Below are 138,885 nucleotides of genomic sequence, written 5' to 3'. Positions count from 1 at the left end.
AAGACACGGTCAGGCGGCGCTTTGATTAGCGGGCAATTTAAATGCAATTGCGTTTCGACACAGCGCACGAGCGGGGGGATATTCACAAAGGCACAAAGTGTGCGCGGCCGGGGGATGCACAAGGTGAAAGCACCCAAATGTTCTTCCGAGGAATTCCCCCGTAAACTTTGATGGGATACCACGGTGCGGATGCGGATGTGGGCCTGCTGCGGATGTCGATGCGAATTGCACATTGGCCATGTCTGCAGTTTGTCAAGAGGTCTGCAGAAAAAACATGAAAAAAATAATATGCCAAAAGAAAAAAATTATAAAACCAAAAAAACCAAAAAAAAAACCGAAAACCGAAAAGCAAAAGCAAAAAAAAGCCAAGCAAAATGGAAAAATGGAATGGAAGTGCAAAAAAGAAATGGTAATGTGGGCCTATAGACAAAAGGGCAGTGAAGCAGAAAGGGTTGCTCGAGAAGTGTTGAGAGTGGAAACTGATACTAAAAAGTGTGGTGCAATATTCGTTATAGTTGTGGTTATAGTTAAAGGCGATTTCCGTGTTTGCGACAGAAAATCGGGGAAACAATTTTGTAAATTTTGATCCGGCACGAACTGCCCGATCTGTCCTCGCAGAAACACAGTCTCTCCCATAAGTTTGCATCATATTTTAGCAGCCGCCTTTACGTACGTGTGTATGTTTGTGTTTGTGGCTGGTACTGTTGATGCCCGGAAAATCCCAACGCGACGCGACGCGACGCGACGCAACACGAAGCGCCAGTTATTGTTTTGCCACTTCAGTTTCTATTGTCATTGTCATTCGTTGGCGTTGGCTGGAGAAGGTCGGCCTGCAGGGGGCAGCATTAGGCGGAAGAGGAGCAGCATCTGTGGCAGCTACAGCTTTGATGGCAACGACTTTACATCCGTGCATTTTTGCCGCTGTTTTTGATGGTGCTGTTGATGGTGCTCAGCGCTGCTTGAACAATTTAATTTTGATTTTAGTGCGAAATTAAATGTCGGGAATTTTTTCTGCCACTCTGCCTCTTTGCCTCTCTGACACTCTGCCACTCTGCCACTTTGTTCATTGTTGCAATGCTCAACCTCTGCGCGCATGTGTGTGTGTGTACGTCTGTATGTGTGTACATACATATGTATGTATGTCTGCATAGTGCAACTACAACAATGGCAGCAAACTAATTCTATTGACTTTGCTAATGACGTAATTAAGCGCATTTGCCAAACGTTGCGTATACGCAATGTGCCTGCCGCTGCCGATACCGCTGCTGCTTCCTCCATCGGGGATGCTGCATTGTGCTTTTAATTAAGTCCATTTTAATGATGGCCCTGGCCACAAAAGCTTTTCAAGTGACGATTAAAAAGAGGGAGCGGAGATCCGCCGGCCAGAGTTCCTAATTCGGGGGAGGAGCCGAGGAGCCAGCGAGCAAAATATTTTGACAGATTGCGAGCCAAGTGTAAATTTATGTAAATTACATCAATAAAAACATTTCGGTTTTTCCCCACGTTTTTTTGTTGTTTTTATATTTGGGGCAGGCCGTTATGATTTGGCCAAGATGGTGGAGAGTGGCCAGGGCGCCGTGCCTCATTTTCTATTAACAACTGCGTCCATAAAAACGACACTGACAATGCCGAGAGAGGGCAGGGAGCAGCAGCAGCGCCAGAGTACGCGGCGTCGAAGCCAGCGAAGCGTCCAAGCAGAAAACCAACCACGGGACAGCCTCATTTGCATGTTGCGCACTCCCCAGTCATTCTCAAACCCTGCCCCCTCCCAGCCTCCCAACTACCCAACCACCCAGCGTTCGAGCCTTCCAGCCTCCTCCCCTGATGAGACCAGCTGTCAGTGTCCGTGCGTCAGGACGTCACAGTCGTCACCATGTGGTTACGTCTGTGACAGTGGAATTAATGCCACGAATTACAGTGGAATCAATACGATACAAGCCATTATGAAATTCCGAAAATACTGGTCATTTAATGGCCATAATTCTCAAAATTAAAACAAATATTTTGTCTAAATATTTTAGGGGAAAAGAGATGTTCTTTGCCAGATCGACAAGCAAACACGGTAAATGCTTCCCCTCTGGAAGTATTCCACAATCCAATATGCAATATTGAACGCACTGGGTTTATTCATATCTGTACCCCTAAATGGAGGAACATTTTCCACTGTGCCAACTTTGGCTTTGCCTTCAAGTTTCGCTTTTGGCGCACGTTTTTGTCTTTGGCCCTAATTCTGGCTTCAGCACAGAGGCTAATCAACGCCAGCCAAGTTGGACGGGAATCGTTAGACAGACCATAAACAGGGCCAGACCCGGACGGAGGGAGTTCGGGATGGGGATGGTGTTGGTGTTGGGGTTGCCTGCCAAAGATGGATGGGGCTATGGCTAGGTCCAGGGCATGAGGCTGAAGCCATAGACGCAGAGCAGAGTTGCGTGGCTTTTGGGCAAGCCAAGGAAAACCGCTAAATTTTATTTAATTTTTGTTTAGCCGCGAAAAGTGGCGTATAAAATTTACTTTGGCTTCAAGGATGAACGATAAAGATGAGACTGAGACTGAGCGAGAAACAGGCGGGGGACATAAAATAATGGAAATTGCCAAATGTGACAGCCACAAAGTAGCAAGGGGCGGTGGGGCGGTGGTTCGGGCTATTGCCGTACCACAACGAGTGAAGATCGTATAATCCTGGTATAAAATAACAAAAAAAAACCGAAAAGGAAAGGAATACACTCCACGTTAATGCTGCCGCAAAATAGAATTAGCTTTTCTTTTTTCCCGCTGCTGCTGCTGCTGCTGCTGGTAATCGCCGCCCCATTTAAGCGGGCAATTTGAATTGCAAGGACGGGAACGGGGATACTAAAAACTCTCATATGTGAAAAAGGCAAACGCAACCGCAACAGTTGCTTTCTTTGGGGTGGCGGCGGCGGTGGCGGTGGCTCAATGCGGCCATTTGGGCTCTTTCAAAATTGCGTCGCTATGGCCAAAATGGCCAACAATAAAAAAGCCGTTTGCTGCATTCTCATGCACGACCAACCAGCCAAGACCGAACCGAACTGAACCGCACCATGCCTTGGAGTGGGTGTGAGGGGCTACTTACACAAAACTTTGGCTTTGTCCACGTCCACCCCGGTGCAAGACATAAACCAAAGAAGCAGAAGCAGAAGCCGAAGCTGAAGCAGGGTCCTATTTCTGGGGTCCGCGCTCCAGCAAAGCGCCAGGAAACAAACGAGCATTGAAATTGAATTTAACAGCAAACAGTTTTAAGAACCAAACCGCTCTGAGCAAGTGTTGGTGGGGGGGTGAGCAGCTCATATGAGTATGGGGCTGCGAAAGAAGAGGAGCACTGCGAACATACTCAAAGGAGGGGACCACGACCACACATCGAATCTTGCGGCGAACTTTGTATGCGCTAATGGAGATGGATGTGCCCAGCGCCACACTGCGTATGCGTAATGCGTATCTATGCATGCATTTGAGAGCATTTCGAGATCCAATGGAACCGAAAGGCGGTCAATGGCAATTTTTCAGCATTACATGTTATAAATTGGTTGGATAAACTTCGAATTAGTCATAGTATATACAAAGGGAATCAATTGAAAACATTGCATGCTCGTATACTCTAATCGGCGAGGCGAAACGAGTGTGCAGAAGCCTCGCCCCTAGTGATTCATTCTCGTCTTAAACTCCTGGGTTCCCAAATTGTACAAATTGTCAATCTTAAAAAGCTAATCAACATAGTCCGAGAATTCTTTGATGCTTCCTCCTCAGTCCCAAAACTCAAACGCCCCTAGGCCAGGACTCGTCCCAGAGCCAATGGACCTCAACTAGAGAATATCAATTTGTGCAGTGCAATGTTGCTTGGCATTCTATGGGATATCAGGGATAGCATCATTTGCCACGTCTGCGACTTATCGCCTAAAGAAATGTGCAGCAAAATAGATTTCTATAACATTGGGGGAAGTCGGTGCGGGAGGGGCTTCATATTGAACGCAACTTGCAAAGGCAACAAGGAGCGATAGCAACTTATGTTGCGGATAATGCAACGGATTTCATTATTTCGGCACTTACGACCGAATAACCACTAAGCAATTTGAACGACGGGGCAGCAACGAAAACTCTTTCGGGCGGAAGGCCACACAACACAGCAGCAGAAGCAGCCGCAACAGCAACAACAGCAACACAAAAAGCAGCAACAACCGTTGCAACAAACGACAGCAGTTATAGACTTTAAACCTAAACATAACGTTTCTTGCAACTGACTCCTAAGTATGAACAAGGAGCGCTTGAGCCAACTATCCGACTATGGAATACCTCATACTAATATTTATTTTAGAAGGCTGCCAATGCTCCACAGAACACTGAAGATCTAGATGGGAATATAATACATCAATGCCGAGTATATTCCTCATGCTGTCTGTATCTTATAGCTTGCAGGATCCAGGTGTTCATGAAGAAAAGTAGAAAGGGAGAAAGTGGACACACTTTCGAAGACAGCACGAACACAGGGTATTAAAAACGACTTATAGTGGTGAAGAGAGAGCTCAGATCCCAGTTCGAACAACGAGTAAATGAGCTGTCAAAGTTTTTAATGCAGAAGCAGAAGCAGCAGCAGCAGCGGCAGTAAGAGCAGCAGAAGTGGAAGTGGTAGCATCGGCCACAAAAGGAGCCATGAGCACGAGCTAGACAAGTAAATCTTATTGTGCAGAAAATGGCAAATTTCCCCAGACGGCCAAAACCAGCCAGCCAGTCCGTGGGGCAAGTGGATGCGGTGCAAGATGCAAGATGGCTTACTGCACTGCAGCTACTGGGATGAAGGGTCGTGTCGGATAGTACCGGCTCTGGTGGACGGGGGAGTCCGGAATACTTTGAAGTATTTTCGCAGCATTGAGCGAACGTCTGATTGAGAAAAAATTGTGTATATTCCCGAGCGTATTTAGTGCCAAGACGCCAAAAACATACAAGAATACAAAAATGCGCAATATTAACAACAGAGCACAGAGCCCGAACACCCCGCAAAGACTATCAAGAAAAAAAGCAGCGAAAAGCGCAGTGAAACGTACCGGTGCCACTAAAGCCAAAGATCTATGTAAAACTAAATTTTGTATAAATGCGCTTCGCAATGGAAAGCAATCGAAGGCATAATTCTGTTTCTTATCATAAATGGAATGCAAAACAAATATATATATATGTACTAGCGGACACGGCTAACCATTTGGCCCAGTATTGTCAACTATTTGGCAGCATGAATGGAATGTGCGAATGGACTTCCGGAACAGACTTGTCTCTGGATACGTGCCGATGAGCAAGCCGTGTCTCAATTTTTGGCCTCTCCCGATGCGCGACACATAACATCTGATTCAAGCTTGAATTTGAGCGCATTACAATGGGGACAATGAGCACTTTCGGATGAGCGGAATATTCGATAATTGGCTCGTAATTGAATGTAAATGTCCGATGTACTTGTTGGCATTGTCTGCCATTTCCTTTGTCACTGTCACTTCAGTACCGCCGCCCTTGATGCTAAGATCCCGATTAAAAAATGGTGGCTTGTGGTAGGTAGATGAAAATACCACTCATTCGCATACCTACTAACTATACAACAAAAATTGCATACAAATCGGCTGGGCCGTTTGGGAGGACTTTAACCACAAACACCGGGTCACGAGATTCGTATATACATATGTATATAGCTTGTAATAACAATAATAAATACAAAATATATACTAAGAGGCATGTCAGAGGAAACGAAATGAGGTAAGGTAGTTGAACAATGAAGTAAATATTGATTTGGAGAAAAATACAGAAGAAACTCTTAATTTGGGATCTATCAAGGTCAGTTATCAAGATTTTAGTATCAAGATATTAACAATCTATACTGTAAAAGTAGTGATAGCTTCGGTGGCTGGAGCTGGCCATGCCCGATCTTATCTTTAGCCATTTAAATTATATAATATCTAAATTTATAAGATTGCTATCTTAAGTATTTATTTGAGCTATTAAAATTTCATTTATAGGACAAACTATATTACCTACATACATATATGATATGGTTAATGTACAAAAAAGTTGCATCTAGATAGACTAGAAACAGGCAATTATTATTATATTTTAAAAAGAATTTAATATATAATTTCAACGTAGCAAGAAAGCAAGTATTTGAAGCACTTTTACTCGACGGAATACAGGGCAGAATTGCCTACAATTCCTGTAGTGTTTTCCAAATTTCTTCAGCTACCCAAAAACTTCATAATTTCTTGGAATTGGCCACCTCTCCGGATACTTTATCACAAAACCAACCCTTGGCCTCTGGCTTCTGGCTCCTGGCTTCTGTCTGGTGGCCCGTGCGGAGTACTGCTAGCCATCACTTTTCCCCACCACTTAATCAATTTCGCGTTAATCAGATGAATGTCGCCAATGGCATCTATCCTTGAAAGTCAAGCAAAAAGTGGGTCCCGTGCAAACTCGCTTAGTGGCGTAAAATTTCTATCTCTTCGGCGAAACGTTTTTTACAGCTTTTTGAGATTTGGATCCTTATGATTTCGCTCCTGTTCTCCTCATTGCTATAATTTTTATGTCAAAATATAAATTAAATTTTTTTGGCTTAACACGCGATTGTCGTTTTGATGTCACAGCCACACATACGGGGGGACTGGGGAGCGGGAAGGGGAAGTTTGGGTCGGAGGAGGTCACACAGTCACGTCTTGTGAATGCCAGTCGAGCTGACACAGTTTGTTACTTTCAGCAAAAGCGTTTCCCCCAAAAGACGCCAGACGACGGGGACGGTGACGGAGACGGGGACGGCGACGATGGCGACGACGTCGCCTGCAGTCGACACTCAAAAAGGTTGCCCATGGAATTCCACAATTCACCCTTCGGAAAGCTTCCTTCCTCTCAGGAGTCCTTTCTCCCAGTCCTTGTCGACCGTCGCTCACCTTGCGGTCTGCCATTTTGGAGCAAGAAGTTCATTACTCATAAATGCTGCACATGGCACGGTCCCGGAGATGGAGATGGAGATGTCGAGACTGGATCCCGTATCCAGGATCCTGGGGGGATTTCCACACCCATTAAAACAACAAGAGGGAGCTATGTGTCCTCCTTGTGGTGTGAGAACCTCCCCGCCCTCCTTTGCCATCGCTATAAGTTAAGAGAAATCTGCAGTGCGCTTTAAGTGTTATCGGCAACACGCATACACCGAAAAGACAAGCCCTTACCTTACATCACGCCCACCCAACTCCCATCTCCAAGCTCGCAGCTCCAAACTCCAACTACCCCTGCCACTCCGGCAAATGTGACGACGTGGAGGACATTTTCATTTTATGACAGGGCTTCCTCTCTGGCGGAGAGAGAGCGAAAAAATTGTTGCCGTAACCACCGAATACTTCTACGTGTTTGCGGCCGAGTTCAAAGATTTATCAGCTTCGACTTCGACAAGGCGCTGTCGTCAGGTTCAGGACAGATTTCCACCTCTACCGCCTCCACCTCCACCTCCACCTATTCCTCCCACCTCGTCGCCTCTGCTGTGTGTGCGGTTATTTGAACAGATTTAATACCCACGCAAACGTGTGGGAACTTTAAGTGCTGCCCCTAGTCGCAAGGAGACTTCTAATCCAAGGGACAGGAGAGGAAATGTCGGGAAAATGCTCCAAGTTCAAAGAAATTTGACTTTCTTTTCGAATCCATAAATGCGATGGGGTAGCACTTTGGGTTCGCACATCAAAAAAGCATCAGAAGTGGCAGAAAGTGGAATGGAATGGCCAATTTTGTTTGGCCTGGCTGCAATTACAGTCACAGTCACATCGAATACCACTCCTACTATTCAAATGAAGTTATACATACGAGGTACGTAGGTCGACTGATTGAACCTGACACTGCCCTGAGCTTATGAACTTACTGCAAGTTGGGAAAACTAAAAAATGGCGTGGGATCCTCTCAACACTCAGGGAACAATCAATTTTTGAAGTGGGAAAAATAAAATATTCAAGTTTCAAAACCAGTCGAAACTTTGTGAGTTGCGGCAGACTAATTCCAGGTACTCAGTCAGTCTAAATATGCAAACATATGTGATCTTATTATTTAAGAAACTTTTAAACCTATAACTCGTACTCGTATATTTCATTCGTAATTATAGGCAAAAGCAGGAAAGGGAAAGTAGAGATTTTGTACTAGTAGGACACGGAAAAAGCACAAACATCTTTCACTTGGCATGAGAGAAGATACAATGGTGATGGGGGAAACATAGAGTGAGAGAGAGAGGGGTTATAATATTAATTCCTGCACTACGTCAATCCTCATTCCACCTAATGACCAATATTCTAGATGTTTCCATACCGCACCATTCCTTAAATATATTTGCGCCCTCTCTTTCCACCTCTTATAAACTCTGAGATCTAGGCACTCATCAACGAACAAACGGACGGACGGATAGACAGACCTGGCTATGTCGACTCGACTATGGATGCTGATCAAGAATATATACACTTTATATTGTCGGAAACGCTTCCTTCTGGCTATTACACACATCTATGAGCATTGGGCATACAAATTACTGCATTCCCACTGCACTTGGAAAAAATTGGCATAGTAATAAGAAACACACCCGTATAAAAATAAATATAATTATTTTTGATTTAAATATAAAATACTTTGAAATAAATATATATTTTATTTAAATGTAAAAATATTTCATTTAAATAAGAAATATTACATTTTTGTTGATATACGTCAAAACGTATTTCCACTCTCGGGGATAATATAGTGGCATAAATATTAAAATCTTATTGCTATTCGTGGCTCAGCGTATTTTTCTCTGCGTGAAAGAATACTGACTTTATACTCACACCCTCAGTTCTTTCCATTTTACAAAACTATATCTGGATTTTAAAGTGTTTTTTCAATAAAAATAAACAAAAAATTCGTATTGTTTTTTTCGATAGTAACCATTAAAAGGCTAAGTCAAATGTACATATTATCTGTTCTCCCAATCCCAATCTATGTCGCGGTTTTCTTTTTTACTCTTTACGATTTGTGCTAATTTTCCACAAAACCGTCGTTGCTCCAAACTCTTTGTTGAAATCGAAATCATTTCGAAATGCTAGTTTGTTTCCGAAAATAATTTTCAGACGAGTTATACAACAATTCCGGTTGGCACCTTATCTACGAGCAGCCACTTTTAAGCAGCGCCTTGTATAGGCCTCATTTAATCTTTCCCCAAAAAGGAATCAAACCAGAACACATTCATATCGCTCTGCTGCCCTTTCTGCCCCGCTCAGCCAGCCCTTCCCGGCCAATACGGCGGTTTGCTTGTAGGCGGCAATTACTTTTATATCGGATTCCTGTTTGCTCTCGGTTTTCTTAACAGCAATAGCCACAAATCGATAGCCCCCCAATGTTTGCCCAACTGGCGCGAGGTTTCAGCTTCAGTTTCAGCCTCATTCGATTCGATTCGATTCGATTCAATGAGATCTGAATGCTGGTCCCTTACTGCTGTTGCTTCTGCGGCCATTGTGCCAATTGCTTTTGGTCGAGTGCTGGTGCTGTACTCCAGAGGAGTGGAACTGAAGTCGTCATCTAGCTCTCCGGCAGCCGAGGCATCGTGAACGCTTATGTCGATGCCTCAGCCCCCGCATCAGCCCCCAGCCGCATCCGCACAGCCGCAATCGCAAGGGGGTAATGGCAATGGCCACAGCAATCGCAATCATTTCATTTCCCTTTTTAATATACGCTGCACAAGCACATTAGAACGGCCAGCGGGGGTACGGCCAAAGCAAAATTCTAACCAAACCACGTGCCAGACCAGACAACACCCATTCCCATTCCCTCTTCCCTTCTCCATTCAAGGCCCCACAGCAACGTTATCCCCATTGCAGTTTTTGGTTTGTATAAGTAGTCATCGGAGGCGTTTCTCCTTCCACGATTACTTTACTATTTACTCTCTCCCAATCTTTCCACATATATGTACGTATGTCCGTATATATCTTTCCCTTTTCAGTTGCCACGAACGAGAGTACGAGTCTGCGAGTTTTGCTTCCGCTTCCGTTTACAGTGTTTGCAATTTTTCGATGAGTATTAATGGACTTAAATTTTATTGACGCCCATTCGAGGGACCGTCGATCTACTAGGGATGGGAAGGATGCACAGTTTGAGGACTGATCAACAAAGACTAATTCCGATTACCGCTTCTATCGGTACAATCGTCAAAAGTATCATCTCTAGTGGTAATGAAGCCACTGTATAAACCGAATAGCAGCTACGATATGCAATCAAAATGGTGCTAAGATATTGTGACAAACTATCCTTCGGCCGCAAATAAAACTAAAGTCCATCTCTAGGTATTTTTTTGTCCAACTACGTTCAACCCCAATGCCAATACCCCCTGCCCGCCATCCAATCCACCTCAGCCTCAACGTTGGACACTGGGCCGAGGACGAGGCCGAGGACGAGTCCGAGGCCGACCCAACATTTTTGACGCCGCACACGCGCGCCTTTGCTAATTTTGCATGCAACTCAGGACAGCTGAACGTCCGTTCCTCCTGCCACGAAGCCCTCACTCATCGCACCCACCAGCCACCAGCCACCAGCCACCACCTACCACCTACGACCCACCAGCAGCCATGGCATGAGCCCACCATCTGTACGCTTTTTATTGAGAATGAATAACAGGAGCCGGCCCCAACCGGAGTGGTGGCAGGGGACACGGCCCGCGGGTGGTAAACGATTTAGCACTCACATTGATTGCCCGCGTAGTTTTATTTATGCTTTTTTCTGCTGCCTTTTTCTCTATGCTCGTGTATGGATATCCATGTATTTATATTTATTTGTAGACCACAAAGTGCATATTAAAACAGGCACAAAAACTGTAAAGGGTCAGCAATGGGTTAATCATTCGGGTGTGGGCTTGGGTTGGATGCGAGAATGTGAGTAAAACTCACTTAATATTACATTTTCATTGATTGGAAAATTGCGAAAAGTGGCGGATTACATAACCCACCGAAATATCCCAATGAAAGCTTGTATGGAAATTAATCCTTGCTTCAAGTTTGCAACTTCTCCCGGTTCTCGTCCCCTTCTAAGAAGCTCCAAGAAGATGTCCTGTGGCTGGGGATACTTCTTCAAACTACTCCTGTTGCTGCGCTTTACTGATAACCAGCACAAATTGTTAACAGCCCGGGCCCGGACCACCAGTACATGCCGCACTTATAAATAACAACTCGCTGCAGATAAGGGCCCGGAAAAAGAAAGTAAATGAATGAAGTCCAGCATCTTGGGTAGTACATAATTTATTTTGTTGTTGTCCACCCTCGCTGTCTGCGGTTACACTCAACTACATTCCGTTCCACTTGCCCTGCCACATCGTGGAAATGTAATTTTCCTTGACACTTTCCGGTTGGCAATCATATCGCGACAGTGCCAGAAAACTCAGCAGAACCAGCAGCAATCCCCACAGACTCTTGGGGACATTAAGATCGGTTCGGTTTGGTTCGGTTAAGTTCGGAGGAGGAATTGTTGTGGACCTCTGCCTCAGCCTCAAGTGTGAAATGTGAAGGCATGGTGTCGGCTTCGTTCGATTTAAAGCATTACGAAGACTATAACTTCGGACCTCCTCACTCTACTTGTCCAGGGTTGTGTACCCTGTCTGCCCTGTTATGAAATCAGCTTAACGAGATTGGAAATCAGAGCAGAAGCCACCACCAACCAGCCAGTGAAAGATTGAAGGTGTACTCGAACTCGAACTCGTACTCGTCTCGTACTCGTACTCGTTGGGGTGAAATGGCTGCAGATGCCGGACAATGCTTATAAGATGGTCCAGTTCAGATAGCCAGTTCAGAGAGTACACTCCATTAGGGCTGTGCTGTTGCTGTTTTTGGGGGGCTCGGAGTTCGGGGGTTCGGGGGTTCGGTCGCCAAAGTTCAGAGTGTCCATCATCAAGCTAGTCAAACCAATTTGCGGGGATCAAATTAAAGCCACATCAAATGGGGCAGTCTAGATTACGGAAAGTGCAGAGGGTGCGGAGGGTAAGGGGGGGTACGGAGGGTACGGAGGGTGGTTGCGGTGCTAGTATGAGGGGCGGCATGTGTTAGGGATGGTTTGTTCCGGCTTCCAAACTCCCAAACAAAACTTTATGCTATGTTGCATTTTTCAACATAAATCGAAAGCGTCAGCAGCAGAAGTAAAACTTTGCAATCAAAGTTCAGTTTTGAAAATATTATATGGGGAACACGAATCGTGTACACACGATGGAGAAGGGCAGAAGCCAAAGATTCCAAGTAATATATTAACCAATTGAGCGTAAAATTAAATCTGCTTAGCAATAAATACATAGGATCAATAAATCATTCATCATACGGAATGCGGTAAGGCGAAAGTTGCCTTCTGATATTAAGATTGAAGCGCACTTACCAAACGAATACTGAATTCTGGCATACTTTTAATGAATACATACTTCTCTGCGTATACTTCCCAGATTTATAAACACTTTTTCAATAACTTTGCAGAGATCAATCCGACATTTAAGCTCAGATATGGGTAGCAGAAAGAAGGGTACTAATTAGTTTTAAAACAGTTTTAAGAGCACTGGCTCTTAAGAAATTCTGAGAAATTATTTATAAGAGAATCTGATCTTTAACCATTTCTGAACTCCGAACAGGTGAGGCATTCAATCACTTTATTCGCTCATAGCCCCGTGGATCTGGGTATCTGTGAAGCTGTATATCGAAATATTTCGAGTGCAATACATTATGTTTCCATTCCTTTCTTTCACTCAACGCTGCTGATGTGCTGCCGCTGCTTCCAGTTCTCCACCATGCCCATAATTGATGATGAACAAATAAGATGGCTTCTTTGGGTACGGAGTGCGGAAAATCATCTTTCCATGAAAATCACCTTTACACGGAGGAGACGGTGGAGCCAAACCCATGGGCTCGCCGTTCGATAATGCAATTTCATTCAGCCATGCGAGACAGCCAATCCTTCCAATTCAGAACACTCAGAACTCTCACATTCGCACGCACATTCATCAGTATGCAGGGGAGAAAGGCTTTCTCCAGCTATGTTCCTCCATCCCATCTCCTGGTCAAGCGATATCACACAAAAGTTATAACTTTTTGCCATTACGTTGCGCAGGCTTTGGATATTTTTGGCAGAAAATGCATTTTTGCTGGCTACTGCTTTTATGGCTTTTATTGGGCAGGGTTGCTCGATTTTCTGAACCGGCTCGGAACCAGCCTTTGCTTTAATTTGAGAGAAATTTAGTTTTACTCCTATCTGTGTACGATACAATTTTATCTTTTTTCAGCATTGCAATATTTTGAGTAAAGCTATCGCTAAGTAGCCACCAGTCGAATTCTCAAAATGCCTACCTTTTCGACCAGTAATTGTTATTTATTACAAAGTGCAGGCCGTCGTTCCGTCGTTTTCGTTTATTGTCTGTCAGTTAACTGCCGTTTGCAGATTTTTTTGTAAAGTGCCAGGCCCCATCAGTATGTATGTCCATGTCCATCTCCATCGCCATCCTTTCTTCCCGTTCCGAACATCCTGCGGCATTCCTGCATCATCGCATCATTAGCGCCATCGTTTTAAAATATTATTAATACTTAATGGTCTGCCCATAAATGAGTGTGAGAGTGTGTTTGTGTGTGTGTGTGTGTGTGTGTGTGTGTGCATCATGCATTGAACAATTTATGGCGCGGGCCAAATGAATTTCCTGCTCAGACGCTTGCCCGGCAGGACGGGTTCCCCAAGAGCCCAACACGTAAAAGAAGAAAAGCAGCAGCGGAAAACGGAAAATTTGCCCCACACTGCAATGCACTGGGACGGGGAGTGGGGACTGGCAACAGCAACTAACAATACAGAAAATAATGCAACAAAAAAGGGGAACTGGAAGTGGAAGTGGAAGTCGAGCCAAGAGCCATGAGCCAAGTGTAAAGAGTATTGCCAGACGACGTTCGTCAACGTCAAACGCCGATCGATAAAATATGCTTGCATGTGAATTATTTTAATGAGTTCCGTTTCGTTGGAAAAGAAAAATATGAACGATAAACTAAATACATCTGGATAGGGAAAACGAACGAAGGAAAACTCCGCTAACACAATGGCAAAATCCAGAAGAAAATAAAATAAAACAAAGCAAAAGTCGGTGGAGCTTTCCAAGTCAGAACAGACCAGACCAGACCGGACGCGGACGCGGACGCAGAGTCAGGACACTTAAACAGGAGTCGAAGTCGAAGTCGGAGGAGGTCTGGCAGCCAGTTGGCACATGAATTGGTAAAGTCAAGCAGAAATCGGAGGTGCTGGGGATATGAAGAGGACCTAGTATTCGTATTCCGAAATGAAATCAAATCAAAGGTTAAAACTTTCCTGTTCAGCGATCTCTTGGATAATTAAAGGACTTGCATGAATACTGTTTGGGGAAATTAATCACTTACGGACCTGCTCCCTGCTCGACAATCTCTCTCTTTGCCTTTGCTCCCAGCCCTTGGGCTACCCTCTAATAGATCGACCAAGAGTACAACCCAAGTCGAGTGGACTTCCAGAGAGCAGTCTAACAGTTTAATCCGAGGGTATCGCTCAGCTCCACCTCAACTAATGTTATCCTTGCCACTCCCTCGAGTTCGGCTCGGGTTTTTTTTTCGATTTTTTCGACTTTTGTTGTCTCAATCAGATAGCAGAGGGATAGGTGGAGGGGAGGAGGGCTACGGAGGAGACGAGAAAAGTTGTCAATTGACGGAAAAAGTTGATGCCAAAAGAGTCGGCGACAAACTGTGTAATACCGAAACGGGAAGAGCAAAGGGGACAGGGGAGAATACCGGAAGCAAAGCATAGAAGGTGAAAAATGCAATAACTGTTAAGTCATTTCTCTGCCAGGACCAGCCAGCCACCCACAAAGGGAGAAGGAGACGGAGAAGCAGAAGGAGCAGAATGAGCAGAGAAAAACACCAACAAAGAAGGGGCCAACTCCACTAGACCGTTATAAATAACGTTTAATTGCAGCAGAATGCCAATTTGGAAGCAGCTTTCAGTGGTGGCTCCTACCGGCTCCTCCCAAGACAGCACCCTCCTTACAGCTCCTTACAGCTTCTTACAGCTCCTTTCTCCCTCCCTCCACCATTTTTCGGGCATTATGAGTAGTTAATTTACAACAAAGTTGTTAACTGCTACGACGGGATGTCGCTGGCCCCAGCTGGTGCTGCTCCTCATCCCTTCTGCTGCCACTTCACGATGCCTCTTGCCGCTCTCTAGTCATTTTCCATTTTCCAGTGCGCTTAGCCTGAATTGCCCAATTTTAAATTAACAAATTCCATTTCAACATTTTAATTAGGTTTAAAATTTTCATGTGCTGCCTTATTTTGGGCATTTGCGTTGCAGCAGCGGCCCCAGCAGCAGCAGCACCAGCAGCAGCGAAACGTAAGCGATTTCCTCTACCAGGCAGCTTGCGTATTAATATGCGCCATTTCCGTTTCCGATTAGCATAGCGCGGCGCAGCACCACTCCTAGCGGAAGAAGCAGCAACAGCAGCACCAGCAGCTGGTGTATTCTCCCCACAACAGCAGGAAATGGCGGAAAACTGTGTGCAAACTTGGGCTCCAACAACGGCAATGGCAACGGCAGCGGCAGCGGCAGTTCCCCTTGGCATGGCTTTTCTGTAGCAAAAGTGTATTTCATTTTATTTTAATTTTCATCATCATTGCCCCGAAACTAGCACAGAGGCTACAGCTACAGAAACAAGAAAAACGCCAATGACCAGCGAAAATGTCTCGCATTTAACATCTAAGACAATAAAAATAACAAGTAGAAAGTTTCGGATAAGCCCAACAAGCCGACTAGCCAATGCATTACCAGTTATTCGATATTTGTTAAACAGATTGATCTGAACGCTAGAGAGAGGAGACACGTCTTAGTGCCTAAGTGTGCCTATTAATTTCAGTTTTAGACAAAAGGAATACGGATATTGGCCTATGTTTCATAGGAGAGTTGCATATTATATCCGAAATAAGGCCTAAGTATGTTATGTATTGACCTTTAAAAAGAAAAAAGAGAATATTCCATACTAGTTTATTTAGACATTGCCTTTATTAAACAGATATCATTCGCCACATAGCAGGGATACGCGAGTCACTTATGCCTCTGGCCTGTAGGGTATTTTAAGGTCTTCTCGCGCTTTCTGTTTGTTTCGAAAGCTACAGTTAATTTGGTGCTTCACATTTTAATGCCGGGCCGGGCTGGGGCTCGGGCTGGGGTTGGGGCTGGCCCAGTGCAAAGCAGGGCAATGGCAATGGGCAAACAACATTTACAAAAACAGTAGCGGCAGGCAGTACGAGAAGTACGAGAAGTAAGAGCAAAAACAAGGCAGTAACAGTTACAGTAACAGTAGCAGTAACAGTAAGAGGCAAACAAGGAGCATGTTTAAAAATGGTGGCCCCAGCAAGGACTTAGCGTGGGTCTGGGCGCCATTTTATAGTCGGAAAAAGGCACCCAGGCGTCGCCGTAGAGCTCGCTAGCTCTCCCCTTCCTTCCCTTATTGGCCTTCCTCCTTTGCGCCTTAGCGTCTTAGCCCGAGCTCTTTTGCATAAAATTCTCAAAGTACGCATACGCAGCGTTGTATTTACAGTTATACTGAGCATTTTATTTCCGGCAGCGGGGCGGCCCATTTTTGCTTCGAATTTGCATTTGACGTGGCCGTTGCCGCTGCCGTTGCCTCTGGTGTGCTTGTTTTGCTTTTCGGTTTATGGTTATAGATTTTATGGCTCTTGAGCTGTTATTATTTAAGGCAACAAATATTTTCAGCTTAATTAAACTTAAGAATCGTCAAACACCCCGAGAGATTTTGAGGCCCACGCCATCCGGCATCACGAGGCATCTGCTTTGCGCCGCCTTAAACTGCATTCACATAAATTTGCCAGCATAAAATTCACGTTTAATGCCGCAAAGTATGTAACGCTTTTTGTGGGGTCGCATCTCCATCTCCTTCTCCCTCACTCTCTCTCTCTCTCTTTCTCTTCTGTGCCGCTGGCGTCTCTCACCATTTAATACGGGGAATACATCACACAAAAGGCCGTGGCCGTGGCCGTGCCTTCAATTTATGTGCCGTAGGCAACAAAAATTTATTGTCAACTGATAAGCAGGACGAAGAAAAGTTTTCCAAAGGCGAAAAACACTCGAAAAAAGTGGCCGGGTAAAAAGGTTCGGGACTCGATGGGGTCATGGCATGGAGGCCGCACACCCTTGGATAGATTATTGCCGCCAAATATACGCATATTGGTTACGGGGTAAGACCTTTGTGATCGGGAATTCTTTCATACAAAAGGTATCATATTACATATGTACATTGTAAATACCTGAAGGCACTGTGTCGAAATGAGTTTCCCTTCCATATTTCATTTCGATGAATAATTGTGTCTACAGATTCGAATTATATTTTTTATTTACGGGCATAGAGAGTGCAATTTAATGCGTTTTTCTACACCATTCCTGGTATACTACACCATAGTTCTACCTCCATAGTTCCCATTCTGGTTCGCTCGCTCTAAAAACCGAAACCGGTTCATCAGTTTATTGATTTTGCGTTCGGCCCATAAACCCTATCGACGAGAAACGAGAAGTAAAAAAAACTTTCGGGACATGGGACATGGCTGCGGGGAGAAGGTTGGGGTTGGGGCCTGTGCGGGTTGCTTTTTTTAGTTTTGCACATTTTTGTATGCAAATACATAAAAAGTGTCATGATTGCGGTATTTGTTTGTCTGGGCCGGCCTCGGCCCTTAAGCAGACTCTCTCCAATGTGGCCCCAGGGGTCTGTGCGTTTCCCATTTCATTTATTTGGGTTCCGTCGAGAAAAGTACCCAGTGCTTTCTATATTTGAAGATATGGTCCGTATGTCTTTTGGACTGGTCCTTGTGGCCTGTGGAATGCAAATGGAACACAATATGAAGATGGAAAATTCACCTTTTATATATATTTGCTAGAGGCCAAGCCGCCTGCTCGAGTTTTCTATACAGACAGACGGCATGGCCGCCTTCCAGTACTATTCTCTCTATTCTTTTAAATTCTTGAAAGCTTTCAATATTTCCCGGGTATATTATTAATTTTGTCCCCGCATACGAGTACGTATCATTTTTCATCTTTTTCTTTTCATTTTCAATTTTGCCTGCCATAAAATATTCTCACACGCTTCCGAAACTACTCCCAAATGGGGAATGATGAGGGATCGCGAAGGGATGCCCGGCATGGGCATGGGCATGTGGTATGGGTATTGGTATGGGTATCTCCTTGCCTTGTCAACTGGGTTGAAAAATAGATTTTTACGGGCTTAGTTGCGCATCGTCAGCCACGTTGACTACAACGAGCCGAGCAGCATATTCTCCCTGGCATCGCATGGCATGGCCATGGGTATGGGTATGGGTATGGGCATGGGCATGGGCATGGGTATGGTATCCTCATCTCTCTCACGGCCTGGCAAATCCCGCGGGGCGTTCCCTTTGTGTCTCACTCGCGTCATTTAAAAGACATTTGCCTGTCATTTTATGCCGTGTTTGGCACAGTTTTCCCCCAGCCTCCACTCCTCGCTCCTCGCTCCTCTGGGCGCCTCATCTCGTCTCATCCATCGCAAAAGTTTTTCGCTTGCCAAACAGTTGGAAAAGCTGGCTGGTTCCCCCGTCGCCCCCTGGCTGTGGGGTAAACCATTAGTTTGACATTGGCAACACATTGCCAATACATTTGTAGCAGCTGCACCGGCAAGAACAGCAAAAACAGCACACAAAAAAACTATGCTAATGATCAATCTCTGCTGAAAGAACGAGGAGGACGAAACCCATCCCGCATGCATTTATGGCCTCGATGGGGTTTGGGTTTAATTGTAATTTCAATTGCAAAAATGGACAGGACAGAACAGGACAGGAAAGAGAATATGTATGCATATTAGAAAAGCAGACCCTGATGCTGATGCCGATGCCGATTCTACGCTAATTTCCGCAATCGAATTTCATAGAATTAAGGTTTAATTACACTCCAAACGGCCTCCCTGGAAAAATACAGAAGCCTCTTTGTTGTTATGCAAACGAGAAGGCCGAAGAGAGTTAAATTTATTAAAACCCATCTGTGTAATGCCAGGCAAAACTTGGGCTTTGGACCTGCCTGCCTCTAATAGAAGCTGATGCTGCGAGGAGGACGGGCTGGGGGTTGCGTTGCAGTTGCATGAGGCATGCATAAGAGGGAGCTGCATAAGCAGGGGGCTTTTTGAGCTTTGTTGGCTGCAATGAACGCGAAATGCACGCAGCTAAAACTTCAAAAAGCGCAGCTAGCTCCCTTGGGGGCTGTACAGGGAAGGGGGCTGTACCACGGGGCTTAAGGGATGTATGGGTTCTGTGGAATCCATAGCATAACAGTAAAACTTTCTGTGGAATTGGCATTAGCACGAGTGGCCGAGCATTCTGCTGCGTATACGCAATAATTTTTATTATAAAGCACTTATATATTCAAAAGAAAAACGTGGTAAGGTTGGATTTAAGCGTATATTCTCTGCCTTCAAGACTTCGTACAGGAATGCTTCCAGCCAGCTTAAAGCTAGCCTGAAAGCAAGAACCGACTCTGAAACTCTTTCGAAAGGGTTAATAGGTATCTATCACTTTTCTCAAATTTAAGCCAGATAACACATTTTATCTGCTTTTTAATCACCTTTATCTTTAAAGGAAGGAAGCTCATCTTCTATTCTATTTGGTCCCGAAAAATTTTATCATAAAGGCACGATCGCAGCGAGGCGCGTGAGTCGGGGGTTGGCTCTATGGTACTGCATAATATTGCGTTTTGATTGGCATGCTTTCGCTGCTCACCCAGACAACTTTGACCATCTCTGAAGGGTTCTGGCGTACAACAGAACTTGTTTCAAGAAGCTCTGACAAGCGAAACCTAAGAAGGAATCTACTGGAGTATGTACACTGTGCATATATATATATACTATGAATGTTTTCATATCAGATGTGCCCCGCTTTTCATGCGATCTGCGAATGTGTGGCAAGTTTTCACTTACGCAGCTCTGCTGCTGCTGCGTGCATTAAAATGCAGGGGGAGGGGGGAAGTACAATGCAGTTTTCATGCGGTGCTCTCTGGCCCTGGGGTGCTGCTGCTTATTTCTATTTTTTATGCATAAATATTTCTGAATTTTTCCCTTATTTTTTTAAGTGCATAATGGTTGTTTTTTACTGTTATGAGCGTTTAAGCAAAACGTCGCAGAAGCGCAAAAAAGTGCCGAACGAACGAAGGTTCCATGGGTAAGCACACAATTTTTATCAACCCGCGTCCGCGGGAGGGGAGCAAGGACCGTGAGTGTCCCAGGGACACAGAACTCGACCCTCGACAAACGCAAATTGGCACGAAAAAAAAAAATCATAATTTATTTGGCCTTGTTGTTTTTGTGAGCTTGTTGTTGTAGCTGCTATTTGGCAGACATTTTTTATGAGGCACTGTTCGGACACAGTTTTGTCTGGCGACGGCGCTTGCTAAATGAATCGAAACGAGCAACAAAAAAGGAATGATCAAAAAACAAAGAAATAAAGCAAATTTGTAACAGAGAAAGCACAGGCCGATACGCCGACTCGGGGAATGCTTTTATGGATGTAATTCAATTATAAATAAATTTAAAAAAAAAAAACCGAAATATTCCCATTAAATGTAAAAGTGTACGGATAATATTAAATAAATCAATCACGATTAAACAAATATTAAGTATTTAATATCAACGATTCAAATAATTGTGTGACTTGTGCCTTACATATAAATCTTAAAGCCCTAGGATAAAGACCAAATAAATAACTAAACATAGTTTGTTCGTTATTTAAAACTAAAACTGAACTATAATTAAAAGCGAAAAAAAGACCGAATTTTAATAGCTAAAAACAACAAAAGTATGGATGGTATATACGCGATATCTTAATGCAGATGATTAATTCCGAAATGTTCCGAAATATTTCTTTCGTTCGGAGAAACGTCCAGTTGATTATCCAAGGAACGCCCCTTCTTGATAGAGTATTTTTCATTTAAAAGCAAAGTTCTGCAAAAGTTTGTGCATTAAAAAATGTTTCAGCACTTGCCGCACATGGTGTCACAACATGAGGCAGCGGCAGCAGCAACTAGAAAAGCAGTGTCAACACATGACCAAACACTTCAGACCACGAAAATTACAGCCTTTTAGGCGCTTTCTTGTCACGAGTCCTGCCCGCGATTATCCATTCTTCTGGGGCACTACATTTCATACTTTGCTGCTATCTCGTGGCTGTCTTACCGATAGATTTCAATAATATGGTCGTAAAAATCATTAAACTCCAAATTGTGACCAACACCAAAGACCAGAGAACAGTGCGGCGACAGAGAGTGGTTTCAGGAGAATTATCTTATGGGGACACCGAAAAGTTATTCACCAGGAATTTATTTACCATGCAAAGCGGAGCGACGGGTGTCGGGTGACGGGTGACGGTGACAGACCATCCGACAGTCAGTCTGTGATTGAAGTCGCGCGGTTATATCGTGGTATTGTCCTGGGTGGGATATGCGGAGACAATTTGGAAAAGGAGCAGTGGGAAGGGGGGGGCGGCGGCGAGGGGAGCACTTTTCCCCAGGCCACCAAACCGACAATTGCTGAAATGTAGAGCATTTGGGCCCTCAAAACTCTACTCTCCCACCGAAAGTAAAAGCTGCATTGCATACATATTGCATTGCCCCCAACCAGAGGAGTGCTGGTGGTGGTGCTCTTCCTGTGGGGTTTGCTCTACGTACTCCCCGCCAGTAGAATTTTTACTACGAAATTGAAGTCGTTCCGGCAGATGCGGAGGCGGGGGTTGGCTGATGTTTAAATTGAAACCCAGAATGCTACACAGAGACAAAAACAACAAAAAGAGACAGAGAAAGAAAAAGAAAAAGAAAGAAAAAGAGAAGCAAAACAGGAATATTTAATGCGTTATGCAAAAACTGCGTTCCTTGTTTCGTTGCGGCAGGAAAGAGATGGCCAGCGAGGTTTAAGAGAAAGTGCGAAAGTGGGAAGAGAGAGGAAAATAGTAGATCCGCAACAGCGACAGCAATACATTTAAAATAACAGCAGTTCAGTGTAACATTGGAGAGCGGAAAAGAGCAGGCACTAACGTGCGAAGGGAACGAATGAAGCGAGTGACACGGAGATCGAGGGTGGTCGAAAGAGTGCCAGACACTAATGAACACGTATGTGGCCAGCACGTATGTCCAGCTGGCCAAGCTATGACCAAATTGGCCATTGGTCCGCATCTCCTCATTCCATTGGGGATAATCTCGGTATTGCGCGCTCAGGGCTATCGCCAGCCCCACAGGCTATGCTATGCTCTCTGTGGAAACGTTTTGAGCGGCCCTCGCATTTTTGTGGCATAAGCTGCCATGGTTTCAGCAGCGCTATCACTCACTCCCCGCCCCCCGGTGGCTTATCCTCCCCATCAGCGGCACTCTCTGAGGGGCTCTGCACCCACCCACCCATCCACCCATCACCTCTCGACCAGCACTCACCTTATCTCCGTCTCACTCTGTCTCTCTTCGCCGCGGCCCCTATGCCATTCAGCCATTCTGCTGCCAAAAGCTGCCTGGCTGGGGCGCAAAATGGGGGAAAACCAAAGATGTGCCGTTGGAGCTGAAGCTGAAGCTGGAGCTGGAGCTGGAGCTCCGTTGCAATATTATCAGGAACTGCATTCAGCTCTCTTTGGCTGCTCTGGCTGCTGTCCCTTCCCTCTACACCGTCTCTCCTCTCTGAGGGATGCATAAATATTGCTCATGCAAAATTGGAAATAACTGATGGATGCCATCAAAAAATGGTGCTGCCATAGCGCTGACTTCCAACCACCACCACACCCCCCAACCATCTCCCAGCTGCGACATTTTCCGAAAAGGGACAACAAACAAAAACCAAAAACAAAAACAGAAACAGAAGGCCTGGCAAGTGGCGTGTTTTTGCATTCCTAGGACATTTATAAACCGATCTATAAAACATACACCCCGCAATATCCCCAAAATACCGCCACTGCTGTCCCCAACACATGCACCCATGCTCAATCCAGAAGCTGCCATCCAGAAGCCATTTGCCAGTTGCAACAGCATGTGGGGCACTTTGACAAGACCAGGCCACACCGTGCCTCCTACCCCCCCCACACACACACACACATACACACGCGCATTTTTAATTAATTTCATGCAATTTGTAAAAGCATCGCTTTTCCGCTGTGCAGTTGGCGAGGGTTAAGCCGATAAGTGCATTTTTCATACGAGCCGAATGAAATTCTATTACGTTTTAATTTTAAATAACAAAAGCAACACCCACCCACCCAGACAGCGGGAGCGGCAGCGGTATTAGGGTGGGGGTGGGAAAGGGATGGGTGTTGGCGTAGCTGGTGTCCATGTAATTCGATTAAACATTTAGATTAATTATATTTATCGATAGCCATTTTAATAGCAGGCTAAATCTCCGTCATTTGCGAATCAATCATGACTAGAAAATTATACTCGCTTTTTTGTCCTCTCTCTATCTCTCTCTCCGGCATCCACCAGAGAACTATCAATTAGGTTAATGGGGAGCTTATGTGGGGCAGAGGGACGCGACCGCTAATGAAAGGAGATTAAGGCAGGAATAAATTGCAATTTGATAATACATATGTACGATTATACATGTATGTACAAGGCAACGAAGGCTTATGGATTTATTCCGTGCTGGCGATAGAAAAGGAAAAGATTGGGAATAATAAAAGATTATTTTCCATTCAAATGTAATATTGATGGATTTTTGTTTACAGCTGAGACACGAAATTGGATATTAGAGCTAGACACGTTTTTCAATTTCCACAAAATCTATTGTAAAAAAATCAATAGTGGAAATCAGGGCAGAGGTGTACTTTTCTGAGAACGAATTATTTATTTATAATTATCTCAAGAAGCAAGTTCGTTTCAGAACTTTGGTAAATAAATAAAGCAAGTTTCAATTGAATTATTTTGTTTCTTCTTGGGGGAAATATTTTCGTCACGAGTATATGTTAAAAATATTTCCATATTCCTGCAAAGCCCCAAACTTTTGATAAAGCATCACTGCCAGAAATGACATTGATGAATCTCCTTGTAAAAAAAGGCTCTCAAAAACCCATAAATAACTTTTGGGCCGTTGTCGAGTTGAACTTTCCCTTCGAGGCGACGCGTCGCTCAAAGATATAGCCGATCCATAAAAATCTCCCTCAGCTGCGAGACAAACAAATGCATCAAAATATATTCGAGACGTATACATTGGAATACTATGGATGCAAACTTCATTAACGGCTCGAAACCATTTTTACCAGTAATTTGTACAGGAGCGCAGGGCAAAGGAACCACAAATAAAAAAATGATGTACATTTTTGGAAGGCTCCAAACTTGTTTACGAGTAAATAGCGCCAATGCTGGCATTAGGGCCCGAAGGGGATGGCGGAGGGCAAGGGCGAACGAAAACAAATTTTAATTCCAGCAAAACACTCGACTCTGCTATACACTCGCGCTTCCTGGACCCGCTCCCTGCCCCTGCCCCTGCACCATCCCACTGCCTTACTCCACTCCACTCCATCCCACACAGATTTATCTCGCTTAATTTACCGTTATTTGGGCATCAGCTTTGCAACAATGCAAAAACGAGAGAGGTTCGAGAGAAGGGAAACACGAAAACGAAATAAAAATAAACCTTCGCATGGCCCATAAAATTTCATTAGCGTCATATTTTCAAATAATTTTCTTATTTTTTTTCCTTTTGCCTTATTTGTGGCCCCAACTAGAGGGGGAGAGACAGAGAGAGACACAGTAAGAAAGAGAACGACGGAGATAGGTATACGGATACGGTGTGTTCCTACAGGTCCGTGGTCCTCTCCCTATCCTGTCCTGCCGTTCGGCTGTTGCGGCTGACTGGTCTCTGGAGAAGTTTGCCACCTAACGAAGGTATAATCATAATTTGAAATTGCTCATTCGAATCTTAGATTGGATTAAGTGCGAATTAGGACATCAATAAGCAGTGTGGAAAGGAGGCGAGGGCGAGGGCGAAGGCGAAGACGGGGCGAGGGCGTAAGATGTAACGCAACATTGACGACAACTCCACTTCCACTCCCACTCCCCACTTCCAACCCTCTACTCTGAACAATAGGATCAAAGCGGGATTTTCTAGGATGGAGTCAGGGAAGAGCAGGGAAGAGCCTGGATAGGTAGGTGCAAATGTGCCAAAAGTGTTTGTCGGGGTGCTCAAGCAGACAACTTAATGTGCATTGACTGTCGCTGACAAAACTATGAAGGCATTAAATCGTTATGGACCCACAAAATCTTGGGGCCTAATGGGCTAATCTCGGTTCATGTAATACCGGCGAATACCACCAGAACATGTGTAAATTCCATTTGGATCTGGGTTTCCACGGTACGAGTATGGGAGATTATAGTAGTAAGTATGTATGTGTGGTACTTAATATATTATATATCCTTACAGTGTGGGAAATTCTTCGATAACCCCTTCATATATTCGCAATGCAATAAAGAGCATTCGACCTTCGTTGATTCCCAAGATACCATATTCCAGATCCCATCTCATCCACTCATCTGAAAGCCCTTCCCAAGCACCAGAAACCGACAGCAGAAACAGCAACAACGGCGTTACCAGCTTAGTGACAACTCTCAGAGCTCGAGAGAGGAGCGAGTGTTGTGTAACTTTTTTAGCTCATCAAGCTGGAAACATTTGGACACAAGCCACTGGCTAGCTGACCATCCTGTTGCAGGAGGGCTCCCTCCTGCTCCAGCCATCAATGCAACGACAAAGTGAACCAACTGTGCGGCGGCAACACGCACTTCGGCAGGAGGCAAAGGACTGCACAGAAAGAAGCCTTTGGGGCAGACAATATGCACAGATGCTTTGCTGGAAACTAACAAATTATCCCCCAGCCGAGCCAGGCCGAGCCCAGCCGAGCCGAGTGTGAGAACTGTGCGTGTGCATCACTCAGAATATGTCGGAGCGGGCTGTCGAGGTACTGTGATGCCATCTCAAGCATGCGGTGAACACCAAACACACAGCCACAATAGGGAAAGCCCTGCCTCTTGCTGTTCTTGGTTGTTGGTGTTGCCGGGGAAATTAGGAACAATCCACAGCAATTTCCGGTACGAGAAACTCAAAATTATTAAAACTTTCAGCCCGTTTGGTTTCAATCTCCCCCCACTCCTCCACTGCCCATTCTATCGAATTGCTCGGGTGGACTGTTAAATAGAGGATAAAAGTGACTTATGTTCGAGTGTAGAATGAGGAGATAAAACTTTGGGCCCACTCCTTCGGGCCAATCCCCTGCAGGTATATGACATGAAACGGAAGTCGTGTCGTCTAAAAGAAAGTTGCAATATGTAAGAGGGCCAGAGATGAAGTGAGCGTTTGACAAGAGCTTTCCAAGTGCCGAGGCCGAGGTTAGGAGGAAGTCGAGCAGCCTTTGAGCCATTTCAGAATTGTTTGTTCCTGGCATACATAAAGTTCTTTAAGTTCCATATCTGGAGGATTGAGGCTCTTAAATGGAATAAATTTATCAAAAGTTTTGGTGTTTGAATACAAAGTATTTCTTCGTCATAAGCAGCTGGATTAAACATTTGTCCTAGCGATCTACCAAAACGGTGTTTATTTGGATTAGGCTTGTTTATAGAACTGTACTTTTCAAAGGTCTCAGGGTCTAAAAATTATTTTGTTTGACTTTAAGTAAATAAAAGATGCAGCATTTCCGATAGTAGTCCGTAACTATTCCCTACATCGGTATGATATTGCAGCGATATATCGATAGGTTACACCAGTGACATAAATTTCGGAGCGTGATAAATGTCATGCGGCAGAACGTGCTCTTGCATTTCGTCAGCCATCTTGTTTTGCCGATGCTGCACAGCAAAATCGACTGAAAGTCAGTCTCTGTTGCTTTTCGTTTAATTCATTTTCATTATCACAGAGGTCTTCGTATTCCCCATTATCCTCCGATCCACTCTCTTGATGTTACTTGTACGTACCCAAAGCTTAGTCCTGATTTATTCTTCATTCAAAAGTTAATTTAATAGAAAATGGCAGGACAACTTATTATCTAACCGAACCGAAGTACCGAAGTATGTGAAAAGCGGAGGCAGACGAGACCGTATCTGCATGCACATTTAAGGCTTTTATAAAGGACGAAAATCATTTTGTGTGTGTTTTCAACCTTAAATGAAGTAGAAATTTTCTCTATCCTTCCTGCCTCCTGCCTCCACCTCTGCCTCTGCCTCTGCCTCTGCCTCTGCTCTTCAACGACGTTCTGTATCTATGCCATAAAATTACGCGCATCGTTAGTTGACGATTTGCACCGGACAGCGGACAGCGGATAACGGACAGTGGACAAAGGACAAAGGAGACCTACGAGGCGTGAGGCCAATGCAAATGAATGGACTTTCCGAAAATGCTGATGGAAAATGGAAAATCCTTAAAATCCTGAGGAGCAAAATTACGTAAATTTCTCTTCTCTCAAGTCATTTAATTTATTAAGTTGAGAAGGCAATGCGGACAAACAATCTTGTCCTTCATGGGAACCGGTGTCAAGGGCGTGTCCACTCCCAGGGAAATAAAACTAGAGCACAGCCTTAAATTGGCAAACCGCACTCCCTTCCCAGCCCCGGCCGTGGCTCTTGTCTGGACGCTGTAATGAATTCAATGATTTTATTGACTTTTGTTTGTAATTTATTAGTGAGAAAGGCAGAAGGAAAAAAACGAAAGAGCGAAAGACCGAAGGGAAGTGTGTGTGAGTATCCTCCTCTTCCTCTCGGAGGCGTTTCTTTCTTGTTGTTTGTTTTATTCCCCCATTTTTACCACATTATTTGAAGTCGTCGATTTTTCAAGCAAGGACCAAAACGAAATTAATTAACCCAAGAGACAGAGACATATCGAAAAGCAGATGGGCCACCCTAAATCTTCATTCGATGCCGCCGTTTGAATTTTCTCCCCGTGACCTTGATGCCCTTTCCCCCACCATGTTTTAATCAAAGGTTTCGCCAAGCCAATGATAACCTAATTAAAACAAATAATGCTGATAGAAATACTGCGGTGCAAATGCACACATAGGCCCCCAAAAAAATAATTGACCACAGGGGCAAGGAATAATATTGTAAAGGGATCACCGTATTATTAAAGCACATAGATAGGGAGAAGGTGGAGGTGTTTCTTGTATTAATATCAAAAGGGTTCTGAGACTGTGGGAATGGGAAAGGAGGCAAGGAGCTATTTCAATTAAAACAGTTCAAAGGAATCAGTTTTCTTTCGTTTTTAGTTAAGCTCAGCTGAAATGTATTTCGCTGCATCCTGTAAATGGATTTGAAGCCAAACAAATATTTGACTAAGAGTGGTGTACAGACAAGGTAGATCTCCCCGTTATCTCAGTCCCCTTCCAACTGTGTAATAATTTGAGAAATTCCACCCCCATAGAACCCCAATGAGGCTAAGCTTAACCAATTATTTCGCTCGCAGCCAGAACAGGAGAACCATCCATCACTCCTTCTTCGAGCTGTAAGTAAAGGGAACAGAGCACTGAGGGCTCTCCATCCCTGCGATTTATTGAGCTACTCGAAATGCACTCAGCTTAACCGCAAACCGCAAAAAGTCGTCTCGCGTTTATCCCAAACTGCATGCAAATGGATATTGATATGGGGCCGCGACTTGGCAAAAGAAATGGCTTTACCAACCGTACATTTGACGCTTTGGCACCTGGACAATTTGTACGGCAAGTCAGCAGCAACAGTATGAACAACCTAAGGTGCAAACAACGGGAAGGAACGGAAAGAAGAGCAGGGAGTCAGGGAATCAGGGAGTCAGGGAATGAGGGAGTCAGGGAATCAGGGAATCAGGGAGTCAGGGAGTGTTAAAGGTAAATCGGTGGCATTCATGCACATTTTTCAAACAGTCACAAGCTCCTGGCATCAATATTGGCGAATTGAGATACAGATACTCGCAATAAACTTGTAATTTGATAGAGACAGCAACTGCAGAGCAGACATCGAGCAGACGGAGACGGAGATGGAGATGGAGACGGAGACGGAGGACACAAATTGCCATTTGGCGTAAACTGAGAAATGCACTTTTAAGCCATCGTGCTGGTTGGTCTTGGTCCCTCTTCGTCCCTGGCTGGCAATCCCAGAATGGAATCTTTCTGGATATTTTTTGTGTGCTTGTAGCAGTTTGTCAAGTGCACCAGATTAAGTGTGAAGCTCCAAAAGAAATACACTTTGGAGGAAACAGAAGTCAACAAAATATGTAAAAATCAGGAAAACTACTTTTATACATACGTATAAATACCACATCATTGTTTATTTAACATTTAATTTCCCTTTTAAATGTAATAGTTATTTAAGAATAAACAAGAATATATTTATCTATGTATCTATGTTCTTAAACATTTTTTTCTGGTAGTATTTCATTCATTCTTTCAAGCGCACAACATCTGAATCTTGGCCACTTTTGACTGAGCTGCACATAGAGGTGTACCTGTGCAAGAGCACGAGAAGGAGGAGTTCGTTACAGACCCTGTACTGGTTCTGTTGAAGGATATGTTGTATTCGTCCAGCTGTATGCAGCAGAAAAGAGTGCTTAAGACTCTATACATCACATATGTTCGGAAATAATTTTCTTCTCGGAAACGCATATTGTTCAGTTCGTTTTTCTATGAAGGCCCGAGAACTCTGAGACTCCATGAGTCCAAATGGACACTTGAACTGTTTGAGAGCATTATTGGGTATCCGATTGTCGCCACAAAGACTAAGCGTACAGGGATTTTTTTGTTTTTGTCCGACAGTGTGCTTCTCTATAAACAACAGTTACTTAGCATTAGCGTGTAGCGCAGCTAAAAGCAAACGCCAGGGCACGTAGTCAAGGTGGAAAATCCCAAAGCACCGGCAACAGAAAACCTAAAATGCCATGGCTCACAGAGGTGGGGCGCAGTACTGGGAGATTCCAGCCTGAGCCTGTGATGTACGGTGTACGGTGTACGGGTATATGCGCCTTGCCTTGCCTCGTCGTCGTCGTCGCCGTCGTCGTCTCTGCATGTCTAAGTACTAAACCAATAGCAGGAGCAACAACTGGCTGGCACCGGCACCTCATAGCACCTCACCTCATCGCATCTCTCACCTGCTCACCTGCTCACCTCCATCGCCTGCAGGATTGAGTTGACCTCAGCATCGACAGCTGGAGCAACAAGCAGCACTTAACAAATGGTAAAAGCATCAACAAGCTTCCGCATCCGCAACGGAACGCGCCACGGCAAAGGTAGATAGAATGTCTTAGCTCTTGACGCTCTCGCTCGGTTCCTCGTCAAGCTCCTACATCTATCACACCCTCTCTTTCTCCCTCTCTCTCTCACTCTCTCTCACTCTCTCGTTCTCTCTCGTTCTCTCTCTCTCTACATATATATACATATTTCTGTCTCTCTGTCTGTTGTTGTCGAGCGATTATGCCAAGGAGCCCGTTGTCGGTGGGTACAGTATGCGTACCCATACATACAGACATACACCCACACACACATACATACATACATACATACACATGGATGCCCGGTTACCTTTACCGGCACTTGAATCGCATGGAGCACGTGTAAAGGGTCGGAAGTGTGTCGGTATGGGATTGAATCAAGAAGAATGGGGATTATGGCCACTGATGTGTGTGCGGGAAGTACATAGTCAGGCGACACAGCTTCGTGAAAGGTGTAAAAAGTAAACATTTTTCAAAAGTGCATAGAGCTAACAGCTGGAAAAAAAAAATGGGAGAATATATGGAAGGTTTCTACAAAAAATTAGTGTTCCTGATATGCATATGTATACTATTCTCCAGCTAGTATGTTAATAAATTACAGAATGGAACTATTTACATACTCAAAGATACTTAGTTTCAGGTTATTCAAACCAATTTATTCCCAGGACTTTAATGTTCCCGAAAGTGATTTATACATATGTACATATATATTTTTTAATTAAATGTTAATTACTAGACAACAATATCCTCTGATAATTGGGTATTTTTTAAGGAGAAATGGATAAATTAATGTAAAAAAGACTTTGTGGAAGATCCATTACCAAGAATCATCTTTCTTATAGGAAATACATAGCTTATATGTATGTCGTTGACGTCAAAATGTTGAGAAAATGCATTTTTGTGTCAGTACTAGTCGTAATTTATTGCCTCCATAATTAAGAAAACTTTTCATCGGAGATCTCCGTTTATGGAACAATTTTAGCTGCGCTCATCTTTATATTATAATAAAATAAAAGAGTTCTTGAGAACACAGTAAAAATATTAATGATTCTAATACAAATTCATATAGAAATCATAATATTATATAAATAGAACAAAAAATAATAAACAAATTTAAACAAAATATGGAAAATATGTATTTTTGTATGTATGTATATATTTTTATAAAACAATTTTAATATCACTATAATGTGGTCTTTTATAAAAACTGAAATACAAATTTTAATGTTTAGGTATGTGTTGCATTAAAGTAAATAAGATTCTAAACGAATTCTGAATTAAATGTGATTGGAGTAATGAAAATAGACTTAAACATGTAGCGCTAGGAAATAGTATAAAATAATTAAGATTAAAACAAAATAATATTAATAATAATAATTAATATGTAATTAAATGAATTGTCTATTGGGTATATTATTACAATCGTTTATCATATTATAGTCGTCTGTCGATCATAGACGGTCAAATTTCATAAAATTCCAAAAAAAAAAACCTGCTACAAATTTTCTGCCCAAAATTCAAAACCTTTTCGAAACGTTTGTTGCCTGGATCAATTGTTCACTCTAGTAGTACAAATTTTACAAAATGCAGCTCTGCTCATTCTCCCTCTGCCGCGTCTCGCGGCTGCGACTCGCGACACTTGTTTCCCACTCAACCGCCACTGAACTTTTCATTTAGCATAACAAAAGGCGAAAGCTCCGCGGTTCCGCGACCACGCAACGGAACTCTTATCTAAGACTTGTGCCAATTCCGCCCTTTACGCCTTTGTTTTGATACGTAATGCATGTTATGGTTTTTCATCATTAATGCGTCGATGAAACTTATGGCAATATTCTCAGGCAATATTTGTACAGGCCTTACATTCAGAGAGGGTGGGCACTGGGTGGGCCTGGCTGGGCGTGGTGGGGCCTGGCGGGGCCTGGTGGGAGCTGTGTGAAAGTGCTGTGCTGTGTGGTGTTTGGTGGAATTTGATGATTTTCTAGGCTGCGTTTTGTGTTATTGTTTGCCAAGTTTTTGCATATTATCAACGGCAGCGACAGCCGAAATGCGTTCATAAAATAATGTAATCTGTTTAAAAACAAACATGTCTTGAGCAATTTCGCGCGACTAGGGACATATTAAAAACGGAAAGGAGGATAACACTGGGGGCCGACGCTTTTGATACCCTTTTAATACCAAATGAACATATACATACAGATTCTGATCAGATTTCTTTGAGGTAAGCATGGATTCGATAGATTTAAAATAATATAAATATACTTGGGGGTAAGACGTTAAATATCGGGACGACCCAAAACTTTTCTATATAGTAGAGAGATATAATATATATGTATACATACATATATGTATGTATATATTTATTTCGACAGATCGCGGCACAATTTTGGTAGCGTGAAGCAAACAAATAAAATGTACATACATATATATGTATGGATGTACATATGTATGTATATGCCATACTGTTTACGGTCAGCGATGGCTCCTTCAGTGAGTAGCAAACTTCTGGTCAAAATCAGTAAACCTTCTTCGAGGGTATGAGAAGAGTCCCGTCCCCACCGTGCCACCACATAAAACAACAAGACCAAAGCAGCAACGACAACAGGAGCAGCGGTAGCAACGAAAGTAGCGGTAGCATCAAAGAGCCGTTAACAAGAATAAGTGGGAAAGAAAACGGGGAATAGGAGCAGTGAAGGAAAAGAAACAGCAAACAAGGCACCGCACTACGCCTTCTCTCCTCCGCTCCTTTGCGCCGGCATGCTTCTTCTTCCTCTTCTTTCCCCCTCTCCCACGCTGTGGAAACAAATTTTGTGCCAAGATAAGAAAGACGGCGACGGCGACGGCGACGGCAACGGCAACGGAGACTGAACTGAGACTGCGACGGCGTCAGTCAGCGATAACAACTTCCACGTTGTCGTTGGCGTTGCCGTAGCTGCAATTTTAGCGAGTAAAGTTTTTTGGAATTCATGATGAAAACTAAAAGAAGACACGAGACGACGAACAGTGGTCATCTGCCCGAAAAAGTTGCAAGAAATAAAGGTAAGACTTTCCAAAGGGCCAATATCGAGTGTGCTTGATAGTTGCATTTTCACAGAAATACATACATACATATACTTAAAGCTTGTACAAATTATCCTTATAATTAATTAGGATACTTTCTTTCGGTGAGATAATCAATGTTGAGCAGGTACTGTAGCGGTCGTCTTTTTTAAATATTTTCAATTTTAGGAATAAGTATTGTAAATTTCATCATAATTGTTTGCACACGAATAATTATAATGGATTATTATACATAGATTAAATAATATAGATTAAACTAAAAATACTGATTGACACAAAATGATAAAACATATAATAAATAATAATAATGAAGAATATCCTTCAAACTGAAATTAAATTTGTATTGTGTGATTTTGCATATACAACTTTTAATATTTTCGGTCTAACCTAGCTTAAAAGTTTACCAAAACACTATTTTAACTACTTTCTTTACTTAACCTTGAGCCTTAGGTCAATTCCAGCATGTTCCAGTTTTCCTGCAAAGCTACCATTGAGAAAATTTATAACATGCAAACTTTTCCAAAATGAACCAATTCATTCTAAGAATCAATACATCTAGCAGCTTGAACAAAGGCTTTATTAAACTTTTGTCTATTACGATATTGGTAATATTATAAGTGGGCATTTTGAGCACAAAAAAGAGTTCAACGGCCCCCTGTGCGACGTTCAGACTTTGGTTTAAACAGATATGTACATCTTATGGTGCTCAAAGTTGTCAAAATTTCGAGAGCCCCAGCGACCAACATTTTATGTACATATGTATGTATGTATTTACATTGCACACACACGTAGGTGTATTAAAAAATTATTAAAGAAATAAATGTGCTGCCTGTAGCGCCCAAGCCAGTAGAAAATATCAAAGAACACTCGACACATTTATTGCAGCTGCGTAATTAGCACGGCATGCCAGAAACACCTGTCCACCTCCCACGATCTACATATTTCAGGCAGTGTAGCCAAGCAGTGGAGAGTACTACATACCCTCTAGTACCAGGCAACTAGTTCCGCACTGGTGCCGCACTAGCTACCATTCTCACCTCCCTGGTTCCAGATCGATTACCCGCAATGTATTTCAGCGGAGAATTTAACACATGCATGCCCTAGGGCGGAACCACCCCTGGTTCCCGCTCGATTACACTTCGATTACCCGTAGCTAGTTGCTCAGGAGGTAGTTCCGAACTAGTTACCAGTAGAAAGCCAGCAACTAGTTCCCCACTCGACTACCCTTCGATTACCTGTAGCTAGCTCTGACCTAGTTACCAGTAACTAGTTCCGAACTGACTACTGGTAGTAGTCAATCTGGCAGTCTGGAATAATAAAAAAATAAAAACACAATGTCTTTCATTATAACGAATAATTTTTAATTATATGATGCTTAGCCTACTCCTGGTTTTTGGCACTGGAGAATTGATTTCATTGCTGTTATCTGTAAGTGAAACATTAAAATATAAAGATAAGACAGAGAAAAAATTCATAAAATTTAGAGTTTAGATATACTTACATAAATGTCCCTATTTAATTTTATTTTTTCTTCCAGTTCTATAAGTTCTTCCTCACGTTTTATAGGGAACTGTCCCCGAATGGGATTCAATTCCCCCTTCTCCTTTACCAGCTGCTTTATTAAAACAGTTTGATCCGCTAAAATTTGGACCACTGCATTCAATTGATCTAAAAACAATGTTGTTAATTAATTTGATTATACAAATATTTTTCTGTTAATCTTTATTAGTCTTACCACGAATAACTGCATTCTCCTGTTTTAGAGTTTCTAAAAGTATTTGCACGTACCTGTTTATATTAATTTGATTTATTTATTAAATCTTTTCCACTTTTTTAATAAATGTTCACACAAAAGACTCTTCCAGCGATTAGATCTTGTACAGATGTGAACAAAATCAACGCATAAAGCAAACGAGGAAAACAAATGCATTTTGTTTGTGTAAATTCTTGTCTCTTTCATTCCACGATCGCAACTACAGTAAAATATCACGATTAACTTACCATTTCGGTGCTCATTGCATGTCGTGGCTCGGTAAAAACTAGCTGAGTGGGCACTGTAACTTCACGGAATTGCGGTTATTTGCCGCCTTCAAAAACAAACCGAAGGCGGCTTCGTTTTTCGGTTCTTTTTCGACTGGTCCGCGTTCGCTTCCCGCGTAACTAGTTGCAGAACTAGTACATTGTAGTCGACGAAGACCTGGTCTGCGTTCGCTTCCCGCGTAACTAGTTGCGTAGCTAGTTGCGCGGTAAACAGCGCAGAACTAGTTCGGAGGGGTCAATTGACCCCTTTGGTTCTACAGGGTAGGTATTGAACACGACGGACGCACACACGCAACAAAAATTTGTTTCAACATCGCTGGTAGCGTTCGCAGAATTTGTAGCTATCAAAAAAAGTGCGATACGCTGTCGAATAAAAGCTGTTAAAAAATAAATAAAATTGGTGTCATTTTGCCGGTACTTACATAACCGCATGGGTGTAATTGGCGATTGGTATAATCAGCTTTCTGACGGCAACCTCACTTTTGAGGCAGTTTTATTGTCGTCATCAATTGGGAAAAATTGTTTATTGCACGATCAACTAAACTCCGCTCTTCCGAATCAACTGAAAATCGATAATTACGCAGATCGATTCATTGCACTATGGCCAAAAATGGCATACCGATTACCTAAGAGAAAACTGGTTACAAAAGAATTGTATGGTCTGTATTGGCTTGATTGAATCAGCTGATTGAATGCAAATACGAGTTACCATGCGAAAATCAAATTGAAAATATGGAAAATACTCGCACCAGTATGCCAAATAAATGTTCTGTGTTAGTATTTTCTGATTCAGTATGTTTTGTTGTTTCTCTCCAATTGTTTTAAGTGTGCTTTCACATCTAAACTTAACATTTTGTGGATCCGCTTGGACTTCCAAATAACACCGGTGTGTTATGGCCTTAAACAAAGAACCCCATTATATTGACATGTAATCCTTAAATAAGCAACACGGATGCGACATCTATCCCATTACTCAGAAGTCACAGAATCATTGAAATGCACATCTAAAGAATCCTGCAAGATATCAAATTTAAATTAAAAATAACATTAAAAAAAAAACAGAAATATACTTGGATTTTAATAATATTTAATTTATTTAATAGTGCCTTGCCACAATTTCTCAAAATTAAATTCAATCTATGCTATTCTACAAAAAAAAATTTAATTGTTGTGTTAAATTGATATGTATATTGAACGAAGCCAAAATTTTATATAATTTAAGTGTTGCAGCCTCTCTTCAAATGCAATTACACTTTAACTTTAGATTTGCAAGATTTGCTCGCTCTTACACACACACACACACACACACACATGCACAGAAATGCCTTTGTTGAATTACATACACAAATGTGCATATTCGAGTGTCTGTGTCTGTGTCTGTCCCCTCCTAACGCTTTTAGCTCTTTTGCAAGAGCTGGATCTTTGTTGAAGCGTAAGAGTAAGCAAGTTTCTCCACTGCTGGTCACTACTTAAAATATGAGCACCCATTTCCACTGGTCAAGCAATTGAGAATGCTTTGAAACAGCAACAACAGCGACAGCGACAGCGACATCGGCAGAGTCAAAACAGACAAAATTTGTCGAAATCCTGTGAACAAGCAAAGGACAAAGTGCTAGGACATTGCCGGCCAGAAAGGATTACGTCAAGCATATGTATTCTATGGTTGGGTGAGCCCCCCTGCCACGCTCTTTATCTCTGTTTTCCGGAAATCTTATACGTTTGACTCTTTTGCGCAGATTTCAATTTTCCGATACGATTCCGTCTCCTTTGGCAATTGTCCTTTGGTTAAAGGGATTGGCCCTAAAGCCTCAACTTAAGGCCCTTCCTTCCACTCTCCGCCGTCCGCCGTCCGCCTTCCGCCTTCCGCTTTCCGGTCTCCGCTCTTAATCCCATCTTCAGACTCTTCTAATATGACATTTGAAGTGATTTTTATATGAATTCCGGCATCGATATTTTTTACGACCAATGCCCGAATGTCCTGTGCCCGAATCCTGTTTGCAAAACTCATGCCATTTCATCCAGTGAGACAAAGGACACCCACACATGGACACACACATACATACACCCACAGACAGACACACACACCAGAAAAACACCCTTGAAATTTCTAATCTCTTAATGGATGACAATCTGCGTTTTAAATGGTTTTGCACAAGCCCCTCCTGGCCCCCCACACTCTGGACACACACACACACAAAGACACAGACACACATACACGAAGTCCAATAAAAAAGGAAAATAAAACTAATTCCATCAAGCGTCGCGTCCTGCCATTGTTTGCCTAATGAAAGAACGCTGTTTGGGCAAGTTTTTAAAGGATTTTTTTTGCGAGCTTCCTTTTTGCTTTCCTCTCTGGCCGATTCTTTTGTTTGATTTTTGGCATTTCTGGGCTTGCGAGTGGGAGAAAATGATTTGGAAAATTGACATAACATGTCAGGGCTAATCACACGCCCGACTGATTGAATGGCTGGCTGGATGAGTTGGCTGCGCTGACTGAGGCACTGAGGGACTGAGGCACTGAGGGACTGACTAACTGACAGACAAGTCGCTAACAAAGGCGGCAATCATAAATCATGTGTCTATAAACAGTTAATAAATCTTATTCGGCTGCCGCCTCAAATATTTATGATGATGCCTCAAAAATTTGGCTGCGACTAATCAAATTATATAACTAAAATCTAAGAAGCAGACACTAAATGTGGAGCAAGCCGAGGCAGGAAAGCTATTCGCGATTGGGAAACGGCCGGGGGCTGGCTGAAATGGCTGGAATTGGGGATAAATATACTCGTAGAAGCATCGTGCCATTCATGTTACGTTAGATATTCGGTGTGGTAAGTGGTAAGCGCGGTGCGGTGCGGGTAGTCTCAGACATGCTGGCGACGCAAACATGTCATCGATGTCGAGGATGGAGGATGACATGAGAGGGGGGATTCTTTGGCAGAGAGCAGGCTAGCAGGCGAGCAGCACAAAAAGCCCCCACGTAAGCACTCATCTCCACAGGCAAACGTGCAGTGGAGAGTCAGCCAGGCGGCAATCGAAAAGACGATAATTTTATCCTTTTATCCTGCAACGATATCCTCCATACTGAACTATTAAACTGTAAACCATTCATATTAGTCGCTAGGCCCTGGTATCTATCGATATCAAGAACAAATACGAGAATACCCGTATGAAGCAATGAGGATTTTTATTATTAACTTGGAATAGTGCAAGCTTCTCGATATGTCCGTCTGCAGTCAGTTTTAATGTGGCTAATGTGACATCACATCACAAGAATTTGAGTGCTGCAAGCTCTAAAATGCACAGACACGGACGGAACAGACAGAAGAACAGATGCATGTGGCACATCCTCGCCCTCATACACCCAGAATCAATGAGCCGTGCCACTTTTACACGATTGTAATGCCATCCTGTGTGTTGAGCGATTGCGAGCGCCATTTGAATATTTTACAAAGCAAAGTCCCGGAACCTGAGACCGAGCACCGGCCCCCACCAGACCCACACCGGACCCACACCAGGCCAAAAGTAAATCAAATCTCCAGCTAGTCTGGCTTTATTTGCCATCGCTATCCGTCTCTGTTTTGGTCGCTTTTTAATTATAGCTTTTAAATACTGAATACCATCTAACGTGTATTTTATTTGTTTCACAGCTACGGGCTCTACCCTCATCAGACAATGTGCCGGATAAACGCGCCATGTTGTGGTGGAGGTTGAAGGTGCCATCCCTCGCCCCAATCCCCTGCCAACTTCCGTTTCTTCCCTTTGTCTATCTTCCAGGGAGATCTCTCCTTCTCCCTCTTCCTTTTCCTCTTCCTCTGGTTATGTCTATGTGGAAAGCGATGAAATTACTCGGGCGCTTTTAATTTGATATGCAAATACAGCAAAAAACGAAAGCAAAGTCGACGCAAAAGGTTCTGATGATGGAAATGTGAAAAGTGAAATGCAGATGCGACATCCCACAACCCACCATTACCCCCATAACCCCCATAACCCCCATTACCCCCATTTGGGGGGATATGCTGTGAAACACGTTTGTCTATTTGCAGTTCAAAGTCTCAAATGAAGTGCGGCGCGAGGATATCAAACGTGTACAGCGGCGGATGCGGAGTGAACAGGACTTACGGCTACCATCTATAGTTCCCCCCTGACGCTTTTGGGGGATTTGTGAAGGCAGCAGCAGCATAGTGGAACTGGCGACTACTGCGTCAAGGATTATGCAGTCGAGCACTTTGTTTTTATACCCGATACTCTAAATGAGTATAGGGGTATATTAGATTTGTGGTGAAAATGGATGTGTGTAACGTCCAGAAGGAAGCGTTTCCGACCCCATAAAGTATATATATTCTTGATCAGCATCAGTAGCCGAGTCGATTGAGCCATGTCTGTCTGTCCGTCCCTATGAGCGCCTAGTGCTCAAAGACTATAACAGCTAGAGCAACGACATTTTATATCCGGACTTCTGTGATATGTCACTGTTACAAGTAAATTCCATCCACAATTTCAATGATACGAGAAAACAGAAAACGCAGAATCGTTAAAGATGACTTTAACTTCTGGAGTGCAAAATCTGAACCAGATCGTACAATTATTACAGCCAGAATCAAGAAAACAATTTCATTCTCTCTAGCTCTGTCTCTCTCTAACACACAGGTTTCATGGTCGACTTGAAATTGAAAAATGTGAGTTCCTAGATCTCAGAGACTATAAAAGCTAGAGCAACCAAATTTTGAATATTGAAGATACGAGAAAACTAATCATAGAGAATGACCATAACTATCCGGTTGCTGAATCTGGATCGATCAGATCATTTTTATAGCCAAAAGAAACAAATCAATCTGCAGTGGCTACGCAGCACCCGGGGACACGCTCAGACTGATTTTCTGTCTCTCTCGCACGCACTCTTTGTCGTGTCGTACAATGTTAGCGCCATCTGGTGGAGGAGATCCATACTGACTAAGTATCGGGTATAAATGTAGAGTTGCGGTCGCTGCAGCAACTCACAACGTTCCCCCTCATTTTTTTTAAGTTCGGCTAAGTTCTACGGATAGTTTCGGATAGAATGAATCAAAGGGTTGCCAAGGGGGAACAGAGGAGGGCTGACATGTGTTCTAGGGACAGGAGGATACCACTCTGTTGAGCGTCGTTTTCTTTCATTTATAATCATTTGTCAGGTAAGAGCTTAAACATACATATGTATTTTATATTAAATATGCATTTTATTCCTCAAATCATCCCACGAATATATGAAATGAAAATCAACACATTTCTCCCCCAAGTGCATTCCATTCCAAACTGCGACTTTTTTTATGTGATTCCTTTGACCCGGAGCAGCCAATCTATGGTGCCAAGTACCCCCCTAAAGTGACCATTCACCCCCAGAACCCACATAGAATATCAAACAAGTATCAAATTTCCGTTTTTTTTTTGGGGTAATGTGGCAGTGAGTGCCTGGCACACATACTCGCTCATACATATCTGAAGCAGGCAGCCAATTAATCGGCACACGCTCTAGGACTAATCGCTTTATGAATAATGCTGCTCTTCCTCTAAACCTGTCACCATCCCCATACCCATCCCCCTCCCCCGCCCCGTCCAATGCCCGCCCCAGCCAAGTGAACACGTTCCACGTCATAACTGCCCCGTCATTGCATCCATCGCTCTCCCTCAATCGCTGTGCACTCAATCACATGCCGGAAATCAAGCGAAGCGGATGTCCGCTGGTCTGCCGATTGCTACATGGGCTTCAAAAGGCACTGATGGTGCGGTTGTGTTTCAGACTTGCTGCAGTTAGCCGCAATCTGAAATCGAAAGCCCACTGGTAAAATTTTACTCCCAGAAATTGTTTAATGGCTGACAAGTATCAGGAAACTTATTCAAATCAATCAGTAAATTGAATCGCTAGCTTACACACCTACATACAAATATTACCTACATACTCGTATATGTATACAATGTGCCATTTTTGTGCGAGGATTTCCTGGCTTTGTCACAAATTCAGCCTAGCATTGAGTTTTTGCTCTATCTTTTAATGACCCGACTTCCCAGACAGAACTGCTACTAAGCTCGGCGCCAGTCCCCTCATAAAACTCGAAGCCGTAACGTAGAATGGAACTAAAAAAAACCAAAGTTCTTCTCATTATTTAACGATATATGTATATATATTTCCGTTTTTCCTGTAATCGATTTTTTCCTTCTTTCTCTAACAGCCCTTGACAGATCCACATCACTATTACGACAACATCTATGTATCTATGAATATATGTATGAGAATTGTAGTTACCCTTGAACCTTGAAGAGGGTATTGGTCTTATAAACGTCAAATGTTTGTTGTGCACAGGAGCGGTGACGTGTACCTGTGATTACAGGAAAACTATCTCGCAATGGATCAGTATACCCGACACTCAAAGAGTATTGGTGTTTATTCGATTTGTAATGTAACAGCCAGCAGGAAATGTTTCCTACCCCAAAAGTATATTAGCATCAATAGCCGGTTGGGCAGACCTCAGTCTGCCCGTCTTTCAATCCGTCCGTCCCGGTTGACGCCTAGCTCTCAGACACCTGTCATATTGCAATGAAACAACTGTATTTGAAAATTTGACTGTGCCCCGCTGTGTCATCCACAATTTTAATTATACAAAAAAAAAACAGAATCATAGGAAATCACCATATTCACCATATTACAGAATTTGGAATAGATCGGATCAGTATTATAGCCTGAATGAATAAGACCATTGAGGGCCAATGACTCCCTGCCACGTGCTCTCTCTTTCTCTCTCATTCTCACACTCTTCCTCGTGCAGTGTGCACTTTCAGAGGAGTGGGTGAGATATATCAACTAATGGCAGCTCGTTGGTGGAAAGAGAGAGAGAGAGGAAAGAGATAATCAACAGACAGTGCGGTATGGAAACTGCAAGAACAAGATATTATATTAAAACATATTTCCACTATTTCCGTTGTGTCTTATCTTTTGACAAGTACAAGATAAATTGATAGAGATTCGCGGTCTACTTTACCCTTGTCCTACCCCCTCTTCAGCCCATGTATGACTGGTCATGAATGACTGGTATTCTTTGAAGATTTTATATGGACTGTCTAACATTGGTATTCAAAAGAAGTTGAACATAAACCATAAACAATGTCAAAGCAAAAGTGTATTTTCATGAAACATTGAAAGCATGTTGTTTAAGATTTTTCAACGAAAATAAAAATAGTTACATTACAGGTTTTTTTCTTTACTCTTTTTATACGATTATTACTTATTACGTAGTATTTCAGGATATTGAATATACCTTTTCAATCATATAATAAAACTGTAATGGTTGACATATTTGAATGAAATATTTGATCTCCTAATTCCCGAGCATGAACTCGATATCTCATCTGCCCCGAATACAATTATACGATTTTTGGAACCACCTTAAGCTTCTTCCCCGCCAGCACCCATAATTCTATCCAGTGCCCCTCCTCCAATCATCCGGCTCACAGCCATTTCTGACCCCTTTCTACAAGTTTGCACTTTAAGGCATTGGAAAAAACTAAAAGCAATAAAAAAGAATGGTCTTATGGGGTCTTACTTTGCGTGTGTGTGCGTGTGTGTGTCTTTTAGGACGGTACCTCTGGGTGGGCTAGGGTCATACTCGTATAAGGGTTGACACTTGGACGTGGTTGGAGTCTCTCTTCTTTCCTCCTTTTATTGTTTATACGTTTTCGATAGCCCAGACGGAAATTGCTAAGCCCCTCGATATCTCATCTGCCCCAATTGTATTCTTGTCCCTTCCGCTCCTGCTTACCACTGTCTGCTCATATTGTGTTTCCTGAAAAGACATACAGCAAAAAACGAATTAAACGAAGTAGAAGGTCTTGCTGCGGAGGGCAAGGAGCTTCTGGCACAAAACTATATCAGTATCAGTGAATATCGATCGTTTCATTGAAAATATTTATCTCAAACTACATATTCTTGAGCATCATCAGCAGCCGAGGCAACTGTTCATCAAATATGTCGGACTTGTACGGACTTTGTCCGTTTTTGCAAGCTTTCGATTCTATTTGAAGTCCTTCCTCTTGCGATTATTCAACCGAATAACACCACAGTGCTCGCTCCTTTCCATTCCAACCCCAAACACGAAAATGTTTGCCATAACGCTAATTACGCATTTTTCAACCATTTCGAAACTTCACACACGGCCATCGAGGGAGAGTCCGATGGACTGGTAGACACGGAGCGCAGACGTATGACTCACCGCAGTCGCCCGCCCCCACTCAGACCTCCACTAACTCGCATTTCGCTGCACCAAAATTTCCCAGTCTGAAAAAATGCAGACCGAGAAGAGAAGTAGAAGCCAAACCGGAGGAAAACTCTTTACCGAAACCATGCGACACTCGACAGGGAACAGGGAACGATGATGACGACGACGACGACGACGATGGGGACGATGGGGACGAGGATGGAGATGGAGATAGCGATGGTGATGGCGACTTTGTAACATGAAAATCGCCACGGCAACGGCGACAAACGGCAACATCACGTGCCCTAGATGGGGCAGAGGGCCACCCAATACACCGTGCACCCGATTCACCCCTGCCCCACGGCTTACCTGACTTTATAGCCTGCGCAACAAATTTCCAGGAAGCTGAGACGTTACAGCGCAGGGTTGGAGAAGCAGCAAAGGCCAAAAAGCAGCACAGAAGAACTAAAATTAATTAAAAAGTGTAACATTCCTTCTGGACGTGATTCACTTTTTTTATATTTAATATAAATTAACCTTAGATTAAAATCTTTTAGGATTTGTATTCAAATTTAAAAAAACGTAGAGACAGAATATATTTAATGGTGCTACCAAGTACTGCCAACCATTAAATATTGTAACTACTTTATTTAATCTGTACGAGTACCAAAACGTATAAAAATCGAATTTAGTGGTAATAAATGTACATGCCCAAGGGAATTAAATTGAATATTGATGATCTTCCTTGGTCTCTGGGCAGAAAATTCAAATTCAAATAAGCCTTGTCATCCCTGGTTAGATGTTTTGTTGGATAGTGTGTCTAGCTCGTGGAGTTCAGGCTCCAGCTCCTGCTCCTGCTCCAGCTGGAGCTGGAGCTCGAGCCACCGTTTGCCATTTCCAAACGAATGCGAAATCAAATTCCAGTCGAGGCGGCGTGGCACAAAAACACGCAACGCATCCCGACACGTTCCCCTGCCACTAGACTCATACAACCGCATTTTTCCCTCTACCAGCAGCAGAACCTCCTTCCTATCCGGTTTGAAGTATTTTAAAGATTTAAAAATGTCTTGCACACAGAAGCTGGGGGCCCAAGATGGGTTGTGGGGACGGCAGGCCACTTTGTGGCACATTGGTGTTACTTTACCAGTTAGTTTTTTTGCTTAGACCCCTCTCCATGCCCCCCAGACACGCTTCGGAGCGGCGTCTGCACAGCTGAATGTAGTGTAATTGAAAAATTCTACCAAAGTCAAGTCCAAAGTGAGAGTGACAGGCCGAACGAGAATCGAGAATCGGGAGGAGCAGCAGGAGCAGCAGCAGGAAGGGAAGTCGAAGTCTCCTCCAAAAGTTACGCTGCAGAAAATTCGCAAATAGGTACATATACTACACAAAAGAAAGTAAGGGGGCTACCAATGTAACCCGAGCTGCAGCGTTGGAAGCAAACAATTTCTATTTCATGGCACATTATTTTGTGGCTTTTGTTTCGACTTTGAGTTCGAGTGGAGGAAGTTGGCAAAAGCGGAAACGAATACGCATAAGAATGGGGCTCGCTCTAACTGACTGTCTGTCTGTGTGTGTGTGTGTGTCACTGTGTGTGTTTGTTAACTCAATACTTTATGAATATGTACCACCCATACCCATACCCATAGAATCCTTCACATCCTACACAGAATCCTATGCAAGTCTCTTCACTGGAAAACCTTGAATGTCTTTGCTCAACTGTTTTATCATTGTCTCCATTGATTGATTGTAGGTCATGTGTACATTGTGTTGCAGGGTTCTATGAAACTTTCAGTAGCTTTAAATTTTCCAAAGCCCAATTCCCAACCAAAATCCAACTTGCCCCAGCCCCTTGAGCAATCATTTCATTAAAGCAACACAATGAACGCCTTTTGTAAAGCGTTGCCATTGCCGCAAACCAAAAACTGAAACTGCAAATGAAAGGGGGGTGGAAAGGAGCATGTAGCAGAGCAGCGGAGTGGCAGAGGAGATACAGCAGAAGATAGAAGAGGCAACTCTCTCACCTGCCCAAAGGATCAGACCCCAGCTTGGCTGCTTTCAGCACACTGAAGCCTCAAGGCCTTGAAGTACGCCAATGCTGACGGCGTGATGTGCGTGCGCTTTCTTTATTATGTTTGAAGGGGCTTCGGCTTCGGCCTCAGCGTCGGCGTCGGCGTCGGCTTTCCCGTCAATGCACCCACCACCCGTCCAGCACCGCCTCCCCCTTTAACCACGCACCCATCATGTGCAGTTCTCCGTGTGGCACTCTTGCCAGGGCTAATATACCTAAGGACTGTGCGACAAGCCAGCGATGACTGCAATGCGGCCCAACTTTGTCTACGTAAATCCCTTTTGTCGCATTAACTGCTAACTTTTTCCTGCTTTTTTCTCCCAGTTCCCCAGCTCTGCCTCCCAGTTCGCGACCAACTTTGTTTGCAACTCAAAAAGGACAAGAGCTCTCAGGTAGGGTTTTCCAACTGTATTCCATCCATGAGAGATATCCCTGACACTCTGCTGCGATGAGATGAGTTAAGATTTCCGCGTGCTTTCAAACATGCATTTTGTCAAATCAAAAATTTTATGGTCTTATCACATTGTTGCCCAGACCCGGGACCCGGACCAAGCCGAACAGGAATATTACTGTCTCGAGTGAAGCTTTTATGCTATTAACGGGAGGAAGGACAGGAGGACAAGGAGGATGTACACGGCATGGAGTGGTTTTTGTTGGAGAACAAAGGAAAGCATGGAAGACCTTCTTAAGATATCACACAATTGGTAAGCGAATGAGGAACATGATAGAACGGATCTTTAAAGAGCCAAAAGTTATATCCCATGGCTGTGATGTAGTCCATTGGATCTATATCTCAATCCGATCCTTTCTACGTATAGTTCCACAATAAAAACCATCGATTATAGGGCCGTAGAACTCTTTGAAATTGAGGAATACCTTGTCCCTATAAGGAAACATAACGATTTCTTGGCGCTTTTGTCCTCCCCGAAGGAAACCAATTAGGAGAAAACCCCCTCCCCAGTTTATGGTCACATCCATGACAACGTTGGCTCCAAGACTCCCTTTCTCCCTTTAATGGCAACTAATTGCCAACGCAATTTGCTTTTTATAACTAAATTCGCAATTCGGCTTCATTTTCCTCTTAGCTCTCTTTTCCTCCTCTCCATCTCCATCACCGACGGGTGGGTCGAAAATGGTAGAGCAATTGAGCGAGAAGCCGTAAAGCTACCAGAATCCTGCTACCAAAAGTTACGACAGAGCTCTGAAATGGCCTGGAGAACGCTCCTCTGTATTATTATCTGTGCTTATCTGTTAGCATTTATCAAAAATCGTCGCTGGCCGTTGTTGTTAATTGCATGCGACAATAGTGCGGAAAATGAATTTGTTTAAGAGATAATTGTGTTCTCGTAGTCGTAGTTGCTTGTTTTCAGTTTGAGAAGTGCTCGCCCTGCTCGCAAGGCGTTTAATTTTGTGCAAATAGACAGAAAAACATGCTTTCCCAGTCCCAGGCAGGATGGGTATGGATCCAGCTCCGGCCGTGCTCCGGCCCTGCTCCGGCTCTGCTCCATGCTGTCTGTCTAAACAAATGTCGTGAACCCGTCGTGTAGCTCATATTGCAGAAAAAGGGGCGCATAAATTTGTGCGAAATCTATTAGCAAAGAGCAACCCTTCTCAGCGCTGTCCAGGACCCGGGCGGGTCTGGGATCCCAGACAGCGGATGATGTTTGTCGGCCTTTTTTGCAGTGAGGGGTAGATGGATTTCATTTCGTTTTGTTTCATTTCCATTTGTAAGTGAAACTTAAATTAACTTTTCATATTTGGCATTCTGTATGAATTTAAATGGGCTATAAGGAAACCCCGCCAAAGGAACTACAAGTATCCTCTGGCATCCATCTGGGGAGCATGGGGTGGGCGGATAGATGCAAGATTACGGAGCTCCTTCTTGTAAGCTTTTAAGTTGTTAATGAAGTTTGATAGAAGAGTGTTTGAAATTTTGCGGACATTGCAGAGCAATTACTCTTGGCCAAAGGAAAAACAAAGGTAGACTTAAGCTCTGGAATATTCATACCAAGGAATTGGTAAATCCCTTTAAATGGATTACATTTTGCTGATTTCATAATAACTAATACAAATTTGTTAACGTTTTTATACGCAATGAATCTTCGTTTTGTAGTAATAAAAAAACAATAGGATTCTATATTCATCAATAATTTCAAATATGTTCATAACAAACCACAAACAAACCATGAAATTTCCTTAAATGCTTTGTCCACATGTACATACATACATTTCTGATTATTAAGTACCAATTAAACAATAAATTTGAATTCCACTTTATTTTACTTAATTTCATTCCCCTGAATAATTGGTTGTTTATGTCAGTCGTGCCACATAAGCTGCCTAAATTCCTTCCAGTGTACACAAATAAAAACAAACTACAATTTCGTTGACCCCATTTGAGGGACTCTCAATTTATGATATGGCTTGGATAGCCAAATAAATATCTGATATATATATGTATCACCTTTCGCTGGGTACTCCATCTTTCCCTAACCCAGTCGCCACACCCCCCGATACACAGGCCATCTAGTTTCGTGCAAAAGGTCATGACAGCATATAGGAGCAATATATTTTGTCTGATAATTGAAAATAATCGGGCTGTGTATTTCATTTTGTTTTGGTGCCAAGGTTTGCCCCTTGAGTCTGTGAAATTGCGAAAAAGTTGGCAGTGATTTTCCAGCGCCTGATTGCCCCGGCCTATCTCGGAAGAGCCCAAGCCCGACTCCACCCCTCCCCTCCGACACACACAACACATCCAGAAAAAGTCTCCATCTCATCTCATCGTCACCGCCGACGCGACGCCAAACAACATTCCAATTGTTGGTATACACTCGTATCGTATAATGATGAACACAACACAGTGCCTCCCGCCAGCCAGTGTACGATAATAAAATTTTTTGTTGCTTTCAATGCTCCGGTCCTGGCCCCTGCTGTATATACCCGTGGAGGTGGAGATGGAGGTGGAGGTGGAGGGGGATGTTGTGGTAGGTTGGGGGTCACACAATGGGACACTCGTAAATAAATCGTGTCAGTGGGCAACAAAAATTCATTCGTTTCATATTTGGCTTTATTTTACAAAGTACTAGAATTCCGGTCGAGTCCATTCTCTGGGCTGCCATAACACCTCCACCTCCCAGGGATCGTTTGCTTTTCCATTTCTTTCCAGCGAAAATGTTAGCAAACCACATTTGCTGTTAGGAGTTAGTGAACAATAGCGACAGGAAGAGAAACTAAGAAAGGACCTCACATCACACAAGAAAGAGTTCACTGGAAAGAAACAGCGATTGGGCAGCCGTTTGTATACCCTACGATTTGATTCTGCTCTACAATAACTCATTGTTCATAATATAACGGTGTACAAATGTACACAAATATGATAGATATTCACTTTAATGTTGAAATTTTATTTAATCGGATACTTGGTACTTATTTCACAAGTATCAGCTGTGAAATTGATACATTCCTTACTATCGCGCCGTCTTAAACATCATCGGGGCTGAACCTATTGATAGTGGCTATGACAAACAGTTACGTCAAATTCGAATAATTCTTCGTAAAAATTCAAACAGTATTTTCATTTATTTTTGTTTTTTTATTACTTTTTTCCCGATTTAGTGCGGGTACCAATCAATACTTCAGCTATCGATATCAAAATAACCAGTTTGCGGTGGAAAGTGCAGAAACTGTATATTTCGAGTATTTCATTTTAGTAAAATTACATGGTTATATGATCCGAGTCTAGGCATCAGTACATTTCACACCATATAAACCAAATCAAGATACTGATATAAGCATCGCCTCCATCTACTCTTCCGATCATTTATTACCAAAATTACGTGTACTCGCATTCATAAGTAATTTCGGTATGTACCTTCCGAGAAAAAGAGTATTCCCAAAAGGGGGTTCCCCCATGTGTGTGGGGAGTGGAAGTCCAAACAGAACGGCGGCGTGCGGCGAGCTCTTGTTCGGAGTTGCCACAGTGGTAGAGCAACAAAAAGTTGTCTAATTAGAGAGGCAGCTCTGGAAAAGGCCGAGCAGGCCCCAGCCCCAAGTAAACTGCAGATGAAGAAGGTACAGTCAACACTTGCTCAAATATGGTGGCAAAAGTCCTATTTGTTGTGATGCTTCTTTGATTCCCGGCTATGCCCACTGTGCGCCATATATTTCGGTTGTGTCGGACTCGGAACGGGCTTTAGCTATATGCACATACATATATATTTTTTTACTCACATACATACATACATACATATGTATGTATATGTATGTGTCGGCTGGTGTGTGTTGCTTTTTTGATAAATGGTGTGCTCTTTTATCATGTGGCTCCTGAGCTTTGGTTCGCTTTTCGCGTTCGCCTCTTTTCATTGGAAAGATAAAATACGTTTTTCATTTCGCTACAGTTTCTCCACTCCACCCTGTTCTGTCTTGCCTGTTTTGTCCATTGCTAGCTGATTTTGGATTCCCTGGCCCAGGCAATGTTTCTCTGTCTCTCTCTCTCGATTTCCACTCATTTTCTGCAGCGAAGCGCAACTACTCGTAAAACAAAGAAGGAGAAAAAAGAAGAGAAAATAATATTTTCGGTATTTTGGTGTTCCTGTTGCTGCCGGTCCTGGTCCTGGTCCTGGTCCTGCACTTTCCCCATCCTAGCAGACAGACACAAATCCTACGTAGACATTGGACATGACAATCTTCTGCCTCAGTTCCGTCCGAGTCTGGGCCTCTGCCTTTGCCTCTGCCTCTGCCTCCGCCTCTGGCTTATGGTTTTGTTTTACTACTTAGTTAATCAGCTAATTTAAAGTTGTACGAGTATCGTGTGCAAGAGCAACTGAACGCTTTGCCCATGTGTGTATGTTTTATTTGTTTCCTTGGCTTGTTACTTATTCCACCCCAAACCGCGACCGTCGAACTCCACCCACCGCCCACCGCCACTTCGTTTTGTGGCTTGTCAAGGCTCACGCGGAATAAAGTTACAAATTGAATAATTTTCTTTTCTTCTTTTTTTTGGTCTGTTGCATTTCCCGGAAAATGTTCTCCAAATGGAATAAACTTATTTTCCTTGTTTTTTCTTCATGTTAAATTTTGATTGGTATTTCATACGTGAGTTCATACACATGCTCATATGTATGTACATATATACTTATAATTATGTCTCCGATTTCTTAAGCAAATATTCTTTGAAGCCACTGGAAAATGGACAAAATGTTTATTGTCTTATGTACGTTGAGAGTTTTGTTTCGGAGAAATGTTTCCTTATTTTACGCTTTTCCTAACTTGAATTTTGAGAAGTTATAAATATTATATATATCCATCAATACCTACATCTATAAAATTCAGTTCCAGCATGGTTATAGGCTATACGGTGATGCGGTGAAGCGGTGAAACAGCCCCAAACCATGATGTTTAACGGTGTTCTTTGTGTATTTTGTATTTAATTGTTTGTTGGGAGGACGTCGTACATATAGTTTACCATCACTTCTAAAGACATTAAACTGGGATTTTTCTATCCAAAAAATCATATTTAAAAAATTGGGACCTTTGCGAATATGCACTGTGGCGAATCGAAGGCGCCTTTTACGTTCATGATGGACAGCAATGGGCTTAGGTCCCCTGGTGAAGATTCATGGCATTATGAACGCCAAAATGTAGAGAGGCATTCTGTGTAACAATTTATCTGGAGAATATACCGATAATTTTACACTTGCCTGGATATTTCAGCAGGACAACGAACCGATACATGGCTGCAGGATAGTCAAGTCGTGGCACAACCAAGAGGGAATCAATGTTTTGCCATGGCCACCGCAGAGTGGGGAATTCTAAACCAAGTCGTTGCCCAAAAAACAACAGCAATTAAAAGGATTTGTGCCGAATTTTACAATGGAACCATTAACCATTTTTTTCCAGGCGGCTTAAGTATATGAGCACGAAATTTTGGAGATGGTTATATTTCATATTGGTAATTGGTTATTTTTGTATTATAACACTAATTTAGAACTAATTTGAGACCAAAAATTGGAGCTGTAAAATAAAAAGTTTTCTTGGGAACGGGAACACATCGACCGCGGAGACTGCGCTCTTACCGAAAAGATATAATCTTGCCCGACAAAGCCGTGATTCAGTTAGACATCGGAACATTGTAAATCAATCCACTGAAGAAGAACGACAAAAACACAAGAGATCAAGAAATCTCCGAGCCCAAAGTACGTATAAAGTATTCGTTCCGACTGATTTCTTTTATAGTGTGAAAAGAAAAATCAGTGATTGGATTATAGTCCTTGGACTTTATAATTAACTTACTCTCAAAGACATATTATTACCCCGTTCGTCCTATACAGTGACAGGTCTTGCTGTCAGACTTCCGGAAATCTCATCCATCTCAACATAATTATGAAAAATGTTTATTATTTTGTATTATTATTCACTGCCATTTGCTGTTTGAGGGAGGAAAGAAAGAAATAAAGGAAAAGGCCAAGAAAAAGAGGTGGCGAAAGAAAGAGCGAAAGAGCATTCCCACAGTCTAGAGTCTAGACAACTTGTTTATGGTTAAGTTGCGTGCAGATACCGGCCCGGAACGGCCCGGCCCCGTAGGACCAACTCTGCAGCTACCACGTCATTCAAGGACAATGCGCTTCGCCTGCCCTCCTGCACCCGTGCAACAAATTTATAACCACACCATTGGACTTTTTTGTATACACATTTTTATTAAAAACGGGAGAACTGCAGCGGGAGAACTATGTGGAAACAGTCAACCAAATGGCTAAAAGCTAAAAGGTAAAGTAAGCCACAAAGTAGAAAAGTAAAATTTCAACTTCTTCATCCCTTTCTAGGAAGTGGCACTGTGGAGTTAAGTGGCAAACTGAACCCGGCCAAGAGCGCGGAGAGCCAAGAACTTTTAGCTGGGCCGGGCCCGAAGACGCTATATTTTTTGCATACGTATTTGCGTTGCGAAATATTTTCATTTTATATCGCTGCTCCTCGACGGCTTGCCGGCTCGCCGGCTTTTGTTGTGCAATTTATTTAGCATGAATTGTTTTGTTTTCCCCACCACGCTCTGGCTTTGGCTTTGGCTCTGGCTCTGGCTCTCGCTCTGGCGTTGGCTTTGGCCAGAGGAGTGGCTTCTACGTTCTGTGACAAATTAAGTTGGCAGCAAATAAGATATTTTTATAGGTGCCCTGGGGATTTGTTTATGGCGAAGAGTTGGAAATGAGCTACGACAAAACTATTTCATTTGGAAGCTGGCGGACGTTGTTTTTGAAGCGGAATCTCCTGATGGCTGGCATCTTCACTTGATCACAATGTTTTCCAGTTATAATGGGATTATATTAACTTTACGGTTCTATACCTCTTCATCTTTTTCTAACCATGCAAGAAAAAAAAAATTCCCTAAATAGGAAGAAAAAACGCTGCAAACATTTTAATCAAATTTGGCAAAGTGTGTGTCTAAATTGGCAGACATACGAGTAGGTCTGCTCCCCCATGGAGCCACACCACCTCTGGGTCTCCACACATGTCGTAATTTGCACCAAGCCAATTTGCGTCTGCCTTTGAACTTGGCTCAACAAATTTTAACCCCTCGGTCGCAGAAGATTCTCCCTCCCCCGACGACAGGACTTCGCTCTGTGAGAAAAATGATAAGATGACAGCCCCATGAAAAAGGCAACTAAGTAACGGGCAAAAATATGGTAGCTCATTTTTTAATATTTTTTTTTTCAGATTTTTGGTGGGGCAGACAGTTGGCAAACAGAAGCCAGCCAGGCAGCCAGCCAGCCAGCAGAGGAGCGTATAGATAGAAATGGAGAGCAGCACCTGTAAAATTTTTGTTTGCTGCCCCAAAAAGACTCAATAAAAATTTAGACGTGGCAAGCAAAAGGTGCAGAAGGGAGGGGGGCTGGTGGGCGCTCGTAGGAGCTTCTGGGAATGGGGATGCAGAGTAATGCCAGTGTGTCTGCCACACGTAGCCTTTGACATTGGCTTCGCTAATGAGCGAGCACTTTGACAAACTGCGACTCGGCACTCGGCACTCAACACTCGGCACTGAACTTGTGGCAATCTGGAGCGGAGCAGGGCTGAATGACTGTATAAGAATAATGCAATTACGAGAAGCATACCTACACACACTCATACCTGCTCGTTGCGTATAAAATAAAAAAATTAAAAAGTTCAAATTGAAACGGCCAAAGAAGTTATTAACAAAGGAGATGTTTTTCATTTTATTGTCGAGTTTTTCTGTGTAAAGTATCTTTTATGTGACTTCATATCTAGGACTAGGCACAACCCAGGATTTGGATCAGGATCAGAATACATTGTACTCCTTTAACACATTTAACTTACATACTAATGTATCTAACTATAATATCTTTATTAGATTTTATCTGCCGATCCCTGAAAAATAAACACTTTCTAAGGCTTATATTTTTGGATTATTTTCAAGTTGGAGTATCCGTAATTATGAACCAGAAAGAACCGTGGAAAGAACCTCAATGCCTTTGAAGAACTGCTGTTCCTTTGTCAGCTATTTGATATAGTGGATCATTCTGATCAAGAAGGTGTGTTTGCAAGTATAAGTATACGATTATGTAAATAAATAAACCTTTTTCAAGGGTATAAAGACAATAACAGCTTATAGTAAGCCAGCTTACACTGCCTAATTTATAAAACACTAAATCAAAGGAAAGGTATGTATCATAGATCAAAAGTCAAACACGATATTTCAGAATGCTCATCCAATCCAAAATAATTGACCTATATGAGAGTGTGGCAAAAACTAGGCCTGGTTGAGTAGGCCCTATTTAGCATTGGTTTTTGGGGACTTTCGCTTTGGTAACTTTACGGAGACATAATTAAAAAATTAATAAAAAAAAGCAACCCAAGCTGTCACTGAAATGAAGGCGACCTCAATCCACTATCAATGGACAATCCATAAATAATTGGGAATTGAGACAGCTCGATCCGAAAAACAATTCAAAACCTCTTTGGGTTAGAGAAATGGAATGATTGAGGGTAGAGAAACCCAGGGTTAACCCATTAGTATGGTTTAGTGGGATTGGTTAACGGTTCTTGGAGTATTTCGAAGCATCAAAAATTAATGCAAAAATAAATATAAATAATAAAGTAATACACCGTTAAATAATCCGAAAACCAACACCATTAATAAACTGAATGAGCGAAGGACATCGAGGACAGCGGAGCACGAAGGACTCGCCAGCCAACACAAAATGAAATATTGGCAAATAAAAAGATTTTGACGCTGAATTTTAAAACAAGTGGCACGTACCAGAGCGACAGAGAGAGAGAAAGAGAGAGAGGGGGAGTCCTGCTGCTGGTCGTGGTCCTCGTTCTCATCCAACCCCTGGACCAGGACCAGGACCAAAACCAAGCCCAGGACCAGGACTCAAATTCAAAATCGCATTTATTATACTTACATTCCAAGTTTTCCGCCCCGCACCGCCCCGCCCCGACTCAACCCAGCCCGCGTCGCCCCGCTCCGTACGTTTGTCAAATATTTATTCTTTGGATTGGATCGCAGGATTTACTTATTAGCATGCGCATGCCACAGCCCGAAAAAGGTCCTGGTCCCGTGTACCGGGTCCCGAGCTGCGAGTCCTTGGTTCTTGGACCGCCGCTAACGAATGACGACAACAACATGAACAGCGAAAAAGGGACTCGGGAAAGGAACGGAAACGGAAATAGGCTAAAGAGCACGTGAAAAGTAGCTGGGCCATTGGATAGGGCATACCTGAAGTGTGAAGTGTCGGTATGGAGTGGTGCGGTGCGGTGCGGTGTGGAGTGGAGTAGAGGTGGAGTGGAGATGGAGTGTCCTCTAGGCAACTTGTCAATCGTCCTGACGCACTAGCCAAAATCAATTGTGGACGGACTAGCAGACAGATTGAGAAGTGGAAGACATGAAACGGAGCTGGAGCTGGAGAAGGACCAGGACCAGGAGCAGGAGCAGCTCCGGCAGAAGGAGGAGTACCAATTATCAATTAGCTAAAATGGCAAAATGAGTGAGTATCAGAGGGAAAGTTGAGAGAAGCAGAGGAGGAAATACCAGGGAGGGGAAGAAGCGAGACGAGGATAATATGCAAAAAGGAGAAGGGCCCCGAAGAAGAAACAGCCCAGCACGAGACGGGCCCCAGCAAGCAGCAGCATCATCATCAACCAGCAGGACTAAGACCAGCACCAGGACCAGAGCCCCAATCAGAATGACTTCCAAAATGGTGTCGCCATTGCTGCCATTTCCTCTATTCTTCTTGCTCTCGAGCTGCCATCTCCTTCAACAAATCTCGCAGCCGTGTCCTCGGCTCCTCAGTCGATGCTTATTTAATTATGGAACCATCTGTGCTCGCTTTGGATGGTGCTTTGATTTTACGCTTTTTGAACATTTTTCTCAGAGCTCCCCTCCCGTTTACCACAATGGCCTCCTTACCATCCTCAGACATACATCTCCTTGGTAGACATACATATTTCTAAAAAGAGAGTTTTGCATCGCGACTTTCGTTTTAGTATTTGGTTCGTTAATTTCATTGTTTTTCGCATAATATTCGCTGGCGAATAAAAGAAAACCCTCATCTGGGTAATAAAATCGGTATTTAGTGCATCAGAAACAAACCTCAATTTTGTTGATAGATCAAACATAATGGATGGCATGGAAACTTATGACAAATACTTTTCCCTTTATTATATTTCCCAAAGCCTTTTCTTTAGACTTTAAAGACTATTTTAAGCATTCAATCAGATGTCTTCCTTTTTTGCCCAGCCCACCAAACTGTGTCTCTTGAACCGACCTCAATTAAAGCCGTGAACCCGTGCTGGCCTCCCTTTCAGGGCTGTTAAATGTTTCTTTGGGAGCCCACGACAGACGCCATCTTCTCTTTTATTTATATGTTTTCGGGTGTACAAATAGAAAAAATGTTGACGCCAGTTTTCAATTTATTTTCCAATTTGACCCCGCTCCCCCTCCCACCTCTAACTGTTGCCCATGTCCCATTCATCAATGTCCTCTGAAGAAAAGGCAACAGCCAAAAAACTTCAACGATTAACGTGTTAAATTAAAAAAAAAAAAACCAAAATAACAGTGAAAGACTGAAATGAAAATTCACCAAACAAGGAGCGGCAGGCAAATTTAATTTAACAAGTGACACCTCAATTGATTTTGGGCTCGTTCTAGGCATATTTTGTGATATGTCCCAAGGCAAATTTGATTTTTTCTGCTTCCAAATACAGATACAGACGCACACACACACACCTTGATTGACACAATGGCTCAGGTAATTCTCAATCAAACGTCAATCAACGGCGGTTAAGTCGTTCGAGATTGTCAAAGAGAAAATTCTGACAGGGCTCTGGCTGTCTGTCTGTCTGCTGGTTCCCCACGAACAAAATTAAACTAACCAAATGCCTGCTGTGGCAATTTGTTAAAGCGGTTTTCCAGCGGATATCACGTGCGTTTTTTTTTTTTTTGCCGGGTTTTCCCCACATCCAGCTAAGCGCATCCACATCGTTTCAAGACGATTTGACACGTTGATTGATCCGCTCATTGACTCAAAAAATGGAAAGCCATAGCAAAGTCCTTCCCATCTCCTCATCTCTCCATCTCCTGTCGTTTCCTCTTTGGTTTTTTGCATGTGAGCACCCAGTGCGAATACCCAGGAATTTCTTAGACATTAAACAAAGTAACAGCTTCATGGAGCGTCGCGACGCTGTCATTAGTGGCAAGGAAGCACCCCACCCCACCCCACCCCACGCCACTCCACTTCTTTCTGCTGTGCAACTTCGCGGCATGTGCAAAATTATGGGGCAATTAACGCGACATAGACGCCACACGAGAACCACATTATCTAGCTGCCATAGGAACAGTCGGTCGTATAATACTCCGATATCCTGTAGATACGGTTTGATTACCGACTATAGAGGTCGACTGGTTTAAAAGCAACCGTATCAACCGATCCCGCTCAAAATAAAGCAATCTTTGATGGATTTGACTTTTTATTTCACCTCGCCTGATTGCCTGAGCAGTGTGCGGTTTTCAGTTTACATACCAATTAAAGCTACAAAGGCCTAGGCTCGTGCTAAAGCAATCTCTATGACAGATTGAGGTACGCACTGGACTGCCGATGGAGCTGCGGATGGAGACTCGTTCTGCCGTTCGGCTCTGCCGTGATTTTGGCTTGGCGCAAAGTCAACCTCATGCATATTTCATCAATCGAATGTGTCGGGGCCTGGGTGAGAGGGTGTGTGTGTGTGTGTGTGTGTTATGCGTGACACGACGCACCTAGCAGTCAGTGACACCCCTTGGACCACCTCCAACCCCATTCCGACGCACTCTTTTCAATATTTCATGAGTATGGCGAGCGCCCAACATAATAAAGCACAACCAGCCTCATCTCATTCGCATTTAAGCTAAAAGAAATTTAAATATATGTGAAAAGCAAGAAATTTATATTCCAACATTATTGTTATTTTTTCTACTTTATATGACTGTTTAGAATTATTTTTTATTGATGGAGAAACTTATTCTTCTCTAAAAAATCTTTGATAAATTTATGTGTGCCTCACTATTCATACACCTATCGTATTAATCATAGACGTTGTTTAGCCGAAATTTGTAGCTGAGTGTAAGTACGCCACGGACCCACACACATGCAAATACACAGCGACAGAGACGGCTGCTACATGCACACACATTGAGTTGGAGCTATTTTTGCATATATGCATACATACATACATATACGTACATGTATATGTATGCATGATTCGGTTTATTAGATTCGTACAAAGGCACACAATATGCCTGTCTGTCTGTCTGTCTGTCTGTGGGGTTGTGTCTGCGGGTGTGTGTGTGTGTGGGATACGGGTTGTGCCCTGCCCTTGGCCAACAGTCAGACAGAGTGCCCCATCCCTCTGTCTCTCTCTGTCTCACTCTGTCTACGGCTCTGTGTGTTTCTGTGGGTAAATTCAATTACAATATTTGCGCTGATATCGCCGTTTGTTTTTTTGCTCGCTGCTTTTGTTCGAGTATTCATATTTATTGTACAGAATTTTAAATTGCTATATTTACATTGCTAATTTCCACACACAGGCTCGTGAGCATGAGCAGACATTGCAATAGTATATGTGGGCCGCATTTGGTGGGGCAAAATTTTGCATTCGCCAGTCGAAAAATTGCAGACCAATTAATTGACAAAGTTCATTGTAGGCTCCCTTTTTTGTGGGTCACCTCGGTCCGCGAGAAGGCCGGAGAGGCACAAACCCGGAGAGGCAGAGAGGATAGATAAATCATTTCTGTCCGTTAAACGCGAACATTCAATATTTAAACATGGTTCCGTGGCTTTTCCGAGGGGGCTTTTGTTTGGGCTTTCCACTGTGGTCCGCTGGAGTTTGTCTCATTGAAATAGTTTGTCCAATGCATTAGTGTGTCTGCATGTGAGTGTATTGTTGACTGTGTGGGTGTGTTATGGCTTGTATGTGGCATGTGACTGTCAATTTTTATGGCTGCCTGCTGTGTTGCTGCTGCTGGACGCGCATTGTGGTGTGGCAAGGCCATCAAAATTTAAATTATCCCTAAACCTTATTTGAAAACGTTTTGGAAATGGTTTTTGCTGCCCGAAGTTTCGTTTTCCATGCCATTTTTCAATTTGTTGCCTTTTTCCCGCAGGCAGCAATTAAATTATTATCTAAAAATTAAAGAAAACATACGAAAATCGTAATGAATATGTGTCCCGAAAATTTCTTTATGGATTGTCAAAATAAAGGAAAAGATAATGTAATATTAATAACAGAAAAACCACAGACACGTAAATGGTTCAATCATTTCGTCGATTACTGAAAATATAAAAATTAAAAAAATGGAAGAATGTATTTCTGGGAGAAAAATCTAGGGCTTGTATCTTTCCATATTACATTACATTCCTTACTGCTTACTCGTTATTCGCTAATCGCTATTCGTTACTCGGTTGCTTGTTATTACTAACGATTTAGAATCTAAGTACGAGTGTGTTTCAATTCGATAAAATAAACAAATATGTTGAAGAATGTGTTAAAAAACGAATCTCTAGTATCTATTCGAACTATAATTTACTACTCACTGAAGTCCACAGGCTCGTTACTTCCACTTAATGAAAAAGCTTGAGGTAATCGAGGATAATAAAGATTTTGAAGCTTTGGACTTTTGAATGCTTCGATGGTTTGAATGCTTGAGAACGTGTAGAATGTGGGATACTAGGAATTATTGGGAACAGGCACGAGAATCCTAGGTTTGAGCTGCCGACCAATAAATTACTATCCCAATAGTCAGCGAATATATCGGTGCTCAGAGAGTATTGGGGAATATCAGATACGTGTAGATGTATGTAACAGCCAGAAGGAAGCGTTTCCTAGCCCAGTAGCATCTTGAAAATTACGCAAAAATGTTCGCCAAATGTTTGACTGCATTTGTTGAATTTGTTCAACTTTATACAAATTTCCCATTGATATTTCATTAGCAAAAGCCAACAGTTTGCGCCCAATTTGGCGCCCAAACATCTAGCAACAAAAAAGTTTAAACAAAAGCTCGTAAACATTGCATTTATTTTAACCCAAAAAAAAAGAAACGAAACGGAACAGAACTTCCCGAAAAATAAATAAAAATGTGTTAAAAAACGTTGCCTACATTTGAGGGCGGAAAACAAATTATATTTATTTAACAAAAAGCCATTCCGAAATTGGTGGAAAATAACAAACAATAACAATAACAAAACAAACCATTAGTAACTTTTCCAGTTAGGCAGATGGTAAGGAAACGCTCTCCACATAACGCATTCGCAACGTTGCCAGCCTGCGAATAGAACAATTTACATGAGGCCAAAGAGTGAAAAGTTTTCATGGACAATGAGATATTGGCCAGCGTTCATTGTTGGCTCTGTTGTTGCTCTTGTCGTCGCCGCTAGATAATAAATGACCGGCCATTAAATTGCAATTAAAAGCTCATATGTGCGCATAAACTTTACGTCAGCCAGCCAGCCAGCCAGCCAGCCAGTATGCTATCCGACCCCGACCCCGGCACCGGCACCGCCTTCTCGATCTGCCAAAAAATTTGCCTATGGCCAAATGACCATTAATGGACCAGACCAGACCGGACCAGAGGCCGAAGTGGTAGCAGCAGGAGTAAGTGCTGGGTCCATCCATGGCCAGGATAATAGCCCGTATAATAGTAAATTTAACAGTTGGTTGGACGTTTTGCGAAGCGTCGAGCTCGAATAGAGGTAGCCTGTTTCTGGTAAACAAATTACGCGACCCCACCGACTCTTCGCACAAAGAGAAACTCGACGAAAAATTGGCGCATGGTGCTGCTCAAAGCGATAACTTTTCTTACATAATTGACATAGTGTATACGCAACTGTGCATTATGCAACTGCCAAAGTAAGCAGCTTCCACAAGCACACCCCCACGCCCATCGGCACCGCCACCCACTCAGTGTGCATCGCTAGCCGCCCCTCTGCTTCTACTCGTACGAGTATGTGTGGGGGGCAGTCAATTAGAAAATATGCATTGTACATAATTAAGATTTATATACACATACACATACACACACACACACAGACGCGCGCGCGCACACACACACACACATAGAGAGAACAACAGTCAATACCGAATGGGTATGGCTTCCGCATAGAAGCTGCAAAGTGAAGGACTCGAAGCGGGCACGGATCATCGCTTTAGGGCTGGGCCGTTTCATGAATACGCTACGGATACATTTCAATATAATATCCATGTTCATATATTGTACAATTATTTAAAATAATTAATCAATTAATGAATACTTTATTTTCGTGAGATATTTAAAACGCTGCGATGTTGTGGTTTGCTCTACGGAAATAGGCTAAAGTATCAAGTATTTTATTGAGAAATAAAAAGAGCAGAAAATTGCGCAATGTAAATATAATATCAGCTTTACAGCCTACATATTTCGGTGCGAATGCAACGTTCCCCCAAGTTCGACGTAGGGCGGTGGGGAGAGGGGGGGTAGTTTGGGAAAAAGGAACGCTTAGCCGCCAACTGTATGCAAATTTCCATTAGCCATGCAAACGCAAAACTAGCCGCCATTTATCTGTCTAACAGCGGGAACGGCCAAGAGAAGCGAGCGGGGGGGACTCAGTCGGCCTGGCAGTAGTTGAAATTTACTGCCCTGCCCCTTACCAAGCGCACCCGGAGTGGTGCAGTGGAAAGCCCAGCAACAAGAGGAGCGGCAGCAGAATGGAATGTTGCAAGTTGGCAATATGCATACGCATTTTATGCGATGCAGCAAATGATATAGATTGGGGCACAGGGGCCCAGCGACAGCGGGGGGGGCATGAGATACCGAGGCACAAGGAGATGTGGCAGATGTGGGGCTGCGGGTCATTTCAGTGGAAATTTTATTGAAAGCCAGCAAAGCGCTCAATGGACCAGCTAATGGCGTTAGTTGGCCCAAATGGTCAAAAGGCAAGGGCAGACCGAGAGAACTCTGTGAAGTAGCTTAAAAAAGTTAAATGAAAAGCAGCTGCCATACAATCTATCTTGTTCTTCCTCCTTCTAATTCTATTTATAGTTCGGACTCTTCCAGCCTACCCAAAGGAAAGGACCAAAATGGTCTTGGTAAGTGCTTTAGTTTCCAACTTTCTTCTTCTTCTTTATGTATGTATGTACTTATATCCGCTACCTAGTGAAACATTCGGTTAATGTAACAGTACCCTCTTCAAAGGTTCATTTACATATTTGTAGATTTGTCAACAAAATTTACTAACGATTTCTTGCAATTAATTGGATGTTAACTAATTTAACTAATTGACATATAATTTCTTTAACTTTGATGTGAAAAACTATTAAGCATAAGTTCACTTTTCGGAATGTTTTTAGTACTTTTAAAGAAATATATTCCTTTACTATTACCTCGTATAAGAAAACCTGATCTCGGAAAATGGTATAATTTATTACCCCTGAAATCGGGTGCGTACGTTAAGCACGTAAAATACCTCCGCGGATTTATAATAATGAAAAAAAATAAAATGAAAAACAGGACAGGCTTATATATATTTACAACAAATGCTTTACAGATAGACCTACCCAACTCCCACCTGAAAAACCACTGGTGTTTTTGGTAACGTAACGTCAGGTCATAATCTGGCTTATATTTTTAAAACCGTACGCTCGATTGTTGTCATTTTTGTTTTGGTGAATATAGCGTTACGCAATTACCATTCAAACGTTATGATTTTTTTTCATTATGTTTTTTAACATTTTGTCTCACGAGCGAAGCGTAAGACCAGAATGGAAACGCCTCTAGGTCGTTGCAGTACTAGCTATGTATGTACTTAATTTGCAACGTGGCGGTATTACCATTTTGGAACTAATAACGATGGCAAACAAGTAATTGGATTGAGAACGAATAAAGCTCGTGAACATCCAACAACCTGCCAGCAGGCTTGTTACAAAGAGCATCAGAACTCCTCTAAATATAGCACTAAAAACGATGCTGCGACGATATAGATTTAGAGTATTACTGAGGAAAAGCCATAGGTTATAGGAAATATCTTGAATACCTAGTGGAAGCTGCTGCGCCGAACAGTATGCTTTGTTTTCCTTCTTATATGTCAGCCATGGCCGGGTCAAATATGTCGCTTCCTAATATTGTTCTCAGTGTATTTTGATCTGTAAGCTGGCAAAGAATTCTCGACAAGATTTTTCTCAGTGCTTTTTTATGATTTACCGTTTGTTTTTGTCCACTACTTGCTGTGTAGGGGAGAGATGACCCGCTCAGAGGATCATCTCCGAACATCTCATTCACCGAGATTGAATAACTTTATCATCCGAGTGATGAGTGAGCTGTAAAAAATCCTTTATTGGCTGGGAAATAAAGATTTATTTTTCACAGATGTCTTAATCATATTGCTGGCTTAAGAACTATCCAGATGCCAGTTTTAATTTTATGTTTTCGGTAGAATTTTGTTGTGTTTTAATCTTCGTTTTAATTTCTCATTATTTTAATGCACATTCTTGGCGCTTTTGCTGCCATTATTTTTCCGGCACGGCGAATACTTAATCAGCTAGCCATCGCTTTCTGACCCTCTCCTCCTCCCACCCACTCCTCCCATCCTCCAGTCTCCATCCCGAATGCCGCTCATTGTTGCTGCCTCTGCCTCTGCCTCTACTGCTAGTGCAGTTTATTAAATATGCTTTTAGTTTTGCAACAGCTACGCCCACTTGGCCTGGATGCTGGGAGCCGACCAGGCGACCGTATGGCAATACATTCCGCCAAAGGCAGTTTAGTTATTAATATTTAATGCGTCTGCATTGCGCATAATTACGCTCCACAGAGGAAAGGAGAGCCAGAGAGCAGAATTATGTTTGGCAAGTTATTTATTTGGCCTTTGGCGGCAAAAATAGAGCTATTTCCTGCACTACGCTGCCCCACAATCCTCCACATCATTTTTACATCGCCGGCGGCATGGCACGGATGGCTAAACGGGCAAAAATCATATTTTGTTGGTCCAAAGTCAAAGGTTTTTTATTAATAAAACCGGGGAAAATGAGCAGATAAAGGGAAGTGGGAGGGAGATCTTGGCTATACACAATTTGAAATATAAATATTTACAATATTTCCTTAAAGTTTGCGTTAAAGAAAAGAAAGTCCCAATAATATGGTTTCTTTTAGTGGAAACTGACAACAGCTGGCTTTTAACTGGATTTAATATATCATTAACGTATTTTGCATTATGTTTTGACTTTTTGAAGTCTAAGTTTGCATAGGTGTCTCACAAAAGTCCCTGGCGAGCCTATCGCCTTTTTATCTTTAAATATTTACGTAGGCTTCCTTTTATATGATTATATACGATTATGATATGATTAAAAATTATTTAATTGTATTTAAAAAAATTATCCAGGAACACAAACAACCTTCATCAGCCTTTTTCGCCTTCGAAATTCGATGACCATGCAACTTTTTTTATAGGTCGGAACAAAAAGAAGTCTTTAGGCCCAAGGTCAGGGCAGTCAGACGGATGACCCAATTGAGGCAATTTATGAGAGCTCGAATTATCGTAGTAAAGTGCAATCAGTATTTGGAACAAAAACTTGAGCCCCACATCATTTGTAAGTATGTGTGTGCCACTCAGACTGGGTCTACCCACTATTCTCAATCAAAAAAGATAAGATAAGGCAGTTATTGTTAGCCTGACTGGCTTTAAAGCCCCCACACTGTGAACCGTTGTTTTATTTGGGGTTCCTTTGCATAGATCCATGATCCATAGCCGGCTTGAATAACCGCGACTGTATTCGACGAGATCCTGGCAACAGCCATTCACCGACAGAATCAACCTTCCTTGGCTGACTTTCAAAAGATCCGTCCTGACCCAGGTGCCACTATTGACCTCCTACACCCGTACAAGAAAACGCTTTTAATTTGGATAATTCGGACATAATCATGCAAAAAATAGCCACGAATAAGGACTTAAACGGACAGCCCTTGTATAACCATCTACGCCTTATATCTTGATACACAATCTTTTGAATACGTTTTGTTTTTGACTTTCCTAATAAATGAATATCCAAACATTCAATGCGTTCCGCACTTTAACGCTCAAAAATAAATTTAAAGCAAAAATATGTCTAAGCCTAAGACCTAAAATATCAACGACCCAAAAAATGGAAAGGCAAAACAAGAGCAAAATCCATTCAGCCAGGCTTTCTTTATTCCTTATAGGAAATGCAAAAAAAAAAAAAGTAAGAAAAAATCGTTGCCTCCCAACAAAATATTGCACAATTTCCATAAATCGAGCGGTCGTTTTTCCCCGCTCCCACACATGGCTGGGCAAAGGCGGAAAATGCAGCAACAGAAGTAGAAGAGCAGAAGAGCAGAAAAGCAGAGTGGCAGAGAGGCGGTGCGGCAGTGCGGCAAAGAGGCGAAAGCCTCACCAATAACAAAAGGCAGGCAAACTGTTGTTAAACTGTTGTTTAAACGCATTGGCAGTGGGGCAGGCCGAGTCGGGGGGTCGCGACGGGATGCGGGGGGTGCGGGGGGTGCGGGGCAGCTCCATTCTCCATTGTGGCAGCCACAAGCTGAGCCACACACACGCAAGCGGGCAGGGCGGCGATCTACTGCCGCATGCATGTATTGGTATTGGCATTGGTGTTGGTATTGGCATTGGTATTGGTACTGGTATTGGTACTGGTATTGGAAAACCCTTTGATTTTTTGCCGCACCGCTGCAAACAGCAATTTGGCAAATCCTTTCACAATCAAAATCAACCGCAGATGAAATTTTGCCGAAAGTTCCACAGCAACGAGCTGCCGCCTGCCTGTACCAATGGTAAAAAAAAAACACACACACAAAAACGAAAAGTTTTTTAACTTTTACCAAAAATTTTGCCGAGTGTGCAAGTGTGTGCGTGGCTGTGTGTCTGTGTGTGTGTGAGTTGCGTGAGTTCAAAAATCATTCGACGGTAAAACGCCAAATTAGCGTTAAGTGTGGTCCTTGTAGATTTGCCTTCTGCTAAAGTCCTTGTGCTGTCCCCTTTCCGATGCCGTTGCTGTTGCCGTTGCTGCCGCTGTCGTTCTTGGTGTTGCTGTAATTGTTGAGGTGGCTGTTTCTGTGCGCAGGTGCTTAAGCATTTTACGAGCAACTGTATTCAATTTGGCTGTCAGCCTCTGCCTCTGCTTCTGCCTCTGCCTCCGCCTCTGCCTCTGCACATTACGTATACGCCGTGCCGTCTGTTAAATGCGCTTAAAAGTCAGGCCAATACTCGTAGGTTTTTGCTGTTGTTGCTGTTGTCTGCGTTGCCTGCCGGTAAATTGTAGTTGCTGCTGCTGCTGTTTGTGTAATGAAAACTTTTACAACGCCATATGCAGGCTATTAAAAAACAGCTCGCTCACACACACACACACACATGCATACGAGCAGCAAACGAGCGAGCGCCTTGGAATATGCAATCAAGCTCATTTATACTCATTAAGCGCTTATATGCAGTGACGAAGGGGGGGTACAGCGACTGACAGAGAGAGAGAGTGAGAGCTGCTGCGAGCTGACAAGGAGAGTTCAGGATTATAAGGGAGCCCGAGATGTGATGTCGGAGCTGTTTCAGTTGGGCCGCAGATTTTGTGCCGATTCCAGTAGGATAGAAAACACCCTCAAAATTCAAAAGTAAGTAAAAACCAAGTAAATATTTCAAAAAATCAAAGATGTTTAAAAAACAGGCTTTTATGACGAAACCGTTTCGCAGAACTACGTCTCGTTTCAACCACTATAACCCCAAAACCGCTCCTGACTCTTAACAACTATGCGTGTGTTGTGTCTGCGCTTATTCCTGTTTTATCCCTGCCCTCGCTTGGCTCTTAACTTTAGTGCCTGCTAATATGTTTCTGATGTCTTCGCCCCGTCTCCAGCCACAGTTCAGATCACCTACGGAATGGGATGGAGGTTGTGTCTGGATGGCAAGCCGCAAGCCAGTAGACAACGCTTCCCCTCTTTTTGCATAATGCATCCATATCGGAGTCGGAGTGAGGGTCAGAGGACACTAGACCTCCCCTCGCCATATGCTGATTACTTTGCCTTGGCTGCAGCCGTATTCGCTGTATGAATTGACTGCCTCGCCTCTCGCCCTCGCACCAGCAACCGACTTAAGTAATTAACAAATTAAAATATGTCTGTGGCAAAAAAACGAGTGCTTCAAGAGTTAAAGAACAAACTCTTTGATTGCTCAATGGAAAAGTTATACAGGTAAAAGAGTCACACAGGGCCAATCAATCGACGCGAAGATATCCTACTTATTTATTCAATGAAATGATTGCCGTTGTTAAATTTAAAAAGATTTGATGCCTGCACCCATTAAATCGGCTGTATTAATGCTGCATTAAATCCAAATATGAATTTCCACATCAATTTCTGACAAGTTTTAAGGGTCTCTCAAACATTCCTTTCCTACCCTTCCCGGCCTCCCGGCCCCCCGCCCCCCTCCACACACCCACGCCAGAGTGTTGGCCAAAATCTGTCCCTTCAAATGAGCACCATAAATAATTTAATTTTCATGACGTTTCTAATCCAAGCGAAACCCCGTTCTACAAACAATTTTTGAACAGAAAACACACACGCCGCCAACCGACCACCGACCACCGCCCACCGCCAACCGCCCACTTCCTTTCCCAGTAATTTACGAGTAGCAACTGTTACATCCAATATACACCAACAAATACATACGTACTTGTAGGTATACAAAAGGAAATCGCACTGAGCAATAATCAAAATTGCTGCAAGGCCCGAGAGAATGCCATAAATCATACGCCCGTTGTACACGAAAGCATTTGATGGGGCGTTAATTGTATATAAATAACATATTAAAATTTCCAGTCAATAGGTTTAAGCTGTAATTAAAAGTAATAATCTGGAGGATGAGTGTCCTTTCCTTGCCTTTCCTTTCCTCACCATTCCTCTCCATTCACTACGCTACCAACTTCGCCTGCTGGCGAACGGCAGACGGTGAAAAACTTTTGGACGAAAAGGTCAATTAAACTGCATTAAGTTTAATAACTTTCTGTGCCCAAAACAGTTACGAAATGTCTGGCAGCAGCAGCCGGCCCCGCAAGGATGTTCGATTCGAGGGGTAGGGTTAGGTGGGTTCCAGGATCAGCCTTGGCGAGCGGATTTCCCACACACACAAACACGAACACACAACATATTGTGCGGCAGACCACATGCAGCGTCAACAACAAACAACACCTGTTTATGGTTTTTCGTTAGCAAAAATTTTACAACTGCCAAGACGGGGCATGTGATAGAGCACACCCACACACCCTCACACCCTCACAATCACGTACGGGAACGTTCGTACATACAAGCCAGGCCAAAAGTTTTCGTTGCCAACTAATTTTTCCTGTCAAATGCACAGACGACAACAAGGAACCCCACGCCCAAAAAAAAAACTCCAAGAAGGAGAGCTTTAGCAGATGGTCCGACTTTGGGACACCCTCTACTCACACTCCGCTTTGTGCACTGCACTCAGGGGAAAGTATTCCACAAGCCACGACGAATGACGATCGATTCTCCCAGATTTTGTTCAGTGCAGAGTCACATCTTTTCGAAGACAATACACCCTTGAATTCCACTCTGCAGGGTATGGGGGAGAGGAACACCCAAAAGGAAGAGGACATTATGCTGCGGAAGAAGCAGAAAAATAAGCTGGCGGGAACTTCCTCGCGACTTGGCGTCTTGGGTGGCGGTGGCGTACATCTCTGGCTCTGGCTGAAGGTGAAATTAAATGTAAGCAGTAGAAAGGATAAAGGTATACGTATGCGTATACGTATGCGTATGCGTATGCGCGCATGGACCGACATCTCCGGGCTGCCACTGTCTGTGTCTGCGCTTCTGCTTCACGCTTGATTATGCGTTTGCATGCACATAAAGGCAAAAGTCAAACACGGGACACACCTCGACCCTTCCTGCTGTAACACAACACGGAGACCCCTCTGATAACCTTTTTAGTATTACTTTTTATGCACGCATATTTACATGATTCCTTTCTGACAGCAGGTGTCGGCCTGGCAGTGGAAACATTTGATGGCATTTCCAGCTGCAGATCAGCGACGAGAAAGGACCACCTGCGCAGCGTGCGTGCCGTAAAGCCTGTGAGGCCTGAGTGGTGGATGAGAGAGGGTGGCCCCCACTATAAACAATTCGATATGTGTGTCATTTTGCAGCATTTATGCGAAGCCCGTTTCCCTTTTCATTTTAATTGTTCAGTTGACCTGGTCTCTGCAGGGGGTTAATAAGTACAAAGTAAGAACTTTTAGGTATCGTGTATGCTATCGTTTTCAATTAATCGTGCTACTAACTGATGGAGATAATGGCTAATTTCATTGAAACGGAAAGGTAACATATCAAGGAAAATATGTACATGCGAGTGATGGCTCTTGGTGATTGCAAAAACGCTCACACTTGAGCAGCATAAACTCACTTAGCATTGTTCGCTGTTGATTTTAAACCACTCAATCAGTGCCTTGCTGCTCGTTTTCGGATCGGAGGTTTCGGCTTACTTCGGCTTAACAATGATCGTATGGATTATGAGCCGAAGGCCACTCCGGCTCTGTTCGGGTCCAGTCAGCAGTCAGCAGCGCATTTAAGTGTGACCGTACAAGCTTTTAGGGTGATTTGAGTTGCATGGGAGTAAGTATTTTAGTGCATGAGTTATTTTTCCAGTTCTATGCATACCATGTTACATATGTATGAATAATAAAGTTTGTGGTTATTGATCATCCTTTTGTTAAAGAGTTCCAATTGTAATAAGCAAGGACCATCTGGCAGAACCTGCATCTTGAGACTCCCTCTGAGATGTCCAAGCAGATAAATAAGGATCACGTTTGACTCTATGTCGCTGACTGTACCAACAAAACACCTTTGGTATGTAAATAGTGCTTTTGTTTCACTATACAGCTCTTACCTGACTTTATCCTTGAAGAAGGTTCCTGATCAGAAATACGATCAAAGTCTGCTTCTTTCCATAGCCCCTCCTATCTCGTTGAAACTTTGTACATCTCCCTTTTTGCTGTACTCAGAACATAGGACTATAGGAAGAAAGTATAATAGTATTTCTGCGATAGGAACTGGAACGATCGATCAAATAAAATGTCACATAAGCTTGTCAAAAAACCTTGCTGTTGCTGTTTCTGATTTCACATTCTATATTTTAGAGGATTACCACAGTGAGTCTAACAACCAATTGACTGAAATTTCATTTTAGGTCTGAAATAACACACCCAATTCACACATTCCCAAGGTAGTTGAAGAGTCGATAAGAGCTACATATATAATTGTTCTTTAAATCTCTTATTTATTTAGAGTCGATTAATCTAATGATTTCAAATGAACAAATCGGAATTTCAAAGTCCTCGATTCCAAGGAAAAATTGGCCCAACTATGAACTAGTCGATTGGCTATTTTACTTCCAGTTCATTCTCGGTTTGCGTTCGCGGAATTGACCCCCGAGGCACTTTAAGGAGAGCACGAGCACACCGACAAGTCCTCCTTGAGTGGACTCTCCTACCAACCGTTGTCAGGCTCTTATTTTGTTATTATTCCTTTGTTTTCGCCTCGTCTTTCTTTAATTATAAAGCTACACGAACCCAATTCAAACACACACACACATATCTATAGATATATATATATATACGAGAATACAGAGGTTTTTATAGCACCACAGCCAAAAAGAAAACCAAAACAGCAAAAAAAAAAGTGGATAGCGTAGAGAAGGGAAGGTCAGAAAAAAACCCATATTCCCATTGGCATCAAATTGTCTGCACGACAAGGTAACAGAGTATTAAAAATTTCAGCACCAGCAGAAAAATGTTCTGACCAGAACTCGTCTGAGATCCTCCACAGTCCAGACCCTCTCTAGCCCTCAACGGCCATGGCAACCCAAGCCGCTTAACGCAGCCAACTGCCAAATGTAAATATACTCCAACCCCAGCTTGGCAGAAAACCGACAAAAAAAATATAAAACTTTCTTAATAATACAACGAGCACAAAAAAAGCCCCAGCTCGGTCCAAGGCGACGCAGACCCGCGAGGAAAATGCGCATTGTTTTCAGCTTTTCAGCGCCCAACCAACAACCGAAAGCGGAAAAGGACCCTGGCTGGGGGGCCCAACATTGGGAACTTCAAAACTTTGGCCATATCCCGCGGCTATGAACAACAGCAATCAATTTTCACATGCCGGCAAACAAATGTGCCGCACCAGGATGTCCCACAGCCCATCCTGAAGGCAGAGAGGGGATTTCTGGAGAGTGCCAGAGGTATCTGGGTAGCATGGCAACATCGCAGCAGACCGCTACAGAGGGGTACAGAGGGGGAAGTAGATGAAATTTATAATGCAGCATAGTGTGAAAGAGCCTAATGGAACTATCATCCAAATGGGCAAAACGTCGGACATCCCCAAAGTGGCGGCCAGAAAGGAAATCCCAACATAAGAATGGTAACAATGGAATCATAGAAAAGCGTTCAGCATCACACAATATTTAAACCAATTACAACTCTAAACCAATCCAATAAAACACTATTCATAGCACTCTTCTAAATATACTCGTCTAAATATAATTTCTAATTATTTCTAGACTTCCAATCGCCATCTATACGAATGACGATCTGTCTCCACTTCACAGAGCCAACGCTCAGCATTGTGTCAAATTTCCTTGTCCTATGCTCCGACCATGTTCCATCATATTTGCCAAGCGCTTCACACCGAATCGAAAACAGGATTCTAGAGTGGACTGGGGGCCAAGGGAAGTGGGGCGCGGGCGCGGGCGTCGGCGTGGCTCCTTACGTTGATTAATTTCTCGTTTTTACGCCATTTTCTATTTGTCTTGTGCGGTAATTACGACAAGTCCATGTCGAGGATGGATACCCAGGCAGTCGCCCGGAAGCCCCATGCCGCGTGTCCAAGATAAACACGAAAATTCCCGAAGAAAGAAGCGCGTCCGGATAGTCCGGTGTCCGGTCCGCTGCTCTACACTCTGCTGGACGGAATACATCCGGTAATTGAATCAAATGAAGCAGAATTAGTATTAGCTTCTTATGGTCGGTATCGCTCACGAGCTGCTTCCTCTGGCATAACTCTGTTTATTTTTGTAAATTAATTTTTAATTTAATGTACGTGTTGTGGGCGACGCGACGCGACGCGCTAGTTTCACGCCACGATGCCCAGAGCTGAAGCTGACGCTGGTGCTGGTGCTGGAGCTGGAGCTGCAGAGACCGGAAGTTGGCTGGAGTGGACGGCTTCCACTCCCACTCCCACCCGGCAAGCCAAACAGCGGCGAAGGACAAGCAAAATGGAACGAAACAAAACTGGAAAGCCAAACGGGGACCACGAAGTTGATGTTGAAGTTGGAATGCTCTACGAGGACATACAACTGATTTGGTGATTGCAAATTAAATATAAACAAAAAATAACGTAACATATACATGTGTACACATATGATAATGGAAGGGATTGCCAACTATTTATTTATTTATTGTATTTATTATGCAATATGAATGCGAGGACTGAACCGTTACGTGGCCCATGCAACACCAAGCCGAAGACTGTTGGGCGGGGGTCCCAGGCAGAAATGCAGCACCGTTTTATAATTCAGAATTAATATGAAATATTTAATGTGTGTGGAGATCCGATTCTCAGTAAGGTAATCTCCAATTCTATAAAATAATAATAAATCATTTAAAAGTCAGATCATTTAAAAACCTGCAATTTCATCAAATACTAAAAAAATATATTAAAAAATTTAAAAAAAAAACAGAAGAGTACGAAAGCTCCGAATTACATCGAGCCTGAACCAGAATACTTTTGAAGTAAATAGACTTCTTCCGCACCCTCTACCACCGGACTGTCTCTCCCCCGCCCTCACCAGAAAATATAAAGTAGGAAACGCAGTTTTCCGCTGGTCAGCAGGCTGTCGAAAAGTAAAGCCAAGTGGGACGGGAAGGTGGTCAACAGCATACTCGTAAAGCGAAAAGACGACGAAATACTTTTTCAAGATAAACGGAAACAAGCCAAGATGGAATTAATTTTCCGCTTTGAACAAACAAGCGGATGTAAATAAAAAAAAAAACAACAGCAACAAAATATATACTCGTACCAGCAGGAGAGCAAAAAAAAGAAAGAAAGGAAAAGCAGTGCCGGGAACCAGGAGCCAGAGACCAGCAGCAACCTAGAGAAACCAGCGAAGACATCGCCGCCAAAGTCAAAGTCAAGGGGAATGGTGCGGCCAGGGGAGAAGTGTGGAAGTAGCTAAAGAGGAGGCGTCGCCACAGCTTAGACCGTGCTTCTTGTTGTTTTTTGTTTTTTTTGCTCTTCCAATGGACTGAAGGTGGTGCTGGAGACGAAGGTGGTGGAAGGTCGCCCAGAAGCTACGATGTCTGCCAAGTTTAGCAAGTTTCGTCTGGACAAGGGCTGGTCCTACGTTATGTGCTGTTAATGACTGTACAAGAAGTTTAATTGTGTGACTCTCTAGGCAGGGCGCGGAGTCTGTGCAGACGGAGGCAGTGGGAGGAGGAACACACTGGGGATAGGGATGGGCGTGGGCATGTGGTAATGTGGTAATGCTACACACAGGGATATTGACAAATTGCAATTTAAATAGACAGCAATAAGTTAAACACACACGCACACACACACACACACAGGCACACGCGCATTAGGAAAGAGGGGTGATGGTAGGCTGGGGGCAGCCGAAAACACGCCATCTCTAATTAGTTTAGCACAGTGCGGAGAGACTAGAGATGAGCAATCATTAGGAAAAAGTTAATGTGTTAAGGGAGTAAACAAATACATACGCAGAAAGGGATGGCAATGACATGAAACATAATCAATGAGGGAATATGCGGATATAATGATGCATGGGGTAAATACATACACACACTCCCGGCTGCATAGAGAACTAATGGCGGAAGCGCTCCGACTAATTCTTAGTTGCCATATATGCTATAGATCTAAAACAAACGTCCGTCTTAAATGTATCTTCAATGAGGTCTACGATTAAATGTATGCGACTATGATTGTATGACTACCTTGCCTCCTTTTTCTCAGCATTGAGGAACTAAAATATATTGTATTGTGGAGATCTCAGAAACCAGCTAGGAACACATTCCTTATGTACATATGTGTGTGTGTGTTTGCGACCTACCCATCATAATTTCAATATCGTACCATCTACCATCTCTAGATTGAACTTATACTACTCCAGGCCCATGCATTATAAGACACGCCTAAATACATTAAGGCATTTTACGGACAACTCGCCCCCAACGCCATTCCCATTTCCATTCATATAAAGCACAATAGTTGCTATCTACGCCACTAGTCTGAGGCGCTGGGTGTTTTTGTTTGTGTGCGGCAAATATTGATGGAAACATTTACGCACACACGCACACAATTAAACTCGGATGGGGCGAGGTAGATGTACAGATGTGTGGAGCATAAGTAGTAATTGATGGCTTTCCTTTATGGGAACATCAATCATACGCTCGATATGCCCAACAATTTGCAGTCAGGTAAAACACATACATAGCTCTATATAACAACTATATATATGTACTCTATGTAGAGCTGATGGCCGATTCCAATTCCAAGTACTTCCAGGTTTGTCTTTATTTGCCAATGCAGCTTCCAACTCTATCAAATAGTAGGACTACATACTACATCAGTATATCATCTGTACAAATCTCACGTTTGGACCTTATTTGTGGTGTCTTCAGCTGGTGTTGCTTTTGTTGTGGTCGGCAAACTCTGTCGCTTGATCCAGCATAGAATATTGACCCAAATCAAGCCACAAACGCCCATATAGATGACACGAAAGCGTGGCGCCACCAGGGAAAAATTCAGAACCTGAGCAGGCAGCCAGAAAATACAGGAACGTACAAAAGTTGGCAGAAACTTCTCCCGCAATTCCAGAAGGATATCGTCACAGCCCTCCATGATGGACATGCCTGAAAGAAAAATTGTTTTAGATTAATAACAGTAGTATCGAAAACTTGTATAATTGCAATGTGCTGGCTACCCTGGAAGTGAAGCTTACCCGCATAGAAAATTGTCAATAGATAAGGCGTTAGTATAAATTGATCCAGTACCAATTTCCTAACAATAATGGTCTTGGTAGTGCCAGGAAAAGTGCGATCTAACCATTTATACCTATAAAGGGGGTCACAATTAAAAATCAAATTACACTTAAAATTGTCGAGTGATTTGATATGTAATATTTGCATAAGAAGCATTGCCAAATGAGTTTTTGTGTGCGTGTGCGTGTGCGTGTGTGGGGTTTACAGAGTGTTAATAACCTTTTTATATGCATCTGTGTGTGTTTATATAAATATATGTAGGTACCATACGCAATCTATTGTGTACTGTTTCAGTGTTCAGTGTTTGGTGTAGATTCACCTGAGTTTCCATCATTCTCCACTTACATTATATGCATGTTACAGGTCGTACTCATATGCCTCAATTTCTTAGTGCTTAGCGTGCTTTTGGTGGAAAGCTCTTTCGTCTCTTTTTATCATAGTCGAAGAAAAAGCTTTTGTGCTCTGGTGCTCTGATGGTGTGCTTCTAAAGAGAGACAGAGAGTACATATATGATGAAGAGACTGAAACACGTGCTGCAAAGCTTTCCAAAATAGTAAACAAATTGATAAAGTCCCGAACAACAGCAACAAATGGGGGAATATACATATAAAGAATGCACATGTAAATATGAGTCAATTAAATGATAATATGCGGTGGGGTAGTTATGTGGCTATGTACACATATATTCAAGTTCAGATGCCGTTGGACACAAACCAAGCATATAACGTTGGGGCATAGACAGCGGTACCCATCACTGCGTATCTTCCTATCGTTGCATAATCGATGTCCTCACGCTCTGCCGCCGGCTACAAGACACATAAATCTCATTAGAAATCTCCAATACCGCCCCCCGCCCCCCACTCACTTACCGCCAGCCAACGCTTGGACAGCACCTGCTGCGAGTACTCGGCGCCCACATACAGGCTGCCGTAAATGGCACTGTTGGTCACAAATGGATAGCGACGGAAGATTCCACGAGCTCCAGCCACAAAACGAGCCATCTTACACGGGTCCCTGTTTTAATTTAAATCTCTTTTATTTGTAACAATTGAGCTGTGGCTGCAGAAATTTCCGCGACCAGCCGCGAGCGCAGTTGAAGCTTTAATGCGGAAAGTTCCCAAAACAACGGCTCAGCTGTCACAAAAGACAGTTGGCATTGGCGAGCGGGAGAGCACAATAGCGTGCTGGAGAGCAAATAGTACATTTGAATGCAGGGAAATTAAATAAAAAAAGTTCTTTGAGGGTCAATATATATGGCGCTCGTTGCTTCGGAAAAGCTTGGCTATGCAGTTAATTATATTAGCTAACTGCGAGAGCGGTTTATCACCTAATAGAGATAAGATTTGCTTTGATTGAATGGGGTGGACGGCGACGACTGTACATGGACTTTACAGTGCACCTTCGAGCGTGTGAACCTATGAGTAAATTCAACCCTTTTTTGTTTAAAGGCATAAAACATTTTCGTTTATCTTAATATATTTATTTGCTATTGATGAAACATTGAGATCGTATTGTATTCTTAGTAGAAAATGGGTCTTTCACGCATCGCTTGCTTACTTTGAAGCACTTTGGAATAATCAAACACCTCCAGTACGGGTCGTGCAGTCGATGTATCATCAGATGAGTCCTCAATGGCAGCGTCACTACCCCCGATTTTCATCTGGCAGTAATGGATTTATAAGCGATTAATTTCACACAAAAATCATGGATTTATAAGCAAAGTCTTTAGCGAAAAAGTAATAGATTCATTTATTGTCTATTTATTTAGATTTACATTTAGTTTTATTCTGTGGTGATCTGTATCAAAAAGTTATAAAGTTGTGTCACTGTAGATCAGCGGTGGGCTGTTCATTTGCTCCAAAAAAAAACAAAATACGAGGCAAAATATGTTTTGGAGGTTTTTTTCTGTATTGGTTGTTGCCCACCGCAGATAAATACAATATAATTCGATTAGATGTATACGTCTATTTTACTTCTTTATTCTTTTCAAGTCCCGACTATGTTAGTCGGAGCATAAAGAAATATGAAAGCAAGCGCATAAAATAATGTATATGCAGTGAACTAGGTTATTCCTAACCACATTTATGTAACGATATTGAAAAAAAGGTCCCGTATGAGATCCACCTCTATCAAGGACATGCAACTTTAAGTCGCTCCCCTCCCTCTCTCGCTCGCTCAGTTGAACAGAGAACAGAGAAGAAAAAGTAAGAAACAACAAAACTTTTTCGCATAAAAATGCAGTAAGTATATCAAGTCTTGGAAAACCCTTTTTGCCTAATGGCAATTTACGCACGACTAACAAACGCACCGCACACTGGATATAGTGAAGAGAGGAGAGAGAGAAAGAGAAAGGGAGCAGGGGTAGGGGTAGGGTCAGGGGTGGGGGTTCCCAAACATACGTATGCGAGGCGTACAGGAAGGAGCCTTTCGAAACGACAACTTTGATTGAGTGTCCGGGAAACTGGAGGCAGAGGTGTTAAAACTGAAACCAATTTAAAAGTTGTGCCGAACCATATGGAAAGTGAGCTGAAGGGGAAACAACTTCACTGTGTGTGTTGCTGTGCTGGGCTGGGCTGGCACAAGTAGGCACTGGCACAATTCCTTGCTGACAAACCAGATACAGTCAACACACACGCACGGACATATACTAAAGTCACACAAAGTCAGGTGACAAAACGAAGGACCCAGGATGAACCTGACTGCCATAGTCAGGAGTCTGCGTAAAAGTTTAGGGCTGGAGGCGAGTGCCTCGAAGCAGTACCCAGACAAGGATGAGCAGAGTTCGACCTATTCAGGTGGAACCTCTACTTCCACGCCCAGTTCCATTGCCAGCTCGCCATTCGCCAGCGACGACGAATACGAAAACACTTTGGAGGAGGATAGCGATCGTCTGCCCATTTCAGTGCCCCAGCTGAATCAGAGCCGTCATCCATACAAAGAGATGATCCAGCAGATCCTCTATCAGGTCAGTGAGCTGGAGCACACGTTCTACGAGGATCAGCAGCAGGAGTTTAAGCTGCGCATGGCCCTGGAACGACAATCGGATAGAATACAGGAGCTGCACTTCTCCCTGGACACGGAAAAGCAGCGCAATAGCCGATTGGTGCAGCTGCTCCGCGGCATAGACTCCTCGGGCGAGAGTGAGCCCGATGAGAGGATGCCAGGTGGATCCCATGTACAGTGCATTGGAGGAATTTTCGAGTCCATTAGTCCATTGCTCATGCAACAGCGGTACGTACGAACTGAATGTATCCCAAATGCCAAGTGATCGTTGTCTCCCACAGCTACGATGAGCTTTCTGTCTCGCATCGTCAGAGTCGCCGGCAGCTGGCCAAAAAGGAAAAGGCCCATAGGCTCCTCAAGTGCGAGACGGAGGAACTCCAGGCCAAATACGACCAACTTTTCGATGAGTACCGCAACGAGCAGCGCCGCGTCGAGACGCTCTGTTCCCGGTTCCTGCAAATACACTCAATGAAAAAGAAGCAGATCGACAATCTGAAGCAATCTTTGGGCTATGCCAGTGACTGCATTTACCATGCCCAGGTGGTTATCGAGGCTTGCTCCCATCGGATAGGTTCGGGTAGCGCTAAAGAGCCCCTTCATAACTTTGAAAGGACTCTGGGGATCTTTATGGATTCGTTGCCTAACTGTGACTTGCACAAACTTAACGAACTCCAAGAACAACAAAAAAAAAAAGAACAAGAGTTGACCTCTCGGACCTTAGCTCTGGCATTGGCCGGTAATACTCGTAAGAGTGAGGCACTATCATCCTCAAAACGATAATATCGCAGGTCTTACGAACATTGAACTTTTGTTAGGTTAATTGGTGTTAGGTTAATTTTGATCGTAAAAAAAAAAATTGTTTCATTATACTTACTAATGAAAAGTAAAAACCAAAAAAAAATGTTTACGTAAAAATAAAAAATCAATTGAATGTAAGTTATTATTTTGATATTAATTTTGGCATTATTTTATATCATTTTGTTTTCAATTCATAAATTTCAGTCACCTCAACGACGTTTTGGAGGTAGGACCGTATTCATTTACGGCCATCCGTATATTCCAGATTCTAAAGATGGTCATGAGATCTACTCAAGCACTTCTCAAACCTAATTTTTGTCTCGAGTAATATATTTAGTACATATGTTTGTATGTATGTATGTAAGGGAGTATTCAGAGAGAGAGACCGATGACCAGCAGCAGAGACAGAGTGAGATCGCAGCCCCCTCCGAATATGAAAAAGAGCGAGAGGGCGAGATCGAGAATCGATCGCCCGAACATAAAAGCCAGGACCCCTGGAAGAGGTACTTCGCGCTGACAATCGACTACTATCGTCGAACAGAAACTTTTTGCTTGAAAATTCACAACACCGATGTTATTCGAAGCGAAAGCATCACAAAGGAAATTGTACAATAAAAACAAAAATGTCACAGAGTAAGCACAAAAACGACAGTGCTCTGGAAAACAAGCGGTAGATACAGACACAGGAGTCTGTGGCAAGTGAGCATATTTTTGAAGAGGCCAAATCCGATGCGACCCCCAAGGAGCTACCACACGATGAGACAATACCAGTCAACGGATGTTACTATTTACAATGCCTACAATATGGGAGCAGCTTTTGGCAACAAGTTCCCTTGTCCATACATTCGCTATATAAAGCAACGTGTGCTTACGGAGAGACTGACTAGCGAGAGTTACGTTACGACGAAATCAATCTGAAGATGAAGGGACAGGGCTGTTTCTCTGGGGCTCGGGCTATATGGGATGAACTCTCAGATGATTATGTTTCCTATACCTTCGACGGTGATAGTTTTTTTTTTTTTTTTGTATTGCCAGTGTGTTTGGTTGTTATACGTATTCACTTAGGCACAGAGGATATAAACTTTTAAGTCCCAACGTTATATTTATAACTTTAAAACTACAGTTTTATTGTTTCTAAACATATTCGTCTGGACGATGAATATCCATTTTTTAACGTTTTAACCTACTTTCGCACCCCTTCTGGCTCTCAAAATGTCAGAATGATCTCCCTACTTTTCTTTACTGAAAAATTTGGGGCATGACCAGTTTTTAACATTTGGTTTAGCATTTGCATCGTTTTAAAACACCCATAGTATCAATTGTTGTGTTTCGGGCTCATATTCTTTTATCCATGATGAATGACTACGACTGCATTTGGATATCACATCTTAGCATCAATTGACGAGAGTTTTTTTGGGGCGATTGTCAATTATGAAGTATCCTACAAGAACAATTATTTTTTCGCAGGTGCTTTGTCACGAAAAGCTGAACTCAGAAAAGTAAATCTAAGCACAGACAGAACCGTAGAGAAATTGCTATAAGCAGTATTTGGCCACTAAGTCAGTACATACAATGGGAGAGCCTTATGATTTATACAACTTACAAAATATAAATATTTCATACCTAATTATACGTAAGCCACAGAGTTGGTATCGGAGCTGATGACTGCAGCATTCTCTATCTCTCTCTAGAGAGACAAATAGAGAGGAACCACGACCACTAGTTATGATTTCATGTTAATTGTTGCTCTCCGTTTATCCTCTATTCACCTATTAAGCATTTTATTAGTTTTAGAATATTTCATTTGCTTGTATTTTTCCTCAACAGTTTTTTAATCTCTCTCTCCCTCTTCTCATACCAACACCAGCTGTGTTTCTGTCTCGCTTCTTTCCGCCGGCAACGCGCACAGCACGAGGAAGAGTGTGTGTGAGAGAGAGAGAATGATTAGGCGCATGGAAAGGTTTGCGTAGCGACTGCAATTTCATTTGTTCCTATTGGTTATAACACTGATCAAATCTAAACCAGATTCGGCAACCTGGTAGATATAGTAATTTTCTATGATACTGCGTTTTTGGTTTTTTCCTATCTGAAATACACTTGTAGCAGTGTCATTATCAAAGGAATCGGGGTAGAAAATTTGGTTGCTCTTGCTATTATAGTCTCCGAGATCTAAGCGCTCATCTGACGGACAGACACAAGGACGGACAGACAGACATGGCTATATCGGCTAGGTTATTGATGCTGATCCAGAATAAACATACTTTATGGGGTAAGAAGCCGCTTCCTTCTGGTGTTGCACACATCCACCACATAACTAATATATCCTTAAATACGTGTTTCTTTTTTCATTTCATCCGGTCCCGCAAGATCTGGGCCACTCGCACCTCGTTCTTGCTGAAAGCGTTGGCCAGCTCAACCTTTAACTCAGCTCCGTAGTTTCCTCGCGGCTGGGTATGCAAGTAGGCGAACTGGCTCTCGATGCCTCTCGAGCTCTTGGACTGTGTGACCGGACTATACTCCGCGAAAACTTGACTGCTGTTTATACCACCTTAAACTGGTATCGCCTTTGGACCTGGGGTCCTTGTAGAAGGCATTGTGGTAGTGGTAACCTGGCACACTCGTCCAGTCTTTTTGCTCCATATTCATCCGCAGCTTGGTCGCGTTGCACCTCAAATGAAATATCCTGCAGATTCTCTATTGTGTTTTTCAAGTCTTTAAAAGGGAGTGCTTGACGGCGTGCTTCCCTGGAGAATACATTTCAGTATGCAGTGATTTCCAATTATTTTTGGCTATGCTTACTGCTTACTGTTTTATTTATTATCTTCGCTGGAGCCATTAGAAGTCGATTCTTTAGCTCGGGCAGAGTTCCCAGCCATCGCAGGGCGGCCGATATGCAAAGCTGTGGGAAGGTGGAATTAGGATATTGTTAGTTTAAGAATTGGGCAGATATGTATTTCCAATCACCTTGTTGAAAATCTCACTGAAAATCTCCTGGCCGCTTGCAGCAGTCGGCCTCATCGTGGACATTGTCACAGCTGTCACAGGTGGTACGATAGCAGATCAGAGCCTTGTCGCTGCCTTCGGCTAACTATCAGCTGAATCCGCCGGGCAGTCCTTTCGTCTCAGCGCTAGAAGACGGATATACAGTCGTTGCTCATGTCACTACGCCCGCCACGTAAAATTATCTGTCCGGATGGCCTGATGACTGCCGACATTTGTCCAGAAGAGCAGCCGCCTCGCCTTCATGGCATGCACGACAATGTTGCGAGGCTTCTGCAAGTTCGCCCAAGAAGCTAAAAGAGGAAACGTTTTAGAACACAGCGCAATAGGGAGAGAGAGCTTCACCTTGGCACGGATATTCTTGCCGGACACCGACATTTGGGCAGTTTGGCGTAGCTGGCGGGGATGCAGGGCACGTCCTTGGCGAGGCTGTGTCTCTGGCCAGTCTTGATCAATGTCCCCGCTGCTCAAGTCGCTCCAGTACACGTAGTCCTAGCTGCCAACCAGTACCGACACTTGTTGCCATCCAGCGTCTCGTCTCCAATCAAATCAAATCTGATGGCCATGATTATAGCTCGAATCCGGCGTATGAACTCCAAGGGGAGGGGAGCGACCTCATACCATTACATACCGATATACCGTAAATATATCGTCGATTCAATTTGTAGCTCCAAAATACCGAAAAGTATTAAAAATACCGTAAACGGTCGCCCTGATTGCAGGTGAACCATTCAATTCATGGTATATATTTTTTTTAGGTATATTTCGACTCAAATCTTATCGATAGTTCCGCGGTCTGCGCGGTCACACTGTTCACTTGCGCACATGTTTGTTTTCCTTTGCATTATTTTTCTTTTACGCCGTAATTAACGTAAATAAATGCTATCATGAAGGTTAAAATGATAAGTCGCAACCCGGACAACTATGTCCGGGAAACCAAGCTGCAGCAACACAAAAGTGAGTCCACAGTAATGCCCTAGCCAGCATCATTTATATGTTGCTCTAAAAATTGTAGTGCCCCGCAACTATGATCCATCGCTGCATCCACTGGAGGGCCCCAGGGAATATGTGCGTGCGCTGAATGCCACCAAACTGGATCGCGTATTTGCCAAACCTTTTGTCTGCAATTTGAGTGGACATCGCGACGGCGTTTCCTGCTTTGGCAAGCATCCCAAGCTGCTCTCCACGCTAGCCACCGGAGCCTACGACGGCGAGGTGCGTATCTGGGACCTGGCGAATCGCGTGAGTGCCCGGAGCTTTGTGGCCCACAATGGATTTGTGCGGGGAATCGCGTATGCGAAGGATGGAGAACGTATCTTCACCGTCGGCGATGACAAAACCATTAAGGTTTGGAACTCACAGGCACCGGAGGTGGGCGAGGAGGAGGAGCCGGTCAACACAATACTGAGTCGATATGGCCTGCATGGCATTTCGCACAACCGCAAAGACAACAGCTTTGCCACGTGTGGCGAGGTGTGCGCCATTTGGGATGAGCAGCACAATGATCCTCTGAAGACGCTTAAATGGGGAGTGGACACCCTGCACACGATTTCGTACAATCCGGTGGAGACCAATGTGCTGGCCTGCTGTGCCAGCGATCGTAGCATCATACTATACGATCAACGTGAGGCTCAACCGCTGCGCAAGGTGGTGTTAACCATGAAGAGCAACAAGCTGGCCTGGAATCCCATGGAGGCGTTCAACTTTACAGTGGCCAACGAAGACTGCAAGTAGGTGAAGGGAGGGACATTTGGGAGTTGTATAGGACGTTAATAACTATTTTCCTTTGCAGTCTCTATACCTTTGACACACGTAAACTTCAAACTCCTCTAAAGGTGCACTTCGATCACGTTTCCGCCGTAACCGATGTGGACTATGCACCCACAGGGAAGGAATTCGTCTCTGCTAGCTATGACAAGACCATACGCATCTATCATGCCCATCAGAGTCATTCCCGAGACATTTACCATACCAAGCGCATGCAACATGTGGTCTGTTGTGCCTGGTCTTTGGATAATCGATATATTTTCTCTGGCTCCGACGAAATGAACGTGCGCATGTGGAAATCGAACGCGTCGGAGAAGCTGGGAATCATTCGCCCAAGAGAACGTACTAATTTCAACTATCAGGAGGCCCTCAAGGAGAAGTACGCTGCACATCCGCAAATCAAACGCATCGCACGTCATCGTCAAGTGCCGCGCCATGTTCTCAATGCCCAGAGAAAGATGCGTGCGGGCAAAGAGAAGGACCAAGTAAAGGAGGCCAATGTGCGAAAGCACTCCAAGCCCGGCAAAGTACCCTACGTCAGCGAGAAGAAAAAGCATGTACTGAAGGAAGAAGTCTAAATACGTTTACAAACCAAGTAGTCAAATAAGTAAAACAGAAACACACGTAGGACCATACCATACCATACCATTGATAATGAAAAGAAAGTAACGAAGAACGAAATGTGTTTTGGAAACGATAAGCCCGAGCGGGCGATAACGATAACAGCTGGGGAAACGTGGCGAAATCTGGAACATTTTTGTTTATAAAAGGTGGACAGCCCCGCCAGTTGGAGCTCATTGTTACGGTGCCAGTCGGTCGTTAGGTTTTTGTTTTCGTTGTTGATTTGTTTATACTCGAAGAGAAGAGACTCTCCCCTTTCGGCTCGCACGCAAAACTCGTTTACGTTTGACACATAAAATCCAATTAAACATGGAGGCACTGGGCGATCTTTTGGCACCCCACAGCGAGCTCATTGCCAAGGTGGCCGGCACAATTACTACCCTGCAATTTCTGTCCGGTATAGCGCTGCTCAACGACATCCGTAAGAAGGGCAGCAGCGATGTTTATCCAGTCGGACCGTTTCTAGGCGGCGTGGTCCTGTAAGTACGTGCCCCTGCACTGCACACACTGTCATCGAAGAGTGCATCTGTGTGGGCATTGATTAAATTTTTGAATTGTCGCCATGACACCGCAGAATCGGTTAGCTCAAGGACGCACCTAAAATCGTTTCACGTTCTATTCAATGATTCAGAAATTGGCGATTACATCACGCCCAAATGAAAGCAGAAAGCTGCTCCGATCATCTCAGTCAGTCAACCATTACAATTTCAAATAATTTCTTTTGACCTTGTCATACAAGAATCTGTCGTTTCTTATCGATGGCAAGCCCCAGCCAACACGTAGCTCTTATCTAAATGTTTATTTGTAAAGTTCTAACTTAGTATTCCGATCTGCCAGTCTGCTCAATGAAGGATAGTCGGACGTCGCTAATCGCTCATAAGACAAGCCCCGATAAGCGGCTCGCCCACTCCACGTGCTCGGAATGAGAAATCAGAGTGGGTCTCTCTCTCTCTCTGTGCTCAGTGGGGGTGGCACCGTATACTGTGTCCAGTGTAAAGACGCCCAAACATGCAACAGTTGGGTGCCCTGCTGCAAGGTGTAGCTAGCAAGGTCAATGTTACCTTGTGGCCCTGTGTCGTTAAATATCACCATAATCGAAATTATTTCACCACCATGGAGGTTTTTACTGATAAAATGGTAGCTGACACTGCAGATATTTTTGTAGTCTACTTTTAATGTTATCAATAGAGCCCGATAAATTAGCATGATTTGTAATTAAACAAAATTCCACAGCTGGTCTACTGCAAAACCCGTTTGACCAGAATATTTACCACAGTAGAATGCATTCTAAGAGATGGAAATCTCCGGCTAGTTGTACGTATACATATACGGAGCAAAATCACATAATTTAGCAACACACAAACAGGTTTTTTTTTTTGCACTGTGAGCATAAATAGGAAAATCTTCAGCAGAGGACTGAAGCCAATTATATTTCTCAGAAGCTCGCATACTACTATTCATTCATTAAACTTTCTGAAACAATCGACAGAAGATATGCCTGAATATAAACTAAACAACAATAAGGCGATCGTCTCTAAACCTTTTTGGGATCTGTTCCCCGCTCTGTCGAATGCAACTAACGTTAAGTTTTATGATTCTGGATATATGTACATATATGTATGTATGTATGTATGTACATATGTAGTAGGTGTACTCGAATTTTTGTTAATTAATTAATCGAGTATACAATTTAAATTGGCTTCATGGGAAGATCGAAACTTGGCTACACTTCTATTCATAAAAACCATTTCTCCCATTCCAGAACGGTTCTCAGCTTGAAGCTGGCCAATATTATGAATGATGCTGCCATGATAAACACTAATTTAATTGGATTGGTGATTAACTTTGTGTTTCTTGGCGGCTTCTACTACTATGCCTCCAGTGGTAGCAGGGGAAACATCTGGAAGCAGATTGGTTACGCATCCATATTCCTGTTGGCGTGCACTGCATATGCAAACTTTGAGGATCCCAAGAAGATTGAGTTCCGTCTGGGAATGCTCATCACGGGAATCCTTGTGTGGCTGGTGGGCTCACCCCTCCTGCACCTTCCTAAAATCATTGCGAAGAAGAGCACCGAGGGCATGCCCTTTCCAATTATATTGTCTGGTAACCTGGTAGCCACTTCCTGGATGCTGTACGCCATCTCCATAAAGAATACTGTGATGGTGGTAAGTTGAGAGGGCAGCAGCTTTTATAAGAATCATCCATTTGATGTACTATTTTTACATTTAGCTCCAAAACCTGTTGCTTCTGATCTTGGGTGGAATTCAGCTGTCGATGTTTGCCATTTACCCGAATAAGCCAGCTGCCAAGAAGCCGGCGGCCAAGAAGGACAGCAAGAAGGAGAAATAATTGTGTGAGCGGACTAATAATGGATTAATTAACCAATTAATATGTAGCTAGGATTGCGAAGTAATCAAATTGCATATTGCTTGAATTTACACTAAATCGCCAAAACAAAATCAAAACCAATTGAAATTTGTCCTATACAAATTATTTTTCTACATACATACATATATGCGATATTTTCCTAAAATAAATCATTCTAAGAGCGAAAGTTGAGGGGAGACAAATAAAAATCCTCAGCTATCTAATGAACAATTGTTACTATTATTGTACATAGCTACTAAGTACTTGCAAATTTTTGACAATAATTCAAATCTTCCAATGCGTATTTATAAATAAAAATAGTTAAACTGTTACAAATTCAATAGATTTCTGGCTCCTTTATGGCTCGGCTTCCACTGGCACTGTGGAGTTATAATGGGCACCCAACTGGTAGATATGACGATGGTAGCACAGTACCAGGGGAGCACCGCCAAATTCCTCCTGCCCTAGCAGTGTAGGAGCTCCCTCGGCTTGGATGACTTCAATGGGAACTTTCAGCAGCGAGGAGATTGCCTTCAGTTCGATGTGACCACCCCATGCGTGGTTATCCTCTATGTCTTTGCAGTATTGCTCGAACTGCTCGTCATTTAACAGATCTCCAGTCTCCGGATGGGTCATATAGCATATGAAAGCGTCCTTTTGGGCACGCACATAATTGGCTGTCTCCTTTCGAAGCTCTTGCACGCTGTGGCCGGGCAGAGCATTGGCAATTAACTGATGGCGCACAGCATGGTACAAGCAGTCTCCATCGGAGGCTATGGAGTGCAGGGCCAGCTGCCGACTGGCCAACTTGTCTGTGATCTGCTGGAGTTCGATCCATTTGAGTGATGGGCCATCGTTGGCTGCATTCTGGAGCTCCTCGCGGATTTCCGCCTCGCGTTCGCGGGCCTCCCGTGACTTCTTGTCGCGCCGCTTTTGGGCTTTAGACACACGCTGCTGCGTTCCAGGTTCCTGCGACTGTTTCTTTCCGTCGTCCTCGCTTTTGGCTGGTTCGCTTCCAGCAGGCGGCGCCTCTGCAACGGGTTGATTCTTGGGCAGCTCAGACACGTCTTTGCTTTCGCCTGCCTGAAGTTCGATCTTTTGACGCTGCTCCAGCTCACTCTCCAGGCGTGACATCTCCTCTAGGAACTCCTTGCGCTTGGTTTTATTGTTCTTGGGCGCATTCTTCTTCATGGCCTGCAACTTGGCCTGAAGTTCTTTGCGCTCGCGGCGATGGCGAGAGGCAACATCCTCCAGATTGATCTCTTTCACCTTTGATTCCAGCTCAAATATAACCCCGCCATCACTTGCCATCTTCAATTTAATTTAATTTTAATAAAAATAACTATGTTGTCGGTATTAATGTGACCGCGGTATTATCGTTAAAATATACCTTCCGTCCCTCAGAAATATACCAAAATATACCGTCTCATTTTAAAAATATACCGTAAATATACTGACGAATTCAAGTTCTATATTCCTCGATTTTTATATTGCGTGGAATATTACAAGTACGATATCTTTCACCTGAACTGCTCTGGCATTATTAAATTTTCATTATTTTTGCGGTGGAAAATTGAAATACCCCCTTGGTTTATAATAATCGTTCTCCGTCAAAGATTGGAAACCATATTGATCAATTTTGATGTCGAAAATGATTAGCTAGATAGAACATTTAGCCATGCCCACACACTATCATTACCTATATCTAGCATTTTTCTAAGAAATTGAAATGGTTTTCGTCATAGCTCTTTTCGGCATGTTTTTTTTTTAAATCTAGTATTGTCTCCGAAACCTGGCAGCACTGGTAACAGTGCTCATCAAAGCTCGGGCTGGTGTAACTGTTTTGTAAGTGTGCCAAAATACTAGAGCATTATTTTTAAATTTCAATATTATCTGTTATAATTCAAACTAGAACATTTTGGTGCAATATTACTACGCTATTCCATTTAAAACAAGTTATACATGTGTAGTTTTTAGCATTCTTTTATTTTGTTTGTGCTAAAAAAATGTAGGGTAGGGGACTGTATGCTCTTGGTTAGTGTTTCTAGTGAACTGGAATTGGATCAACCAATTCTAGATCAACAAATGGCTTAATCTAAACTAGAGTCGAAAAAAAAATATCCAAATTCATTCATATATACAGACTAATCTATAGGGAGGAAGTGACATATGTGAAATAATTCGTAATAACTTTAAAAATTTGAAAACTTGTCTATCTGTCAGTTGTAATAATTTTCATAAATGATGCCTAAAACTGTCAAGCGTTAACTACACATCTTAAAAGTCTATTGCACAAAAAGATGTGCAAAATGTATATGTACATTGGCCAACAGCGACAACTAGTTATTTACTTAACATGCTAAGAAAGGAGAGCACTAAAACTTAGACGACATATTACCTAATAGTTATGAACCGAAACTATTTTACTTAACCACTAATCGCACAACTCGCTCGCTTATATCTAATGTGATTTTCCTAGTAGAAAGTATAAAAGGAAGCACTGGCGAACTATGAATTAGTATCTCAGCAAGCGCTACATAATCTGCTCGGCGCTGCTAATTAGAGGCTCTTGGTAATGTTTTGGAACAAGCGACGACCCCACCATGATTCCAGATCGAAGGGCTTGAAGTCTTGCAACGCTGGGCTAGGAGGCTCCACCCAAACAGCCGCCGATGCGGAGGTGGGAAATGGTTTATTGGCGATGATGCATTCCACAGGATTAGTGGCATTGTTATTGTTAGCATCTGCCACTGGTTTCTCGCAGGGCTTCGCCGATGTACTCGAATCATAGGGATTTGGTGCCACTAACATGTTCCATGCTATAACGAAAAAAATTGCATTAAAATATAGCTTAGTTTCGGGATGTGCTTATACATATATAAATGTGTATTGTTTGTTCGACTTACAGTCATTTATATAGCGTATGATTTCCTCATGCTGCGGTGTTATCACCTCATCCTCGATCAGCTTGGTGGGTGTTATCCGTTTTGAGGCACTCTGTTGAAAAAATGGGCGCGGGATGCTGTTTTCCCAAAGTCATTACATTTCAATTACAATTTTACGAAATATTTAATATTAATGACGTCGCACTTATGCAAACCGTACTGCGCCCCGTGAACATGTGGACTACAAAAATAAATCACTCGAGGAAAGTGGGGGAAAACGACAGCGTGGTACTCTGCTCTAGGCACCTTGACGTACGAATATTGTTTGATACATTAAAGCAATAAATCAAATTGTACAAAATAAATTGGTACAAATTAAGATACTAACATAGGCAGATGTGACTGGCATTTTATGCTGATAACGAATAGTGATATGAAGCGATATCTCAATCGATTTTCCTCTACTCAGCACATTCCATTCGATTGGCAAGGATGCGTATTGTACAATAAGAAATCATGATTTTCGCACAGCCGGCTTGCGCCCTACTAATGTCTGTTGCTGTGGCTCCCATTCATCTCGCTTAGAAACATGTGACGTAACGGGCGGAAAAGTCATTGCCTTTGGGGCCAGCCGATAACCGATGCTTGACCCACGTGTTGCCTCCTACTGTGAACGCTCTGCTCCGCTTCTCAATTAGCATAGGAGTGCTAGCTAGGTCGCTCAGTCTCTTGTCTCTTGCGATAAAATGTCAAGATAAGACGAGGGTCCCTCGCTCCCTTTCCGACACATTTCCAACATGTGCAGGCACACGCATTGTTTGCATAAGCGTTTCGGCATTTCAGCTGTGTTCTGTTCTCTTACTTGTTGTGCTCCTCCGGGGGACTGTTCAGATCGAAGCTGCCGTTCTTCCTGCTGCTCTCCTTGATGCTCTCGAACTTTTCAAAGTTTTGGGCCAGACCTGACAAGTAACGGAGAGAATGATGCAAATGTCAGTTTGCAGTTGAAATGCCGGCAAAACAATTTTCAAAAAAGAGCGACAGAGAGAGAGAGAGATGAGTGCGAGTGTGCGCTGCCGCTCAACGCATTGTTGTGACATAACAGTTCGGCAACAATTCCATTCCGTGCCCGGTCTTTGGGTTTATTGTACTTTTTCACATTTATATACATTTAAATGCACTGTACTTACCACGTCGCGTTTTAGCAACAATTTTGCTGGGTCCCTTGTTGATTGTGTACATGGTTGTGTTTGGTATTTAAATGTTTAATTTAAACCTCGCTGATTTTGTTGTTGTCCGCCTGGTGACTGCCTGCCTGAGAGGTGTTTTTCTGGCAACGAGTTCTCCTTTGCTATTTTCGTTACTGCGGTGTTTTCTCTGTTTCGTTTTGTGCCTTTCGACGTAGATTAGTATTTAAGAAATTATATGATCAGAATTTTCCCGCAGTCGCTTGGTTGCCTCATCTTTTAAGCAGTTACACAATACACATATGACTTTAGGACACTTTATTAGGTTCTCGCGACGTCGGACCAAATCAATTGCTTTCATTTAATGGTTATTGGCTCTTATTGTTCTGGATTCGTCTGTGGAAGGTTTTTAAAAGCACCATTGGCGATTAATTGAAACCAGAATTGGAAACGGCTAACATATGCCATAACAGTGTGAAACATATGTTTGTTTCCATCGACATGTTCTGTTGTTAGCATGTTAAATATGTATCGATATATATTTTTTGCTGATAATATATTTCAAGTTAGAAATAGTATGGATATTTTCACTTTGGCGCGCAGCTCTAGTTCTACATGCACATGCGCCATCTGTCGGTAGTTACATGAATGATTTATTTTTGGAAACATTTTTTTTCGTTTCGAAAAAAGGCCGCTCAGTTTCAGCTTCGTTGCTTTGATTTTAATGAAAACGATTTATAAATTGAGACCCATAATACATTAGTATGATAAAAGGATCGAACAACAATATGAAATTTTACTTAAAAATACTTATTTAGAGTCCAAAGACATTTTGGACTTTTCCTGGGCTTTTATTGTCGAAATGGTCGAAAATTTAGCATTTTAAAGTTTAATATTTCCTAAGCATAAATCTTAAGAGCTGCAAAACTTTAAGAAACTTTACAAGGTAAACAAGGTTCAAAATGTCAAATAAATTACCGACAAGTACAAAAAAAAAGGGTAGCAAAATAGGCAATAAAACGTTCTTTAGAAGTACAAAAAAATTAAAATGTTTCATTTCACAAATATGCAGAGGAATCAAAGTTAAACTTTTAAAGCTTCTAAGCATTGCATCAATATTGACCTAAGCAGACTACATTTTAAAAAGCATTTTAGTTCATGAAGATACATACATATAATAGTTCGTTCAGCAGTTATCAATTTAGCAAGCTGAAATGGTCGATGTCCTACTGTGCGTTGACGCAAAAATATCATCGTTAAAATTATTCGAATTTTAACAGCCTGGCTTTTTCCCCTCGACGTAAAATTTTAAATAAAAACTAATTATTACAGGATGCTTATTTGAGCGTTCTTAGAGATGTATTTTAATGTGACTTGGAAACACTATATATTTAAAACCAATCGACTAGCTTTTACACTGGAGCTGTGTCCATCCGTCTCTACGTCTTGCCGGAGACCCACAAAAAACAGCTCATCCAAATATACAAATTTGACGGGTAATCTATGTCTGAGGAAGAAAAATCAATAGTATCATTAAATAAGAAGCTTTTGTGGACACCTCCGACTATACTGGAGAAGAGAGCGAACATTGACGGTTTTGGTTCACGTATCCACAAGGATATTTCTGAAAGTGCTCTTGAAAACATATCGCTTGTAGATTACTAGACGGCTCATAAAGTGCTTAGCTGACTACCTGGGCGCACAATTTCGAAGGCATTAAAATGGGATTAGCGGCAATTTTCGGCGAAAATTGTACAATTGGGCAGGTAAGGTCATAAAACGACAGATGGAGGAATAAAGAAAGGTTTTACCGCATGGATATTTATGACTGTCTAGAAATTGCATACCAATCAATTGCATATAAACAGTGGCCGGAGGCTAATGGAAATCAGTAGCAAGCCGACAACTTCAAGCAACACAATATATATTCACAATACTAAGCCTGAAATCATGTCGAGCTCCGAGACCGAAACCAGCCAAATTTTGCAACGCCTGAACAGCCTAAGAATTGTAGAAGCTCCGAGAGACGACAGCAAAAGGGAATGCTTCTCATCATTGGTACCAGCTACCCCCAGCTGCGGGGGACAAGGAAAATTTCAAACGGAGCCTAAGAAACGACGCAAGATAAAACTCAATCGAGTCTACACCTATGAGGCGGATGCACACTTTATCAAGGCGCGCAAGTCTTTGAACTTTTAATCAACAAACAACAACACTACAACATAACACAACCTGATGTAATCATTATAATTATAAGCAGCACTGATTTCAAATCGGAAATACGTTCCCAGCACAAATACAATAAAGTATATTTTATTTCATCAATCTATTAAATTAGCATTCATATCCTTGTCCCTCATTCACTTTCAAACAATTACTCTTTGGCGCGCACCACTCGCATCCAGTCGATAGTATCGATTCGGCCATCGATGATGATGCTTTCTTCAAATCGGTTATGACTCGGATTTTTTTTATTTATTGAATATTCGGTATTTTCCGGTATTTTAAAACATGAAAATTTCGTGGAAAAAAGAAAAAGAAGACGAATTCACAGCAAAATCATTTTCTTCAATCTATTAATTTAATTTTCAATTTTATATAGAAATCCAATAAATGCAAGTATTTCGAATAGGCCAATCATGTATAGAATTGATTCATCAATCGTACAAAATTGAGTGGGCATGGCTAAATGTTCTACATAGCTGAGAATATTCCACGGAAGATCAAAAACGAGGAATATGTAAAAGAGAACTTGAATTCGTCAGTATATTTACGGTATATTTTTTAAATGAGATGGTATATTTCGGTATATTTCTGAGAGTGAGACGGTATAAATAAACAACAATAAACAAAGTTTCGATTTGGATGTTCAAAGGGTCCACTAACCCATAAAACTATTAAAAACAAAACGAAAGCACAGAATGACTGACATTACAGTATCCAATGAGGGTCCTACAAATGGAAGTGAGCCGGTGGCGGTCGCAGAAGACCCATTTCAGCAACCATCTCCAGAGTTCCTGCAGCGCAAGATCTACTTTCTCGTGGATCAGCTTAGAACAATGCACGCCGAGCTGCCTGAGTGAGTTGAAGCAGCCTTAAATAAGGGCAAAAACACGTTAGTAATGGTTGCTTTTGTTTACAGAAACCTGCAAACCCGAATTTCCTACGATCTACTAACAGAACTGGCCAATTGTGTGCTCAATGATAGCATTTTCGTCATTGTCAAGGCTCTAATGGAGCTCCAGCATGAGACTGAGCGGCATTTGATCAAAATGCGTATGCAGGTGGAAAACGAATACGAAATTGAGGTGTCCGACTGGCGTGCCAAAATTAAGGATCCCGAGGAACTCCTGCACATTCTGGGCCTAATGAAACTCAAGCATTCCAAAAAGCTAGTGGAGTCCGACAAGAAGATTATTGAAATTCTAGATCAAAAGGCAGGTTTGCGCAATAAACCAGCCAAAATTCCCTATTTTTATTAACTATTTTGACTGCTTTGGCCAACAGGTTAATGACCAGCAATCCACTCTGCAGAAGGCTGGTGTGCCTGGCTTCTATGTCACCGAGAATCCCAAGGAGATCAAAATACAAATGTTCCTGCTCGATTTCATTTTGCGTCTGAGTCGGCTCAATTACGAGCCCAACAAGTAGCAGCTGGAGCAAAATCCGGAGCCCCCAAAAAACAGCGCTTGACTTTAAAGTTCCATACGTTCCTGTCTTAATTAGAATATATAGACCCATTAAATTATTAACCGTGATCAAATGTCCAGCTCATCGTACTAAAAACCTGTCGTGCTGCGCAGTTAATCAGTAAGAAATGGAATTGTGAGAGTCCCAAACAAAGATAGAGAGAGAGAGAGAGAGAGTGGGAGAATTGACCAAAACAAAGATAGAGATAGCGCGCCTCTTTTACTCCCGCCGAGCGTAGTAAGCTGAGAGCCGGCGCTATAAATTGTGGCGACCAGTACACAGATGCATCAGTTCTGTTTGAAATTTCCAAAGAACACATTAAAAACTCTTGTGTGTAAAATGTCTCTGACTATCACGACAACTGTTTCACATCCTGAGCTTAAGGATCTGGTGAGTAAATGTGACACCCCACTTTCCTTAATTTAATTTAAGTTTCTCAGACCCTGGCAAGGTCAGCCGGCCGGTTAGGTCATAAATGGCAGTTGACAAAAGTTGAAAGCATTTACTCTTTGCTGCCAAGCAATTCGTTTTAATTGGTTTTGGCCAACCGAGCTTAGTTGCTTCCCAACAGCCAACCTGCTCGCCACGAAATGTTTGCGCGTTTGTTTCGTAATTTCAAGGCAAGAAAAGTCAAATATAAACCTTTTTTATTATATCAGTGCACCATAATTTAATAAAATAACAATAATTTTATTTTGTTTAATCGAAACTGACTAACGTATGCGAATAATTGTGAAAAACTTGAATTTTCTAGAAAAGTAGTTTCAGCCAACGGCCTTGATTTTGATTTTGTAATGTCTGTGGGGCCAATCAGCTGTTTTGTCGAAAGCACATATGGGATGCACACAAAGAAAAAGAAAACGAAATCGAAAAAGCGAAAGAGTGAATTGCTAATGAGAGAGACACACGAGATATTGTAAAAATTGCCAAGTGTGGATTTTTTATGTTTTTGTTGCAAAATGCGCTGCTTGCCGGGATTCGGTTACGGTCTCACATTTCTGTTCTTGGTGTGACCTACAAAGCAATGAAATTTAATTTGATTAAAATGATTACTCACTCTTCTCTTCTTTTTCATCGACAACCTGCAGAGCACTGTTCGCAATGAACAAAAGGAGCTGAGCATATCGCCCGTACATCATGTTAACATTCCCAAGGCAACAGCCACCTTCGGGATGGGCTGCTTCTGGGGGGCCGAATCCCTGTATGGAGCCACCCGGGGCGTGCTGAGGACCACTGTGGGCTATGCCGGCGGCAAATCCGAATTACCAACGTACCGTAAAATGTAAGCTTAGAGAAACTGAACATTGATCATTCTAACCCGAGCATTTCTTTTCTTCGCACACACCCATCCCGTCTTCTATTTCTATCTACCACTTTCCGACGCCTTACTAACCCACGACTTTCAACAGGGGCGATCACACGGAGGTTCTGGAAATTGACTACGATCCCACAGTGATCAGCTTCAAGGAGCTGTTGGACTTGTTCTGGAACAACCATGAGTATGGCCTGACTACACCCATCAAGCGTCAGTACGCTTCCTTGATTCTCTACCACGATGATGAGCAGAAGCAAATCGCCGAGACCTCCAAGCTGGAGGAGCAGGAGCGTCGGGCTCCCGAGGTGATTACCACTGAGGTGGCACCCAAGGCGAACTTTTATGCGGCCGAAGCGTAAGTTTATTCAATCGGAAACCATCTCCGTCAATACTAATCCTCATTCTGATTTCCCATAGCTATCACCAAAAGTACAGATTGCAGGGCCACAAGGATCTGGCCACCTCTCTCAACCTCAGCCCCACGCTGTTGCAGAGCAGCTATGTGGCCACCAAACTGAATGGCTATCTGGCTGGTGTCGGGGGCATGGAGCAGTTCAAAACGGAGGTGGATACATTCGGACTTACGCCCACTCAGCGTCAATACTGCAACTATCACGTAGAGCAGAACGAGGGCCAGGGTCTCTACTGCTGACATGGACGTCTCTGTATAGATGTTAAGCTAAAATCATACACATAAGGGGGGTATACTTTAAAATCAGCTTTTTTCATTTTTTGCTCGTTCAAAACAAAATGCGTATTACGTAGATCTAGGAGTATTGAAACAAATATTAAATATAAAAATATTTTATAATAAAAAAATTATCTCAAATGGAATTTATTTATTTTTGGCTCTTGCTTCTCATTTATTGCTTGCATTCGACCGATAAAGCAACCTTTTTTTGGCCTACGTGATAATATTATTCAGCTTGATCCTAGGTAAATTGAGAAAAACAACAGCTTACATAGCTTGCTGGCTAATCTGGGATGATAAACATTTGGTAGTCATATAATGATTTCGAAACAGGATGATAACGTTTTTGCTGGGTCATATGGCTAATGTTCCCTCATTGAGTCTATGATCCGATCGAGCAAGAAGTGAATTTCTTGTTAACTCAAGCTATAGAATCTGTAGATTTCAATCATGCAGGGATGCTTAATCATGTAAAAGATTGGCAGGGTATCACGTCCGTAAGTCCTGTCTTTAGGATTGACTTAACTTTTATAATCTACAAACAAAACCTTCAGCTTAGATTCAGGGTTTAACAGTCTTGAACATTTGCAGAAATCGTATGGGGAAAGTTGAAGGACCCTTAACTATAGGCAGTAATGACTAGCAATATATGGCATTGAAAGTAGAACGAAATTCTCCTAGTCATAGTCTAACTATATCTGGGGTCTGATTAGAAAAATATAGTGCTTCAAGTTCTTCATAAAATATAATTAGACGGCTGATGGGAAGTGCAAACCAAACAGAATTTATTATATCCGGGGCCTTCAACCCAAACTCTACAGCTTTGACCGCTCTTTTATTAATTTCTATAATGCTCTGAGAGCAGAGCACATGTTGTCACTCCCATCCAGTCATCCTCTCCCCACATTGAATGAATGGCAAACCAGAAAGCGGCGACAACTATCAGACAACGCTCTCTCCTTCTCCGTCTACGTCTGCGTCTGCTCTCCTCTATCATTCGTTCCTAGCGGCAAGGCGGCAAATCGCCCGCGTGCGATAAAGCCAAAGCGAAAAGAGCATAGTATTTTGTTTACAGCAAATGCAAGATTTAAATTGTATTTCGTTAAATGATTTCTATATAAAAGAATGTTTCGAATCGCATGAGATTCGGTCTAGCCATAACCCATAAGCTAAAGTATCTGATTCTTCAAAAATCATTAAAATCGAAGCACCCACGGGGTGCTGGCAAACTTTTGCGGTTTATGGGGTTCGCAATGAAGCAATCGGTACACTTTTCGGATATAACATAGCTTGGTCCAGGAGCCACCTACTGCCAAAATTTGGATCAAAAATCTATAACCGTTTATCCTCAGCGATTTTTACAAGATTTTCCGTTATACGTTTCAGCCTAGAAGAGGAAGAGCAGCATTCCCCGAAGCACACGAGATTGTCAGACGCGCGACGATAGACATAACAACAAAAGCTATTAATGACGGGGCGCTTTGTTTGTATTAGTCGCACGGTTTGAGTTGATAATAATTTCACTGGTTTCGCTTTACAGGCAAGAAGGGTCAATGAGTCTAGGGAAAATGGCACAAGTCAGTCCGTAAGGGGCTGTCACTGAAAGGTCAGCATTGAGCACTGACGCTCTTTCTACATACATACATATATGTACATACATACGTAATCAATATGATTTGCATTAAATAATTATACTCTGGCATGGGGCAGGGTATTATAGTATTGCCCAGATTTTTGTAATGCAGAGATTAATCTCTTAATGATTTCACTACTATTTATCATCAAATTAAATGTAAATTGTTAGTTTAAAGGATCTTATCGAGACAAAATTTTATGGAGATGTATTTTTAATAACTTTTAGGTGGAAATTAATCATTATGGAATTATTATTCAGCAAGTTTATATACATACATACATTGTCATGGCAGTCATATATCAACCAAATATCATATATTGTATTTAAAAGATGCAGAGTATCAAAAGCTTCGACCACGAAACCAACCGCCTGCCCTTCTTGTTTCAAATTTATATTGAGAAAGTCGATAGCGCACACAGAAGCTGAACATACACAGTTATTTGCAAATCATCCTATTTGCAATTTGATTTTGATTTTTTAAATCAACTAGATTTTGTACATGCACAAATCCAGCCAGTCATGCATGGGCTTTGATAAGGTTTATTGGTAATAAATATTGTTTTTAAGTACTTGATTCTGTTAGAGTTATTCGCAAATTCTTTGACTCAGTCTTCAGGTTTTACCCAAGTTTTTGGGCAACGGGAACCCCCTTTAAATTTACATTATCATTCGCAAACATAGAACGTTTCAAATGTAAATCAGTAAGTTCGGGAAGGGAAGCATTGAAAGCCGATAAGTATGGGACTACTGAAAGCCGTCATTGTCCCCTATCTAGGTTTTGAATTTCGATTGCGCTGTCTTTCAACGCGACGCAAGGATTGGATGATCCCTGCAGCATAGGTTATCTCTGGGATGTTTTACGAGCTTTTAGGAAATCCATTAAGTCATTTACTATAAACAGCCTACCAGTACCTAAGCTTAGCTCTTCCCGATCCCGATTTGGGATAGCCCGTTTCCTGTCAAGAGTTGTGTGAGATACAACCCAGCTTCCAACCCGAAGGCAAAACTTGCCGAGCACGACTTGCAAGTCCGCTTCATAGCAGAGGTCCTTCCAGCAGCTCGACTGAAGAATTCAAGTTCTATTATACATATGCCTCGTTTTTGATATTCCGTCGAATATTACTAGATAATAATATATAATAATAATAATATAAATACTTGCTTTTATCGCATTTTGCCTATTATTAAAATGTTTTAGCGAAAGCGGTCAAACACATAAAACGTAAGAGATATTGCTTAATTTTGATATTCCGTTGAATTATGCTGACTAACTAAATCCCTTAGCTCTTCCCACATCATTTTAGGCCATTCATGAATAAATTTTCTACAATATTAACTACTTTTAAGAACTTCATATTTTGTATTTTATTGTGTCTAAAACAAGGTCTGAACAAAAAAGGTTAACAAAAAAAGTGGCAACGTAAGTGAGTATGGAATGTCATTTCTTGCTTGTAGCTTGTCAACCGGAGTAAGGGCATTTGTATACCCTATTTTGTTAGTTTAATATGTATGTAGATACTGTTTTCCAAGCTGCTTTTAAACGTAGTTAGTAAAGACCTTTTCGCATATTGATATTTTTAGACGTATTCATGAATTTTATTAGTATCTTGTATATATGTATATCCTCATCCCGATACCTATTCTTGGTCTCTGTAAGAAGACAATAAGCTTGTAAATATCGTTGAACCAGCTTTAAAACAGAGGCTGACTAATTTCTGCATATATTGGAGTCTGAAATGACAAACATTCTCTCAGTTCTATGCATAATATCCCTTTATCTCCCAAGAGGCAAACAAATTTTGCTACGAGCTAGTGTAGCAGCGCAGCGCAGAGTATCTACATGATTTCTACACTTTACATCTTCTTTACATCGACATGGCGCCACCTGTCGACGCAGATGTGAATGTGGTCAATTTCATAGATCGACAGTGGTATACTATACCCGTCTCTTTCTAGCGCACTGATGCCACAGCTGGTCCAAAAAATAAATTTCCATGAATATAATAAACAAACAAAAGAGTAATAGAAACAAACAAATTAGTTTTGAACTTAAACTATTTTAGTGGCTCATTGTTCCCTAAATATTTACCTCTTTTAAATACATAGACTAAATCAATGCGAAACATTGTGTGTGTTCAAAACAGGCTCATATCCACAGCCTGCAAGAATCGATGTATTTTTCGTTCCTATGGCACTTCCACTTTGAGTAGCTAGATGTGAGGCATTGGCATAACCATGAATACTCGCAATTGCTCATCTAAATGTTATTTAATTTTAAAGAATCCTGTAACTGAAGCATATATTTATCTGCACGACCTCTTCAAACTCTACACAATTATGCAAATACAATAGTTGGAAAACCTTATGAGTAATATTTAAACTAACACGGAAGCTCTGCGATCAGATGAGAAGATCGTTGGACGACACTTAAATCCGTATGGATAGCCGTCGCTGTGGTTTCAGCTCCTTTTCGGTTCTCTCAATGCGCAAACGAAGGACTTGGTTGGCTTGGAGTTCGCGACGTCTGCTAGACGACAGCTCCGACCCCGTCCCCAGCTCAAAGCATGATTCGATCTTTGGTGAGCGGCGACAAATCACAAAACTGGTCGAGTCCTTGGCAAACAGATTATGCTGACGTCTTGGAACACAACGCCTCGGTGTGTTGACCAACGGCTCATAGTCGGACTCTTCCACATTCTTGGTATCCAACTTTTCCACCTCTATTGTTAGCAGTTCCTTGAACATATCTTCCACGGCTGAGTAGTAAAGCGTAGTGTTTGAGGACATTGCAAACCTGATGCTGACGACCAACTGAAAAATGATTCAAGTCGAAGTGCATGCATCCCACATGCACAGGCCACTAGACTCATTTTTCAACCCTCGCCGAGGACCGACTACCTGACCAAACAAAGGGATCGACTATCGTAAGAGCCAATGGTACTAGCAAGCAATACAGTCTCCATATTGAATTTGTCACAGCGGAAAAATAAACCAAAAACCGAAAAACCCATCATTTCTATGAATCACATTTCCCCTCTTTCATTATCAACCAGGCCAATAGATAAAGAATCCGCTAAAAAAAAGTACAACAAATTCTAAATTGCCATACCTACGGCCATAGAACTCAGTTAGAACAATCGTAGATAAGGAAAAATCCCACTATGAGCATTAGGTTCGATTAGATTAAGTAACACACTTCGCGGATTCTGTTAATTTCGTTCGTTTTCTGGGAATTATTATTAATTTTGTTATCCACGATCAAGCTTAGGAGTCACCCAAAGTCCTGGCAAGGAGACTGTCTAGGAACAGGATCCGGAGCAAACTAACCGGAATGCACCTCTGACCTTGCCAACGGGGGACTTGAGATGCAGCCCTAGATGTCCTTCCAGAGCCGTGCCCGATGTAGTCCAGATTATGTCGAGTAATAACCGTAAATTGTACAAATCAATGTAACAGTGTACAATACTATAGTGTTTGTTATTTGTGATAATTGTTATTTAATAAAATGTGAAAAAAAAAATGTTTTCTATGGTATAAATTCATCGCTCTAGATCAATATTCCTTATTAAAATAGTCGCGTATGCTGCGCTTTACAATGGGCGTCAGTTGGGAGACCTGCTTCTGAACGTCATCGGTGCCCTTATCCTTGTGATAATAAACCGTGAAGTAAACAATTAATCCAACTACGACGACCATGACAATGATTGAGCAGATAATGCTCATCAGCATTTTGCAGGCACAGTTACAGCAGCTAAAATGGATACCACAGATGGATTAGAGAGAGTAAGATATATTTGAATATGAACTACGAGTACACAGGAAAATATCAGAGGTGACATGGAAATGCTGTTCCTGTTCGATCAAACCGCAACAAAAATGAACCACCATGAACTGTCCCGTACTATTCCTTGATATTTTTTGGAAAGTCAAGCAGTCGTGATGCAATGAATGAGTCAGAAATCAGTCACTGTCCGTACTTACCAGCAAACCACTTTGCCGGGGCATTTGAGACATTCGCAGAGAGCGTTGCACATGTTGAATGCAGTCGACGGGTACTATGTGTTAATTATAAGGAAGGTGTCGTAAATAAGGCGAATCTTAACCGCAGCTCTCCCGGTGTTCGATGTGTCGTTGGCCAAAACAAATTAACAACTGAAATGTTTGCTACTCGTATTGCCCACATATCAGGCCGACAGGTATTGGGAAACGCAGCGAAAGCTTTAATCATATCGGTTCAAAGAGGACGGAAAAAACAATATATTGTACTGATAACGAGTCGGTTATTATTAACTCCAACGCAGAGGTGCGAGGTAGATAGGGAAAAGAGCTTATGAACTTAAGCACAGAATATGCTTTCATTAGTTATTTTTGTGGTTGTGTGTTCCAATTGACTCCGACTGGTATCGGATAGCCTTCCATCTGAATGTGGGTACTGTCGTCCTGGTAGACAACATAATATACAATGCCACCAGTAAGAGAGAGAAAACCAAAGTAAAATTTTACTCCCTATCACCTCCACAGACTTCAATCATAAACTTAGGCGCAAACTGAAAAAAACCATAATCATTACTTAAATCAAACCATAGGGCAGACATCTTGAGTATTTTAAGAAGCAAATACATCTATATTTATGATCTATAAAACTTTAGAGTATTTGATTGGGCTGGCACAGATATTTCCAGGTGATTCAGAAAACAGGCAAGGGGACAGTCAAACCATGCAGTGGCAGTGACAAATCGGTCAGAGTCAGAGATAAGAGTATACAGTTGAAGATTGATTATAGACAGGAAATAGACCACACTTTCGGCTAGAAGAGGTTCGGATGAGCAGTTTTCTATTATTAAATTACTAATCAACAGGGAACATTTCGTATCAAGTTCGTTAGGAGCCCTCTTGAAAGGATTATTATTCGTGATGAACATTTTTCGGGGATTTACCTTAGCCAAGTTAATTGTTTAATAGCACTGGAAATCTACAAGTAAATTATAACATAGATTATAGCGCAATAATCAATAAACCTGCGAATCTCTGATAAGGTTTTGGTACGAATCTGAAAATCATATGTATCTACTAAATAATTTCTCTTCAACACACATAATGTTGACCAAACGTCGATAGCCAACATAAAAACCCATTTCAGTCTGTTAGTCCCCATTAATGCAGGTCGCTGAAATCAATTTTTTTATGGCGACACATGAAACCAATTGCTGATCTAAGCGATTTGAACGAGTTCTTTGAAAACCTATGTACATCAGCAAACCACACGCTCCAAGCTCAGTTTTATTCAGTTTGTATCCAAAGATGGTCAAACAGAAGGTTCCCTTCGTTTTGCTGGTTCTTGCTCAGGCGACTGCGAATGCAGCGTGGCTGTTGCCCAAGGCTGGCTTCAACGAATCCAGCTACAGTGTCCGTCATTTGTCGATGCATTACTCGAGAGTATTTCTCAGTGTGACAGTAAAAGGGAACGATTCACCCACACTCATCGAGGCCCAGTGGCCGGTATCGCGCTTTCCAATGCCAACTGTGATATTTCCCCACCGCGACGTACACGCGAATGGGGCTCATTCCGACTGTACGCTGCTGCAGCAAGCGCATTGGTCGCAGGTGGACAGCCTCAGTCGCTTGTGGGTTATGGATGTCGGCTGGCCGGGCAGCAGGTGTTCCCCCAGGCTGTTCGTCTTTGATTTGATACGCAACAATGCGGAGCTCCTGAGAATTGACTGCGGTCAGCACATTGACTCCAACAACACCCAAAGCTTGGTTGTAAAACTGGGACCCAGAATAGAGAGCTGCAAACTTGAACGACACATATATTTCATCCAGGGCCAAAGCCCGCATATTCTGGCCTACGATATACTGGAGCAGACCTGGCGAAGTCGTTCCCTGAAGAGCCACAAGTACGAGAGTATGCAGCAATCATTTCCCATCAAGCCAATCGACTTCACTTTTGGTCTTCAGGGCGAGTTAATTGTTGCCGATCAAGATGGCGGGCTCTATAGCTCCGTAGACGTTCTGCAATGGGAAGAGAATGCTGCATTTTCCTCCAACTCTCTAGCAAAAAAACACATACAACTCACCCGTCAGGGCACCCTTTTGGGCAAGGCTCGCAGCATGATCATGGACAGCTTGGGAACCTTGTACTATGCCATATCCAAGTTTGGAGCGGTTGTGCGGTGTGTCCAGCTGGCTAACATCACGGCCGAGGGCAACGAAATCATCTATCTGACATCGAAAAACATACAACAAATATTTTTTGGCACCAATGGCGCCGTGTGGGTACTAAGTGATCGTGTCTTGAAGACACAAGATATGTGTTTTCCTGGAATGTTGTAAAACGATATGCACATTTAAACTGTTACTTAAAATGACTAAATATATAAACCAAAAACAAACAAATTGTAAGACCTTTCCGCCGCTTAATCGATACTATTTGGCCAAAACTGATTCGAACGTTCCCAAAAGACTCAGAATTGTTTATATTCCGTGCATTTCGTTTACTTGTTTTTATTTGGTGACGTGATTCGTTTTGGTTCGATAATAATGCTATGTACTTTAAATGGGTCAAAAACAATCAAATTAATGGCTAACAGTTTGCTTGTTTAAGTAACCCATTAGGGCCTGCAATCGCTTCTTGATGTTCTTCTGGTCGTCCAAAGTACAACCAAGTAGAGCGCTCTCAAATTTCTTGTCGATCGGTCCGACATCAGCCTCGGACAGAGTGTCCAGATGTCCAGACGGATCCATGGCACTACTGCAGCACGCGTTCAAGTACAGCTGGCAACGTTGGCGGCCGATCACAGGATCTCCCATTTTTATCATAGTGTCGATCAAAGAATTTATTTGACTAAGAGAATCCTCCTGAGAGTTGTCACGCACTGTGCGCACATTTAGCTCAACAGTTCCCAGGCGTGAGCTGACGCGCTGTATGTACAACATGATCTCCTCGCGCTCGGCTACAGGGGAAGAGAGGGATTACATTGTTATCCGTTTCCCGTTTCCGTGAGGTATTATGTGAACAATCTACTTACACTCTCTCATCTTCTGAAGCTTATCATTGCTCTTGATCAGATCCATAGACATTAAAAGGTAGTCTTTCATCTCTTGTAAATTGAGAGCATCCTTGCGAAGCTTCTCTACACGTGCATCAATCTGATCCAATATGTTAACAAATCTGTAAGTTGTTCAGAGTTTAGTAATGGTTTGCAAATATTTAATTCGTATTTACCTCTCGTTGGCATTTATTGATCTGTTGAATGTTTTCATCGGGTTCATTGGTTTTCATATGAAAAGAAACAAGCAAATTAAGACTGTTAGACCGCTCTGCTATGGCTCAGCTCTCCACTTATAGAAATACATAAGGTCTACAAATAATGACCTGAGAGCCGCTTACACACAGGTTTCGAAGCTGTGTGGGCGTCTTTCGGAGGTACTTTAGCTATCACCATTATGTTATAAAAAAATAAACGAATGAAGCTGGTAGCAGTGTGAGGTGGGGAAATAACAAAAGAAATGAAACGTTTGTGCCTGTCGTTTTGTGTTGTGGTCTCTACAAGTTTTGATTGATTTTATGTAGGATGGAATAACAACCTGTCCAGTGCTCTACTGTCGTCGACTAGTCCATATGAGCTGTTGCTGCCATTGTCACTGGCGCTGGAGACTGCTGTGGATGTGGAAGGCACCGCGCCTGAACGAAGGCTGTGCAAATAGTCGAAATTCATTGGTGACTCCGAGTGGTGGCCGCTGGATGAGTTTTGTTGTTGATGAAGATGATTCTCGCTGGGACGCTGCGCTGATTGCGCATCAATTTCCATCTCCTGCGGCTGATCCAGAGTGAAATCAAACTGCCTGCGTTTGCGTTTTCCAAACAAGTGTTAATCGCTGTGGGTCTCCGTGCTGCTTGCTGCCTACTGTGGCTTCGATTTTGGCCGTTTGGTGGCTACTTTTGGAATGTCTTAAGCTTTTTGAGTAGGTGTCGGAGAAGTGTTTGATGCTTTTGCTTATTTTTTATATTTTGTTTATACACACACACACACGCAAGCTGTAAGAAGAGAGAGAGAGACGGAGTGCTCATTTAGTATTTAATTACCTATCGGCTGGTGTGCTGTTAAAATATGCGTCCGGCCAGGCGACACTATAGTCATCATTGGACCCCGGCCCCGGCCCCGGCCCCGACCCCTCGTCATCCCCGCAAGGAAATCGAGGATGGAGCTCAGGGCCCTCAGAAGGCGGCGGCGTTTCTTCACTGCAGTGACGTCGTTTGCGAAAAATACTTCGCAAATTTTGCAGCATATTTTCCATTAAGTTCTCGTATGTTTTCTTTTGTTTCTTACGTGTGCACAAATGAACGACAATTTTTGGGCAATAATCACCTAGTTGCCTTGTTCGCTCCAGGGACTCGATTTCGCTGTTCGTATATTTAAATAGATTGATTACCTGCGGCTTGGTAACAATTTGAAGCAAGCGGTGTTTTAATTTCACGTTTCACAAAAATTATTTTTTCGTTTTAACTCTGAAGTGATTTTCTTACATGTTTGAGCAGGTTTGTTTACTTGTTTTATTTTTTTATTTACCTTCAATTTATTTTCCTAGAGATGAAACATTTGTCTTTGTACAACACTAGAGATGGAGAAGCATTGATCATTAATTCTATCGATGTTTATAGACCACTATCGATAATCTGAATTACTTTTTAGAGCTTATGGTGCTATAACATTAGACTTTGCTAACTTTGCTGCGAAGACAGAGATATCGTGAGTGACAACACGCAAAATTAGTGTTCGTTGCCGTCTTTGGACACGTCTCCCGGCTATCAGTCGAAGAACTGCAACACATTTTGGAACGAAAAGATTTTTTCCATCACGCACACTCAGTCAGACAGAAAAATTGGATGTAAAACGTATAACAATCGATAATTGCTGCTCCCTGCTCAGCTGTAAAGCCAAACTGACGCATTCATATAAGCGTATCTCTCGCTCTCACTGCATGCTTTTCGCAATGGCCATCTCTGTTTTTGCAGTTAGTCGGTTAGCAAAGTCTAGTGTCATATGGCCATTAGAATCCTCGTTAATTTTGTGTTTTAATAAAGCGTATATGACCTGAAATTACTCAGCTTGGCATGTTTTTTAGCTTTTATTTAGCCCTAAACTCTTTGGGACGGATTTCGTACGGCACTAGGCGAATATTAGTTATTTTTATGCATAAATTCACCCATCATATCGAAATAAGCCGAAACCAAATATCCGCCATGTTTTAAGACAATGGAGCGTACTATTTGCTATGCTACATCGTCTCCAACTTTAAATATTAAAGTTGTGTTTTTTGCATATTCGTTGACGATAATAAATAGTCCCAGCTCCCATGGGCACAATCTTATCCAAAATGAACCTCTGAATCGTGGATTTCATAGCTGATCCGTCCTGTACGACGGATCGAAACAGTAGTCTATGTAGATCCCACGAGTAATAGGCATAATAGGTCCGCCAGGCTAGATGCCAGTACCTGGATTGTTTGACTCCAAAATTCATATTAAAGAATATTCATATAAAATACTTATTTTATGGTGCTTGAATTCCACCAGACTTCAAATCCAATCTAGACTGCAAGACAGAAATAGCAATAGACAAAACGATACACTAGTGTTGGAACGTGGGGGAAATCGATAAGAAAATCAGTAAACACACAAGTGGTAGAGTTAGGTTTGCCGTTTTATTTGGGGCGGCAAATTTAAATCACGTACACACAAAGCCGTACGCGACCACTGACAACTTTTTGAGGCAATATCAAAGAAATAATAAAACGGACATTGCTGCAGAGTGGGATGTCCTTTCACACAGTAAATGAAAAACTCGCATCGCTGCATATGGGGATACAGATGTTGTCCGTAGGTGGGGCAGTGGATGAACTCATTCCACACAGCTACACCCGAGTTTATGTTCCCATTGGGAGCAGTTGGATTCGTAGAAGGATCCTCTTCAGGAGCACCCAACGTGCATTGAGCCCTCTCCGGTACATCGCACTTTCCAGTCATCGCATTCCAATGCAGTTCCGAGCTGCACTCCTGCAGTATAGCCTGCCCATAATAGCAGATGTAGTAATTGCTACAGCTGCTGGAGCTGCCTATATAAACGATCCGATCGTTGGACTGCTGTTGCGTTAACGTGGCACAGTAGGTAGCCGCATCCGTAATCATGTTGTTGAAATCGTTGTCACCGGCGTTCGGCGGAATTGCGTTTTCCATGCCGCTCTTTGTGTCGTTTCTGCATCTCACATTCCCCGCTGTATCGCAGAGCTTGCTATCAGAATTGAAGAGCATTGTGGGCGGACAGGAGGCCAAGACAGCATCACCGTTCTCCACGCAAAGATAAAACATTTGGCAGTCTTCAGCATGCGGCACAAATTCACCAACCAAATGATTGGCACACAGGCTTCCGCCATTCTGTCGTATGGTCACCGAATTAGTGGGCTTCCAGAGCTTCCAGTTTTTCTGGGCCGCGGCCATACAGCTTAGCACCAAAAAACCAATTACTGCTAGAAGTGGAGAGACAGTGGTTATTTTATTTAACTTTTACATTACATGATTGTATCTACTTGTATTGAATTTCATCGTATTCATCCTGATTCGTGTGTCAAGCTCCAGTAAAGCGCAGTTTTATTCTAATAACGTATTACACGAAGAACTTGGCATATATGCCATACAGGCGACGTCTAGATACCTCGCCCTCAATATCAGAAAATTAACATTTTCAACTGCGTGTAGACGAAGTCGATAACGGGGCCAAAACAACAAACTATTTCAGATACAATTTTTTTTTGCAAAAAACTTCCGTTTCTTTCCCCTTCAACCAATCGATTGATGGCATTGAGACACATCCCGCACTATTGATTTCAGAAACCCCAAAAAAAAGGAATACCGAGATTACCTCGGAGAGATGAGTGGCGTAGCCACCTGCAATTATGTTCGATGACCTTGTCGAGTAAACGGTTGATATCGGTCAATGGTTCCTTTTCGCCTCCAGTTCGATTCGTCTGATTTTAGCACTTTTTTTGGTCCAAGGTTCATTCTTAGCAAAGATATGATATCAGATCAGATATGAGTTAGCATGATTCACAACGCAGCTCCAGCGAAAGTTATTTTCAAGGCTGAGCGCCCTTAGTGATGCTACGAAATGTGCTTCCCAGCTAAAAATTGACACATGTACTAGAGTCCTGCATGAACCGGCAACCGAATCGATTCGTTTGGATTCGGGACTCGAAGCAGGTCTTGTCATGTGTAGGTCATGGGTGCCGAGCAATTCTCTGAAAGTCAGAGGATATACGAACTAAAATTGCTGATGTAATCCACAGTGCTCGGATTCGGTTTTCAGTGAGGTGACTCGGGGTGATTCGAATCTGACTGAATGCAGGATTCGTAATGATCGAACGCATTAAAGGCTCATGAGTATAGCTGTGATTTAATGAATACTGAATATCAGTAATATCTTCAAATCAGTTTACTATTATCTAAAACTAATTTGTTTAGAGTACACAAGAGTCTACAATCAAAGAAGGTCCCCAAAGCTTAGAGTACATACTAAAGTTTTATTATCATTTCATTGAAATTTCCTTTGGTTATAGCACTTGGCCTGGCTGAGAACTACACAGGATCGTTTCTCGTGGTCCCAGCCATAAAAGAAAGGACACTGCTGTACAATTAAGTAGCCCAGGCGACATTGGTAGAAATAATTGCAATTATCTGGGTGCGGGTAAATATCCATCGTATGTCGTTTGCACTGCTCCCGGGGATTGTTTGTGGTTGCCTAAAAGAATATAACAATTTTGAAGGCATTGCTTATAAGAATCTTCTATCTGTTAAACCCACCATACATCGCACATTCTCGGGATGATCGCATTTGCCAGTGCGGGGATTGAAGTGCAAGGTGGCCGCACAGTTCATGGGATACGGTTCACCCTGATAGCAAACATAGTAGTCCGTGCAGGAATTTTGATTTGCCATTAATATGATGCGGCTCTTGTTATCCTCTCGTGGGCAAATACTGGTCACAATTATCTCCACACTCGGGGCAAATACTGTCGTGTTGCTCCCTGGGCCATCGATGGACGTTGGAGTTGATGTGGCGTTCAGTGATTCGGCTGCTAGAGTACTATTAGAAGGCGATTCAGTATGGACAACTGTTGAGCTATCTGTACTAGAATCTAATTCTGGTGTATTATCCGTCTCCATAGCCTGTCCTGAGCGACAATCAATATCGCCCATTGGCTCGCACATTTCCGTATCGGAGCTGAAGTATTCGCCGTCAGGGCATTCACCGTCATATGAATCATTTCCGTTACAGAAAATGTAGTGTGCGCAGCTCTTTTGAGAGGAAACAAAGCCCCCATCATTGCCAATGCACTCGGCAAATTCGTCCGCCTGGCATCTGCCAAGAAGGAAGCCCATTAGAAACAAGAAAACACAAAGCTTCGACATCTTCTCTGTATCGTTCCAAAAAGTCAACTACTCATGTGACTGTGTAGTCAGCGGGGTTTTCTTGCCGTCATTTGGGAGTATACGAGTATAGGAATTTAATTTGCTTAGGAACACGGTTGGTATCTTCTTTATTAACGACTCTCTGGGGAATCTTACATGAATAGCCGTATCATGCGATAAGGTTTTGTCGCAATACATTGTTCTTGCGCGGCATCGAAATGAAAATTCTGCGGGCACTGCTGGATAAGGAGAAAATCTCCCATACATTGATAGTAGTAGTTAATATTGGCCGGGTAGGGATAGACCTTGTTTCGGCCGCTCGTCTTGCAGATTACATGGACATCGGTGCTCGAAATGGTTGTGGCTGCTACTGCTGGTGCGGCTGTTGAGGCTGTTGAGGCTGTTGAAGCTGCTGAAGTAGGTCTAATCGTATATGATGGGCGAGGACTCGATGTCATTGGGGCAGATGTGCTATCTGGCTTGGGGTTTTCCGGTACGGCGGGTTCTGGTGCAGGGGAAACGATTTGTTCTTCATTTGCACCATAGCAATCGACAGGCTCCAGGCAATCCCCATTACAGTAGTAGGAATCGTCTCCGTTACAGTGAACGAACTCGCTGCACGACTGGTCGGGATTTGTCACCTTATTAATGATCACTCCCTGACATTCTTGTAGGAATGCCGCCCCCACCTGATGGCCAGGCAGCAGGCAGCCAAAGAGTAACAACAACTTCCACATATAGGCTTTCAACTGTTCCCATCTTCCAGGTCAGGGCCTCCTTTATAGGTGGGAGTTCGCTTCGGTTCGCTCGTCAATGAGATAAGGCTCTGGCTATAAGCTCAATTTATTTGCTAGCTAAATTGATTTTATTTGACAAGACACGGGGCTAATTAAAAATGTTTTCTCTACTTTAGCTCTCACTACTTCAGCGTACAGTACAGTCCATGGAGCTCCGTGTACGTCCGCCACAAGCTCCAGTCGTAGCATTGAATGCATATCCAATGGGACACTGCTCGACAAGCAGAAAGCCGTCCACGCAGTAGTAAAAGTAGTTACAATTCTGGGGATAGCTGAACCTTTTGGTTACCCCCTGATGACACTGCTCTCGCACATCCAGCGGCGAGGCTGTGGAGAGGATCGGCGATCGTGACGTTGAAGTTGACGTTGACGTTGACGTTGACGTCGACGTCGACGTCGACGTTGAATTAAGCGGCGCAACAGTGGAATTGCCCGAAATGATTGGCTCGTTGCAATAGAAGGCGACACTGCAAGTGATGTTGTCCACACAGAACGTCGAGTCCTGGCCAGAGCAGTTGATGTAGGAATAGGTGCAGTTGGGCCGCGTGTTGTTTATGAATCCGAATTGATTATTGCATTCTGTAATGTTGAGGCCATGGATGCCACAGGCCACGATAATGGCGCCACAAACGATCAGGCCAAAGTCAAAGCGCAAGGAGGGCCCCATTGTCGATCAGTATGGATGTGGAGCTGTGTGCTAAGCTTTTTATAGTCGACACTGTTCAGCAGGTGGCAATCAAGATATTTGAAATAAGTTATATTTAATTAAACGCTGTAACTTATCAATAAATATCCCCTCTTATCTCCTACGTGTACACAACTCTATGGAACTGAAATGAGTTTTTCTGGCTGCTTTGGGCTTTCCGAGACCGGAAGAACAGACGTGCTTATGTTCGCCGGGAGTTTCCATAGCATTTCGCCACATTTATCTGCACACAACTCCTTCGCTCGATGTCCCAGCCATAGTAAAAGGGGCACTGCTGTATTGTCAGGAAGCCCTTGATGCAGTAATAGAAGTAATTGCATTTGTCCGGGTGCGGAAAGAACTCTGTCATATGGGGCAGGCATTTGTGGGCGCGCGGATCTTCCAGCTGGAAAAGTATTCAATGTAAATCGATCGATATCTTTCAATCTTCTCAGACCTACCGCACACTGAACGTTCTCCGCGTGGTCGCATTGCCCGGTGAGGGCATTGAAGTACAACTGGTTGGTGCAGTGCATTTCCATGGCATGTCCGTGATAGCACAGATAATAATTTGTGCATGATTCGTTGCTGGCCATGAGTATGACCTGGCTGGGGTCGTCGCTGATCGGACAATTGGGCTTCACCACCGGCGCAATGTTGAGGATATCCACTTCGGTGGACTGGTCCACCGGTGGTGCTGGATCCGTTGGAGGTGCCGTGGCTGGTGTGAGCTCCTCCTCTTCTGCCTCTTCCGGCTCTGGCTCCGGCTCCGGCTCCAGCTCCGGCTCGTCGACCTCGTCTAGAAAGCACTGCACATTGGCAGCATCATCACAGCCCCCCGACTCGGCATCGAAGTATTCACCATCATCGCAGTCGCCCTTCAGCGAGTCCTCGCCCATGCAGTACACATAGGACTGACAGCTGTCTAAGCTTTGGACAAACGACTCGTCGGCCATTCCGTCACACTCATCAAAGTGATCTCCATGTGACATGCCGCTCCACAGCAGAACCAGCCAGAGGTACGATAGATATTTGGACATTTTTTGGTAAGTTCTTCGGGTAAGTTCTTCAGGTAACTGAGGGAACCCAGCAGCCTCTCCATTATATTTATGCGGATATTTTCGACACAGTTGCCGAAAATAGGAGTATCGCTGCAGACATGCATTTCATTTTAGTCTAATTGAATAGCGTTTTATCAGAAGACCTTCAAGATGTGTATCTTTAGACGCCTGCCACTGAGGTTCATTGTATTACAAAATATTCTACGATGAATTCTCCATGAATCACCTTACAGCTTCTTCGTATTGATTCGCAACTGTTTTCCATTATGTCATCACTGGCGTGCAGACCAGACCAGGCCAGACCAGGCCAGGCCACACTCTCTTGCCCATTACATATTTCGATGGTGGCACTTCCACTCATTTTGCTGAATGGTTTACATAAGCCGCAAAACTTATAAATTCATATTCACGCACACACTCTTAGACCAAGTCACAAAAAAAGCGTCAAAAGCGTGAAAGACAACGTAACAGAAATCGTTGACCTCAGCAAACGCCGCATTGTCCGTATTTTGCTTATGGATAGCCACAATCGAAGGCACCAAGCCCAAGCAGGCAGCCCATTCGAGTATTTAATGACGTGGCTCGACTGGGAGATACCCTGCTGTATGGACATAATTCATCTAGATTCTACACCCCAAAAAGGGGCTTCTCCATGGTGATGCCACTACTTGATTCCTCAAAAAGGACATACGGGTAGAGTACCCAGAGTTCGACTCTGTGGTTATTGTTTGATTTTTTTAGGTTTTATTTTGTTATGGTATAAATCACAGAGATCTGCGATTTGCCTGAGGGCTTTTGCTTCTTCAGTTTTGACTCTATTATTTGCACGATCATGGCGGGACCATCGAGTGGAGTGGATCGATCGGCTGGGCTGGGACAATTTGCACAAATTCTAATTTATTGTCAAGCATTTCCACCGACGATAAGACATAAATAGGTGCTGCTGGTCGCTGCTGGTCGCTGCTGGCCGCCGCTGGTCTATGATGGTCAGCTTTATCGTGCACCTGTAAGAGCAAGAAGGAAAGAAAATATAAAAAAAGTTTAAAGTAAAAATAAACAAAAACCAACACGAGCACAGGTACAGCAGCAGATACACAGACACAAACACAGATACAGATACAGATACAGATGCAGGTAAGAAGTGGAAGTTCTTTATCAAAGTATTTAAACAAGTGCGAACGTAACCAATCTTCTGTTGTTGTACTGTCTTTTGTGCTATAGACATTTCTTATAAGGGATATTTGCCTTAAATGCAATCGACAGATGAACGAAACGGAAAGATCGATCGAGCCAGAACAAAAGACAGCTCAATGCACATGACGGGACGAGACGGCATGGCATGGTATGGCATGGAACGGCATGGAACGGCACGGCACGGCACGCTACGATGTGTGGATTCAGTTGTAAAGACAAGACAACGGACGCGACGTCGAAATGTCTGCTACGATGCCTCATATTTGCCCCCACCCCACACACAGATACTCGTGTACAATGAATGTTTCGATCTACGAATTGTATACTTAATTTACAATCCACATGTGCATTTATTTACAGCCGTGTGTTAATATCATTGGCCACCGTGCCGTTTAAAGATATGTACGATACCTTTTTGTGGAGCCAAAACAAGTGGAATGAAATATAACGATGACACGATCGACTGAGGGAGAGGAGCAGCAGTGGGATGAGATCATTTTTCATCATTTTCGGGGAAAAGTAATTGCGTAGGGTGTCTGCAAACGGCAGGTACGGTACGAAGGGGGCCAGGTGGGGGGGTTGTCAAAGTGATAATGATAAACTGGGTCAGAATGAAGTATATCGCACCTTTTGTCTTGCCAGCAAAATTCGGCGAGAGGAATTAACTGAATACTCGTAGATAGCCGTATATGGTAGATGGAAGATCGTAATATGGTTTGGGCTAATTGAACATACATATTCAGACACACACATGTATTTTGTACATATTTTTAGATGGCTTGGCATATGTTTTTTGCATATTACTGTTTTTTAGCGAGCAAAAAGGCAAAGGCACAGCTGCGTTTTCCTATATGTACTATGTATTTAGCTAATTATAGTACATACAAATATCATTCAAGAAGAGAGTTCGAATGGTATTGGTACACAGTACCGAAATTTGGGCAAGATAAGGGAACTCTCCGGGGGCGCTGGGAAAGTGAACGTCAACACAACTGATCCCCAGGAATTGCTAGGGAGTGACTCATGACTCATGCCAGCACCCTGATAAGCCGTCCCTTGTGTCCTGCCACTCGCATACTTATCGGGAAAGATTCCCCAGAAACATTATGAGTAGCATATGTATGTATGTACATTAAATACAGTTCTAGCCTGGAAAAGCATTTGCGAGTAATGCTCTCGAAAGAGAGCGTTCAACTTTCTCGAGCAGCAATTGCTTTTTATACGGGGTTTACAATTCCATTCCATCCCATTCCATTCCGAAAGAACGGCAGCAAATATTTGCAGGGATTTTTGTACTTCTGATAAGAGGAATCACCCGCAATAACAAAAATTCATTCATAGGGGAAGTAAGTTGTTAAATTATCAAGCCAAAAGCCGTCACAGCACAGGAATCTAATCAAAAGTTGATGGCATAATGCTAAATTATATTTTAAAGAAAATCTCAAGTGCAGATTAAAATACTGCCACAGATAAACAAGAAACGAGCCACTAACGAGAGTGTCCCAACGAGGAGACACACCTTCGTCGCCGCATCCGCCGCCCCATCTTCTACTTTTCTCTCAACAGCAGCCCAACTGTTGTGTCTTTACATTTCCAGGGAACACTCTGCAGCACACACACACACACCCCCATCCACGGACAGACACTATAACTTTTCGATGTGATTCACAAATCAAATAATAAATAAATACATATGTACACATAATATAATAAAAAAAAGAGAAGCAAAATGAAGAAAAGTATACATACATACGAGTCAGTGGCGAAAAATGTTTGTACCAGAGCCATGCGATACAAATGTACATTTCTCTCTCTGTCTCTCTCTCCCTCTCTATAGATATGTGTATGTGTATAAGTATCTACATATACTCGCAGCTATATAACTGTAAAAGCCACTTGAAGCGAGAAGCTCACGATCGCCGCTGGCTGTCAAGAGAACAAAAGAGAAGCGCAGAACCGAGCTAAGAGAATCGCTATCGGTATTTCTGCCTTGCAAATTAGGGGCGGATGGGGTTTGGTTTGGTTTCGATTCCCCCCACTGCCAGCGTCTGCTTGCCTCTCCTAAACAGAAGTCCGGCTCGAGCCCGAGAGTCAAGCAACCCAACACAAAGTGTCCCTCCATTAAAGAGAAAAATGTGAGATACGAATACGAATACGAATATACGGGTTCAAATGCGGCCAGCATGACGAATTATTACATGCATTTAATGTACAATACAAGCGCTCACTCACACATCCATTGCAAGCGGTATACGCGCATACCCGCTCGCACACAATGCACATTAATGATGTTGATGGGATCGCGATTCAAATATGTATGTATGTACATATGACATACATAAGCAAACAAAATATAGGTGGTGCTCCTGCGAATGTTTTGGGTGGAGTAATTTGATGAATTATGGCTCGGTACGCGCGACAGCTAGGGTCAATCGCTTGCAATTAAAATCTGACTACATAAAATAGACATACATATACATACATATGTATATGTTCATCTTCTAATTAATCTTTCCAAAATAAAATAAACGGTACCTCGCAAATTGATCAAGAGCTGGTATTGGCCCCACAGCAAAGTGAAGAAGAGTGTCCGAAGAGTGGCAAGATCATCTTCGGGGTTTCCCCACCTAGAAAGTGTGTCTGATTGATATAATAGATACGTTAAGTCTGGACAAAATGAATTTACTCTGCCTTCATGAGGGCGTTCATATGTATGTATGTATGTACATAAGTACACACTCTTAGGTATGTACATACATATGTATGTAGATATACTAATCTCTCTCACTGTGCCGTCTTGCTTGCCCGTTCAGCTATCAGAGCTCATTGATCTGAGCGTATGCTTTTGCGGAATTTCGATTCGATTTACTATTTAAGCCATTTACTATATTTGGAAATTATGGGTATTAAAATAAATAATAACTACATATTTGTGGATAGAGTTCTTCTCAACACAAATCATTGTCCATTTCCATGTTTAATGTTGGGTCATGTTGGGTGCACATGACATGCATGGGGCTATGGCTACTCCTATCCATATGTATTACACAAGCATTTTGTCGTCGCCGCTTTAGTAGTGTAGTTGTCATCGTCTGACGATGTATCTCTTGCCCAGGCAAAGGCAAAGGCAGCTTTAAACCGGATCTTTGCTTCGAAAGTACATTCACTTTATGCCGTCTCTGACGTCGCTGCTGCAGTCCGGCCTGGTCGGTTCCGACCGAGCCCGGCCCCAAACCCGGCAACGGCAACGACAACGGCAACGACTCCGGCAACAGCCTGCCTGCCTTCAAATGACAAAGCAAAAGGCTTAGCTATAAGTATGGACTGCACATGTGCATAGTTCAAATAACTTGGTCAAGTTGACAAGATCAACCGATCGCAAGACTAGAGCCGGCCCTGGGGTTGCCAAGCGGCAACCAAAGTCAGGTCTGGTCTGGTCTGGCGGTAGAGGGGAACGGAACCCTCGCAGGCCAAATCAAATACCAACAAAAAATCTATAATAAAAAACAGGTTAACAAATGTTGCCGCAACGCAGCGCAGCGCGTCGGAAGAAACTTGTTTTCCTTTCCTATGCAGAGAGTCTCGGCTCTACGTCAAAGCCGGCTTACATTCACTTTAGACCAGCTCCAAAGAGCGTGAAAGTTATCCGAAGAGATCGTTTTCTCTTTGGCTCTGAATGAAATGTATGTACATAAAATCCACTTTGAAACATACTTGAATGTAAAAGTAAGCGTAAAACAATCTGTGTGAAGCAAAAGGGTAAAAAGTAAAAAAAGTGGGACTGCGGATTTCCAGAATTCTTTCATTCATGTACCCATTTTGTAATGCTGCGAGAAAATTCGTACATATGATGCATTGGAATCTGGCACTTTCTTTAAGCTTTTTTTTATTATGATTATGACCTAATATACCACAAAATGGATTTTATATATCGTTTATCATATACAGTAAGCCGGGTGGAAAACTACTTAGGCCATCGAAGGGGCCGTACCTACCGTGAGTTTTACCATGTCTCTCATATTTGAGACGCAAAATTGAGTAAAAACGCTCTCTTTGGTTTGTTCGAACCGGCTTTTTAGACTTGCGGCAGCATGTTCTCTAGCAACATGAGCAGTAAAGATGTGCATATTGAAGCCAGAAAGTGGAAAATGGTCTCACAAAAATTTTAGCCGCGAACAATGAAACAACATAGTGTCGAATTTTGCTACGAAATCTAGTTCCGTTATATACCACAAGAATATCCATTTTTTTGACAAAAAACATCATCTAAAGTATAAAATTATCAAACAATCGTTTCGTTGTTGGCTGCGGTCGCACTACCGGTATTCATATTGTTAATAATATTAACCACACATATTAAATGCCATTATTATTCATGGGCCCGGCAAAGCCACTGTACCATAAACAGAGAGCAATCGAAAAAATTAAATTAAATCAATTTAAATCGCAATCCGACACAAAACACGGAAAATAAAAGAAATCAAATACATAAACTAAATTGCCAGGTACTCAAGCCGAAAGCAAAAAATATAAATACTTTTTTTTTATGAAAAACGAGTGTTTCCGAAACGGAAAAAAGTAAATAATTCAATTAATGTTTAAGAGAAATATACTAAGAGGAGAATAAAGCATGCAACAAGTTGAATCCGGCCGCAAGTTGTAAACCAAGTTAGATCCGCACACAGATACACACAAATACACACGCGAACGGCCCGGCCCGACAGAATCACACACACACACAAACACAAACACAAACGAGCACACACACAAACACACAGACCATAACAATGTCAAGTGAAAACATTCTCTGGAAGCAACAGGTTTCCCCTTAATAAGTCATCGCCCAGAACTGTTCGCTCGAAAAGAGAAAAGGAGAAGAGAAAAGAAAATAAAAGAGAGCGCGAAGAGAAAATATAAGAAAAAAGAAATATAAAAGAATTCAGGCAGAGAAATTTATAAAATTCTATGAGAATAATATAATAATAAGCACTAAGCAGACAGTCCTAAGTGGGTTAACACAGAAACAACAGAAGTGGACCCAAATCATCCCGAAAACCCAACCGGCAGATCAACAGAGACAGACTTCTTAGATCGCATCGCATCCAAAAAGAATCAACCTTAAAGAACCATGGAATTCTACGATGGCGACCTCAAAGATATATGGGATTCCGATTTAGATCCGGTGAGTGTTTAATTTATTAGCAGGGCATGAGTCTCTGTCTCTTTATCGATTGATACTCCTACTTGAGAACTTTTGTTACAGAAAATAGTATGCTTGATATGAGCCAGGCCAAGTAGTATATGGTGTATAAGGTATATGGCATATGGTATATGGTATACGGGGAAAGCTAAAACCGAACACTTAAGCAAGCGAAACGATAAGGCAATGTTCGTCAACATTCTACGAGACACGAGACAGTATACTGGTATAATCGTAGACTCGTATTGGGCTTGCTCACACTCACCGCAACAGATGTGGAAATATTTCTCTTTTAGCATTTGACTATTGGCCCGAACTGGATGAACCGACCCTTTGAACTGTAATCCCTGACCGGAGACAAGTTTAGTACAAGATTATTAAGTCATTTCTGTTCACATTTTAAGGTTTCAGGTTTCGTGTCGTGTTTCTACGAAAACGAAATTGCATTTAAAAATCCAAAGAAAAACATTTTAATGACCCACATTAAGCTTATCAGTTAGGGGGGAAAACGTGAACTTATTCATGAGTTGAATGCTAAGTTGATGATCGATTTGAAAAGGCAGAAAGAAAAACCAAATTAAGTAAAGGCTCCCTCGTCCCTACTGATGGTTTTCCTTCTTTCTCTGCATATTAAATAGTTCGAATTTGTATTGGTATGAGTATGTGTATGTGCATGTGTTTGTATGCATGTGCTCGCTTACCTAAGAGCGCTCCAATCTCAAAGCTGTCCCACGAACAAACCTGTCTCTGTCCCAAAGTAGACCCATAAAAATGTCCACTCACCAACAGACCCCGAATTCAACAAATTGACTGTGAAAAGAGACCAAAATCTAATCGAATCTAGCCGGGCAGGCTACCAAACATCAGACACCAAAATATACAACACACCCTGAATCAGAATCTTAGTTGGGTTTTCTTGTTTAAGAATGGGTCGTTCCGGGAGGAGCACGCACATTGGCGTTACTCAAGAAAACTTTCGCAAAATAGCTAGATATGATAGAACAGAACAGAATAGAACAGAACAGTACAGAGAAGAGAAGAAAAAAACTGATGGGTGGAACGGTGGAACGGAGGATCGGAGGGGAAAGGTAGCGACGCTCAAGGCCTTTATCTGAACAGCTACGTTCCCTCCATAGTTTTAGGAAGAAAAGGCAATTTTTAGTGACTTTCTGTGTTCAAATATATCAATTTACATGGTTTTGATAACAGTCGGGTCGAGCATACCAGCAGACGAGTATGGGAGTAGTGCTGTTCGTAACTTAGAAGTTTCGCTGTCCTACAAAGTTGTTTTGTGTTGAGCGATAATGATAATTGGAGTTTTCCAAGAAATTAAAAGAAATTTATCATTATCGAGCGATTCCACCCATTTCTGTTTTGTATTTCTCTATCGCCCCCACACAACAATCTAGCAGTACTCGCAGAAGTAGAAATGTTTCCATATAATGAAATGTACTCGTATGCGTGCTGGGGCTGGGTCTGCGGCTGCGTCTGCGTTGAGCTTCGTTTACGGAGTAGAATAGATGTCGACAGCGTCGTCGTCTATTGCTTATCGCTGCGGAAACAGTAATGAGTACATGTCGTCCGTCCGGCCATCCAGCCATCCATCCAGCCAGCCAGCCAGCCAGCCAGCCAGCCTGCCAGCCTGCCAGTCATCGGCATCCAGCCCCTGCCTTTCACTGGTATTGCCTGTCCGTCTTGTGGAGGAAGCATGCCGAGGCACAAAAGAAGAATCTATTACGGCATGCGCGGAGGACACATGGAGCGGTGATAAGCGGTCGTGCTAGTCGTCGGCGGCGCCGCTATCAGCTGTTCTAAATGCAAAGTAATGACTTTTTTCGCCTGCTGCTGCTGCTGCTGCTGCTGCTGCTGCACTTTGCGGCGTGTCAACACGGTACACGACTCGGTACACGGTACGGTCCGTCAGTGTCATTACTATTCGGGAGATAATGTGCCCCGGCGACTACTCTACACGACAATGTAGACGGAACGACAGAAATAGGCCCGCTACCCGGGAAAATACGCGCGTAGTTTTTTTATTTTTCTTTCTCTTTCTGTTTTTGTTTTTGTTTTTGTGTGTTTTCCGCAGTAAGCTCTACAATATACCAGTACAGTACCCGGGGCGTGCGCTCAATTACATCATAAGTATCTCGAATGCAATTTTCTCCGAGTATTTGTGAGCGCGTACCAGAATGGATTGATCCGTGTGGAAAGTCTTCGTTGAAATACTCTTTCCCGATGTGGTTCGGGGATCACTCCTCTCCAATCCAGTGCATGGCCATGGATCCATCACCATAAGGGTGCGAGTGCGAGTGCGGGCCCGTCTCATTCCTATCGTTTTCTCATTTTAGCGTATTTTAATAATATATATTATCACTTGAAAGTCTCTTGAGGCATATCAAGAATCTTATCACAAAGTATTTTGTAACCAAAAAGCAAAAGCGAAAAAAAACAGATAAGGCCTGAAATGCTTCGTCTTGATTAGGTTAGCGCACCACTTTCCACTTAAAGAGGGTGGTGGGGGAGGGGGGTACATAAAAACAAAAAAATATATATAAATGAATAATAATAATAATTATGATTCCCTGAGGTTTTTCCCCCGATGAACCATAACAAACAAACTATAAATAATTCGACGTGCAGATAATCAGTTTTAATAAAAGGGAAGCCAAGAAAAAATCTTTCAATAAGGGTTTCAAAACTGGCCACAACGGGACCTGGTCGCCCGCCCCTCCCCGATAATGTCACGTGTATTGTCCAGTCGAGATTCCGATCACTGTTATCACCCCCTTCCCTTTCATTAGGAGATCTTCGAGTGCTTCCCCTATCAGTTGAATGCCTGGAAGAGTTCTCAGAGCAAAATCATCATTAATTTGTCTCGCAATCGCAAAAAAAAACCTATACACACAGACATACATATGCACATGTGCATGTATTTATATATGTACATAAGATCAGGGGGAATTTCGTGGAAATCGATTGATAGGGGAAAATCCAGCAACTGCTTTGATCACTCGGTCATTCCAATCAAGCTGTGGGATTTTACATGGAAAGACGACGCGATTCTAACGAGTTCCCGAAACTAAAAGCCACCTCCAGTTCAAACAATGTACGTTTTCTATCGAAAGACTTGTGTGTATTTGTGGTCCATTTGGGTGATAAGAAATAGAAATTTTTGCTACCGAAAGCTAAAATTATTATTTAAACTTTACACATCCCGATGATAAGGGGCCTCCAGAGCACATGGAAACAGGAAAACAAAAATGATGGAGGCATCATTAGGCGGATTTAGAACCAAGCTAATCTTCTCTATGACTGCATGTACTTCTATTTGGAGAAGCGGAAAGAGAAAGGGTTGCGCCTTGGGAAGAACTGAAATTTGAAATTTGAATTCTCAAATCTGATATCTGATATCTGAAATGAAGCCGAAAGAAGGTTAGCTTCAAAACGGAACTCCGAAGGCAATCGCCTCGAAAATAACAGTGTCCAGTCTGTCTGGTTGGACGGTTAATGCTTAACCGTCGAAAATGATTACCTTGGGTCTGCGGCGAAGAAAACTGCAAAAAAGAAAAACTGCAGTCCCCTTCACAAAAGAATGCTGACCAACGTCAAAGCATTTCGACTTTCCTAAACGTTATTATGGCCCAAACGGAGAGGGATAGAGGGATAGGGGGGTACAGCGGTAGAGCTGGTTGGTGGGTCTGCATGCTAAGAAGTCAGCAACTTTTTCGTCTTCCATTTAGATGGAGACAAAGCCGTAAAGAAAACGTATTCATAATGACAAAATTTAACATTTCTAGAGCTTTTGTTTTTGTGGGCTAACTTTCGCTTATATAAGCAGAAAATGGCAACAATGGTCGTCGCCGAGAAGAGAACGTGCATACATACACACGTACGTATATACGTACAGGTATAGTTGTCCGTCCGTGCATAATGTTATTAACAATTTCTTGGAGCCAATTTGACACCCTTTATGGTCGAGCGTGCACCACTGTGCATGCAAATGCATGCAACACGTTGAGGTTAGGTTTAAATTTCTAACGGCTTAATGCACAAGCCCCGCTATTTAAAATGCACACGAGAACAACAACCAACGGAAAACAAAAACAGCAACAAATTAGAAAGAAGAAAAAAAAAACGTGCTTGGCAACAGTCGACAGTCGACAGTCTTGAGAGAGGCGACGACGGTGGGGCCCAGCCAGCATATTTGAATAACTAGTTCGGGCCATGCACGATACTTTCAATATGGTCTATAAGACGACGGCGATATTCATGGCTCTCTGTCTCTGTCCCACACTGTCTGTGTGTGTGTGTGTGTGTGTGTGTATTGCTTAACTTTGACATTTCCAATAAACCGATGCGAGCGTTGCAATCTGCAAAACAGGTTAACACACACACCGATATCCGAGCGAATGCAGAGAAACAGGGAAGTGGGGGGGTGAGCGCGACGGAACGGGACGGAATGGGACGGGACTATTGCAAATTTAGCGCGCTCCAGCGTCACAATTTCTATGCCAAAAGTCGTAACATATGGCGGGCCCACAAAAAAGCGCGCATAATTAAATTTGTGCAAGCACGACACCCTCTCCCATCGCCCACATACACCAGTAGTGTCGGTTTACGTAGAGCGCTTCGCCCGTCGCTCTCCTGTCTCCGCTCTCCGCTTTCCGCTCTCCTCTCTCCGTTGACGTCCACGGCCATTCAGCTCCGTTCGCGTCCATTCATGCGAATTTTGCCACGCGCTGCGTCAAACAGGATGCGCAGTGTCCACGCGAGTTCTCTTTGCCCGGCCCGGCTCTCTTGCAAGGTTCTCTTACCACTGGCCGAGAGTGGGCGGTGGGCGGTGGGCGGTCGGCGGTCGGACAGCTGTTCGGGCTGTGTTTTTCTGACGTCAATGTCAGGATGGCGCGAAGTGGCTGTGGCAAGCCAATATGTGAATTATTCATAGACTTGCAACGAGAGTACAATATGTTCCAGCCCCAGGATGGAAGAGAGTTTTCTTCGGGGGCAGGCTGGGTGCTTGGCTTGGCTCGGCTTGGGTTGGGTTGGGTTGGGTTGATTGGATGCGTACTAGGCGTGGGCGTAGGAACATATTGCGAGTGTTAATGAAGTGTTATACGATAAGTGTAACAGCAGGCATCTGGTAGCAACAGTTGGAAGCCTATTACAGGAAGGCAAACAAAGAGATTGAAGCTTTCCCAAGGAAAACTTAAAGCGAGAAAATTCGCAAGTGTCGTCGAAACTAATCTGCCTATCCTAATGCATAATACATATATCAAAGACCATTAGAGGGTCATGCTCGTGTTCGCGTTGAGGCCTAGAATATCGTAATTACCCAGTGACAGCACATTTGTCAGTTTTATCTTTCCAAGAAACCTTGGAAGAGAATTCATTCTGTTCTGTTGAATAAGGTCGCCCGGCTCTGACTCATATCCATGGGCATTGCTAAATTGGTTATGGCTGTTTTGCATACTCGTACAAATGCAGATTTGGCTTCAGCTGAAGATTCCGCACGTCAAAGATTTTGTGAAAGGCAGTGGCAGCGGCAACGGCAACGGCACCGTTTGCACCTTGGAACCGAAGACTATAATGATCTTTTCAAGCCCCCACAATCGGAGGGGTTTCACTCAACGCAACACCCAAGCTACGAAATGCGAATTGTTGGGGGACTAGAGGACACCGACGGAAGGCAGGAGTTGTGTGTGTGTGTGTGTGTGTGGGTGCTCGAGCTCTTTGGAGGAGTCTTTGGCAGAATTTGATCTGTATTGGTCTCCCCCTTTTACAGTCTTTCATTTTTAATTTTTTTGTTTTTTTTTTTGTTACTTTCACATTGGTTTCCGTTTGGCGAATAGTTGCTGGGGCCGTCAGACGTGCCGCAACCATGCGACTGCTTACGTACTTTCTTCATTCCTCTCACACGGGCACAGACATATGTACGTATGTACGTACTACTCGTAGGTTTGTGATAAGCCAAGTCCGCATTGGACACACGCCCCCACCCTGTCTCTGCCCCTCATTTGTTTGGCTATTTTTAAACACATTATGGTGTATTTTTAACATGCGAAAATATACAGCTACGACATGGAAAAAACACTGTGATTGATGTGATTTTCCCGAAAACCTTCCTGCTAGCCCCGTAATAACAATCGATGCTGATTCGGATGCCTTTTAATTGATAGAATTTTGGTTTTTGGTTTGGTCTAATTAAACCTTTTGTGCTGGCCAATTCCCACTTTCTTTTCAAGGCAATCGAAATTGACATTTTACATTTACATTTACATTTACATTTACACTTACATTTATTCGTACACACACATACACATGTAAAAGCCTTAAAGCCGCCCCATTACCATTTAACTCGCTCAAGAAAAACAAAACCAAAGCAAGCCAAATCATACAAAAAAAAAAAAACCAAAAACCAAAAACAAAAACCATAGCAATTTTTCAAGTTAAAGGCATTTTTTTCTCAGTTCAGTTCAGTTCAGTTCACTTCGGTTTGGTTTTTTCAGCTTTTTCGAATTGTGGGAGCGAGCACCTTTCACTTTACCAACGGCGAATGATGCAGCATGGGCATAAAAATTGAAAAGAAATAAAGACTCGAGACTAAAAATGCTGTGCACAACACAAGGAAAGCGATATACATACATACATGTGTATGTACATACACACGAGTGGATTTCTGTGTGTGGTACCATACATAATGATCGTCTCACACTCCAGCAGTCCGCCACTCCGCCACACTGCCACTCTGCCACTCCGCCACTCCAGTACTCCGACACACATACAGTTGCATTTTTGTAAATGTGAAAGGTTTTCGCTTGCTGCAACATTATTTAATCAATCCAATTTGTGGAGCAGGCAAAAAAAAAAGAAGCAAAATCGAAAAAAGGTATGGGCAAAACCATCAAAGAAACGAAAGAAAAAATCAGAGCCAAAAGGAGATAGGGAGAGATATGCCAAGAGAAAGACTGGAGAAGAAACGAAAAGAGAAAAAACGAACAACAACAACAACAAAACTATAACCAGTTTAATTATTTTATGAAATTGTATGTTTGTTGTTGCTCTTTTTCACCCTTTTTCACCTGACGGAGAAAGAGAGAGAGAGACGACCACGAGGATGGGGATGGGGATAAGGATGAGGGGAAGGGGAAGGGGGAGCGGGAGCTGAAGATTGTAAATTTAAATACCGGGAACCGGCAACACACATACACACACACACACACACACAAACATGTCTATGTTAATTTAATGCCGTAAGATAAAGAAAACCCCTCGGGCGGCTATTTTGATTTTGATTTTTGTTTTTGTTATTTTGATTGTTTTTGTTTTCAAAGTGGTTGGTTGGTTTGCTTGATTGGGTTACAAAATACATACGTAAATACGTAAATGAAAAGTTCTCAGAGAACCTTTTTGGTGGCTCGTACTCCCCAGGCCAAGTCAAGCCAAGCCAAGCCAAGTCAAGGGAATGCAACAGGTTTACTCTTCACGAGTATCGACTTTGAAATGGGGTCAATCGATTGCATTTCCAAGCCAGACTCCGACTCCGACTCGGACTCGGACTCGGACACGGCTCCAACTCCAGCTCCGACAGCCTGGTTAAGCAATCGATTGCCCCCAAGTCAGGCTTAGGTGCTTAAGCGGTTTTTGTGGTTTAAGAGGCAGCACTTGAAGCATCAAGCACCAGGAACACACCAAGCGGCTTTCCACTTGAGAAGGCGCCCTTAGCCATTTCACCGTGCCACGGCGCTTTCGTTGCACAAAGCACAAATCAGAGAGGCAGAGAAGCAGAGAGGCAGAGGAGGCAGAGGAGGCAGCGCGGCAGCGAGGGAGAGAATGAGAAACCCCACCTGAAACGTGCAACAAATGATGCTCTCTCTCCCCGCAGCTCGGATCCTACAGCAACACACAAAAGAAGTAGCAAATGCCTGCGAGCACTTTTGCCTTGGCGTCTTTTTCTCTTGGCTTTCTTTCTTTCATCATCATCATCATCACCATCATCGCCATCGCCATCGCCATCATCTACAGCCACAACCAAAGCCAAGACAACAGCTACATGGTTCGGACACAAATACATACTGATATGCTATACGCGCACACCTGTGTGTGTGTGTGTGTGTTGCCCGTTTTGGTAGCATTTTTCAAGAATTGCTAATTCTCAACAATTCCCGAGGTTCGTTGAACTCATCATAAAGTCACACACACACACACAGCACAGCACAACACAACACAACAGGCACGCACAGACACACACACACACACACACACACTCGCTTAGCTTACGCCGCCTATGTGTGTATGTATGTATGTATGCCAGTATGTATGTGCCGTGCCCGGTGCTGCTTGCTGATTCTTGGCCTGATGTGCGGAGACGGAGACGGCTAAAATGCGGTGAAAGCACTTGTGTATTTGTGTTTAAATGCACTGTCCAACGGAATTAGCCGAAAAATGCGAGGGCATTTTTTAAACTTTTCGCTTGATGAATCGCTAAATCGCATATATGTACATATGTATGTGTATACAAGCTCGATCTATGGATCGCATCAATTTGGTGACCCAATGGGGCTATCAGCTAGAGAGTCTTCATACCACCCTCGCCCACACATCCATACATATGTACATATATACGTACATAAATACATACAGAAGTGTGCATGTGCGGACATGCCAATGCTTGCTTAAAAATGCACGCGTGCAAGCGGTAATCAATGTTTTAGTACATACATACATATGTACATACACTCATACATATGCACAGAGTAAGTGGTAAGGTAAGCCTGAAATGAAGACCCACAGGGGGAGAGAGACAGACCTGAGAAATGGTAAAGAATCTCATACCTTTTGACAGACAGACAGACAGACACACACGCCGTAGCCGTAGCCGTAGACATTCCCTTTTTTATGGCCAAAACTGGATTCGATTCCATTTGAGCATGAGCTGGTGGCTTAGAACATGAACGTGAACGAGGGGCAACGCAACGCAACGCAACGCTTGGTGGCACGCCAAGCGAGGCAGCCAATTTTTACATACAAATGTGCTTTTAAAGTGTAATTACATGCACTTCTTTATCACACACATAGGACACATACAGCATGTACATACATACATACATACATACACATGCCACAAAATGCCGATTTTAAATGGGTCAACAATTTATGGCATGGCCGTAGATTGGATTGGTTGGGTTGGCGACAATTAAGTAAATTCAGTCCAAAACAAAATCTGGCACATTGGGGAGGGATTACATCATCTGGCTTTAAATAAATTTAAGCCAAATTTATTCTGGATGTGTTTGTTTTTTTACTTTTTCGTTCCCCCCCGTTTTTTCTTGCGGGCAAATAGAAAAAGGCCGAGCGGAGAACTCGTTCCCAACATCAACAGCAGAGTTATTTGTTGCACTTTGAGTGATTTTCAAGGTTGATTCTGTGCTCATCACGGCCGGCCGCAAACACTTAACTTTGAATCCGTTTGCTATAATTTACACACCTCTTACGATTCACACAATTTTTAATTGCAAAAAAGAGGAACAAGAGAATTGCAAGCTGCGCGAACTCCATTAAGGTTTTAAAAATGAAGCCAGCAACCAGCAACCAACAACCAGCAACCAGCCTTGCCGTAGAACACTATTGGTATGGTAATGGGTCCGATTCCGATAGACACACCACTCACACAGGGCTGTGTGCTATCGATATGTCTGTCCTTTGGGAAGGCGCTGCTTTTCAAAGGTGATGTGATTGAAATGGGAACCAATCCAAACCATTTGCAAGTCCCATAGAATATTGACCCAACACCATTGATAACTTGAATACCATTTTCTTTCTAAATTGATTACGGAGTACAGCAACAAGCATTTCAAGGGTACGCTGGAATCGCTGCGCGTTGTCGACGGTAAAATGTCTTCTGATAAGATTGACAACAAAAATATATACTGCATAGCCTCATGCCATAAAAAGGCCACATTCAAGTCAGATCTGCCGAGAATGTATTTTTCAAATAAATAGTAGATGTATGTATGTATATGTATTGGTATATGTATATTTTGTGAGCTATCTGCATCGCTCGTGTACTGTTGCGTTTTGGGGGGTTTCGTGTGATTTTGCTATAGGTCGTCTATATGTATGTATGCACTATGTATGAAGTTGAGTTGTACTTTTGCTTTTTTTTTTTTTTTTTTATTATTCGGAAATTATATAACCGTGCTATCGCCGTGCAACACGACTATGAATGACTTTTGCACATTTACTAATTGCCAACCACCCAACCATTTGTTTGCTTGTGCCTTTACAGGAATCCTTGAAAATTAGCAGCGATCACGATATGCACGACTGGCTGTTCGATCGCGATGTCAAAGATCCCACCGTTATACTCAATGACAAGCTCATCTCGGATGCGCTGCTCAATGGCACGCTGCCAATCAAAACCGAGCATTCCTATAGCCTTAGTAGCGATGTTGATTCCCTGCCAGACTCACCAAAGAGTCTGCACCCCAAAATCGAGGGTAAGTAATCGTGATCGTGATCGTGATCGTGATCGTAATCGTAATCGTAATCGTAATCGCCTGTAACTGAAATGCTATCGATCGCTAGTGACTCTTATGGTACATTTGCATAGCATATTGCATAGAGAAGAGTGCGTTTTATTCTGCCAGAAAGGTCCAAAAACCAATCCAAACACAGCTTTCAGTTGGTCTATTTAGGCCATCTCCATACATATGTATGTATGTATGTACATACAAACATACGGACTATAATGAAAACAACAACCATTAGAACTGCGTTGACAAGAATAACAGTTGAAAAACAGTTTGTGTCTGTGTTCTGGTCGGTGTTGCTTTTTTTATTTAGTGTCGCGGTAGCATTTAGCAATTTAACGCAGTACTCGGGCATGAAGTTCTGTACTTTGACGCGATACGAATATCAGTGGTACGAAGAGCACAGAAAATGTTCGGTTCGGTTCCGTTCCGTTCCGTTCCTTTCCTGTGTGTGTGTTGCCGCCTCATACGAGCAACGTAACGAGTACGAGAGCAAACTGTGTATAATTGCTGTTGACTGGGGTCTGGTCTGGCCTGGCCCGGCCCGGCCTGGTCTGGGCTTCTTTTTTCGTGCTATTATCTGTAATTTTATAGAAACTGAACTGTACAACAACTGTACAAATAAAATTAAAACGAACCAAATTCGTGTGTGGAGCTGGAAAGAAAGTTTTTGCCAGAAAACAGACAACAGAAAACAGAAAAAACTGAAACAAAACTGAAATAACAATATTTCAAATGCAAACACATGTGTGCATTGTGGGTCGTGGAACGAACCGACGCGTGCCCGGCCTGGCTTCTTTTACAGAATATTATTCAAATTGTTGCACAATATTTGTGAAATCGTAGAGTACAGAACAAACAGTGCTCTAGAGACGTACATACCTACCTACAATGTCTGTACAATATGTAGGTTAGACTAGACTCAACAATATTTACCCAACATATTTGCGCACATACTCGTACTCGTAGGTCTGTTTCAATTGAGCCAAATCAGCCAAAAGCCAAAAGGAGCCCACAGCTATGCTATGGACCAACAACGACATACATACATATGTATGTATGTAGTTAAGGCCTAAAGCTATTTTGGAAAAAGAACAGAAAAAATTAAGCCGATTAAAACCGATTGAAACCGGGATAGTCGATAAGCCCCGGCAGGAACTGGATTTAACTCGAACGTTTCTCTTTCCCTGCCCCACAGACATGGATGACGAATGCTTCCCCGCCATTTCACTGAAGTCGGCCACCAGTGTGCGGGCCACCATCGATCCCAAATGCCTGACCCTCCACCCGCAATCGCACACACCCGCCACACACAGCAGCCGCGTGAGCTGCAGTCCCGCCCTGAGCTCAGAGCTGACCACAGCCACAGCGACTTTGACACGGGCCGGGCTCCAGACGCACGCGCACCACCTGCAGAGCGGGAGCAACAGCAACAGCAACAGCTCCAGCCACAGCCACGTGGTCGCCGCTATGGATCACTATCAACTACCTCACTTGTACGACAATGACTGCAGCTCGTCGTTGTCGTCGATTCGGGATGGCAGCATATCACCGGACATCTGCTCGGACATTGAGATCGACGAGTCGGCAATCAAGGATGAGCCCATGTCGCCCGACTCCAGCTGCCCCGCCAGTCCCAACTCACAGGCGAGCAGCTCCCAGCAGCACCAGCTGAGCCTCAATCTGGCCCATCTACAGACGGAAATGCTCTTTGAGCAGAAGGTGGGCTATTCCTATAAAAACGAGAATGCAGTTCGGCTATACTCACTGTGTGTTTTTTACCCCTGATTAGCACGGCGGCCTCTTGCTGACCAGCAGCAGCAGCAGCAACAATCACCTCATTAAGTCCCAGCAGAGACAGCACCAGCACCCGCTCCTTGGACAGGGCGATCTTATAATGGCCAAAATGGAGATCAAGAGCGAGAAACAAAACACCAGCAACAGCAGCACCACGAGCAGCAGCAGCTCGGGCAAGTCACATGCCTACGGCATTCCCCTGACGCCGCCATCATCTCTGCCCAGCGACGATTCCGAAGGTAACTTGACACCGGAACATTTGTTTTCGCCACTGTCGCCCAACGCTTCCGTTTCTATATCCGTGGCCAATGCAGCCAATGGCGAGTCATCGACCATGGTGCGGCGAAACGTTACCGGCATCACGCGCTCTGCCAGCTGCGGCGGTTCCGGCCCCGGCACCGGCACCGGCTCCAACACCAGCACGACCACAACAAGGCAGCCCATACACACGCCGTTGATAAGCTCCCAGCCGGTACGTTCGTCAAGCTCCTGCTACCCAGTAGCAATACTAATCAAATTCTTTGACTTGCAGAAGGGCTCTACAGGCACACTGCTGCTGACAGAGGAGGAGAAACGCACATTGCTGGCCGAGGGTTATCCGATACCGCAGAAGCTCCCGCTAACAAAAGCCGAAGAGAAATCGCTCAAGAAGATCAGACGTAAAATTAAAAATAAAGTAAGTCGAGCTGGAAACAAGCTCCTGTGAGGCAGGACCAGAGCTCTAATGTTAATTCTGTTTTGTTTCCCTTTCATAGATCTCTGCTCAGGAAAGTCGTCGCAAGAAGAAGGAGTACATGGACCAGCTGGAGAGGCGCGTGGAAATTCTTGTCACTGAGAATCACGACTACAAGAAGCGCCTCGAGTCGCTGGAGGAGACCAATGCCAATCTACTTAGTCAGCTGCACAAATTGCAGGCCCTAGTTAGCAAGCACAATGTGAAAAAGTCCTAAGCCAGGGACCCAGGACGTGTGCCGGTTCCGTTTCTTGTTTGCCCGCCTTCCCGAAATACCTATATATCTATACCTATTTACCTATACCTATACCTACACCTACACCTACAGCTATACCTATAGCTACATATAAATGTATATGTATATAGATATCTATACATTTTTTTTTTGTATTTTTTGTTCCGCCTATTACTTCTGAAGTTTTCTGTGAGAGTTTTGAAGAATTTATAAGACTTGCGCTGTTAGCAAGGAAATGTAAGAATTTTTGTCCGGCTTTTTGTTAGCACAAATCGGAAGAAATGTCCTCCCTCCCTCCTACTCCGCGACTGTTCATCCTGCTTTCCCACTCCCCTTCCCTCCACTCCATACATATTCAAAAAAGATTTAGCACCCAGATGCCTATAACTAATACCATATAATTTGTGTGTATGGATGTATGTCCTAGCTACTTGTAGAACGTTTCTTATATATAGATATGTATATTAGTCATGCATTCCTGTTATATAAACTTTACCTAGAGTAACTCCAACTCCAACTACAACCACAACAGAAACGATCGACGAGCTCAAACAGCAGAAGCCAATTCAGAAAAGCGTCATAAGAGAAGCTAACTAACAATATTGTACTCGTAATAGAACGAAATCAACAGACCAAAAAAACAAACAACAACAAAAGAAAAAACAAAAAAGAAAAAAAAAATTCAAAGAAGAAAAGCTTAAAAAATGGGATATGGCATGCTTTGATGTGGGTTCTGTTCGATCTGATCTGATATAATTTAACTTTATCTACATAAGCGAGCAGCGATATACATGTGCATACATTATGTTTTAGTAATGATTGAATGAATGAACGAAAGACCTCGGAGCCGCATCTCTGCACTATCTTTGGCATGACTCTTGTTCCTTTAAACGTCATTTCTCAAGCAAACGAATGATACGAAAGTATATACCTAAACAATTCCATAATGGAGCTAGATAGAATGATTTCACAACGAACTACATATGTTTATATGCTGAATTTTAGTTTCTTTTCATAAGTTTATCACCAGCAACCGCAAAGAAACGCACCAATGTAGAATGTAGAAAGTATCTTGAATCTTGAATTGGTTCTCTGTCGCGTTGCCTGGCCAAGTTAAACAATTTCCGAGCCAATTATGAAAATGAATTATTGTTTGTTAAGTTTAATATTATAAGACGCCGCTGCACTGACCTCAAAGTCCGAGGGCAAACCCCAATTTAATCAAATTTTGCAGCAATTATTTTTTTTTTTTTTTACATCTTAGTGCAATTTTTTGGCATAACTAGAAATGCAGATGTTTCGCGCTTTTTCCGCGGCGTTAAAAAATGAGTCATTCTAGTTTAAATTAGTTGAATTTATCTAAAAACTAAAAAAAAGAAAAATACTTAAGCGAAGTTTTAAGCGTAAACCGATGATTTCTTATTAAATCGATAATACGAGTACTATCTATACAAAATATTTTAGGTATTTTAATGTATTTTTGTTTATGTGTGTGTAAACCAAGCGGAGTTGTGCAATTGTTAGTAAAATTAAACAACAAAGAAAAACCTTATAGAAAAATATGGAAACACACTGAAAGAAAAAGCTTGTGCAATGACAAAAACTTGACTATAAAATTCGTTAAAAAATAAACAAATAAGATACGATAATAGCAATCCATTTGGAAAAGTAAAAGCGTTTTGAAATGTTTATACACAAAAGTACAGCAGTTTTAACGCATATTGTAAACTAAAATTGAAAACGATTCGAACGAAAACCAGAAAATATACACAAAAAAATTGTAAAACTTTTATGAGTGGTTGCTGTAGTTTGGAATAAGCAAGTGCAATTCAAAATAAAACGCAAACAACCATTAGAACAGCACCGATATGCGATATTCATCTTGCCTATTGAAAATTTTACTTGCTTATCCCCTGGAACACCGGAAACGGGCTCTGCCATCGAAGTCTCCTACATAACTAAATGGCCGGACTAGGTGGTTGTATCCACCAGATATGTCTTGGCAAGCACTGTGTACTACAGCTCTGTGGAGTTCCCAGCCATCGAGGGGTCGGGGGAAATGTGGAGGCGCAGGTCCATACAACTGTCGGTCACTCTCACTGTCGGACTGGGCATCACCAACAACACACATGTGCCGCAGGAAACCCTGCAGCATTTAATTTACAACAGTTTGGACCGCCTCTTTCACACTGTCATACGATAGTGTTGATTATACTATGCAACATCAATTGGTTAATAATTAATTGTTAGCGTAAATCCGTAGCGTAAGTAGTATCCATTGCTTTTTGCTTATATCGATATGATGGATGAATTTATGTATGAAAATCATATAATCATCAGCTTAGCAAGTTGTGCTGGTGAATGCTCCCTATATCTTCGACCAGACGCAAAGACGCATGACGCAGCCCTAGTGTAAACAGCCTATTAGTGTAGAATTTATTTTTATAACTGCTGCTTGTTTTAGAGTTCATGTAAATATACTACAGTCTCTTGTGCTCTTATCGCTGCATAAAAACGTAATGGATGCAAATATGTACATATTTGTACATATTTTACATGGATGGAATGTATGTACATATGTGTGTAAGCCGATACTCCGTATGCATCCTAAAACTATTCGCTTATTGATCAGAATCAAGCTTATAATATACATATGCACATAACGATGTACTGCCTTCGAGCTTCGAGCCCCTGCACTTTTTGAGTACCTGGTATGAAAAGAGACTGCTAAATTTGTTCGCAGTCCAATACCGTATATCTTAAATCTATAAACAAGTAATTACCCAAACATTTTTGGAGTTTCGTATCTTTGGAGATCCTTTATAGCCTTCTGAGTCTATACGCTGCTCATTCCTGACCGTTCAATTTACTTTTTCCGTTGATCATTTGTGTATGCATCCAATATTAAACTTTGTATAACTTGTTTGAACAGTTGTTCCAGTGTCTCGTAGTTTACACGAAAAAGAGCAGTCTAGAATGATTTCATACAGTCACCACAAAATGATTACAATTAATACCTACACATTCTTGTGCAATTCAAATTGATTGTAATCATATATTACACAACAATATATACATATGTATGTATGTACATATGTACATTTAAGTAGATATGTACATATGTTCAACCTTAACAGGCATTCATTCCTTCTTAGCCCAAAATGTGTATAAAACGCGCATGGGGTTTGCCACCTACTATGGAATATAATTCCAACAATGTCTGCGAATAGGGTACGACAATCTGGATACAAATTTTTGTACATATTGAGTGCTAAATTTCTAAGCTAATGGTCCTGATATTTTAGCGTGTGCGCAGGGGGCTTGCTCCCTAGCATATTATAAAAATCTCGTGTCCCGATGTTTGTGGTTCTATTCCTCAAATTCATGCTTCAAAATTATATATTATTACTCCCAGAAGAAAGCGTTTCCGACCCCATAAGATATACACATACATATGTATATTCTTGATCAGCCAATAGACGAGTCGATTGAATCATATTTGTCTGTCCGTCCCGATGAGCGCCTAGATCTCAAAAACTACGAGAGAGGGGAACCACACTGACTAAGTGTCGGGTATATATGTAAAGCCCCGGCCCTAGCCACGGCTCACAAAGTTTCCCCTCGTTTATTAATAAAAAAAATTTTATTATTAGTATATTTTTACGGTATATTTTAAATTTCGGTATATTTGTGAGCTCAGACGCTCATAATCGAACGAAAACATGAGTCGTAATGGAATATAGAAGAGGTATGGACAACAGGAAAAAAACTGCCAAGACAAATTGCAAGATTCGTATGAACTCACCTCGCGTGTGAGGACAACATACTGTGAAGACAAAATGGGCAAGGTACATTGGGCAAATTGGGTGAAATTCACTTGCATGCGTTGCATTTTCTGGACCGTGTTGCCTGTTGTCCACTTCCTCTTTTTCCTTCCGTTATGTAGCAAATGTGTAGCCAATGTGTAGAATACAGTCAGCACAAATTTTGTATTTCATTATGAACATGGATATTACTATTTCAAATCTAAAAACAAAAAAAACCTTCTTTGGCATATCAAAAAAAAATTAAAAGTATCAAAAAGGCCACTTTTTTACGCACAACAATTATTCGGACACTTTTTATTTTGTACGAAAAAAACTTATTGTCCCCAATTTTTTCTGATTTCAATATTTGGTGGGGCCGCACTTAGCTTCAATAACAGCTTTTAGACGTCGGGGCATACTTTTTACCAAATGATTGGTTTCATTTGGATTAATTGTATATACATATGTATTAGAATGTAAAATCTGTTGTATCGATAAATCCATTTTCGGTGTGACTTGAAATCGGAACGAACAGAAACAGTTTAACTGCATTATAGTGCAGCAATACGCAATCAGTTGCAATCACTTAGTTGCTTTTTCACGCATCAGAAAGTCTCAGACATGGGAAAGAAAAATAGTAAGAATACTAAAAAATTGTATTATTTAGGTAATGTTACTTACTCCATCGTATTTCATTAAAATCTTAGAATATAAGGAGGCTGAGAAGCCTGTGCCCCCTGCAGCACAGCCACAACAACAAAGAGGTAAGTGAAATGCACTACAAATGTACTACAAAAATTCTTCTAGCATCTTCTGTATGTACATATATGTTGTATGTATATATAATATGTAACTTCCATTCCTCCGATAAGCATTGTAAATACATATGTACATACATACGTATGTGTGTTATCAATATCGGGGGAATCACGAAATTCGCCGAGCCTCTGATGAAATCAATTTGGTGTGGGCTGATATGTGCACGATAGATTTCACTCCTTTGTTTAGTGGAAAACGCTAGATTTTAATATTTTTCTTGTTTTCCACTAAAATTATGAGCAGCTGCTGGTGCACCGGGTGCTCAGAACAGACCCACTCAACCTGCTAGACCCCCAGCCACTCCCACTCCATCCACAAGCTCCGCCGCTTCTGGGTCCCAACTACAGCAGGGAGGATGGCGAACACAGGACAGTCACCAGCAGCGCTCTCAGGCCGGGCAAGGCTGGGGCGGACAACAAAAAGGACCGCGGCAGCCAGGAGGCAATCAACAGAGAGGACCGCAGAAGCAAGGAAGCGGACAAGAGAGAAGACCGCAGCAGCAAGGAGGCGGACAACAGAGAGGTCCGCAGCAGCAAGGAGGTGGACAACAGAGAGGACCACCCCAAAAGCAGGGTGGCGCGGCTCTGCCGCCTCTCCCAGCAGGCACCATGAAGCGTGGAACTTTGGGAAAACCAGGTCAAGTATCTGTCAATTACCTCGACGTTAACTTGGACAAAATGCCAGCTGTGGCCTACCACTACGATGTGAAGATCACGCCAGAGCGTCCTAAGAAGTTCTATCGTCAGGCTTTTGAGCAGTACAGAGTTGAACACTTGGGCGGTGCGATTGCCGCATTTGATGGACGTGCATCGGCCTACTCAGCTGTGAAGCTAAAATGCAGCTCCCAGGGCCAAGAAGTGAAAGTAAGTGCTGTTGTGTATTTCGCCGAGCTTGAGGAACCTTTGAAGTGAATATTGCTTTCTTGCCGTCCAGATATTAGATCGCCACGGCCGTACCCTGACTTACACTCTGGAAATCAAGGAGACAGAGGACTCGGAGGTCGATCTGAACTCGCTGAGAAAGTGAGTGAACCGTTATATTGAACCAAATGTGTCGGCAGAGAATCGGCATAATGCAATTTCCCATTTTTCCATTTTTTCAGCTATATGAAGGATAGGATATATGACAAGCCCATGAGAGCCTTACAGTGTCTGGAGGTTGTGTTGGCGGCCCCCTGTCATAACACCGCCATACGCGCCGGTCGCTCGTTCTACAAAAGGTCAGAGCCCGGTAAAGCCTTTGATCTGAACGACGGCTACGAAGCTCTAGTTGGACTCTATCAAGCATTCGTGCTTGGCGATCGCCCGTTTGTTAATGTGGACATATCGCACAAGTCCTTTCCGAAGGCCA

General features: G+C 42.7%; 19 protein-coding genes and 2 long non-coding RNA genes across 38 annotated transcripts in view; 9 read left to right on the top strand and 12 right to left on the bottom strand.

The window, feature by feature from the left end:
* Window positions 1–34,661: 34,661 nt before the first annotated feature.
* Window positions 34,662–35,646, bottom strand: LOC26533117 (uncharacterized). Of its 3 annotated transcripts, none has more exons than XR_004470503.1 (3): window positions 35,058–35,646; window positions 34,824–34,990; window positions 34,662–34,748 (listed from the first exon to the last, which is right to left on the bottom strand). It is a non-coding gene; the product is annotated as an uncharacterized lncRNA (long non-coding RNA). The 3 variants fall into 3 exon arrangements; XR_001453071.2 differs by having other exon boundaries at window positions 35,111–35,645; XR_004470502.1 differs by having other exon boundaries at window positions 34,824–35,645.
* A 436-nt stretch (window positions 35,647–36,082) lies between these two features.
* On the bottom strand, window positions 36,083–70,318 carry LOC26533610 (uncharacterized). 2 transcript variants are annotated; one of them, XR_001453067.2, is made up of 4 exons: window positions 70,090–70,318; window positions 69,861–70,027; window positions 69,607–69,787; window positions 36,083–36,376 (listed from the first exon to the last, which is right to left on the bottom strand). It is a non-coding gene; the product is annotated as an uncharacterized lncRNA (long non-coding RNA). The 2 variants fall into 2 exon arrangements; XR_001453068.2 differs by lacking the exon at window positions 36,083–36,376 and having other exon boundaries at window positions 69,485–69,787; window positions 70,090–70,305.
* A 4,437-nt stretch (window positions 70,319–74,755) lies between these two features.
* On the bottom strand, window positions 74,756–76,365 carry LOC6900346 (mpv17-like protein). Of its 3 annotated transcripts, none has more exons than XM_002134707.3 (4): window positions 76,123–76,365; window positions 75,968–76,059; window positions 75,214–75,326; window positions 74,756–75,124 (listed from the first exon to the last, which is right to left on the bottom strand). In XM_002134707.3, exons 1-4 carry the CDS (start codon window positions 76,252–76,254, stop codon window positions 74,862–74,864), a joined length of 600 nt encoding a protein of 199 aa, XP_002134743.1. In that variant the 5' UTR covers window positions 76,255–76,365; the 3' UTR covers window positions 74,756–74,861. The 3 variants fall into 3 exon arrangements, with proteins under 3 accessions (XP_002134743.1, XP_015042569.1, XP_033237547.1); XM_015187083.2 differs by lacking the exon at window positions 76,123–76,365 and adding an exon at window positions 75,599–75,737; XM_033381656.1 differs by lacking the exons at window positions 75,968–76,059; window positions 76,123–76,365 and adding an exon at window positions 75,473–75,501.
* Window positions 76,366–77,802: 1,437 nt separating this feature from the next.
* Window positions 77,803–79,157, top strand: LOC26534170 (uncharacterized). The gene is made up of 2 exons (XM_015187082.2): window positions 77,803–78,484; window positions 78,538–79,157. Exons 1-2 carry the CDS (start codon window positions 77,943–77,945, stop codon window positions 79,034–79,036), a joined length of 1,041 nt encoding a protein of 346 aa, XP_015042568.2. The 5' UTR covers window positions 77,803–77,942; the 3' UTR covers window positions 79,037–79,157.
* A 3,681-nt stretch (window positions 79,158–82,838) lies between these two features.
* LOC4813761 (DDB1- and CUL4-associated factor 13) lies at window positions 82,839–84,497 on the top strand. The gene is made up of 3 exons (XM_001353122.4): window positions 82,839–83,011; window positions 83,070–83,784; window positions 83,847–84,497. Exons 1-3 carry the CDS (start codon window positions 82,942–82,944, stop codon window positions 84,397–84,399), a joined length of 1,338 nt encoding a protein of 445 aa, XP_001353158.2. The 5' UTR covers window positions 82,839–82,941; the 3' UTR covers window positions 84,400–84,497.
* Window positions 84,498–84,608: 111 nt separating this feature from the next.
* Window positions 84,609–87,153, top strand: LOC4812831 (sugar transporter SWEET1). The gene is made up of 3 exons (XM_001353121.4): window positions 84,609–84,921; window positions 86,205–86,610; window positions 86,675–87,153. Exons 1-3 carry the CDS (start codon window positions 84,752–84,754, stop codon window positions 86,792–86,794), a joined length of 696 nt encoding a protein of 231 aa, XP_001353157.1. The 5' UTR covers window positions 84,609–84,751; the 3' UTR covers window positions 86,795–87,153.
* Window positions 87,034–88,194, bottom strand: LOC4813844 (deubiquitinase OTUD6B). The gene has a single exon (XM_001353120.4). The coding sequence runs from the start codon at window positions 88,121–88,123 to the stop codon at window positions 87,170–87,172; it is 954 nt and encodes a 317-aa protein (XP_001353156.3). The 5' UTR covers window positions 88,124–88,194; the 3' UTR covers window positions 87,034–87,169.
* Window positions 88,195–88,790: 596 nt separating this feature from the next.
* LOC4812784 (uncharacterized) lies at window positions 88,791–91,381 on the bottom strand. The gene is made up of 4 exons (XM_001353119.4): window positions 90,885–91,381; window positions 90,560–90,656; window positions 89,719–89,834; window positions 88,791–89,631 (listed from the first exon to the last, which is right to left on the bottom strand). The coding sequence occupies exons 1-4, from the start codon at window positions 90,934–90,936 to the stop codon at window positions 89,372–89,374; spliced, it is 525 nt and encodes a 174-aa protein (XP_001353155.2). The 5' UTR covers window positions 90,937–91,381; the 3' UTR covers window positions 88,791–89,371.
* Window positions 91,382–92,744: 1,363 nt separating this feature from the next.
* On the top strand, window positions 92,745–93,210 carry Z600. Its single transcript, XM_001353118.4, has one exon. It carries the CDS (start codon window positions 92,763–92,765, stop codon window positions 93,078–93,080), a length of 318 nt encoding a protein of 105 aa, XP_001353154.3. The 5' UTR covers window positions 92,745–92,762; the 3' UTR covers window positions 93,081–93,210.
* Window positions 93,211–93,680: 470 nt separating this feature from the next.
* On the top strand, window positions 93,681–94,644 carry gdl (gonadal protein gdl). Its single transcript, XM_001353117.4, has 3 exons — window positions 93,681–93,960; window positions 94,024–94,318; window positions 94,389–94,644. The coding sequence occupies exons 1-3, from the start codon at window positions 93,803–93,805 to the stop codon at window positions 94,530–94,532; spliced, it is 597 nt and encodes a 198-aa protein (XP_001353153.2). The 5' UTR covers window positions 93,681–93,802; the 3' UTR covers window positions 94,533–94,644.
* A 169-nt stretch (window positions 94,645–94,813) lies between these two features.
* Window positions 94,814–96,589, top strand: MsrA (methionine sulphoxide reductase A). 5 transcript variants are annotated; one of them, XM_033383102.1, is made up of 4 exons: window positions 94,814–94,961; window positions 95,660–95,841; window positions 95,981–96,241; window positions 96,304–96,589. In XM_033383102.1, exons 1-4 carry the CDS (start codon window positions 94,854–94,856, stop codon window positions 96,536–96,538), a joined length of 786 nt encoding a protein of 261 aa, XP_033238993.1. In that variant the 5' UTR covers window positions 94,814–94,853; the 3' UTR covers window positions 96,539–96,589. The 5 variants fall into 5 exon arrangements, with proteins under 5 accessions (XP_033238993.1, XP_015042566.2, XP_033238994.1 ...); XM_015187080.2 differs by having other exon boundaries at window positions 95,660–95,853; XM_033383103.1 differs by lacking the exon at window positions 94,814–94,961 and adding an exon at window positions 95,147–95,191.
* A 3,891-nt stretch (window positions 96,590–100,480) lies between these two features.
* LOC4812825 (uncharacterized) lies at window positions 100,481–101,085 on the bottom strand. The gene has a single exon (XM_001353115.4). It carries the CDS (start codon window positions 100,998–101,000, stop codon window positions 100,641–100,643), a length of 360 nt encoding a protein of 119 aa, XP_001353151.2. The 5' UTR covers window positions 101,001–101,085; the 3' UTR covers window positions 100,481–100,640.
* A 586-nt stretch (window positions 101,086–101,671) lies between these two features.
* On the bottom strand, window positions 101,672–102,376 carry mex1 (midgut expression 1). Its single transcript, XM_001353114.4, has 2 exons — window positions 102,195–102,376; window positions 101,672–101,964 (listed from the first exon to the last, which is right to left on the bottom strand). Exons 1-2 carry the CDS (start codon window positions 102,245–102,247, stop codon window positions 101,766–101,768), a joined length of 252 nt encoding a protein of 83 aa, XP_001353150.1. The 5' UTR covers window positions 102,248–102,376; the 3' UTR covers window positions 101,672–101,765.
* Window positions 102,377–102,430: 54 nt separating this feature from the next.
* Window positions 102,431–104,774, top strand: yellow-k (L-dopachrome tautomerase yellow-k). The gene has a single exon (XM_001353113.4). The coding sequence runs from the start codon at window positions 103,458–103,460 to the stop codon at window positions 104,544–104,546; it is 1,089 nt and encodes a 362-aa protein (XP_001353149.3). The 5' UTR covers window positions 102,431–103,457; the 3' UTR covers window positions 104,547–104,774.
* LOC4813341 (BAG family molecular chaperone regulator 2) lies at window positions 104,687–106,877 on the bottom strand. 5 transcript variants are annotated; one of them, XM_033384088.1, is made up of 5 exons: window positions 106,784–106,877; window positions 105,801–106,251; window positions 105,439–105,459; window positions 105,242–105,384; window positions 104,790–105,166 (listed from the first exon to the last, which is right to left on the bottom strand). In XM_033384088.1, exons 2-5 carry the CDS (start codon window positions 106,022–106,024, stop codon window positions 104,790–104,792), a joined length of 765 nt encoding a protein of 254 aa, XP_033239979.1. In that variant the 5' UTR covers window positions 106,025–106,251; window positions 106,784–106,877. The 5 variants fall into 5 exon arrangements, with proteins under 5 accessions (XP_033239980.1, XP_033239979.1, XP_001353148.4 ...); XM_001353112.4 differs by having other exon boundaries at window positions 106,583–106,838; XM_015187079.2 differs by having other exon boundaries at window positions 106,647–106,838.
* Window positions 106,878–107,858: 981 nt separating this feature from the next.
* LOC6900344 (probable chitinase 10) lies at window positions 107,859–109,663 on the bottom strand. 2 transcript variants are annotated; one of them, XM_033384087.1, is made up of 2 exons: window positions 108,801–109,663; window positions 107,859–108,737 (listed from the first exon to the last, which is right to left on the bottom strand). In XM_033384087.1, the coding sequence occupies exons 1-2, from the start codon at window positions 108,823–108,825 to the stop codon at window positions 107,905–107,907; spliced, it is 858 nt and encodes a 285-aa protein (XP_033239978.1). In that variant the 5' UTR covers window positions 108,826–109,663; the 3' UTR covers window positions 107,859–107,904. The 2 variants fall into 2 exon arrangements, with proteins under 2 accessions (XP_033239978.1, XP_033239977.1); XM_033384086.1 differs by having other exon boundaries at window positions 107,875–108,740.
* A 107-nt stretch (window positions 109,664–109,770) lies between these two features.
* Window positions 109,771–129,259, bottom strand: LOC4813541 (uncharacterized). Its single transcript, XM_033381484.1, has 6 exons — window positions 129,101–129,259; window positions 112,623–114,226; window positions 112,366–112,567; window positions 111,613–111,803; window positions 110,071–110,706; window positions 109,771–110,008 (listed from the first exon to the last, which is right to left on the bottom strand). Exons 2-6 carry the CDS (start codon window positions 113,199–113,201, stop codon window positions 109,802–109,804), a joined length of 1,815 nt encoding a protein of 604 aa, XP_033237375.1. The 5' UTR covers window positions 113,202–114,226; window positions 129,101–129,259; the 3' UTR covers window positions 109,771–109,801.
* LOC6900342 (uncharacterized) lies at window positions 110,758–111,439 on the bottom strand. Its single transcript, XM_002134703.3, has one exon. It carries the CDS (start codon window positions 111,414–111,416, stop codon window positions 110,832–110,834), a length of 585 nt encoding a protein of 194 aa, XP_002134739.2. The 5' UTR covers window positions 111,417–111,439; the 3' UTR covers window positions 110,758–110,831.
* Window positions 111,498–112,355, bottom strand: LOC6900341 (uncharacterized). Its single transcript, XM_002134702.3, has one exon. The coding sequence runs from the start codon at window positions 112,141–112,143 to the stop codon at window positions 111,604–111,606; it is 540 nt and encodes a 179-aa protein (XP_002134738.2). The 5' UTR covers window positions 112,144–112,355; the 3' UTR covers window positions 111,498–111,603.
* CrebA (Cyclic-AMP response element binding protein A) lies at window positions 118,504–134,773 on the top strand. 3 transcript variants are annotated; one of them, XM_015187077.2, is made up of 7 exons: window positions 118,504–118,738; window positions 119,237–119,598; window positions 129,902–130,112; window positions 131,344–131,867; window positions 131,938–132,414; window positions 132,475–132,618; window positions 132,698–132,892. In XM_015187077.2, exons 2-7 carry the CDS (start codon window positions 119,545–119,547, stop codon window positions 132,890–132,892), a joined length of 1,605 nt encoding a protein of 534 aa, XP_015042563.2. In that variant the 5' UTR covers window positions 118,504–118,738; window positions 119,237–119,544. The 3 variants fall into 3 exon arrangements, with proteins under 3 accessions (XP_015042563.2, XP_015042561.2, XP_015042562.2); XM_015187075.2 differs by lacking the exons at window positions 118,504–118,738; window positions 119,237–119,598; window positions 129,902–130,112 and adding an exon at window positions 130,484–130,727 and having other exon boundaries at window positions 132,698–134,773; XM_015187076.2 differs by lacking the exons at window positions 118,504–118,738; window positions 119,237–119,598; window positions 129,902–130,112 and adding an exon at window positions 131,022–131,055.
* Window positions 134,774–137,196: 2,423 nt separating this feature from the next.
* AGO2 (Argonaute 2) overlaps window positions 137,197–138,885 on the top strand; it is a 4,105-nt gene continuing 2,416 nt past the window's right edge. The window contains exons 1-5 of one of the 2 annotated variants that reach the window (XM_002134701.3): window positions 137,197–137,353; window positions 137,424–137,480; window positions 137,779–138,398; window positions 138,469–138,557; window positions 138,638–138,885. The exon at window positions 138,638–138,885 is cut by the window's right edge and continues 359 nt beyond it. In XM_002134701.3, coding sequence (XP_002134737.3) covers window positions 137,338–137,353; window positions 137,424–137,480; window positions 137,779–138,398; window positions 138,469–138,557; window positions 138,638–138,885 — 1,030 coding nt within the window. In that variant the 5' untranslated portion in view covers window positions 137,197–137,337. Of the gene's footprint in view, window positions 137,354–137,423; window positions 137,481–137,775; window positions 138,399–138,468; window positions 138,558–138,637 lie in introns of both variants that reach the window. The other variant, XM_033384080.1, reaches the window with a different exon arrangement.

Source organism: Drosophila pseudoobscura, chromosome X (assembly GCF_009870125.1).
Source record: "Drosophila pseudoobscura strain MV-25-SWS-2005 chromosome X, UCI_Dpse_MV25, whole genome shotgun sequence".
Classification (NCBI taxonomy): Eukaryota; Metazoa; Arthropoda; class Insecta; order Diptera; family Drosophilidae; genus Drosophila; species Drosophila pseudoobscura.
The sequence above is the reverse complement of the archived record's forward strand: the minus strand, read 5'-3'. Positions and strand labels throughout refer to the sequence as shown.

Coding starts and splice junctions, on each gene's coding strand:
- LOC6900346 (XM_002134707.3), bottom strand. CDS start 76,254: ATGGCTCGTTTTGTGGCTGGAGCTCGTGGAATCTTCCGTCGCTATCCA. Junction 76,060..76,122: donor TGTCCAAGCGTTGGCTGGCG/GTAAGTGAGTGG, acceptor TGTGTCTTGTAG/CCGGCGGCAGAGCGTGAGGA. Junction 75,125..75,213: donor ATTGACAATTTTCTATGCGG/GTAAGCTTCACT, acceptor TTTTTCTTTCAG/GCATGTCCATCATGGAGGGC.
- LOC26534170 (XM_015187082.2), top strand. CDS start 77,943: ATGAACCTGACTGCCATAGTCAGGAGTCTGCGTAAAAGTTTAGGGCTG. Junction 78,485..78,537: donor CCATTGCTCATGCAACAGCG/GTACGTACGAAC, acceptor TGTCTCCCACAG/CTACGATGAGCTTTCTGTCT.
- LOC4813761 (XM_001353122.4), top strand. CDS start 82,942: ATGAAGGTTAAAATGATAAGTCGCAACCCGGACAACTATGTCCGGGAA. Junction 83,012..83,069: donor CAAGCTGCAGCAACACAAAA/GTGAGTCCACAG, acceptor TAAAAATTGTAG/TGCCCCGCAACTATGATCCA. Junction 83,785..83,846: donor GTGGCCAACGAAGACTGCAA/GTAGGTGAAGGG, acceptor TTTCCTTTGCAG/TCTCTATACCTTTGACACAC.
- LOC4812831 (XM_001353121.4), top strand. CDS start 84,752: ATGGAGGCACTGGGCGATCTTTTGGCACCCCACAGCGAGCTCATTGCC. Junction 84,922..86,204: donor TTTCTAGGCGGCGTGGTCCT/GTAAGTACGTGC, acceptor CTCCCATTCCAG/AACGGTTCTCAGCTTGAAGC. Junction 86,611..86,674: donor TAAAGAATACTGTGATGGTG/GTAAGTTGAGAG, acceptor TTTTACATTTAG/CTCCAAAACCTGTTGCTTCT.
- LOC4813844 (XM_001353120.4), bottom strand. CDS start 88,123: ATGGCAAGTGATGGCGGGGTTATATTTGAGCTGGAATCAAAGGTGAAA.
- LOC4812784 (XM_001353119.4), bottom strand. CDS start 90,936: ATGTACACAATCAACAAGGGACCCAGCAAAATTGTTGCTAAAACGCGA. Junction 90,657..90,884: donor TGTTGCTAAAACGCGACGTG/GTAAGTACAGTG, acceptor GTTACTTGTCAG/GTCTGGCCCAAAACTTTGAA. Junction 89,835..90,559: donor CCCCCGGAGGAGCACAACAA/GTAAGAGAACAG, acceptor TTGGGAAAACAG/CATCCCGCGCCCATTTTTTC.
- Z600 (XM_001353118.4), top strand. CDS start 92,763: ATGGAAATCAGTAGCAAGCCGACAACTTCAAGCAACACAATATATATT.
- gdl (XM_001353117.4), top strand. CDS start 93,803: ATGACTGACATTACAGTATCCAATGAGGGTCCTACAAATGGAAGTGAG. Junction 93,961..94,023: donor ATGCACGCCGAGCTGCCTGA/GTGAGTTGAAGC, acceptor TTTTGTTTACAG/AAACCTGCAAACCCGAATTT. Junction 94,319..94,388: donor TTGAAATTCTAGATCAAAAG/GCAGGTTTGCGC, acceptor TTTGGCCAACAG/GTTAATGACCAGCAATCCAC.
- MsrA (XM_015187080.2), top strand. CDS start 94,854: ATGCATCAGTTCTGTTTGAAATTTCCAAAGAACACATTAAAAACTCTT. Junction 94,962..95,659: donor ATCCTGAGCTTAAGGATCTG/GTGAGTAAATGT, acceptor GACAACCTGCAG/AGCACTGTTCGCAATGAACA. Junction 96,242..96,303: donor AACTTTTATGCGGCCGAAGC/GTAAGTTTATTC, acceptor GATTTCCCATAG/CTATCACCAAAAGTACAGAT.
- LOC4812825 (XM_001353115.4), bottom strand. CDS start 101,000: ATGTCCTCAAACACTACGCTTTACTACTCAGCCGTGGAAGATATGTTC.
- mex1 (XM_001353114.4), bottom strand. CDS start 102,247: ATGTGCAACGCTCTCTGCGAATGTCTCAAATGCCCCGGCAAAGTGGTT. Junction 101,965..102,194: donor CCCGGCAAAGTGGTTTGCTG/GTAAGTACGGAC, acceptor TATCCATTTTAG/CTGCTGTAACTGTGCCTGCA.
- yellow-k (XM_001353113.4), top strand. CDS start 103,458: ATGTACATCAGCAAACCACACGCTCCAAGCTCAGTTTTATTCAGTTTG.
- LOC4813341 (XM_033384088.1), bottom strand. CDS start 106,024: ATGGAAATTGATGCGCAATCAGCGCAGCGTCCCAGCGAGAATCATCTT. Junction 105,460..105,800: donor GACAGTAGAGCACTGGACAG/GTTGTTATTCCA, acceptor AACATTCAACAG/ATCAATAAATGCCAACGAGA. Junction 105,167..105,241: donor GCTTCAGAAGATGAGAGAGT/GTAAGTAGATTG, acceptor CTTCCCCTGTAG/CCGAGCGCGAGGAGATCATG.
- LOC6900344 (XM_033384086.1), bottom strand. CDS start 108,825: ATGAATACGATGAAATTCAATACAA. Junction 108,741..108,800: donor TACGATGAAATTCAATACAA/GTAGATACAATC, acceptor CTCCACTTCTAG/CAGTAATTGGTTTTTTGGTG.
- LOC6900342 (XM_002134703.3), bottom strand. CDS start 111,416: ATGTGGAAGTTGTTGTTACTCTTTGGCTGCCTGCTGCCTGGCCATCAG.
- LOC6900341 (XM_002134702.3), bottom strand. CDS start 112,143: ATGGGGCCCTCCTTGCGCTTTGACTTTGGCCTGATCGTTTGTGGCGCC.
- LOC4813541 (XM_033381484.1), bottom strand. CDS start 113,201: ATGTCCAAATATCTATCGTACCTCTGGCTGGTTCTGCTGTGGAGCGGC. Junction 111,804..112,365: donor TGGAAACTCCCGGCGAACAT/AAGCACGTCTGT, acceptor TCCTCTCCACAG/CCTCGCCGCTGGATGTGCGA. Junction 110,009..110,070: donor CCGAGAATGTGCGATGTATG/GTGGGTTTAACA, acceptor ATATTCTTTTAG/GCAACCACAAACAATCCCCG.
- CrebA (XM_015187077.2), top strand. CDS start 119,545: ATGGAATTCTACGATGGCGACCTCAAAGATATATGGGATTCCGATTTA. Junction 119,599..129,901: donor GGGATTCCGATTTAGATCCG/GTGAGTGTTTAA, acceptor GTGCCTTTACAG/GAATCCTTGAAAATTAGCAG. Junction 131,868..131,937: donor AAATGCTCTTTGAGCAGAAG/GTGGGCTATTCC, acceptor ACCCCTGATTAG/CACGGCGGCCTCTTGCTGAC.